Source organism: Mercurialis annua, linkage group LG3 (assembly GCF_937616625.2).
Source record: "Mercurialis annua linkage group LG3, ddMerAnnu1.2, whole genome shotgun sequence".
NCBI classification, from domain to species: Eukaryota; Viridiplantae; Streptophyta; class Magnoliopsida; order Malpighiales; family Euphorbiaceae; genus Mercurialis; species Mercurialis annua.
The window spans coordinates 81,961-217,260 of NC_065572.1; the positions used below are offsets into that span (position 1 = coordinate 81,961).

Genomic DNA, 135,300 nt, shown 5'->3' on the forward strand with positions numbered 1-135,300 from the left:
GTTCGAATAGGGTTTTGGGACATAAGGAACCCGAGTTTAAGAATCGATGAATAAGAGATATATCGAATATCTTGATTAGGTATTAAAGTACAATTAAAGTTAAGAGTCGTATTTGAAATACGATTATATTAACCTAAGTTTATAACTTAGGATTTTGAGATTAAGTCTACGTTTATGAATTAAACGTACATATGATTTGAATAGGAACTGACGTATCGACGAGCTACCATGTCGATGAGCTGGAATAGCTGTGTGATCAAACGACGCATGAAGTTCATGGGATCTTTATATTATTATTATTCGGAAAACGGTCACTGTGAGTGGCAATTTACTTTTGCGTATTATTATAAAAGTTATTTTCTTATATCGTGAATATTATTATTAAATACCTTGTACCTATATGATTTGCTCGTATAAGGTGTTTTGTTTGATAGATTTGACTATATAAATTCGGTTGTATTCGTTGATTTGAAGATGAATGTCTAACGTGCGGTCCAAAGAGACCAACTACCTATTGGGTGTCAATAGGCTCTGTGATCATTAGTGAGTCAGTCTAGAGTGTCTGACTTTGCGATTAAAAAGTAAGATGATATAATAATGCATGATGTATTACGAATTCGATACGAGAGTGAACTCGGCTACGGTGTAGTCTGGAAGTCCCCGTATCTAGTGGGCTGGGCCCACCAGTGGGTTGGACCCACCAGTGAGTTGGACTCACACTTTATGATTTCGATACGAGTGAGCACTGATCGGCTACGGTGTAGTCTGGAAGTCCTCGTATCTAGTGAGTTGGACTCACACTTTTGAAATTAATAATGTTTGCTTATATCATAAATTTATACATATATTAAGCGTGTGACGCTGTATTTTGACAGTACTATAAGTAACTTGCAAACTCACTCAGTATTTTCCCAAATACTGACCCCTCACTCTGATGTTTGCAGGTAGACGGAGTCGGATCAGACAAACCATCTCCATTGTGCCAAAAGTCATTGGACTTGCACAAGTATGAGTTCCTAGAGCTGTAGTAGTCAGTAGGTGTCGGTCTAAGATTGGTAAATTGATTTCAAATAGATGTTTTTGAATGTAAACTCTAATATAATATTTCAATATCTATAAGTATATTATTTAAAAGAGTTTTTCCGAAAATGTTTTATATACACTATTATACTTGTAAATGCGAAAAATTATTAGTGGTTTTAGGCTTGCTACGGGTTTCGGAGCTACCACTCCCATTCCCTAGCGCCGGTCTCGGCTCAATAATTTGGGTCGTGACAATTTATCAAATAATTTTTATATGATTTTCAATAATCCCAACTAGAAACGTTGTCCGAATAACCGATAATTTATCGAGCTAACAAAATTCCTAGTCAAACTCAACTTTTCAAAAATCCCTTTTCTAGCCTACTTCGGGCTATCAAAATTCTTACATAAAACGGTCTGATTAACAAACTAATTTAATATTCAATTTGTCTGTAACACTGTCTAAATCTTTTGTTCAGGTTCCAACTTCATCCGGTACGCTTATAGGGTCAAAAAACGCACCCAAACTCCCCTCCCTGAGCTGTTTTGGGGAATGCAGAAAAGCCCCAAAAATGGGATAAAAAGATAATTCATTTATCAAATAAGTCTTCTATTATTTTAATTAATCCCAACTAGAAACGTTGTCTGAATAACCGATAACTTATCGAGCTAACAGAATTCCTAGTTCAACTCGACTTTTAAAAAATTTCTTTTCTAGCCTATTTCGGGCTATCAAAACGCTTACTTAAAACGGTCTGATTACCAAACTAATTGAACATTCTTATTGTCTTCAACACCCTCTAAAACTTCCGTTGAGGTTCCAACTTCATCTGGTACGCGTAGGGGGTCAAAAAACATACCCAAACTCCCCTCCCTGAACTGCAGAACAGGCCCAAAAACGGCCAAGCGAGCAGGGTTTTAATTTTCTGTCTTCAATTGAAATAAAGATATGATAACATTTTCCGTACGTTATTTAATTAGTCATCTAAATTAGCTCAAATAAATTAATTATTGGAATAAAACAATAATTAATTTATTAAATCACTTTTCATGTGATTATAATTAATCTCAACTCAAAACGTTGTTCAAATAACCGATAATTTATCGAGTTAACAAAATTTCTCGTTAAACTCAACTTTTAAAATATCCCTTTTTCAGCCTACTTCGGGCTATCAAAACGCTTACTTAAAATAGTCTGATTACCAAACTAATTGAACATATTATTGTCTGAAACACCGTCTAAAACTTTTGTTTAGGTTCGAACTTCATCTGGTACGCGTAGAGGGTCAAAAAACGCACCCAATCTCCGTTCTCCGAGCTGTTTTTGGGACTGCACCCAAAAACGGCCAAGCGAGCAGGGCTTTAATTTTCTTTCTTCAAATAAAATGAGGATATGACAACATTTTCCGTACATTAAATAACATGTTGCGAATGTTTTTTAATTAGCCATCTAAATTACCTCAAATAAATTAATTATCGGAATAAAACAATAATTAATTTATTAAATCACTTTTCATGTGATTATAATTAATCTCAACTTATAACGTTGTTCGAATAACCGATAATTTATCGAGCTAACAAAATTCCTCGTTAAACTCAACTTTTCAAATATCCCTTTTCCAGCCTACTTCGGGCTATCAAAAGACTTACTTAAAACAGTCCGATTACCAAACTAATTGAACATATTATTGTCTGAAACACCGTCTAAAACTTCCGTTTACGTTCGAACTTCATCGGGTACGCGTAAGGGGTCAAAAAACGCACCCAAACTCCCCTCCCCGAGTGGTTTTTGAGACTGCAGAACAGCCCCAAAAACAGCCAAGCGAGCAGGGTTTTAATTTTCTTTCTTAAAATGAAATGAGGATATGATAACATTCTCCGTACGTTAAATAACATTTTGCGAATGTTATTTAATTAGCCATCCTAATTAGCTCAAATATATTAATTATCGGGATAAAACGATAATTAATTTATTAAATCACTTTTCATGTGATTATAATTAACCTCAACTCAAAACTTGTCCAAATAACCGATATTTTATCGAGCTCACAAAATTCCTAATTAAACTCAACTTTTCAAAAATCCCTTTTCCAGCCTACTTCGGGCTATCAAAACGCTTACTTAAAACATTCCGATTACCAAACTAATTGAACCTATTATTGTCTGAAACACCATCTAAAACTTTATTCAGGTTCGAATTTCATCCGGTACGCATAGGGGGTTCAAAAGCGCACCAAAACTCCCCTCCCTAAGCTGTTTTGGGGACTGCAGAACATCCCCAAAAAGGGCTTTGCGAGCAGGGTTTTAATTTTCTGTCTTCAAATGAAATGAGGATATGATAACATTTTACGTACGTTAAATAACATTTTGTGAATGTTATTTAATTAGCCATCCAAATTAGCTCAAATAAATCAATTATCGGGATAAAATGATAGTTAATTTATTAAATCACTTTTGATGTGATTATAATTAATCTCAACTCAAAACGTTGTCCGAGTAATCGATAAATATCGAGCTAAAAATATTCCTAGTTAAACTCAACTTTTTAAAAATCCATTTTCCAGCGTATTTCGGGCTATCAAAACGCTTACATAAAACAGTATGATTACCAAACTAATTGAACATTCTTATTGTCTGCAACACCGTCTAAAACTTCCGTTTAGGTTCGAACTTCATCTGGTACGCGTATGGGGTCAAAAAATCGCACCCAAATTCCCCTCCCTGATCTGTTTTGGGGACTGCAGAACAGCCGCAAAAACGGCCAAGCGAGCAGGGTTTTAATTTTCTTTCTGCAAATGAAAATGAGGATATGATAACATTTTCCATACGTTAAATAACCGATAGATTGAACATTCTTATCAAGCTAAAAAAATTCGTACGTTGTCTGAATATCCGATAAATTATCAAGCTAATAAATTCCTAGTTAAACTCAACTTTTCAAAAATTCCTTTTCCAGCTTACTTCGGCTATCAAAACGCTTACTTAAAACAGTCCAATTACCAAACTAATTGAACATTCTTATTGTCTGAAACACCGTCAAAAATACCCATTTAGGTTCGAATTTCATCTGGTACGTGTAGGGGGTCAAAATATGCACCCAAACTCCACTCCCTGAACTGTTTTGGGGACTGCATAAAAGCCCCAAAACCGGCCAAGCAAGCAGGGTTTTAATTTTATGTTTTCAAATGAAATGAGGATATGATAACTTTTTCAATATGTTAAATAACTTTTTGCAAATGTTATTTAATTAGCCATCCAAAGTTGCTCAAATAAATTAATTATCGGGGTAAAATGATAATTAATTTATTAAATCACTTTTTTGTGATTATAATTATCAATCTAAAAAATTCATAGTTAAACTCAATTTTTTAAAAATCTCTTTTCCAGCCTACTTCGGGCTATCAGAACGCTTAATTAAAGCAGTCTGATTATGAAACTAATTAAACATTCTTATTGTCTGAAACACCGTCTATAATACCTGTTTAGGTTCGAACTTCATCCAGTACGCGTAGGGGGTCAAAAAACGCACCCAAACCCTAACTCCAACCCTAAACCACCCCTCAACCACCGTACTCAGGCAACCTTTCCATCACCTAACCATCATTCAGCAGCTCAATCACCAATCTTAATTTTACTTTGAGAATTACCCAGAAAATTGGAATTATGTTAACCTTCAACAGGCTTTTTTGAAGTTTGGTGTTGCGGTTAAGGTTACTTTAGCAAGGAAACGGAACGTTAGGAACAAACGATTAGGATTTTTTCGACCTAATTCGAAGGAAGATATCAGCACCGTTAAAGCTAGATTGAATTTGGTATGTATTGGGTATTATCGTATCAAGGTGTTTGACGCTAGATATCCAGCTAGGGTTTTAGAGAATAATGGTTTGAAGGAAAATTATCTAGCTCGATCGGTTCAGCATAATAGGCAGAAACAACAACATATTTTCAAACCTTCAATCCGAGATAGCAGGTCGTTTGTTCAGGTGCTGAAAGTTGACCCTATAGTCTACACTCCACCTTTGAATACGTTATCAGATTTCTCAGAATCTCTAATTATCATCACGGTTAAACATATCAGTTCTTTATTACAAGTCTCTTCTTACTTGTAAGCTAAGAATGTTGATTATGTTTCGATGTCTTTTGTGGGTGGGTCTGATATTATTCTTAGGTTTTGTTCTAAGGATGAAAGAGTAGTTTTTGAATCCATCATGTTTCCCTCATTGTTGGACTTCTTTACTTCTTTTAAGCCTTGTGACAGATTATATGTGAGCAGTAGCAAGTTTATTTAGATTAATATTGCTGGTATCCCGGGTGCATGGGAAGAGGACTTATTCATGCAAGTTGGGAATCGATTTGGTGTTTCTATTGTTGTTCATCCTATGGTTATTTCTAAGGAGAGGTTGGACACAGGATCCGTTTTGATTAGCACTACTAGAGACAATATCCATCAAACTGTCCAGTTAGTTTTTGCTGATAAGGAATTTCCTATACATATTTCTAAATCAGACTTACCAATAGTTTTGGAGGAATGGGATGGTCTGGAATTAGACTCTAATGATGATTCTTCGAGCATTCAGGGATCTCTTTCAATCTTGGATAAACCAGCGGAGGAGGATAGTCTGGATTCTTTAGAAAAGAAAGGGTTGTCAACTATATCATCACCAGCGTTTATGTTGCATAACTCAGCCAATGATGCGATCTGTGCCAATGCTTCTGCTGTTATAGAGAAACATGTTGATGCTAATTCAAAGAAAATTCTTAATATGGAAAGGAGTACTCCATCAAGTTATAGCTCCCCAGCAGGTCATACTCCAGCAGGTTTTATGGGCTTTATTGAAACGAGGAGGAAATTTAAACGAATTGTAGAAAGGGCAATTTATGTTCCAATCTGACTCTTACAGGATGTTCGGATTCATCCTTCTCGAATGCAATTATTAGACATAGGACCAAACTTAATTTTGCAGCAGCTAATGAGGAAGTAGAAGCAAGGAGGACGTGGTATATTGGTCTGGAACTGGTTCTGTCTGCAGTTGAAGATGAAGAAGCTATCTTGGGTTTATTAACTCATAGGAATCAGCAGGACTTTTCGAAGTCTGCTTGATATGTGGATCTCTTTCCAGGTTATTGATTTTTTCATGTCGTGCTCTTTAAATATTATCTTTTGGAATTGCAGAGGGGGATTTCTTTTTCTAGAAAACAACGGGTTATTCGATCATTGGTTCTTAAGAATAACTTATCGATTCTTGGATTGATTGAAACAAAAAAATAGAGTTTTGACGAGTTTGAAATAAGGAGACTTTGGCATAATTCTAATTTTAACTTTAGTTTTGCTCCATGTTGGTAAAAATACGCAAGCGTATGTAGCCAATTTGTAATATAGACTGCGAAGTCCAGATATCGTACCCACAGAGAAAGCTCTAAAGACAACCAGTTAAGAGACTCGATTCGGATAGTCGAAAAGATAATTTTGTTTGTTTGAGTAAATTAAAAGACAGAATTTAACAATTGTAAGTTAAAGTAAACTAAAGCTGTAATTAAAATTGGTATTTAACAAATATGGAGAAAAGCAGGGATTATTAATCTTTGTTATGCTGTTTATTTAATTCGGGTTATGGATTATATTGTTCTGATATGGTTCGGACTAATCGAAGGCATCTAAAATTCTCTCTCGAGCAATTGCAGGCAAAAGCATAAAACTAACGAATAACAGGTAAATTATTCACTCTCGCACAATGCTTAACCTAATTACTACTTAATTGAATGATTATGAAGTGAATCCTAAGAACACGCACTCGTTAATTCACTCTCGCGCAATTAACTCCTACATTCTTCATTATGTTGTTCTATTCCAATTTTACTCTCTCGAGCTAAAACTAAAACATATGGCATAGACTAAGTGATCAATTTAGGCTAAGCATTAAGCACAATACTTAAAAACATATCAAGAACAAAAACCCATAATTTCGACTTAACTAAACAGACATAATTTGATTAATAATCCCCAATGAAGGGTTTAGCTAGACATAATAATAACAATCCTAAATTATCAAATTCATTCTAAGATTAAAGTAAATACTGAATATGAAATTGATATAAATCGTACCTTGTTCGAAAGTAAACTAATAATAATCGACGACAGAATAATGAAGAACTAAGCAATCCGATAATGAAAAGATAATAAAAACTCTAATATAGGGTTTATGTCTAATACAAAATTAAGCGAACCCTACTACAATTATAGCGAGTATCATTGCATATTTTACATGAAAAGCTCAAAGTAATAATAAGCCAATAAAACACCAATAAAATGATTAAAACATACGATTATCGAGTTCTAAACACGCCTAAAGAGAGGAGTATTTCTACTCCTATCACTCCATCTCAAGGTGCTTCTGGTGGCTTGGTTTTGATTTGGAGTAAACTATTGATTTCTCCTACTAGATTGATTACTTCTTCAAGGTTTATTAGTATGGATTTTTGCTGGAACTCTTGTAACATTAGATTGCTTTTAGTTTATGCAAGTAATTGCCCGGGGGATCGTTTAATTTTTTAACAAGATATTAGTACAGAAATTGAGTCTGACAAGCTTTGTATTCTGTTGGGGGATTTCAATGAAATTATGGATCCGTGTGAGAGGTTGAACTGCTCAGGTTTTTCAAATTCTATGAAGGATTTCTCAGATTTTATTAATTCTTCTTCTTTGTTCGAAGTTCCTTTACAAGGGCATTTCTTCACTTGGTATAACAGATTGTCGCGGTCGAAAATTGATAAGTGTTTTGTTTCACCTAGTTCCCATGACATTTGGCTGAAGCTTTCTCTTAAGGCTTTAACAAGATCATTTTTGGATCATGTTCCCCTCTTATTTTGTTCAGAAGTTATATCGGATTGGGGTCCTAAACCATTTAAGTCTATCAACGCTTGGTGGTTTCACCCTCATTTTTTCTCTCTTGTTGATAGTTCATGGGCTGTTATCTCGGAATCTATTGCTAAAGGAAGTCTTGTTGCTAAGTTGAAAGAATTAAGATTGGTATTCAGAATTTGGAATAAGAATCATTTTGGGGACTTGAATTCAAAGTTGGGGCTGTCCAGAAATCAATTACTGATTTGGATTCTAATGCTGATGCTTGGCCTTTGGATGATTCGGAGCTGACATTATTATCTTCTCTTCATGGTGAATTCAATAAGGTATCGCGGCAACTTGATTAATTGTGGCTTCAGAAATCTAGATTAAACTGGAATCAGTTTGGGGAAAGGTACAAAGTATTATCATTCGATAGCCTCTATTCGGTCTAGATATAATCTTATCTCAGAAATTTGGGTTAATAATGTTCTTTACTCGGATCCGGATGATATTAAGAAGCATGTTTCTATAAGAATGCATCAAGCAAAAGAAGCACAGCCCACCTTTTTCTCTCTTATATCTGCCAATTGGAAATCTATCGGATGAGCAGGCTGACTATCTTACTTCTCGCTTTTTGGAATCAGAAATTTTCTTAGCTCTTTCGAGCTTCGACGATAATAAATCCCCGGGCCCTGGCGGTTTTAATTTCTTTTTTTACAAGCGAGCTTGGAAGATTTTGAAAGGAGACATTTTGGATCTTTTTTCTGTTTTCTACAATTCAGGCTACTTTCCAGTCGGATTAAATACCGCTTTTTTGGTTCTGTAGCCTAAATTTAAAGGAGCTTCTGCTATTTTTGATTTTCGACCAATTAGTTTGGGTAATGGTATAAGGAAGTGGGTTTCGAAGGTGCTAGCAGAAAGACTTGCTCCTGTTCTCCCCTCGATTATTTCAAAATGCCAGTTTGGGTTTGTTAAACGGAGAAACATTCATGATTGCCATATGATCGCTTCAGAAATAATTCATCTGGTTCATTCTCGTGGGGAGAAGGCTTATGTGATTAAACTGGATTTCAAAAAAGCTATTGATTCAGTTTCTTGGTCCTTTATTATTTCTATGCTTATGCGAATAATTTTGACGGTTCTTGGATTAATTGGATTTCCTCTCTTTTCAGTTCTTCTCAGTTGGCTGTGTTGGTTAATGGTTCTCCTTCTGGAAACATTTTCATGGAGAAAGGTGTGTGCCAAGGTGATCCAATATCGCCTCTTCTCTTTATTATAGCAATTGAGGGTTTGTGTCTATTTTTTCGAAAGCTATCTCTAGAGGTTTTATTGATGGGATTCAAATTGAGGGGTACACTAACCCGGTTTTGCTTTTACAGTTTGCAGACGATACTTTGGTTTTCATTCCTAATTATTTGGAAAAACTAAGGAATTTGAGGCGTATTTTGCACTATTTCGAATTGATTTCTGGTTTGGAAATTAATTTCCATAAGTCATCTATTACAGGTATCAATATGGACGATTATTCTATGAGTTTGGCAGCTGATATTCTATCTTGTAAAATAGAGCATTTTCCTATTACTTATTTAGGATTGCCTTTGTCTATTAAAAAATTGAATGTGAAGCAATGGGATCCGATAATTCATTCATTTTCAACCCAGCTTTCTTCTTGGAGGGGAAGTCTATTGTCGCCTGCAGGTCAATTGGTTCTTATTAAGTCTGTATAGAGTAGCTTACCGGTATATTACATGTGCTCGTTTTGTGCTCCTGCTTCGGTGATTAGCTACCTAGAGAAATTTATGCGTAAATTTCTTTGGAATGGGGCTGTTGTTGGCAATTACTTCGGTGGCGTGACCTGGGCGGGACATTTTCTATCCTTTTAATGACGGTGGCCTAAATATTGTTCCTCTTCGTTTGAAAAATTGTTATTTGTTATTCAAATGGATTTGGAAGATGATGAATGCGCCTCGTGATGATTCGCTATGGTTTTCAGTTGTTTCTGCTAGTTGTGGTATTTCGTTTTGGTTTGAGCTTGATCCGGATGTTTCCCTTTGTCTTTCTCCTATTTGGAAGGGTAATTTCTTGTTGTTTGTCTCATAAGGATTCCTGGGAAAAAATTTTATCTAATGTTTCTATTTCCTTGGGAAATGGTTGTTCACTGTGTTTTTAGCATGAAAATGGTTAGGGGATGTTGTGCTTTCTTCTTCGTTTCCCATGTTATTCAGTCCGTCTAGGAATTCTGAAGGCACGGTTCAACAAGTTTTGGGTACTCCTCAATCTTCTTATTCTCGGTTGAGCGTAATCTGGTCAAGGGCTTTGCGAACTGGTGAGCTGGAGGAGTTGCAACGTCTGGAGCTGCTGGTTGAAAACATCAGTCTGAATTGTTTTAAGCAGGATCATTTTGTTTGGCTGAAGAAGGAAGCATACTCATCAGCGTCAATGGTGATTTTGTCTCGGTCACACTACAAAAAATTTGGCTTCTTGTGACAAAAAAATATGTGACAAACTATATTTTGTCATAATAAATAGGTTAGTTGTGACAAAAAAAAATATTTTGTCACAATGAAAGTTTAATGAAATGATATTGTGACAAATACATATTGTGTCAACCATTTTTGTCAATATAAAAATTAATTATGTTTATTGTGACTAACTATTTTGACAAAAACATGTTTTGTCGCCGTAATTTAAAATATTTTTATTATGATAAAATAAATTTTATCATAATATTTAAAAAGGTGGTGACAAATTTTATTTTGCAGCTATTAGATATATTTTGTCACTATAAAAATTAATTATGTTTATTGTGAAAATATTCTTTAATTGATGTGCTGGTGTATAAATGGATGATGCAGCGGCACTGGTATCGGTTTGATTTTACTTTGGCTACAAAATTATCAGATTACTTGGGCAAAGAATGGAAGTTTGCAAAGTGCAGGGAGATTTTTGATGATATCATCAATCAGGGACGCGTGCTTAGTGAGTCTACTTTTCATATTTTGATTATTGCATCCGTTAGTGCTCCAAGGATGTTTGGAGGAAGCATGTGCCATTTATAATCGTATTTTTTAGCTGGGAGGTTGACATAAAGTTCATATTCGGTCACAATTTTTTTTTTTTAAAACTACATTTAAATAAAATTTAAAAATAGTATAAGACATACATATCAATTTGAATAGAGAATCAAACTAACATGAGATAAACTGTAGTATTTCTTATGTCTTCTTCCCAAAAAGAAATGTGTTTTAATAATTTTGCCGTAATGGAAAGATTATTTTTCGTGTTTTTCTTTACCATATATTTTTCTGCAATTCGTGTTTGTTTCACTATTTTGTGTTTATTTTGTGTGAAAATTGACAATATTTCTCAATCATATAGCAAAATCAAGCATCTTGTTCAACTAATGTTCAATGCAAAAGATGATGAGAAAATATCTATTGATGGCGACGAAACATATATTGATGGCTGCGAAAAATCTCTTGATGACGAACCATCTAATGATTGGTATGTGACGGCTTGCTTAAATATATTTTTTAATTCGTTACGCTTTTAATTTTTCTTTATAATTTCAAAATTATTCACTTAATTATGTCAGTTTGAAAATAAAAGTGTATATAATAAACGTTTTTTTTTCTTACAGATGGAAATTTTTGGAATGAAAGAAGATGGACGTCTCCTATATCAAAAGTTAGGTTTAATTTAGTTTCTTTTCTTCATAGCAAACAGTTTACATGTTTGCATACGATCGGTTATTTAGTATTATTAAAGACTTATTCATTGATAATTTTATGTAATATTTGAATTGATTTTGTTTTTTATTCATTGATTTTAGCAACAAATTACTGTATTCAATTACTTTAGTATCGATAAAAATGGAAATAATATAATAACAATTAATTTCGTCACGTTATGATAAATTACTTACTGTGATAAATTAAATTTGTCACCGTTGACAAATTATAATGACAATTAATTTTGTCACATTATCATAACTTACGTGTTGTGATAAATTAAATTTATCACAACTAACTAATTATAATGACAATTAATTTCGTCACGTTATGTTAAATTACTTCTTGTAATAAATTAAATTTATCACAACTAACTAATTATAATGACAATTAATCTCGTCACAATATGTTAGATTACTTGTTGTGATAAATTAAATTTATCACAACTAATTAATTATTATGGCAATTAATTTCGTCACTTTATGATAGATTACTTGTGATAAATATTTTTTTGTCACTTTACAATCTTTTTGTCACTAATAACTCGGCGTATGTAGTGACAAATGTATATTAATTGTGATAAATATGATTTTGTCACTGCATAATCTATTTGTCACTAATAACTCGGTATATGTAGTGACAAATTTATATGAATTGTGATAAATATTTTTTTGTCACGTTATTAGCGTTTTGTCACTAGAAGGCGATGTATATTACGACAAATTTTGACAACATTTGATTACTTGTGATATACATTTTCGTCACAATAAATATGAATGTGACAAAATAATTTTATCACAATAGAAAATTTATGGTGACAAACTATAAAATGGACTTATTGTGACTTGTTTGTTTTGACCAACGAAATTTGTCACAAAGTAGTCACAATAACGTTGTTGTGACAAAATTTGGGCTTAACGTGATAAATTTCGTTCGTCCCAACAAGCCAATTTTTTTGTAGTGTCAGTTCAGCAGCGAGTTCAGTTAGGGGTGGCTAATACTGGGTTCTTCTGTATTATTTGGAACACGAAGCTTCCACCTCGCATTCGATTTTTTACATGGTTATTGGCTAGGAACTGAATTTCTTCTAAGATGTCTTTGGTTAGGAGAGGTATTATTCCGATTGATGAAGGTTTTTGTTCCTTTTTCTTTGAGGATGAGACGTATACTCATATCGTTCTTCATTACTCTTTTGCTTGGAGTATTTGGTCATCTATTTTGGCTAAAATTAACAGCTCTTGGGTTCCTCCTTTTTACTTGGATCATATTTTGGCAGTGGTCTTTTATTGCCAAAAAGAAATTCCAAAACCTTTGGATTTTGATTTGGTTTTTTGCAGTTTCAGGAAATTTGGAAGGCTAGAAATCAAAGGCATTTTAAAAGCGAATTTATTCTGCAGGAGAAGCTGTGATTTTCTACAAGTCTTGGCACCCGAGTTTTCCTTATTCTTGTTGTGATGTTGTTAGAAATTATTTTTAATTTTTGTTCAGACTTGAGTTCTGTTTTTTGCCTCCATAGCTTGTGGAAGTGCTAATTTATTGATCTTTTTTATCAAAAAAAAAATTAATTATCGGGATAAAACAATAATTAATTTATTCAATCACTTTTCTTGTGATTATAATTAATATCAACTCAAACGTTGTCCGAATAACCGATAAATTATCGAGCTAACAAAATTCCTAGTTAAACTCAATTTTTCAAAAATCCCTTTTCCAACCTACTTCGGGCTATCAAAACGCTTACATAATACAGTCTGATTACCAAACTAATTGAATATTTGTCACGACCCAAAATATTGAGCCGCAACCGGCGCTAGGGAACGGGAGTGGTAGCTCCGGAACCCGTAGCAAGCCTTAAATCACTATTAATTTTTCGCAAATAATAAACAAATAATATAAAGCAACAGAAGCAAGTATACATAACATGTATACACAAACATTTACACTAACTGTTCTGTTATCCTCGCGGGCTCTAGTTACCGTACCTCGTACGAACTGGCCTCGCGGTACTATATACATCAGTTAGTGTATCCAACATATCACTAGCACCTAGTGCCGTGCACAACATATAAAACACGTAGCCTACAAAAACATATAAACTGGACAGCAAGTAATATGTACACTCAATGTATACTGTTGTCTAGGCTACGACTCTGTCAACGCGGGACCACTACTGCAGCATTCACAGAAGTCAGATACTACACATACACAGCTGACTTCTGGACTTCAAAATTGGCCTCTAGCTAGGTCCACATACTAAGTACCTGAAAACATCAAAGGTGAGGGGTCAGTATTTGGGAAAATACTGAGTGAGTTTGCATTTACTAACGGTATTATTATAAAAACATAGCATCGCATCTCAATAAAACAATAATATAAACCCTATAAACAGGTATTTGATCCGTACGAAACTAATATCCTAGCATGCGACATATTTCTCGAATAATCATTATCATTCAACCCAATCGTAAATATCAATCGTGAGTCTAACTCGCTGGTGGCCCAGCCACTAGATACGGGGACTCCAGACTACACCGTAGTCGAGTACTCAATCGTATCAAAAACCCAATCGTAAATATCAATCGCGAGTCTAACTCGCTGGTGGCCCAGCCACATAAATTTTATAATCATCAACAGCTCCCAGCTGTGTCAAGTCATTTCTCAAATGCAAATATGCTAGACTGACTCGATACTGGTGATCACACAGCCTATTGACACCCAATAGGTAGCTAGTTTCTTCGGATCGCATACTAGTTCTCGTATATAAAAATTAATAAAGCATATAACATTTCAATCAATTATATATAATGCGATGCGTGTAAACAGTATATATATATCTTTACAAAATAACTTTATATGTATAATACACGAAAGTAAAGTGCAACTCACAGTGACCGTAATCCAATCAATGACGTGGACTATGAAATGATATGCCCTCGCTAGTCCACGTCTACTGACCTCTCTGATCGCTGACACGTCTGATAAATAATTAACATTTACTGATTAGACGTGAATCTAGTATTCCTATACGTATAATACTTTTAAGTTTTAGGGTTTAGTTTCATTAGATTCCACTTCTAGTTCGCTCGTATACTCAATGATCCTTAGTCGTACTTACGACTTATCGAGTACTATTCCTGGTACTCGAGAATTATATAACTTTCTTAACTGAATTCTTAATTATCATATTAACATTAATTTCTATAATGTTTTATATTCATTTTAAAACATTTGACTGAGTTTCATGCCCAAATCAAGCTATCGGAGGCTCATTTTCGCTCCCGGAAGTCCCACGGAGGTTCTGGTCGAGGTAGGGCACGTCGTGCTAGCTTGGCACGTCGTGCCCTTCAATTTTTGTGAAGGGCACGTCGTGCCCTTCATGGTGCACGTCGTGCACCCCTTGTGGTGCACGTCGTGCACCCCTTGTGGTGCACGTCGTGCACCCTTGTGGTGCACGTCGTGCACCAGCACGACGTGCTGAAGTGCAGCACGTCGTGCACCGACGTGTGCTGCGTTTTTCCAGCGCTTCCGGACCATTTTCGGGGCTCTAAAACTCTCAAAACTTACCCTAACACATACCCAATTCATTTTAACACAAAATCTAGCAAGAATCCTTACAAAAACGATGAAAACGACTTGATTCTTGACGTATTGATTCAAACGTAATTTCTTAACAAAACAGCCTACAAAACACCATTTTCACCACCAAAAACCGAAATCTTACCTTTATATGATGCTTAAGATCAGTAGAGCATTCAATTCCAAAGAGATTGCCGCGAGAATCGTCTAACGGCGGCGAAACGAAATCGATCGGCGATTTTCACTTTCTGGAGCCTTCTTCTTTCTTTCTTTCTTCTGATTAATTCTTTCATTCATAATCCAAATCTTATATATTAAGAAATAAATTCCACTTTGGTCCCTTCTTTCTTTATTTGTTACAATTCGTCCTTTAAACTTTTCTTTTATTCGATTTAGTCCATAACTAAATCAATTAACTCTTTAATCATAACTTGTACGTATTATCTATACCCGATAAATGTGAATCCCAATATTAATATTTTCCCGTCAAAACATATAAATTTCTATTTTTTAGACTTAGTGGCTAAATTACCACTTTAGTCCCTGAACTTTGTCTTGGGGCTTTTCTTGACATTTCCCCTTTTTATTCCAATTCCAACTTTCTAGCTAGGAGATAATATTAAATACGTCATTATAAATCTCTCAGAAACCGACCTACTTAAAACTTATTTATCTAAATCTTATCGGAAAATCTTCCGATATCGCCACTTTGGCGTCTCAAAACTGGACACGTGGTCCAATTAAATAATTAATTACTTTGGGGTATTACAATATTCTTATTGTCTTAAACACCGTCTAAAACTTCCATTTAGGTTCGAAGTTCATCCAATACGCGTAAGGGGTCAAAAAACACACCCAAACTCCCCTCCCTGAGCTATTTTGGGGACTGCAGAACAGCCCCAAAAACGGCCAAGCGAGCAGGGTTTAAATTTTCTGTCTTCAAATGAAATGAGGATACGATAACATTTTCTGAATGTTAATAACATTTTGCGAATATTACTAATTAGCTATCCTAAATTAGGTCAAATAAATTAATAATCGGGATAAAACAATAATTATTTTATTAAATAACTTTTCCTGTGGTTATAATTAATCTCAACTCAAAACGTTGTCCGAATAACCGATAAATTATCGGGCTAACAAAATTCCTAGTTAAACTCAATTTTTAAAAAATTCCTTTTTCGGCCTACTTCGGGTTATCGAAATGCTTACTTAAAACAGTCCGATTATCAAATTAATTGAACATTCTTATTGTATGAAACACCGTCTAAAACTTCCACTTAGGTTCGAACTTCATCTGGTACGTGTAGGGGGTCAAATAACGCACCCAAACTCCCCTTCCTTAGCTGTTTTAGAAACTGCAAAACAGCCCCAAAAGCGGTCAAGCGAGCAAGGTTTAAAATTTCTGTCTTCAAATGAAATGAGGATCTGATAACATTTTTCGTACGTTAAATACCATTTTGCGAATGTTATTTAATTAGCTATCCAAATTAGCTTAATTATCGGGATAAACGATAATTAATTTATTAAATCACTTTTCTTCTTATTATAATTAATCTCAATTCAAAAATTTGTCCGAATAACCGATGAATTATCGAGCTAACAAAATTCCTAGTTAAACTCAACTTTTCAGAAATCCCTTTTCCAGCCTACTTCGGGCTATAAAAACGCTTACATAAAACAGTCTGATAACCAGACTAATTGAACATTCTTATTGTCTGAAACACCGTCTAAAACTAGAGCTGGCCATGGGCCGGGTCAGGCAGTGAATCGGCCCGGTCAAACCCGACCCGAAACCGGATTTAAACCGGCCCGGAACCGTGGAAATAGCGGTTCCGGGCCGGTTCCAAATTTTTTGAACCGTGAACCGGCGGTTCCGGGTCGGAACCAGCGGTTTAAGGGTCGAACCCGTCGATAAAAAATTAATTAGTTTTAATATATATGTTATATTTGTTTTAGATAATTTTTTTGGTTAACATAATATTTATAATTTGTTTTATTTCATTACTTTCTTTACAATATAATTTTCATGTGTTATTTTATTTTCAAATTAAACTTTTAAAAATTAAATTTTAAATTTTACTTTCAATTTTTTTAAACCACTTTCAATTTTTTTGAACCGCGTGGAACCGTCGCTTAGACGGTTCCGGGCCGGTTCCATTTTTCTTGAACCATGACACGGCGGTTCCGAACCGGAACCGCCGGATTATGAACCGTGGCCAAAAAACGCACCTAAACTCCCCATCCTGAGCTGTTTTGGGGTCTGCACATCAGCCCCAAAACGGACAAGCGAGCAGGGTTTTGATTTTCTGTCTTTAAATAAAATGAGGATATGATAACATTTTCCGTACAATAAATAACATTTTTCAAATGTTATTGAATTAGCTATCCAAAATTAGCTCAAATAAATTAAATATCGGGATAAAATGATAATTAATTTATTAAATCACTTTTCATGTGATTATAATTAATCGATCTCAACTCAAAACGTTGTCTGAATAACCGATAAATTATCAAGCTAATAAAATTCCTAGTTAAACTCAACTTTTCAAAAATCCCTTTTTCAACCTACTTCAGGCTTACTTAAAAGAGTTCGATTACCAATCTAATTGAACATTTTTATTGTCTGCAACACAGTCTAAAACATCCGTTTAGGTTCGAACTTCATCCGGTACGCGTAGGGGGTCAAAAAACGCACCCAAACTCCACTCTCTAAGCTCTTTTCAAGAATGCAGAACAGCCCCAAAAACGGCCAAGCGGACATGGTTTTAATTTTCTGTCTTCAAATGAAATGAAGATATGATAACATTTTCCGTACGTTAAATAACATTTTTTGAATGTTATTTAATTAGCCATCAAAATTAGCTCAAATAAATTAATTATCGGGATAAAAAAATAATTAATTTATTAAATCACTTTTCATGTGATTATAATTAATCTCAACTCAAAACGTTGTCTGAATAACCGATAAATTATCGAGCTAACAAAATTCCTAGTTAAACTCGAGTTTTTAAAAAATCCCTTTTCCAGCCTACTTCTTACTATCAAAACGCTTACTTAAAATAGTCTGATTACCAAACTAATTTAACATTCTTATTGTCTGCAACACCGTCTAAAACTTCCATTTACGTTCAAACTTCATCTGGTACGCTTAGGAGGTCAAAAAAACGCACCCAAACTCCCCTCCCTGAGCTGTTTAGGGGACTGCAAAACAGTCCCAAAAACGGACAAGCGAGCAGGGTTTTAATGTTCTGTCTTCAAATGAAATGAGGATATGATAACGTTTTCCGTACGTTAAATAACATTTTCCTAATGTTATTTTATTAGCCATCCAAAATTAGCTCAAATAAATTAATAATCAGGATAAAACGATAATAAATTTGTTAAATCACTTTTCCTGTGATTATATTTAATCTCATCTCAAAACGTTGTCGAATAACCGATAAATTATCAAGCTAACAAAATTCCTAGTTAAATGCAACTTTCAAAAATCCCTTTTCAACCTACTTCGGGCTATCAAAAAGCTTACTTAAAACAGTCCGATTACAAAACAAATTGAACATTCTTATTGTCTAAAACACCGTCTAAAACTTTCATTTAGGTTCGAATTTCGTCCGGTACGCGTAAGGGATCAAAAATTGCTCTCAAACTCCCTCTCCTGAGCTGTTTTGGGGACTGCAAAACAACCACGCGAGCAGGGTTTTAATTTTCTATCTTCAAATGAAATGAAGATACGATAACATTTTCCTTACGTTAAATAACATTTTCCGAATGTTAGTTTATTAGCTATCCAAATTAGCTAAAATAAATTAATTATCCGATAAAACGATAATTAATTTATTTATTAAATCACTGTTTCTATGATTATAATTAATCTCCACTCAAAACGTTTTCCGAATAACCGATAAATTATCGAGCTAACAAAATTACTAGTTAAACTCAACTTTTCAAAAACCGCTTTTCTAGCCAACTTCGAGCTATAAAAACGCTTACTATAAATAGTCTGATTACCAAAAAAATGAACATTCTTAATGTGTGCATCACTCTCTAAAACTTCCGTTGAGGTTCGAACTTTATCTGGTACGCGTGGGGATCAAAAAACGCACCCAAACTCCCTTCCCTGAACTGTTTTGAAGACTGCAGAACAGCCCAAAAACAGCCAAGCCGGCAGGGTTTTAATTTTCCGTCTTCAAATGAAATAAAGATATGATAACATTTTCCGTATGCTAAATAACATTTTCCGAATGTTATTTAATTAGCTAAAATAAATTAATTATCAGGATAAAATGATAATTAATTAATTTATTAAATCACTATCATATGATTATAATTAACCTCAACTCAAAACGTTGTCCGAATAACCGATAAATTATCGAGTTAACAAAATTCCTAGTTAATCTCAACTTTCCAAAAACCGCTTTTCTAGCCAACTTCTAACTATCAAAACACTTACTTAAAACAGTCTGATGACCAAACAAATTGAACATTCTTATTATCTGCATCACCGTCTAAAACTTATGTTTACGTTCGAATCTCATTCGTACGCGTAGGGGTTAAAAAAACGCACCCAAACTCCCTTCTCTCAGCTGTTTTGGGGACTACAGAACAGCCCCAAAAACAGTCAAACGAGCAGGGGTTTAATTTTCTGTCTTCAAATGAAATGAAGATACGATAACATTTTTCGTACGTTAAATAACATTTTCCGAATGTTTTTTAAATGGCTATCCGAATTAGCTAAAATAAATTAATTATCAGGATTAAATGATAATTAATTTATTAAATCACTTTTCTTATGATTATAATTAATCTCAGCTCAAAACGTTGTCCGAATAACCGATAAATTATCGAGTTAACATAATTCCTAATTAAACTCAACTTTTCAAAAACCGCTTTTCCAGCCAACTTCGGGCTATCAAAACGCTAACTCAAAACAGTCCGGTTACTAAACAAATTGAACATTCTTATTTTCTGCAACACCGTGTAAAACTTCCATTTAGTTTTGAACTTCATCTGATACGCGTAGGGAGTCAAAAAACGCACCCAAACTTCCTTCCCTAAGCTGTGTTTGGGACTGCAGAACAGCCATAAAAATAGCCAAGCGTGTAGGGTTTCACTTTTCTATCTTCAAATGAAATGAAGATACGATAATATTTTTTGTGCATTAAATAACATTTTCCGAATATTATTTAATTAGCTATCCGAATTAGCTAAAATAAATTATTTATCGGGATAAAATAATAATTAATTTATAAATCACTTTTGCCTTTGATTATAATTAATCTCAGCTCAAAACGTTGTCCGAATAATTGATAAATTATCGAGCTAACAAAATTCTTAGTTAAACTCAACTTTTCAAAAACCGCTTTTCTAGCCAACTTCAGTCTATCAAAACACTTACTTAAAACAGTTCAATTACTAAACAAATTGAATATTCTTATTGTCTACAACACCGTCTAAAACTTCCGTTTAGGTTCGAACTTCATCCGGTATGCGTAGGAGGTCAAAAAACGCACCCAAACTCCTTTCCCTGGGCTGCTTTGGGGACTGCGGAACAGCCCAAAAAACAGCCAAGCGAGCAGGGTTTTAATTTTCTATCTTCAAATGAAATGAAGATACGATAATATTTTTCGTACGTTAAATAACATTTTCCGAATGTTGTTAAATTGGCCATCCAAATTATCTAAAATAAATTAATTATCGAGATAAAATGATAATTAATTTATTAAATCACTTTTCCTTAGATTATAATTAATCTCAGCTCAAAACGTGTTACGACCCAATTTCATGGATCGCGACCGGCGCTAAGATATGGATAATGTAGTACAAAAACTTATAACTAGCCTTACGGAAAAACAAACAAACACATAAACCTACAAGAAAACCACTGCTCGGGGGAAACCAGGACTCCAACCTAATTCTAGCAATTTATAATTTCAATTGTGGAATAAATAAACGCTCGATCAATTCCGAGTCTCCAAACATGGCATAATAATAAATCTAGAGTTAATAATATAATGCCAAACAATAATAAAACCAGTCAGACCAATCCGACAATAAAGTAGACTAATAAAGAATTCTAGTATCTAATGCGGTCTAAGAATGAAATCAGTTTGACAGTTGTATTAAAATAAATAAAAACCTCAAAGGAAAAATAAAGAATCAGAGAGCAGCTGACTCACTCAAAATCATAAACCTAGAAAATAGGGATAACAACGGGGTCAGATATACTGAGATAAGTTCATACCACTATTTACATTTATTAAGTGGAAAACCTTTAAAACAGTTAAAACATTTTATATAAGCATTGCGATTAATAGTTGGAACCCTAAACCACAAATATATAGTTTGTATACTTTAATCCAAAATGTCTGGTCCCGAGAGTTAAGTTACACCGAGTTACCACCGATAGCACTTAATCCATAATTAGAGACCCGAGAGCTCAGCTATACCGAATTACTCTACTAGGTTCCGAGAGCTAGGGTACCACCGAGTTACCCCAAATTATAATTTACCTTACCAGATCAATACTGGTGCGCACGCAGTCCTAATGATGCCCATCAGGTAGCATGTTCCAACTAAGAGCCATAATGAGAAAACATTTTGAAATAAGCATATACAATATATATATAGCAAAATAACAATTTATCTAATATAGCGGTAAATAGTAAATATAAACTCACTGGTTGCTATCCCTGTGATAACTGGCAAGCAACCTAATCTTGGCTCGCCTCAGAACCAGGAACGGTCGACGAGTCTAAACAAATATAAATAAATATTAAAACGGACCTTAATTCTAGAGAGTATTAGACACCACATAGGACTAGCACAATTAATAAGTTAAGGTATAGCCGCACAGAGTAAACACAGTACTCAAATAAATTATAAGTCACAAACAAAACAAGTCTATTGAGTTCTCGCTTTAAAATCTGCTTCGAAAAATATTATTTAAATAATATATTAATTCGATTTCCAAATAATGGGTTAGCCGAGTTACCTAAACTATCAAGCTAACTTCACATGACGGGCGACCCAAGTCTAACCTGACCCAAACATTTTATCAAAAAAATATAAATCATAGCTTATAATTCTCTAAATAGCAATTTTGATAAAATAATAATTCATAATTAAAACGGAACTCAATAGCTTCAAATAAAAGTAAACAATAGAACTTCCCTAAGCTGTTTTGGGGACTGCTGAACAGCCCCATGAAGATGTGATAACATTTTCCGTACGTTAAATAACATTTTCCGAATGTTATTTAATTAAATATCAAAATTAGCTAAGATAAATTAATTATCGGAATAAAACGCAAATCAATTTATTAAACACTTATCCTTTGATTAAAATTAATCTCAACTCAAAACGGTGTCTGAATGACCGATAAATTTTCGAGCTAACGAAATTCCTAGTTAAACTCAACTTTTCAAAAACCGCTTTTCTAGCCAACTTCGGACTATCACAATGCTTACATAAAATAGTCTGATTATTAAACAAATTGAACATTCTTATTGTCTGCAACACCGTCTAGAACTTCCGTTGAGGTTCGAACTTCATTCGATACGCGTAGGGGGTCAAAAAAACGCACCCAAATTTCCTTCCATGGGCTATTTTGGGGACTGCAGAACAGGCTCACAAACAGCCAAGCGAGCAGGATTTTAATTTTCTATCTTCAAATGAAATGAAGATATGATAACATTATCCGTACGTTAAATAACTTTTTCCGAATGCTATTTAATTAGCTATCCAAATTAGCTAAAATAAATTAATTATCGGAATAAAACGATAACTAATTTATTAAATCACTTATCCTTTGATTATAATTAATCTCAACTCAAAACGTTGTCCGAATAACCGATAAATTATTGAGCTAAGGAAATTCCTAGTTAAATTCAACTTTTCAAAAACCGTTTTTCTAGCCAACTTCGGGCTATTAAAACGCTTACTTAATATAGTCTGATTACTAAACAAATTGAACATTCTTATTATCTGCAACACCGTCTAAAACTTCCGTTTAGGTTCGAACTTCATCTGATACGCGTAAGGGTCAAAAAAAGCACCCACACTTCCTTCCCTGGGCTATTTTGGGGATTGCTGGACAGCCCCAAAATAGCCAAGCGAGCAGGGTTTTAATTTTCTATCTTCAAATGAAATGAAGATATGATAACATTTTCCGTATGTTAAATAACATTTTCCGGATGTTATTTTTAAAACAAAAGGCTTTTCTTTTTAATAAAATAATAATTTTTTTTTGCAATGATGGGTGGCAGTCTCCGAGAAACGGTTGGTGCGATGAGATTTTTTTTTAAAAAGAAAATTAAAAGAAATTGAAATAATTGAAATTCATTCGTCTTTCTCATGGATTTGTCTCGTGGGAGACAGACGATTTTTAATTATTTTAATTTAAAAAAAAATTAATTTGATATTTTAAAAAATATTTATTTTTAAAAAAATTATTTAGATATATTTAATTGATTTATATTTAATAAAAAATATTATTAATTTTTTATATTAGTGAAGATGGTTCTTTTAAATTAATTATAATATTGAGTAATATTTAAAATATTTGTTAAAATTTAACGTATTAAAAAAAGATCAATTTAATGCTTGAGGGTGTAATTGAAACCAAAAGATGTGATTTTTATATTGGAGGTGCAACTGAAACCGAAAGATCATAATTTTGGTAAAATTTGTGGTTGTGTAACGTGAGAGTGCAATCGAATTGGGGCTAAAAGATGAGGGGGTTTTTAAGGAGATTAGCTTTATTTTTTTGTAATTTTAGTCGCTAAATAATCTTCCTTTTATTCTTGATTCTTCTACCAAATTTTGTAACCGTCATATTTGACGGAGCGGATCAGTCGGGCGAGCTAATCTGCATAAGTACTTTTTTTTTTTTGGTTGACAATCATTCCCCATAAGTACATCTAACACAACTGTAAAAGCAAAAACAAGAAATCGGGAAGAAAAACGAGATGGCTTCGAATCCCCAGCTCTTGGAAGATGGAATGCCCGTTCCATTTGTAAACGAGATGTTTGTTTTAGCAAGAGACGGCGTTGAGTTTGCGATCGATAAGATCCCAGGGTGAGTTCTTCTTCCCCCTTCCTTTATATTTTGTTTGTTCTTCTGAAATTATAAAACAACAAAATTTAGAATATTATTCAAGGAAAGATGTAGATGGATGCTAATTTTATATTACGGCGGCAATTGGAGTGGGTTTTCTATTATAATTAGAGATGTGCTTTATTTCTTAATTAGGTACTCCAATTTGAACTGATTTAGGATTAATAAATTAACTCAATTACAACTTGAGATGATATCACATATAACCCGATAATCACATTTCAGTTCAGACTGAACTTCAAGTTTAGGTTTATTATCATATCTTCATTGATTTTTTCCTTCATATCTTAGGGTTTATTGTAAAAAAAAAACAAAATTCTGTGTTTTGCAATTACTTTAAAACTTGGAAAATTTCCTTACCAACTATGAATATTTTGGTAAATCGGAAGACCGTTCTATTTTTTTAATTAAAAACGCAGACGACTGTCGGAATCAGCATATTTTCATGGACAATTGGTCGGTGTTCCGATTTGCTAGAACATGAAAGTTGGTGCCTGAATTTGCTTAGTTTTAAAATTTGTGTCGTAATTGCAAATCACGCTAAAGTTCATGATTTAATTTGCATTTAACCTAAAATGTTATTTCGAAAACTCAAAAATATTTTTTTTTCCCAAACACCTAAGCTGATTAGGGCTGATCACCAATTAATTAGGAATGGGTAATAGGATTACACTGTCAGCCTGCAAGTGGCTTTTCCTGCAGCATATTACAGCAGACATGAACTCTCAAAAGCTATGATTGGATTGAACTAGAAGAAAAGTTTTAACTTGAGTGAGAGTTTAAATAAAGTGAGAACTTAATGGTAAGTTGTGTTCATAATTGCAGAAGCAACGGAGGCCATGTGAAAGCTAAGGGAATAATTTATTTGTCGAATATACGCATGGTTTTTGTTGCAAGTAAACCTGCTGGAAATTTCCGTGCTTTTGATTTGCCTCTGGTAAGTGGATAGATAATTCTATATCTGCTCCTACTGTATATTAATTTCATTTCTTTTGTTATATATAAATAAGATTTGTCTCTATCACTCTTTTTACTTTATTTTTTCTGTTCGAGTCTTTATTCTCTTAATATAAAGATGGTAGCTGCTGGTCTTGAGGACCAAATTTAACGAATTGTTAGCTTTTTCTAGACTATTACTGTTTTTCCTTGTGTAATTGATGTCGTTTCTGTTAGAGATCATAGGCCAGCTTTTCTCTTCAGAATACTCATTGATCTCATCCCAAAGTTGCTTTGCTATGGTAGTGTATAAGAAAGCCTTTACTAGATCTTTGCAATGCTTCAACTGTGTTCCTTGGTGATCTTTAATAATGGCTGGTCCTGACATGCTTACATTTTATTACCTGAAATGTCTTCATTTTAATTATTATTTTGTAAATCTGGTGTATACTGTTACACGTTAGTACCTTTTTTGCTTTGTTCAATTACTTTGCTTTACAGCTTTATATCCATGGAGAAAAATTCAACCAACCAATATTCCTTTGCAACAATGTGTCTGGCCTTGTGGAACCAGTAAGTACGATGATACAGGGTTTTCAATTGTTGTCCTTCAGAAATTTTTCTTGATAAAACCTGATTGTATTAGCACGTCTCCTCAGGTAGTCCCACAAAATGAAAACAGGGCTCTCTACTCCACTCACTCATTTAAAATCTTGTTCAAGGAAGGGGGGTGTGGAACCTTCATTCCGCTTTTCTTTAATTTGATCTCAGCAGTGAGGCAATATAATCAACAGTCTACATCTGCAACGGGGCCTCCGATTAATCCCTTACAAGCATCCCAAACTCCAGTTGATGAAATGATGAGACATGCGTAAGTTGAATACTTCCATTCAGCATTATGTTGAACAAAAAAACTGAATCAGTTGTCTGTTTGAATATCGACTCTGCATTTGTGCAGATACTGACTGTGTGGTAATTGCTCATTTTGCAGATATGTTGATCCTAATGATCCAACAAGAATATTTCTGCAGCAGCCAACTCCGCAGTCAGAATTGAGGCGGCGCACATACCAGTTGTCTCCTGCTGAACGCTCCATATGATGCATTCTGTTGAATGATGTACATGTCATACTTTTGAACCAAATGCAAGCAAAATGTTATATTATTTGATTAAACAGTAACTATATACTGTAAAGTCCAGTAATATGATTGGAAAGTTGAGTGTGATCTTTTATCTTTAATTTATACTTGATCTTGCTGTTTGATGCGTTATGCTCGTTTGTGATCTTATATGTATTTGACATGCTTATTATGCAACCGGCTCCTGGTCTTAACCAATAGCCTAGAACCACATCTGGTTTCAACTTATGATATGCATTAGCAGCTTCACAAGTTCTCTCTGATTGCTTACATGTATTGCGCCTCTGATCATAAACCACCAAGAAATACCGCAGATGAGATGAGCAAATCTGCTCTTGAAGTAATTATGTCACCTTTGCAGCAGCTAAATGCACCCAATTGATTTTTGAAACCTATAAATAGCTCATAATTAGGTTGATGCCCGCGCGTTGCGCGGACAAGAATAAATAATATTATTATAATCAATTTTAATTCAATTTTTTTTTAATTTACATTTTGTTAGTTTGATTTATCTATTGTCAAATTTAATATAACTAGTGTCGCTTTACGTGTTTCACACATAATAGTGTGACTCGTCAAATTATCAAATGAAATTTAAAATAATAGTTAATTTGAAATAGTTTATCTTATTACAAACTTTAGATGACTATTTTGATTGTTTAAAAAAATTAATTGGTACACAAATTTTATAATTATAGATAATTTTAATAGAAAATATAAAGTAAAAATTAAAATAGTAGTTCATTGAAATAGTTTATCCTATTTGGAATTCTATACAATTAAAAAATAATTAAAATAGTAATCATTAAATAGTCAAAGTAGTTTATTTTAATTAGTACTCTATACAATTATCTCAACACAATAGTTTCTTTTGTTTAGTACTCTAACTTATATTGACATAATTGTTTATTTTAGTTAGTACTCTAATTTTAAAAGATTATCGTAATAGTTTTTAATTAACAATTAAATTTTATAAGTGAAAATGACATTAATGTAAATGTGTCCCCCCCCCCCCCCTCCATCCGTGCTTTTATATATAGTACAGATAATTGTGTTGAATTAAATGCGGAAGTTGAGTATAATCATACTTGATGGATAAAGGACCAGAACAAAGGACAAGACTCACTACAACGGCCCTGGGCATAGACCCAGAAACTGATCTAGTTGGGTCCCTGACCTAGTACGCAGCTATAACTGCTGAAGATATCAGGATAATGCCGAAATCCCTAAAGATTAGGGATAGAGGTAAATCTCAACAAAGAGATAGCTGAAACCAACAGAAAAACAATCCTACTATGATACAAAAACTATGGAACGTATATATAGAAGAAGCCTAAGCCAGGTAACATTTCATATTCACTTCTCATTACTACTCTCACTGAGACCCCATCGGAGACTGACTTAGGCATCGGAGGGTGTTCGAGCCAACACCGGCTCGAATCCTTCTAACTTGTTAATCTTAACAGGTGGGAGCTCAGCGACAACAGTGACAAGCACGATCATCAAAACCATCAATACTCGAGCATAAATTTTCTACACAATCAACTAATAATAATGACGACGATGAAAAAGATTGAAAAAAATAAATCTCTAATAATAATTAAGCATTTTAATAGTAAAAAAAATCCTTGTAATATGTTAAATTGAATGTCATATTGAATAACTTTTCAAATATTTAAAATAGTTTTATAAATATTAAATGAGTAAAAACGATCTTCAAATTTCATATGGCAACAAATACATTGTTGAAGATGTTTCCAACATAGCCATAACAATGCTTTTCTTAATCATAAATTTCTTTATTTCTAAGGGCAATGCAAAAATATGTTTTTTCTTTCATCATGATCTAGTCAACTTTGCATTCACAAGCTTTGTTTTACTCTCTTATAATGCAAATGCGACAGAGAAGCTATTGTAAGAAAAAATTTGGTCAAAAAGCTGATGGCTTCGTCCAAAAGTAATGTCCTGATAAAAAATTTCCATAATTTTACTAATATGCGAGTCCTTGCTCGGACATGATAGCCACTATGCTGCAAATTCTTGGGGTATAAGTATAACCTATAAGCAGAGTAAGAGCATAAAGACAGTTTTCTTGATTGCATCTTTTATACAACAGTATTTATATCTTGATAAAATTTAAATAACAAACAAATGCAGTTGCATAGTCATAAGAATTAAACATATTTGTCATTTTAAATATTTATTAATTAATAACCAGATACATCTAATAAGTGTGTCTCGAAGGAGAAATTCTTAGGTAGACTCGGTCCACCACGTCATCCGTGGACTAAGCCTATCACATAATGACACGTCATTAAAATGATGGCAATCTTGTAATATTACTATTCAAATGTGTAAATAAGTAATAAACGAATTTACAAGATTGTCATTATTTTAATGACGTGTCATTATGTGATAGGCTTCGTCCATAGATGACGTGGTGGACTGAGTCTACCTAAGAATCTCTCGTCTCGAAGACGTGGTAACATTGTGAAATCCACAACTTTTAGAGTGAAATCCATATTTGGTGTTGTAACTTGTAATGGAAACATGAACTGAAGTTGCACTACACAATATAATACTCCCTCCATCCCAATAAAATTGTCCACTTTGCCTTTATCATACAGTTTAAGAAAAGCAATTGTTGTTTATGGGTTTTGTAAAATTTTCATTACTTTTCTTGTCATACCCTTATTTAATATAGGGTTCACTTGCAATTTACTTTTAATTTACTCATTAGTGGATTTTAAATAGGGGTAATATAGAAAAATTAAGTGTAAAAGTTAGTTACTTTTTGAAAGTGGACAAGAGTTTTGGGACAAAAAAATTTCTCAAAATGGACAACTCTATTGGGACGGAGGGAGTAAATACATTGACATTTCATGCAAATATTGCATTTACATATCAAAAAAAACTAATAAAAAGGCAGAAAGCTGTGGTAGAGGAATCCATTAACTTAGAATCTAATAGAAATAAAAGATTAACTTAGAAAGAGATCTGCCCATAAGGCGATTTCAAATTGAAAACCTCTTTATTGTCTCTTGTGTGTGGGGAAGAATACAATTAGGAATTCCTCTTTAAATTCATGCTATTTATAGGGGGATTGAAATATAGATGTAATTGATGAACAATGCAGGACAATAAATGAAAGGAAGAGTAAGAGTTTACTGTTACATACTTATTGACAAGTGGTGAAAGTAAGATGAAGAGTTTATTATGAAGAAAGGTTAAAAAGCTAAAGAGTTCAGAAGTTTTGAGGAATTCACATTATGGGCTAGACATCAAAGCTGAAATTAAGAGTACATATGACTTAAAAAGAGAAAGCCACTTGTCCAAACTGTGTTAATAGTTTTTGTAGAGTTCAGCTTTATAGTATAGTATAGATATAGATGTTGCAAACACATTTTACGCTTTGTAATATTGTCACCGTAGGAGGTTTTCAAGGGCAAAGCTGGATGTTAACGAGAGCGGGACTTTAGTTTTCTAAAGGAAATAAAAGACGTGCCAATGACATTTACCCCACCGTCTCAAAGACTGCTATGTCTCACATTAGATATTGCAGGCGTCTGTCAATTTTTAAAGAAAAAAAATTGACCGTGTGTCTCCAGTGCACATATATATTATTAAGGAACGAAAAACTATTGCTTTGTGGGCCATATATAATTTTTTTTGACGATAGGCTATATATATATACTTAATGTTAAAAGTTGTACAAAATAATGCCTTCATCATGAAACTTGGGTTCAATCTCATTGCTAAACCCGATTTGCTTTGGGTTCAAGTGTTATGTAGTAAATACGATTGGTCTCAGAACAGAAATTCTTGCAAACCAAGGATTATTTGCTCAGATCTCTGGCGAAACCTGTGCCACCTTTGGAGTAGTTTTGGCATCAATCATGCTCTCGGCAGTGGCTGTAATGTGAAATGTTGGACTGATAATTGGCTTAGTGACCTAGGCCCTCTTTATCTCCTTGCTTTTAGTCCGATCCCAGAGATAGAGCTTGGAAAAATGGTGAGCCATGTTGACATCAATGGGTCATGGAACTGGGATTATGTCTCACATCTATTGCCTCATTCAATTCTTCTTCACCTCGCTGCGACCACCTTTTTCGACCGACGGCAACGATGAAATTTTTGGAGTCTCTCATCCAACAGCAGGTTTAGTGTGGATTCTGCTTATGAGTTGCAAGATAGCAACTGTATGGAAGATGATAATTGTAAATGGCGGGTTATTTGGAAATGGCGAGGAGCATGCTTTGTTTGGCTGCTAGAGGAAATCTTTTGACGAACTTCGAACGTGGCCGGAGACACATGACCGAGGACATCTGCTGCAACGCTTACCACACCGAGGATATTGATCATATTCTCAGATTTTGCTGCTTTGCTAGGGAAGTGTGGAGGAAAATTATAACTCTTAACCTTAATCTCAATGTTAGTCAATTTATAGTCATTTTGATGATTGGATCTTTGGTAATTCGCTCTAAAGGGAATGAAGCAGGAAGTTGGAGCATCATATTCGGTATTACTTGTTGGTCGCTTTGGCAACAGCGGAACAAGTTGATTTTCAAGAATTCCAATCATAGCTCAGACTCGCTTGTTATGGAGATTCGCAAGATGTTGAGTATAATACCCAAGCTCACTGTTACTTGCTGCTTTCAAAACCTGGCATGTGCTATAAAAAGGAGCACCTCATTGGTTGGAGCCCTCCTCCCTCGTCAGTTTTGAAAATCAGTTCGGCAACCGGGAAACGTTGCAGGTGCCGGAGGAATTGCTAGGAACAACAACGGTGATTGGGTCTTTGGGTATAGTAGGAGCACTGGATACTGCTTTGTTCTCCAAGCTGAATTATGGGGAGTGTATGATGGTCTTAAGATTGCTTGGGGAAAAGGCTTCAGAGACGTTATTTTCGAGATGGATAGTTTAATTGCAGTGGAAGCTATTCTTAAGGAAGACTACTTTATTAATGCCAATACTAATTTGTTGATGGCTATCAAAGGTCTTTTGAAGCGAGAATGGCATGTGAAGTCCCAACATATCCACAGGGAAGGAAACCGTTGTGCAGCTTGTGCTGACAGAATGGCTAACCAAGACTTCTCTCATAACTTAGGGAATGTCTACGATGCTTTGTTAGCTAATATTTCTAGCTTCGTCTTTTATGATAATGCGGGAATTTCATTTTCCCGAATGTGTAGATCTCCCTAGATTTTTCTGGTTTTGGCCAGTCTCCTTTTTATCAAAAAAAAAAAGTTGTACAATTATTCATGGCAAAGCAATTCAATTCTTAAATTCTATTAAAAATAATTGTTGTTGTAAGTTTTGAGTTAGCCCTATAAATTCTTGTTAGAAAGAGTGTCTTGAATGGTGAGTGCACTTGTGAAAACTAATAGTGAGATGTAGGTGAGAATCAGCAGCAAACTACTACAATCTTATCTGCCTAATCTTCTAAATAACTCTTAAACACTTTACGGTTTATTTTTAATCGGTAAAATATCCAAGCCTAACTAGTTGCACCTTACTTGTGGTGAACTAAAGGCGTTGATCTCGATGATCGCAAGGGGCAGAATCGGCTTTGATGCTGATTCTGCTATAATGGTGAAGGAAAATTTAGAATGTGAAGCTTGATTATGAATTGAATTTTTGTACATGAAAATGAAATATGCATACGAAGCTCGCGAGGATGATGAAAAGACTTTAGTAGGAGAAGCGATGTATGTTTCTTCTGAGCCATAATTGGTAAGCAGTCATGTAGAAGGAATCATAGCCTTGGGGTGTGGTGTGCCATTGGAAGTGTTTCTTGACTTTGCGGAGATTTTGGTACATGGTGAGGTATGTTTTTGTTGGTATAGCCAGCAGTATTTGTTTTAACATGGGGATGTCTTCTTGAGTAAGGATAACTGAGAACTTGCTCCAGTCCAAGACATTAGCGAATGGAAGATGATAGTAATTGGAAATTATAACAGGAACGCAACCAAAATGTATAGAATCACTCACCCTCGCAGTGTTGACTTCGTAACCTTTAACATGGAGACAATATTTACTCCTCTTGAAACCTTCTTCATATGGGAGAGAAGGGTTGCCGTCGAATATGTCCATTTGAGTGTCATTACCCCATAGATTTATGAGCTCCCAGCGAACTCGAGAATTTTGAACACGCCCAGCAAAGTAGGCAAGCCTATGCCTAGTTTGAAGATGTGGAGGAGTGTAAGGAGGGCGAGGCCAAATCTGAGGAAGGCCCACGTCTCTGTGGGGAACAAAGAAGCGCTGGAAGTAGCTGGAACAGCACGTGAGCTGAATGGCGTTATTGCGGAGAGCAGGATGCTTGGAGGCGGCTTGGCGCCCCACTGAATGGCAGCAGACGTAGAAGTGGTCGGCGCCGGCTGAGGCGTTCCAGTAGCTGAAGCGGTGGGTGATAGTGTTGGTGTAGTGGGTGATGAACTGGGAGATGGATTCCTCGGAGTGGAAGCGGTGATCGTTTCTGAGGGCGTTGATGGAGAAGGGGAGGAAAAAGAAGTGGGCTTTCTGGGGAAGGAGAGTGAGCAGGGAACTTCGAAGCAGGGCCACCTTGAAGATGTGTTCGCTGAAATAGTTGGGGCGGTGGGAAGGGTTTGGAAGGGGAAGGAAAATGTCTGCAAAAGGGCTGCTCTTATAGAACACATCGGAGTAAACAAAGATCTTCAATTGTTGCTTCATTTTTTCAAAATCTGCAGCGAATAGCTCCCAGTTGTGGTAGGGTCCGCTATCTTCCCGATCATTGGAACAATTGTAAAGATGACAATGCTGCTGCTGCTGCTGCTCTCTATATATTTGGCTGCTGCTGCTTCCCAAAAAGGAAAAGCGCAAGGAACATACCACAAGCAACACCATTAGCACTTGCAGTAGCCGCTGGTGATGAAGCCTTCTCACTTTCATCTTGTAAAACGAAAATGGGAGAGTGCAGTTAAGATTAACCCAAAGGTTAGGTTAATTATAGTGAGAGTGACGGATGGAAGGTTTCTAATAAGTAGCAGTAGAAAAAGAAAACAAAAAACATTGGAAAATAGAAAAGGAATGGCGAATTGTTTATGCAGCCGTCAACAATTACAGTATCGCAATCGCTTCACGATCAGCCGCCTAAACGATTATCAGCGCCGCCGTCTTCCTTATTTGGCAGTTGCAGATAGTCGCCGTCGCACCCGCATCTATTGTAACTATGATGACAGCACCGCCAAACCCAACCCTTCCTCCTCCTCCTCCTCTTCTGGAATTCAACTTTACGGTCAGATTGAAAGGTACTAACACCGCCACCACTTCTTATTTATCTACTTATTCACATGACAAAATTACAATTTTCTTCATTCCAGATTACTCACGGAAACTGTTAGGCAGTCCCAAGACGGTTCCAAAGACTGGACTGAGGTTGAGGTATATCTTATTTTCCTCCCACAGAATCTTAATTAGGTTCTCTTCTTAACTCAATTTCTTGCATATCTCGTGACCATATCCTGCTAATTGCACGCACAAAAAAAGATTACTAACTGTAATTTTAGATTGTTTTAATGCAACAAAATCTTTCTCAAGTCTTATGTTTTTGGCACTTGCTACCAAGTTTATACCGTCTTATAAGTTTCTCAATTGTCGCTGATGTTTGTTGAAGCAATTATCTTCGTAATTTAAGCCTGCACGTGGGATGCACAAGGCTGTACTTCCCTATATTTAAATCGCCCTGTCTACATTTTTCGATATTGATTTCTATTATCATCACAGGGGGCATGGGTTCTCAGACCAAGAAGCTCGCCGCCCAAGTTTGTTGTTCATTTCGTTGGTGGTATATTTGTTGGAGCAGCTCCCCAGCTTACCTATCGTTTATTTCTTGAGCGCCTTGCAGAAAAGTGAGTTACTGCAATTTGATACAATGTGATCGCCTTCATTTGTAGTCAATGAAGTATTAAATTACTGAATTGATGTTATTTATTGATCGTTGCAACGTAGAGTTTTAGCCCTTCAGAACTTAAATACAATCTTCTGCATGCTTCGTCACATTACATTAGAACACTTTCTTGTATTTATAGTAATAATTTTTTTCAACTTTTTTTTATTAATTTTCATATTTAAATTATTATTTGTACTATAAGCTGATTTGCCTCTTGTTAATTTTTTTTAATCATCAAGTGTTAGTAAATGAAGACACAGGTGGTAACTGTTCTTCTGTGTGATCTAGGGGTGCTCTGGTAATCGCGACACCGTATGCTAGTGGATTCGACCATTTCTTTATTGCAGATGAAGTTCAGTTTAAATTTGACAGGTGTTTTCGGGCATTACAAGAAACGGTTAGTTTCTTTTGTTCAGTATCTGGAAAATGATGGCTCCTTTTGTTTTCATAATTAATAAAAAAAACAAATAAACATTTCTTGGTTTGTTGAAGAGTTTCCTTGAAAGTGCTCCTCTTACAGGTACAAGATCTTCCTACTTTTGGCATTGGACATTCATTGGGATCCGTCATCCACCTTTTAATTGGTATATTTGCACGTACTTTCCATTTAGCATTAATCACAATGTTGCAATTAGTTTGCTTTGTGTCAAAATCAGCAACCTCGGTCTGACTCTGCTGTTCTATTAGGATCGCGATATGCTGTGCAAAGGTGTGGAAATGTGTTAATGGCATTCAACAACAAGGTACCTGACACAATCTAGATGCAATAAACAGATACAAATAGTTGAGTGAAAATATTGGAGACATGCTGTGAGACCTCCCTAGAAATTTTACCACCTGCATTGAGAGTGAGGTGATGTGTTGGGCATACTTAAGAATTGAAGTGGACTGGTATCTTTCTTTTTACTTTCTGAACATGAATATAATAACAGATCATAGATTCATAAATAATCACGACGCTCTCTTCTATATTCTACTTCTGTGATTGAATTTCTAATCATCTCCTGATGGAATTTATGGTAGTCATAGTTATCAACTTATCATAATTCGTAGATGTTCATTATCGAATTTCCTTTTCTGAAATATTTATATCTAACCAAACTTCTTTCTTGATTGCGCAGGAGGCTAGCTCAGCTATTCCTTTGTTCTCACCTGTTCTTGTCCCGATGGCCCAAGGCATTGGACCTTTTTTATCACAGATCACATCATCTTCAACCATCCGCCTTGGGGTGAGATTCTAAGTCAGCGAGTCTCTCTCACGGTGTTCATTATATTTTTAACTGTCTACTAATGCAGTATGTCATATAAGTACGAGAATTTTAAACTTTAGGACCACTCACATTTTAGATGTTATGCATAACCACTCAAATTGAGGCCGAGATGGTAAGCTTAACCCCTCAAAACACTGCTTCTGCAGCACAAAAACTTAGGTTGAAGCTAAGGTGGTAAGACTTAGGTTGAAGCTAAGGTGGTAAGCTTGTTCATTGATTTTGGATAAGTTTACTTTGTATGATATTTCTCCGATTCTAAGTATTCTAATGAGTCAATTCTTTTGCTAGTTGATGATGTTTATGTAAATGTAGATCCCACTCAGTTTTGGATTTGTCAATAAACTTATACTTCAAAATTTACAAACCATATGCATTCTGTATTTTAGTTAAATTCTCAAAATGCATTAAATGTTTTACTCTAAGAATGTTTTAAAGGTCACAAATGGCAGGTCAAGGGAGTCAACAAATTATTGATCTTACTTTTATTTTTGAGTAACATATAACTACCAGATGCATAAGGTGTGACATTATCTCCATATTTAGACATAATTTATATGTAATTTTGGAATAAGACTACCGGAAAAATTAGATTTTATTTTCCAATCCAAGATGATGGAGAACCTAGACTTCCTCATATTTGAGTTGGATCGACAGATGATCTTTTAATATGTTTTTCCTTGAACAAGTTCTTGCGGGAAGATGTAAAACCAGTAGAATTCCATTCTTGTATTTATTTATTTATTTCTATATTCTTGCAGGCAGAAATGACTTTCAAGCAACTAGAGAACCTTAGTCCCCCCATTATGAAGCAAGTTCTTCCATTGGTGGAGCAGCTCCCTCCATTGTACATGGACTTGGTTAAGGGAAGAGAAGACTTCTCTCCAAAACCAGAGGAAACTCGCCGACTTGTACGTATAAGTTCCAATTTACAATACTCGTCAGAATTTGTCAAATTGTTTTTGTTCTTTCTTGGTCCACAAATAAGCTCGGGATTTATTAATTTTTATTTTAAAGTGAGAGAGAAAGTCCTTGTAATTATAAGTAGCAGACACAGCTAGCACATGATGTTTAACAGACGGATCATCGATGCCAAATAATTTAATGTCTTTTTCGCAACTGCTGATTTATTTTTGATAGGTTGGTGATGCAGTATATAATGTCAGTTTAAAAAGGTCCTCAAATAATGAAATATTTTCTTATGGGCCTGGGCAGGTCAACATAACCGCCACCAATTCCACTTTATAGCTGATCATTGATGATTTGTGTTTGTACAGATAAAATCATACTATGGCATTTCTAGAAATCTTCTGATAAAGTTCAAAGATGATGCAATTGATGAAACTTCAACATTAGCTCAGGTGCTCAGTTCAGAATCAGCTATTAGTTCAATGCTAGATATGTCGATTCGTTTATTGCCAGGAGATCATGGGCTTCCTTTGCAACAGGTAAAAGTGAGCTAATATTAATACTATACGCAGACCATACCCTTAAATGCAGTTATGGGAAGCTGCTTATGCTTTATTTGTCTAGCAGAACCTCCCAGATGTCCCTCCAGCAATGGCAGATGCAGTAAACCGTGGAAGTGAACTTTTGGCGAATCTGACAGTTGGAACACCGTGGGAAACAGTTGCCAAAGAAGTAGGTAACACATTGGGTGCAGATTCGAGCATTCTTCGTGCAGAAGTGTCCAAGGATGTTAACCTGCTGGTGGATGTGATTACTTTGTGGATGGCATCAAGTACAGGTCCAAAACTTCTGAAGCCATGATGAAGCGTAGGAAGCTCGAAAGACAAAATTCTCGAGATGGCAGTAAAGTCTGTTGTACATGCATTATGTTTAGGCATCATTATATGCAATATCCAATCTTGATTAAAAAAAAAAGAACTGTTACCAATTCATCTCCTTTTGTTCTTAGTTCTATAGAAACACAAAAATTCATATATAAAAGAAAGATGTATTTTTGGTCTTATCCAACTGTATATTGTATGTTTGATGTTTTCATATGAATGTGTTGAACAAAAGGGTTGCAATGAAGACGTTTTAGGAGTATGAAGAGTGAACAGATGGGTTGTTCACACAGCTTGCAAGCAAATAAATGTTAAATATTACAATTTCTGTCTAACCAGCAAAGACTCAGACCCGTACACAATGAGTAACACAAGCCAAACTGGCTTACTTGGGATCTGAAAATGCTAGATATTTACATAAGCGTATAGGGAACACATCAATCTTATGATCTCTCCAAAGTGCTACCATTACAAACTTCGCAGAAGGTCCCTCGTCATCTGTGGTTTTCTATTCTTCATGATATAGGTACAAGCCAAGGCCAAATCGGGCACAAGCTTTGCAAAAAGCTATTTCCTCTGCTGCAGCAACTGGATCTACGATATTGCTATCGTTGGATGATATTGTCCCAGTTGACTCGCGGTATGCCTGTATCAGCAAGTTACAGAATGAAACAACAATGAAGCTGCACATATGTCTAACCTATAGAGATTAATGCAACTGAAAAGGCAAGACAATATGTTGATTTTATCCTCAATAAACAGGTGATTGATCTTATGTGAGTATTCAAACTATCGCTTTTTTTAGACTTTGGTGACCAAACTAATTTGTTTCATTTTGGTTACGAAAATCTAATTTGTTTTCAGTTTGGTTACTAAACTTTAAGTTTAGTTTAACCAAAGGTTTTCGAGCAAAAAAAATTATACGTGGCAGCCGGATTTTACATTTTTTTTTGGCTGAAAACTTGGCGTGTGTGCATAATTTAGCCTAAAAAATCCCAGCTGAAATGACATTATGCACATGTGACAAGTTTTCATGAAAATGCAAACAAAAAATGAACGCCACATGGCAAAATCCGGCGGCCACATAAAACGAATCAAAATTGGATGCAATAAAGAGATAGTTTGGTACCCTAGAATAATTACCCCTCAATTGCAAATGAATATCAGGATCAGATATACCACTAAAGATTAAGGCTGTATGACTCTACACTATATATTAATCAAACCGAATTAATCAGACCAACCCAAGCCAAAAATCATAATTTATATAATGGTTTGATTTTGGTTTCAAATATTAATAAACTAAATTTGTTTGGTTTGGTTTGCAGTTTGAGAGGTTTAATAACTAAATCAAACCAAATTGATTCAAAACTAAGTAGCATATATAAATATTTGTCCATAATAGCTATTATATTATGTCAATTTATTTAGTTTAATTTGATTGCATTTTACATGAATAAAGTGTAAAATTTACTATTTTCACATATTCAATTTATGAGCAAATTACTATGAGATCCCTCACATTTGACATAATTTACACTTTAGTCCTCCTGTTTAAAAATTAAACTATATGGCCCCTCACTTTTACTTCTGTCAACGGTTTAGTCCCTCCATCCATTCTAAGTGTTAGTCAACGAAGTCAAAAGACTTAGGGGTAAATTAATTTTCAAACCCGAGGGACGAAATCGTCGACAAAAACAAAAGTGAGGGATAAAATCGTTCAGAAAAACAAAAGTGAGGGACCATATAGTTTTGTTGACTTCGTTGACTAACATCCAAAATGGACGGAAGGATAAATCGTTGACAAAAACAAAAGTGAGGGGCTATATCGTTCGACTTACAAACAAGAGGGACTAAACTGTGAATTATATCAAATGTGAGGGATGTCATAGTAAACTCTTAATTTATTTATAAGATAATTACACTATAATATACTCCCTCCGTCCATAAAAGATAGGCTTGTTTCTATTTTAAGCGTCCCAAATTATAGGCTTGTTTCTATTTTTAAAAAGTAATTAATTATGTAAATATCTAAAATACCCTTAATTGAATTAGTTTTAGTCAACTATTAAATTGATAATGGCATCGATAACAACAATAATAAATTCTTTTTGGTAGTTTCAATATTATAAGTAATTTTATATGCACTTTTTGGGTGATTTTAAATTATTAATTAGAAAAACACATAGAAAAAAGAACGCATTAATTATTTAGTAAGGGTATTATAGGAAGTTCGTAATATTCTAACTAAATAAACTAAATTTCCTAATATGTGTATAAATGAAACAAGCCTATATTTCGTCGACAGGGGGATTAGTAAAAAAACAACTGCAGAAGTTTATGTTCATGATATTATTTCAGTTGATGTTAATATAAGTTAAAGTAATTAAATAAATATTAAAATTAAATTGAGATGCCTAAAATTTGAGGTATATCAAAATGAAGTATTTTATAGCAAAGCTAAATAAATTCTTCAAAACTTTAGGTGAACTATATACATAATTATATCATAGTGGATCAAAGAACGCAAGTAATTACTAAAAAGTAAAAATTAAAATTATATATTTTTTAGTTTAAACCCCAAATTAAACAATCCAAACTCGTTGGTTTCATATTTATTAGTTTGGTTTTTGAACTTTTTCCAAATAGAAAAACTTAGTTTGGTTTTGCACGAACTATCAAGAAAATCTTTAAAGGACAAACCTTCAAGGCACCCATCAATCATATATAATATGATGTTGTGTGTGAAGGACCGAGTATTGGAACAAAGAAATACGACTAGTTGGTTACATACTAGAAAAGGGAAAATTTCATGAGAGACAAAAGAGATTAAGTAGATTGAATTGGTCTAAAAATCAAACTTCATTTTTCACATGCTACTACACGTATAAACAGTCAAAAATTGACTGGTCTCTAATGAATTTTTTTTGCAATGAAATGATAAAAAGTCATTTTATTCTCATGTGGCTACAAGATATAGTGTTGTGGTTTTCATAAACTAAATTGTTTCCGTACTCTCAGAATTGTAGAATTGGCTAAAGAGAATTCATACAGACGAGTTATTGGCGTAAGATATTCAGTTAAAGCCATCACTCGATAAGCATGTATTAAGATACAGTACTTTTATAAGCTCTGAAATGTTGAACTAATGAAAAAGTAACTTCAGCCAACACAAGGAGAAAAGTTTCAAGTCAAATAAATTAGCTCATGATACAGGATCCAACAAAGTAACCATACTAAATTGGAATAGTCCTGCTGATACAGGATCCAATATAGTAACCACTGGAATAATCCTGCTAATATACTCTTTGGAGGAGGTAATTTGAATACCATCTCCCAAATCAGTGATTATCTAAGGTTCGTGAGAATGGGCTATCTAGATATGGGCTTTAATACAATAGCTAATTCCTGATCACCAAGGATGTTTTCACTTAATTTAAAATGTTCCTGGTGTAGGATTTCTCTCCTTCTTAGCATTGCAATGAATGAGTTACTAAATTATTCTTGATTAGTTGGTGAGGCGTACAGCATACCATGTACACAGGAATATTAATCCACTTGCAAACAAAGTTAATTACAATCAAAACTGTAAATCTCATAAAAGAGTGTATGCAATTCAGATAATAGTTTTTATATTTAATTTCACAAAAGAATATGTTATTTGAAATTAGATGCCCTCGAATAAGCAAACAAATAATGAAAAATTCATTAAAAAAAACAAAGAACAAAGCAGAACCGAGTAACTGAATGGTTTGACACAGTTGATAACCATGTTATGCTCGCCCCTAACTGTGGAAACATCTAAGTGTGCTGCCTGCTCAAAGAATATGATCCATGGCACAACAAATAGCAGAAGAAGGAATATGTTTTGTAGTAAATTTTATTTGAAAATCCAAGTATCTGTGAGATTCAAAATCTAATACAGCAGTAGCATGGTGCAGAGCGAATAGAAAAATTGGATGTAGAGTGGAGACAGCATAGAACATGAGACATACCTCTCCATCTGATCCTCTAATGGTGACACGGTACACCACAGTGACGCTTCCATTATCAGAGAAGATAACATCGCGTATTTCTCCACACCATCCTGCCATTTTGTTTCAGATGAATAAAAAGAAATTTGAGTATTGCATGGAATTGTAGCACATTACAGACTAGCCTTGATCATCAAAAATACCTTCCATTTTCGACTTTTTTTGTTTGTGGCCCAAACTTTTAAATTCGTCAATATTAGCTTATTTTTTTAATTTTCAATTTCAATTGTAGCCATTTGTTTAAATTAGAGAGGAAAAAAAATCAAATATGGCCTACATATCGTTCCAATTTGTTGTTTTACCATCAAAAAAATCCAAAATGGAGGGTATATTTGAAATTTTTTGCACTCTGATTAAAATGAATGGCTACAATGGAAACTGGGCTAAAATCAGCGATTTTGAAAGGTTAAACGAAAAGAGGTGTGAAACTTTTCAATGATTAAGGCTAGAGAGTATTAGGGGATATGGGCAGAATCCAGCAGGTGGCAATGCAAATCCATTGTAAAATAGGAGGTTGAAATGGAGAGCTAAGGCATTTGAGTAATTAAAGGGAGGCAGAAAAGAACGAACCAGGAGCATAGAAGCTAAGCATACGGTTGGCGTGGTACCTAATGCAGAATCAGATGAATAAATTAATGAATTGTTTGAGAAAAGAGAGCGTGGTAAGCAGAGAGGTAGTTACCAGGGGATGAAGGTAGTGTCGGAAGGGGTGATGATGTTGTCGGCAATGCGCTTGTTGAGATCACGGAGGATCTCAGCGAGAGGACGAGTTATACAGGAGGAGTAGAAGTTAGACGATGAAGATGGCGATGAAGATTTGTCCAAAGGCACCACATAATTCGAATTCGGAACTCCTCCTCCTCCTTTATTATTCTTCTTCTCGCTGCTTCCGCAAACCCTCAACCTTGATCCGCCCTCGTCCGCCCTCCTCCAGTACTCCACCTTATTCTTCTTCTCAATCTCACATGATCTTTTCACGGAGAAGCTGAGTCTCAAGTTGCTGCTGCTGCTGCTAACCAGTGCCATTATCTTCTCCGCAATGCCACCAACTCCTGCCTAGATGTACAAGATATCAAACTCCCACCTACTTTCTTTTTTTTTCCTTTACTTTGACCAACTCTTCTTTTTTTCAACTCTTCGCTATGGGAACGTTCAAATGCACCAACCCCAAATTTTAACAGACTCTTTTATCCTCCATCTACTACTACACATTAGATTTTAGATTTAGAGTGGGAGTGTTTATTCCGTACATTGGTTCGGCCATGTCATATTTACAACAAACCAATGGAAATTTGCTATAGAAAATTTTTTATTATGAATTTTTCCATATGATTAACGCATAATTGGTTTGTTTCACAAATGACATGGCGCACCAATTGCGTGCAATAATTTTTCTTAGATTTATGTTGAAAATTTTAACGACTCTTTTATAAATTTTATTTGTTAAACCTTAAAAAAATTATTTATTTAAATTTTAACGGCATAATACACTAAAAATTTCATATCGTCCACCATTATATCCTTTAAAACTTTTATCTTTCAAAGTGCTCCGCTCCAAATATGTTTTATTGAAATTACAATAACCTTAATTTATTAAGTTATTTGAAGTCAAAATTCAAATAAATGCTAAACAATTTTGATTTAGTCAAAATTCAACACGTGGAAAATTGGAAATACAAAAGATTAAATATTTTACTTTGTTGACATTTACATGCAAAGGTCGTGTATATAAATGTCAATTTTGCACGTTCCTCATGGACGTGCAACACTCTGTCGGACGCCTGCGATCCAGAGGTGTCCGGCAGGATACAAGGATTAAAAAAAAATTCAAAAACGTAAAAACAACACTTGTCGGAGGTTGCCGTCTACTTTCTCGGTTAGATTTCGACATTTTAACTCGAAATAGTTATCGCCGTTTGTCGGATTTGAGTGTGATTTGAAAGAGTTTGAATATGAGTTTTTGAATTTAGAATAGGTAAAAGATATTTAGGTAAAAATAGGGGCGATAAGTAGTAATTTAGGGGCCGTATTTAGTAGTCTACTTATTGTATCATCAAAACATTAAATTTAGGGTTAATTCCATATAAAATCACCACCTTTACACATTTTTTCATTTTAATCACGTCCTTTAAAAAGTGTCAAATAAAATCACCACCTTTCATTTTTTTGCATATCTATCACCGATGAGAAAATCCGGTGTCTTTTTCCTCCCAAATAAATGTCATAATTCGACTAATGCCGTAATTAACACAAAAAATACATTTCCCTTACTCTTTTCTTGTTGATTTCGGTTGTCGAGTCAAAAAAAATACACCGAATTTTCACATTTGTGATAAATTTGCAAAAAAATGAAAGGTGATAATTTTATTTGATACTTTTTAAAGGACGTGATTAAAATGAAAAAATGTGTAAATGTGGTGATTTTATATGGAATTAATCCTTAAATTTAAATATCATTAGTCGTCCTTTGTTGTATGTTTTTAAAATTAAGGTCCCCAGCACATTGGCCAAAGATTAACACTCATGGAGCGTGTTAGAAGCATCGCAAAGGCATGTGGTATTATTTGAGAAACAGGTTACTGGTTGGGAAGTTTGTTTGATGACCACTAGTGAGAATTCAGTTCCTTGTGCGGAATTTAATAGTGTCTTGCATAGTCTTCCACTGGGGTGGTATTTAGAGGTTACAAAAACCATGCTCAGAGTTGAGAGTTGGTTGGAAAGCTGATTAAAGATTATTCAAATGCGGCACAATATTCTAATAATATTAAATTCATGCTCGTAAGGAATTGAGAAATTAGGATTGAAAAATGAGGATTTGTTGTGAAAAATTAGCATTTATCATGAAGCTAATCTCACTGCTGATAGCCTATGAGTTTTCTCCATATAGTGCAATTCTTTGGTTAGTTCATAATCTTAATGGGTTTTCTTACGATAGGTACTTTGTTGTTTAGTTTTGCATAGTCTTATGCTTATACCTCTTATCTTGTACCAATATACAGAATCAAACATTTTTTATAATAAAATTCATCACCACGCAAAAACAAATTTATAAATTTGGTTTATGTAGATAATGAAATTTTTAAGAGCTTATTTTTTAACTAGCAAAGTCCAAACAAAATTTCAGATGGTCAATATTGCATTAAAAATACTATCCCAGCCAAAGTTTATAACTTACATAACTCATATTTGACCACCCCTAACTCGATCTAAATGTAAAAACAATCCCTTCTTCTAACCCCAAGTTACATACCCATTTTAAATAATATACATATACAAATTGCATCAAAAATGTGAGACTGGATTCTTCTCGTCACATTGGAACCATCATTTCGTTACCTGTGACAAAATTGAGATTATTTCAACAGTTCAGTTTATAGTAATCAGAATCCAAAGGAAAGCTGTAGTTCTTCTCACCTTTCCGGTCTTACTCCGAAACATCAGTTCCACTTCCAGACGCAGTTTTTCAATATCCATTGCATAATCTCTATGATTTTCCACTGCCATTAAATCGAGCAGCTGCTGCCTCATTCTCTCCAAGGCACCATCTAAACCACAAAAATCCTTGACAATCAAAGCTTCAGTTGTTTTGAGCTGCAAGAGATTCTTGATTGCTACAAGAGCCTGAAATAAATAAATGCTGCAACATGTTAAATTAAAGCAATACTGTGATATGAAATATATGTTTAGACATTTTTGTAATGCACATGGGATCATCTCTTACTCCATTTCCTGTTCTCCCTCCATGGAGCAAATTGTAGTTACAGGGAGAAAACAGTAGTTCATTGAGGGTAATCGATCCAAAGTTTAACGAGTTACAGCCAAACATAATTCAGCAGAGCATATCTTGAAATCCCCACCATTGTTAATAAATTAACCGTTAGTCTCCTAAAAGACATGCCAAAGTGTCCAACCAGCCTGTCAGGGTAGAAATTCCCCGCTAAGATCAGGACAGGAATGTCTATTTGATGACTCATGTGAGCACGGAATCTATCTCTACTTAATGACGTGCCTAAGAATTGCAAAATGGATCTGTGACATTCAGAATGAGCTCTGCTATATGTAGCCGTGCCTGCTCAGTTGTTCATCATGTGGCCCACGTCACAGAATGAGAGCTACTAAATATATTCATGGTCTCACAGACCCATTGCTGTGGGTGTGGGCCAATTCATGACCGAGCATGAAGCAGTCATGCATGCCTGACTCTACTTGGTGAAATTTCATTCAAAATTAAGATGTTATATAATGCAAAATAACACTTCACAGATAGCAACAATAGAGTTGTTGATGCTGACGACTTGCCTTTTCCTGGAGATCAAGGTCAATTAATGATGTTAGGTCGATTACAGACTTCAAGAACAACTGATTGCTGAAGAAAGCCAACTCATCTCTTCCTACACTTTCTAGTTGATATTCAGCCAAATCTGCAACCAGATTTACAGCTTTCCTCCGTAACCTGATGTCTGTGCTTGAATTGCTAAGAATGTCCTATAAGAGGTCAAAAAGAAAGTCAGCAACGCTATGGTCAACTGTGTTGTAAATGTGTGCACTTTACTGATTTAAGCACCTGAAGCATCTGATCTCCAGCTTCTGCATAAAACAATTCCTGACTAGACAAATTGTTTCTGATCAATGCTGAAATAGCATAGAATGCTTTTATTCCTTCTTCCACAGAATTTGAATTTACCATGTGCATTAGCTTACCAAGTGCCCCCATTTCCAGGATCTGAAAGATGTGCATATAAATATAAATCTTATTTACATGGAAGATGTGTCATTAACTTACTGAGTGGAAAATATCATTGAAAAATTCGACAAGGATATAACGAATTGTACATGTCTCTGCACAACTGGATTATTTTGACTTGCTTTCCCAAGAACCCATGCTGACATTCTCCTAACATCTGAATCGGGATGATTAAGATCTTGTATTAGCACACCAATTCCACCGAGTTTGCTCAGATCTGGTAAAATCAAGGGCAGCAACACAGCATTATTCTCCATTAAAATTGAGGCAAAAAAATGAGAAAAACAAGGCATTAAAAAAATAGAAACAGGAAATTCAGAACTCAGGCAAACAAGAACATAAATGAATGATAGACTATGACGTGGCAGTCTCATGCTCATAGCAGATATTGAACTAAAATAATGCAAATCAACTCCCAGAACCAACACCTGCTTACAGAGTTGTATTGATCATCATGCTATTTGATGGTAATGCCGTAATAGTAACTGCAGACTAATAGACAAAAATAACCCGTCACGAGAACATAATATTTTTACATGGTTGGGGTGAGGAAATGATTGGCCTATTGGGTTATGGAGACCATTGTTGCTTTTGTAGACAGAGCATATAGACCAGAACACTATGCGCGCCATTGTACACAGCAACGATCTCACAAAATCCAAAACAAAAATTATATCAAATACATGAACTATGCAAGCATAAACTCCCACACAAAAATTGCATGTCATAATTATAAAACCACAAACATGTCTCCAGTCTCCACTGAAATGAACTGAACTACTTACTAACCCATTCAAAATTCAACAAGTAACAGAATGTAACATGAGTGTAAGAGTCATATAAAATTATGAAGTTAGCTCCAGTTCATGCAAGTAAATACGAAAGAGCAAAAGAAAAGTGAATATACCATTAGCATTATCAATTGGCTCAACCAGAATTAGAAGCTCCTGCAACGCACGGTGGTGATCTTCCAAGGATAAAGAGGAGTTATTTAAGTCAGTAATCGCAACCTTCATCAGCTGCGCATCAGATGGCATCCTCAACTCGTCCACCAGTTGCTGCCCAAATTTGTACATACTTCAACATAGAGTAATCACACTCAACACTGAACATAGAAATACAAAACTAACCCTAATTTCCAATTGACGATTCTTCAATTCGGTAGGAGATAAACGCTGTGCAACTTCCTTTAATTTCTGCGGATCGGAGTGACCTGATTCAGCAGAAAACACTATTTAGTTGCACGTACAGGAAGGGACCTTCCTACTACAAAGTTCGATTAGAATATACCAATGGCCCACTGCAACATCCCGTCAAGAGTAGAAACGCCGCCGTCCAACTGCCGGTCCTCGAGGTCATTGACAATACCAGAGGCGGAATCAGCCTCTTCGTTAGCTGCTGACCAGAATATACCATTTGACGACGAAGTTTTGTTAATGCGCTCACCTTCTGCTCCGATCATCGTCGTCGTTATCAGAACCACCGTAACAAAAGCTGCGGCTGCTGCTGTTAACTGCCCCATCTCGATCACTCCCAACACCTATGAGCAGAATTATTTGCGACAGAGACTTCTAGACGAGTGTTCGCGAAAGAAGAAGAATTAATTATAGAACAAATCGATATTCAGGAAACATAATTTAAAAATATTAAATCTTGGAGGTTTGCAATTTTATCCAATTAATTTTGCAGTAACACATCATCTCCCATCATCTACGCCATTCACTGCGAATCCAACGCTCCTCAAATACTCTAATGATCTAGACTGTAGTAGTAACGACTCCTTTTATAGATAGTTACTTTTTTATTTTTTTTTATTTTTTTGTCGTAGGCTAAACTTTAATAAATAAAGTGAAAGTATTTATATACAAAGATAACAACTTCTCATCACAATAAGTGAGTGATATCAAAATCAAATGATAATACTGCAAAACAGTCATCTAATAGGGCTTTTTAACTACCAAATGAGCCACCCAAATATATATATATATATATATATATATATATTTATAGTAGTAACCGAAAAACTAAACTGAAACTAATTGTCACTTTAGCTCTCATCATCAATAAAGAAATAAAATTTTGAATTGTGATCGTTCCTTTAAAGATGAGAAGACACTATAATAAGAGCTTCTTCAAATATGTCTAGAATTTCGGCAACTCTGTCATAATTAAACAAGCCAAATATTAACCAAAACAAAATAAAATTAGCCATTAAATATAAGTTTATGGTTATTTTGTTTGTAAAAAATATGTTAATTTCTTTATTTATGACTATTGAAGAATTATACCAATTTTCTTCTAATAGACAAATAAATAAAATAATTACAACAAAATAACCATAGAAACAGCCATAAAATATACTCCATAATTTATCATTAAAGTAAATTTCAATACATAATTTATCATTAAAAAAAACATTTTAAATATAAGAGATCTAGTCAAGAAGAATAAAAATTTACGTAATAAAAATAAAAATAGAGTTTACATATAAAATAATAAATAAAAATAGAGTTTTACATATAAAATACCATTTGCAAAAAGGACGTTTTAAGTATCACCTAAAGAGATTACAAATTGTATAAATTCATATTAACTCTATATCTGTTTAGCAATATCTCACTTAAACCGTATCGCATATGTTATGACACCACTGATACCATGTCCATAAGAGAAAAATTCGTGTTTGGATTTAATATTATAAACTAATTTAGTACTAAGAATTTTAAATATACTCTAACACTGGCGTCATGTCAATTAGAAAAGAATTCCTATATTTGAATTTAGTTTTATTAATTTTTTTAAAAACACAAACGCATAAATATTTTTCTTACTCGCTCTTCAACCCTAATATGTTTAGATATTTTGAGAATATAGCAAGTGTATATAGGTAAAATGCATTATTGAAATTCTATGTATGGTTTGCTCTATTTTCAATATCCAACTAATGTGAAATCGGTCAGTTTTTTAATTAGTCTTTCTTCTTTTTTATGATTTGTTTAAAGATTTTTTTATACGATATGTATCAAAGATGTATGACACTATCACCCATATATTTTTGAGGTATTTGATATTAATCTGCTATGTGTATTTTGTAAATTAAAAATAAAAGCTTATGAAAATATTTTGCAATTTTATAAATAAAGAAGAAATTGTTGGATTTAAAATGTATTTTGAAAATTCCAATAATAAAAAAAAAAAAGTAGTCCAGATTGAACCTCTGGGCCCTAGGCCTGTTTCTTTGGTCTCACAGTTACGCTCATAGTCACATTCATTTTCACCCGTTTTGTTGTTAATTCTTCAGGTTGCAAATTTGAAAGTTTGTGTTTTGGAGGGTCGGCAGTGAGAGTTGTTGTAGGTGAAGGTTAAGGTTAAGGTAATAGAAGAGCAAAGAGGATGGTGAGGCTCACTGCAGATTTGATTTGGAAAAGCCCTCACTTCTTTAACGCCATTAAAGAGCGGGAGTTGGATCTTCGAGGTCTGAATTCTTCCCTACCTTATCTTTTAACCCTACTTATCAAACCTCACTCACTTTCCCTCTCTTGTGCAGCTAACAAAATCCCTGTTATTGAAAACTTGGGTGCTACAGAGGTGCGTCTCTTTCTTTTTTTATATAAACCCTAGCTATCCCTCAATTTCACTTAAACTGCGATTCTATTGCTCCAATATCCCCACATATTTCTTATTTGTAGACTACATTCGCTTAGTGTTTTTCTAATACGTATATTTTATACAATATCACATGCCTTGTTGGCGTTGTGCTTGCTTCAGGATCAATTTGACACCATTGATTTGTCTGACAATGAAATTGTCAAGCTGGAAAACATGCCCTATTTTACTCGCTTGGGCACTTTGCTTATCAATAACAACAGAATTACCCGAATTAATCCCAACATCGGGGGTAAGCTTTTAATATCAGTCAAATAATTTTTCTTATTCCCAAATGCTAGCACTTAAAACTGCTATTCTTTTCGGATTCACTCTTACATGTATGTACCTTACCTGCTACTGTTCGAATTTATGTTTGGTTTGTCTTGCAGAATTTCTGCCGAAATTACATACCCTCATTCTTACAAATAACAGGCTTGTCAATTTGGTGGATATTGATCCTCTTGCTTCTCTTCCAAAACTGCGCTTCCTTAGTCTTTTGGATAATAATATCACTAAAAAACCTAATTATAGACTCTACATCATTCACAAGCTAAAGTCACTCTCTGTTCTTGATTTCAAAAAAGTTAAAAGCAAGGTGAGTACATTGTTTGGCCCAAATTTAATTTTTCTTTCCTTGTCATGTGCAAATAATATATTTTTCTGTTAGGATTTTGATTATACCACCCTTGCTTACATATTCCAAAACTGCAATTAGGATCTCAATGGAACTTATTATAGATGTAAGCATCAGCAGTACTTTCAACCCTGTAAAGGATAAGCGTTTATAAGCATCTTTTTTTTTTTTAGATTCGATTGAAGTTTATTGTTCTGTGTTCTGTAAAAAGTAGGCAAGTCCTAGTAGCCTAACATTTGAGCTGGTTTCTTTATCTATGGAGTTAGTAGAAACACGTAAGTTGAATGGCATGGAAGGTTGTGCCTCTGGCTGCTGTAACTTGTTAACGAACATTCTCAAATGGGTACTTGTTTGTTGCTAATTGTTTTGTTCTGCCCGTTAATCTTGCTAATGCAACTAGGGTTATGCAAGTACCCAACCAAACTGAAAAATGAAATCAAACCAATCCGAAAATGACACCCGTGACACTACTTATTTTTCCTGCATTTTGAGTTGTAAAAACTAAACAGAAGTATCTTTGGCAACTTTATCTATGTAAAAGAGAGCTCCATGCTTATTATTGCTGCAATGTCATCGTCTAGTTTTATTATGCATTCAAAATTATAGCATATAATACTTTTTCCTGTATCCTTCTTTCATGACTCTCTCTTTGTCTCTGTTCGTCTGCTGTCTATCAAGTTATTATTTGCTTGACATATAATAAATAAGGGCTTTTAGCAGAATACTATAGGACTTGGTTGTCATTTCTGTTGATGAATGGCAGGAGCGAATGGAAGCAGAAAATTTGTTTGCATCCGAAGAAGTTGAGGAGGAGGCTAAAAAGGAATCTGCTAAGACATTCACTCCCGGTGAGGTTCCAAATATTACAGAAGTTGCATTGGAACAGCAGACTCCAAAATTGGTTGCTCCTACACCTGAGCAAATTATAGCAATAAAGGTACTATGCTAAGTACAATAAAATTTTATAAATAGCTCAGTTTTTACAATGTTTCATTTGTTAAGGCCTGCTATTCAACAAGTACCATTAGTCTTTTTCAAGAGAGATTATAGTGGAGCTTTTTCTTTTTGTCTGCTTTAATCTATCACTTAAAATGAGCAATAAGTTTAGATGTTGTGATGGTTTTTGAAGTGGTCTTTTAGAGGTATGATGTTTGTTAGTGATTTAATTATCAAGATTCACATTGCAAAAAGTAAAGGGTTTTGACCATGCTTTTTGAGTAATGTAATGGAAGTAAGAGAAATTGGACTGCCCAGCTTAGAGATTAGGTTGGATGAGCTATAGTTCTGTGGATTGTCTGACTGTTTGATGTGGATAAAAAAAAAGTTAAGAAAAAATCAAAGGATTGATCTAAAATTAAAAACTTCATCATCCAAGGGGTATTTCTGTAATTTCTTGATTTGCTGGAATAGTCATTATTCAGTATAGTTTCTAGGAGTCCTTGTTTTATTTAAAGTCATATGTAGGAGTTTTAAGTGGTTACTGTTTTCCTAGTTAGTCTTAGTCAGTCAGTCTTCAGTTTTAGTAATTAAAGATCCTTAGTTCAAATAGTATTAGGATTTCTTTCTCTTTATAAGTACTTGGTCTTATATTGTTTTATTTGGAGAAATGAGTTTAATAAGATAAAGGATTCTTGCAATTAGAATTGTGTTGATTCAATTCTCTATTTTCTTTTTCCTTAAATATTTTCTAAGTCTAGGGGTGATTACTATTTACTAGGAAACACTATCTATGCTTTATTGTTTCTTGAGCAACCACACCCTCTTGCACCTAAGCTAGGAAGCACGGAAACGTTGCAAACCCAACGTTTCCGCGTTTCCCAACGTTTCTGAAACGGGAACGTTGGGAAACCTGGCCAAATACGTACCGGGTCATTTTGCAATTAGAAAAAGTAAGAGATTGTTTCCTTTTTGCCCCCAATTTCCTATCCCTAATCAAATACGGTTTCGATTTGTATAAAAAACATCTTGTGTATAACAAATAGCTTCTCAACAAACAATCTAACTAAGTAATTTTCTCAATTAATTTCTTTTCTGAATTCTCTGATCTTCTGAAATTTTCCGTGCCGGGACTTCACCGCTCATCGAACTTCGAATTGAAGATAAGGTTTGATTGAAACTGATTTTAATTGATTTATATAGAGATGAACATAAAAAATTTCAATTTGTTGAAGGTTTTTAATTATAAAGCTGCCGTTGAAAGAAAAAAAATAGAAACAGGAGATGTTGTTGCATGTAGGAGGAAGAAGAAGAAAATTACTTTGGTTGTTGAATTCCACCGTTTGGCCACTTATATTCTTGTAAAATTTTATGGGCTTGGGCCCATGATTAATTGTGTCACTTTAATTCTAGTAAAATCTTAATTATTCTAAAGAAATAAAGATTAGTAGTGTAGTATGAAAAATTATAAATTATAAAAACACCCCTATATTTTTAATAATTACGCGTTTCCCCCACGTTACGTGTCCTTCATTTTTTAAAAATGCCGTTTCCCCGTGTCCGTTTCGTGTCGTGTCCGTTTCCCGTTTCCGTTTCCGTGCTACTTAGCACTTAAGTAAAGATCAGTTCAACCTAATTCAACTAGGTCTATGACCCAAGTCAGCTAAAGCTGGTGTGAGGGCATAAGTAGCTGCAAAAAAAAATCTGGACTGAATCCTTTAGGAGTTCACTTCCATGAAAGTAAAAGGGCTTGGACTACTCAGCATAAAGGCTGTGCTGCAGTATTATGGGGAAATGAACTAGGAGTTGGTACTTGGCAGGTATAGGCTGTTTTGATTGACTGCACATTTTGTGGATTTTGTTCTAGAGAGACCTTTATTGGTGAAGGCTAAAAGCGGGAGTTTTATTAATTGTGAAACCAGGTTTGCTGAAGTACTTGCACAATTCTTTGAAATTAGAGCAAAATTATCAATTATTAGGCAATGTTTTAGTTTCTTGAGCAACCGTGTGGAGGGGAAGAAGTAACATTCTATTCAACTAAATTTTTTTCCCAAGCTAGTTGGGGTCAACAACTAGAGGAGCATAAGTAGCTGCTCAAAAAATAAACCTGATATTTTCTTATAAAATAGACTGCATAACTTCATCTACTCCACAATAGGACCCTTGGAACTCATTAGATGTGGACTTTCATACATGAAATAGAGATAGCGCTATTAGTTCTTAACATGTTATTTATATTTAGATTCAGATTTTGTACATTTTGTTATTTTCATTAGAGCTGAGATCTTTATCAAGAAGGTCAGAAGTTTGCTTGGTGGTTGTTTTTTGTGGAAAACTGGCATTGATACATATGGTCATGACTAAGCTAAGTATTCATTCAATAGGGGCAGAGGGGATGGGCTATTTTTGCATAGTTGGAATTTCTTGCTCTTATTATTTTAAGTTAATAATGTTCTATAAAGTAATTGATAAATTCAGGCAAGTTTGTCCCTGCCATTGCTTGCTGAAAACAGAAAGGTTTTACAGTAGATCTACTATCTTATAGATATGAATATGTATTTCAGTAGCATGAGGTTTTAGGAGAAATGCATTTGTGCTCTAATGTTGTTTATCCTGGAAAATGTGCTCTTCCCTCACCCCCAAGGGAGGCTCTCTAAATGTTGATTTTAAAATTAAAATATACAAATCACTGCTGCATAAAATTCAGATCATATTCTGTTTCATTCGGTTATGATCTTTCTGCAGGCTGCTATTGTGAATTCTCAAACTCTTGAAGAAGTTGCCAGACTCGAAAAGGTAGCTGCTTTCTCCTTAATTGGGCGGGCATGATAGATTTCAGTCCTTGTATGTTTTCATGTCAATGCATGATACCTGAAATTTGTGAATGACTGTCAAATGGCAGGCACTGAATTCAGGTCAGCTTCCAACAGATCTGGAGATTTTTAATAATGATACTGAGCCCAATATTGTCAAGGACAAAGATGATACGATGTGCACTGATGATGATAATGAGACCGATGATAAAGCAATACATCTCGATGAGCAGAAAGATTCTGAATCTGTACCAATGGAATAGGTATTTTTGTTGTTTATTGTGTGATTTTGTAACTAATATGTTCGTTACCTAGATCTCTCTCTGTTTTTCTATCCTCTCTTATCTTTATGAAGGAACTTTTTCTCGGTGGCTCCTTAAGTGCTATCTTTACCATTATCAAGTAGACATTAGAAGCCAAAATGTGATTGTAAGGGGTTGGGCTCACTGCTTTATTCGCTGATGTTTCTTAGGATGATACAGTTGTCAACTTGGACGAGTTCAGGCTAGCAGGTTTTATTACCATTCAAAACCTTACCTCCTTCCAAAATTTAAGAGCTCAGGGGGTTTAAACACAAAATCAAGCTTTAAGTGTGTAGGCTGATATAATTTTGAAACACTACTGCCCAAAATTCGTTGGACAACAATTGAATTATTTACCATTTCCTCTTCAGGAATACAAAGAGCCTTTTTGGTCCTTAAAATAGTCTCTACTTTTATGATCCTTGAAAGTGTTGAAGTTTAGGGCTGATGAGTTTTATCTCTTAATTATTATATTTTTGGTTTGTTTGTCATGCATTGAATTGGGAAAATCTATCATCCATAAGGTCTTATGATTTGTGACCCTTTAAATCTATGATAGTTATTTTCCAGTTTTTATGAGAATTCTTGATCAGCACAATTATTTTTGGTCTCTATTTCTCCACTGTTGTTACTTGTTAGTCCAACTCCAGTGGGTAGTTTACATAATATTACTGGGTTTTCTGGGATGCCCATAAAATTAATCAAGATTTATATATTTTTTGTAAATTACCAAACTATATGTTTGATTTTCATCACTCGGTTGTGTTTGTGATGACAAGTCTTTTGTTATATTGTTTTCGTCACTGGATTAGGCTTTTAATTTAATGTCCTTGTTCCTTTTCAGCAATAGAGGAAGGTGTTTTGGATGCAACCGACGATAAATTTTACCTTTCAGCATTCCTTGCTGGGAATGTGGATTATATCGATCTTCCGCAACATTTCAGCAGTTCTTCTGTGCAACTACCGTAGACCTTTTATTCGAATATTTTTCCTTTCTTGGTTCATCTTGCAGATGTGTGTATATCATACAAGACAAGTTAATAGTTGGACTTTTTTAGGAATGGATTCTCTTTGAAAGTAGATATTTTGGATGGATTTGATTCTTCTTAACCCGATGATATGTATGTCTCTGATGCAACCGTTTGACTCCTGATTGGTGAGAAACAATTCGAAGCTTAGAACATCTGCATTATGTATGTTATATTTTGCAATAGTTTTAGCACAAAATATAGCAAATAGTAAAATGCCACATATAGCACAAATATAATATTAAAAATTTATAAATCAAATTATTTAATATTCTTTATATAAAATGATATTAATTAGTTATTTGAAATATTATTTTTAATAGTAATAATTAATTATTTGATAATTTGTTTTTTAAAAAAAAATTATTGTATTTGTACCATTATTGTTATGTATCATTTAATTTATATTTACTAATAAAATAATTATACAATATTTGATTAAAAAAAATTAATAAAATTTACTTCTGTTATAATTTATTAATTTTAATGAATCTATTGATACAATTATGCAAATAAAATCACTATTGATGGCATTTTTGTAATTAATCTTGGTAAATAAATAAATAAATTTAGCATATGCTAAATTTGTTAGCACAGAGTTTAGCGGATGCTAAATTTAACACATGATATAACATTGTAAAAGTATCTCCAATACAATGCTAAAAGGAGGTGCTATTAAGTCATAAAATACAATTTCAATGCAGTGCTATAATTTTGCTAAATTTAATATATTCTATATCACGTGCTAAATTTAACACTAATTATAGCATATGTTAAACCACAATAACCTATAGTAATTTATTAATTATAACTTGTACCATGTTTATTTTTTCATTTATTATTTTAATATATTTCTTTTTTTACTTTCTTCATTTTAAATTTTGTGCTTTTTTTTAATTTTACGATGTTGATTTGATTTTTTAAATAGTAAACCATACATCAATATAATAAAAAAATTAAATAATTTATTTTTGGCTTAATTGCACCAAAAATCACCAACTTTTGCGTGTTTTTGGTATTTAATATAATCTTTTTTTCTTGACATATTTAACATTATCTATCACTTTTTGGCATATAAGACCACGTGACCGTTTTGGATGTAAAACGACACCGTTATGGATGTAAAACAACATCGTTTTGAATGTGAAATTGCACTATTTTTCAAAAAAAAAATACACAACCGATGTTAAATATGCCAAAAAATGATAGATAATGTTAAATATTTCAAATAAAAAAGATTATGTTAAATACCAAAAACACACAAAAGTTTATGATATTTTGATGCAATTAAGCCTTTATTTTTATATAGTTCATTGATTCTCTTAATTATTTCTTTTCAAAAGCTCATTATTACATCAAAAAAATATTACATTGATTTTTGTTTAAAATATCTAATTAACAAAATTATCAAATAATTAAAAATTAATAAAATTAAGAGATAATTATCATAATAAATAGTTTTTTTATATATATAATTAGGGAGGGGGGAGTGAGGTTTAAACACGAGACCTCTTATTAAAATGTCTGTATTACCATTGTGCTTTGGAGAAAAAAATTAGGCCGCTATGTTATCTATAACATTTTACCACTTTATCATGCTAAATTTAACACAAAAAATAGCACTCCACTGGAAATGCACTCAATGATGGGCCAAATTATTATATGTAACATATGAAGTAGACAATCTTAAAAATTAGGGGGGTTAAATTATAAGACATTAAACAATTAATACTTGAAAAACAACTCTATCCTCACTTTTTTTTTACACCAAAATATAAATCTTATGCATATCGAATTGAAAATATAAACCATATGCTAATAGGGTTGTATATTTTATTCTGAATACTAAATTTATTACTGTTAGGTTGATTTAGTATATGAGTGGTGATATTTTTATGTTTTTCTAGCTATAGTCTTTTCAATCAAATTTATGCCTTTTCATTTTATTTTTGTTAAAATAAAGTAAATGGAGAGGGATTGCTTCTTGTAAATTCTTTCATAACTATAAAAAAACATTATTAGAAAAGAACAATCTCAATCATTCATATCTTCTTCCATTCAAAATTAAAGACCATTTTCAACTTGAGTACGTAAAATTATATTATTTATTTGCTTATATAATAATCATCGACTTGAATATAATTCTATTATTTGAGTAAATTATTGCCACTCTACACACATGACATAACCTAACCCAAAACCTAGTAAACTCCAATAGCTAACCTAAACCTAGGTAACCACTATATATATAGGCAAAACCCATCTTATTTCACCCGAGATAATATTACAAATGCTTAATGCTGTAAAGAGTTCTTTCGTATTTTGTGGAATGGATTTTGTTGCAAGATTGTGTTTATTTTATTTTATTTTATTTTTTACAAAATTCTTGTATTTTAATGCTTGCAGGTCTTTATGAAGGTGGTCTTTGGAAGATCTGCCAGATGGGTACCCTTACAAATCTCCTTCAATTGGATTTCTGAATAAAATTTACCACCCTAATGTTGATGACTTGTAATATTTCTTGGACAATTAGTTCCTATTCAATTCATCTTGATTATATAGGCTGCTAATCTGAAGTTGAATACTTGTTAATTAGTTTTACTTTTCACAATTAGTGATGAAGATGAAGATGGAAGTCCGAGAAAGAAACTTAGACTTACCAAACAACAATCAACTATTTTGGAAGAAAATTTCAAAGAACACAGCACAATTATTTAAATCTGGTAATGGATTTTAGTTAAGGCCTAATCACTCAAAAACCCCTCACCTTTAAACTTTTTTTCAATTCCACCCCGACGTTGAAAATTTGTCAATTTTACCCAATTTTGAATTTTCCGTTTTCAATTGTACCCCAATATTTTAATTTTTGTTAATTTTTTTACTTAAATGATGAAATCATTCAATTAATTAAGTCTAAACATGAAATTAAATTCTTTTTTATTCAAAAAAGTACAAATAAGTCCTTTATTTTTAAAAACTAACTAAAAACCATAATCAAATTAACACTAATTTAAATTCTTAATTAATTTAACTAAATTTAAATAAATTTTAAAAATATACAATCAATATATGCGAGACATGGAAAATGTTTTAAACAAATTTTCAAATGCAAAAGACGTTAATTTAATTTTTCAGGGTACAATTGAAACACAAAAATGCAAAATAGGGTAAAATTGACAAATTTTCAACGTCAGGGTATGATTGAAAAGGGACTAAAAAGTCGGGGGGTTTTAAAGACATTAGGCCTTTAGTTAAATGAGGAAGAAAAGGAAAAATGTTCTTATAGATGTTTTTATTTTATGTGAATAAAGTTTATAGGGGTTTTTTTGTTGCCAAAGATAACAATATATAAATATAATAAGAAAGGTCATCTCATGAAGATAACGAACCCTCTTGAAATAAAAGAACTAAAAGTGGACTTCGCGGCTACTTTTGAGCCATCCAATTACACATTCATTTAACAAATTAAATACCAATATGTGGATAATTTGTTGAACGGTAGCAGTAACGAACAATAAACATAAATAATAAAAAATGAAGAAATTACTTACAGTTGGTAGCGGTTAATGTGCTATAAATAGTACCTTAATTTGTTGAAAAACAAAAATTGAAATGTCGAAATCATACAGAGCAACAATCACCAGCATAGGATACCTGATTATTTAAATTAAAAACAATAATAAAATTTAATTTGATCTTACCTGAGTGTCCGATGAGGCAGTCGAGGAGAGATGTGAGCTAGAGGGGTCAAATGAGAAGCCCTCTTGCAGAATTAAATATCATTAAAATTAAATATAATATTAAGTCATTTATATTGTATAAACTCCCATACAGGGGGAAAAAAACGCCCAAATAGGGGATGAATTTTCTAGAAGAAAAAGATTAACATATCACAAAATAATACTTAAGTAATTGCTTAGTTGTTAATACATTAAGTTACCATAGTAAAATTAACAATCTTGAATTATAAAACAAAATACCAAAAATAAACAAACCTTAATTGTAAGGAAGGGATGGCAATGGGGCGGGGTGGGGATGGGGAAGCCATCCCCATCCCCATCCCCGCGTCTATGGGAAATTCCCATCCCTGTCTCCATTTAATTAATGGGGATAAAATCATCCTCGTTCCCATCCCTATGGATTCCCTATCTCCATGGGGACCCCGTTCCCCGTACAATTAAATATAATTTATAAATAATTTTATTATTTTCATAAGAAATTTGAAAAAAATCATTATAGAAAATATTATTACCTTTTATAATATTATATATTTATAACTAAATAGAAACTAAGAAAAAAAATTATGTTAAATTATTTAAAATTATAAATAACATACTAGAACTTATAATATAATATAAATATATATAAATATAAATATAAATCGGATCCCCATGGGGACGGGGATGGGGATCCCCATAGGGTGGGGACTATACTCCCCGTCCCCTCCCCATTTCCGTGGTTGGGGAATGATTTTCCCCTATCCCCGTACCCATGGAGGTAATTGGTGGGAATTACCCACCCCATTAGGGGCGGATCCCCACAGGAAATGGGGAATTCCCTACTCATTGCCATCCCTAGGAGCAAGGCAGTAGCAAAAATTTGGGATAATAGTGATGTCATCAGTATTGAATTGCTGCCTCAAAATCTTTCATCTCAGAAATATTTACTAAAAAGTTTTTTATTCCGTGACTTTTATTTGCCTTTTCATCATTAATTGAAAAACATTGAAACATTTCATGTAAACATTTAAAGATGTCACATGCATTCAAACAATCAAAATGAAAACAAGCTAACACCGACATATGTTTTTCTGTGTTTAGAAAATAAATAGTTTATGATTTAATTGCCTGAATAATAATATATCAATATTAACTTCCATAGAAAAGTTAAAGGACAAGTCCAACTTAAAACCAGATGTATGATATAAAGACAGTTATTAGCAGAAGTGTTGGTTTATATGATTAACAAATTATTTGTAAAACTCAATAAGAAATTGTTTAGATTTGAAAAACTGAATCCAATTATAACTATTATAATTTTTTTTTTGGCAAAATAGTAATTGTATTAATTTCGTTAAATAGAAGTACATAATGTTTGTGAGAGCTATATAACATAGATTACAATAATAACTCCTAAAAAGGAGGCTTTAAGGACTTTTTAGCCATTTTATGGGACATCCAAGTACACATTCGCTTAACATATGCAAAGTAAGCGAACGGTATAAAATTATGACTTCTATTGTTGATGGAATATCTTTCTCGACTTATTCCAGTGTCTTCGCAACTTCGGGTTATATTATTCCTGAAAGACAATGAGAATTATAATAAGTGATAAAACTCAAAATTTTCAAACAAATTATATCAACAACTGTTATTATATCAAAGCTATATCAGAACTTATCTTGAACATTGCAGATGGTAGAGGCCATCAACGTACTTTAACCTCACAAAGAGTACAATATTCTCACAAGGAGTATGAAACCTCACAAGGAGTACTTTAACCTCACAAGGAGTACTTTAACTTCACAAATTGAAATGACAAATTTTATGTATAATTAGTGAGATCTAAATAGAGTAAAAGATAAACGTATAATTATACAAATATCTAAAAATAATATATAGTTGGTAATTTAAATAATAAACTTTATTATTATGGATTTGATTTCGATTGAGTTTTCAATAGTTAGAATCGTGATATTTGAACAAATTATACTTCATTTTCAAGAATCAATTTGAAGAACCTAACTTTTAGAATGAAATGAAGTTATAATGTAATTAACACCTTATACCTAATTCTCCGACTTCGATGAAGACAACGAACATGCTCACAAAAAACATTCTTATCATCTACCAAAGAAATTTTCTTTAATAAACTGTCAAATTTTATAGTAGATTAATTGAAGTTTGTATTAACTGTCAAATTTTATCATCTGCCAAAATTTTTTTTGAGTAGGAGAACAAATTGACATAAATTACTCTTATCTTTCTAAAAGCAAACTTAAAAATGGAAAAATTATTTTTCATCAAAAATCTCAGCAAACAATTATAAAGAAAGGCCTAATTTTTGTTGCTGTATAATGCAACCAACCAAGCAATTCTTACACTAAAAATTATGAAACGAGAACACAGAAAATAAAGCCAAATTTAGAAAGAAATTTAGTAAAAGTGAAGAACACATACCTTATTTTGCCGAGATAAGTGTTACTTACATTAGAGAAACTGCCATCTTGTCCTTCAATTTACTTCCGTTGGAGAGCAGGCAGCGGTGGTTCGATGCAGAGAAGAGGAGTGGTGGCGAAAAAGACAAACAGCAGCAAACAACCGTAAGTGGCAGGGCCAGCAACATGATGATGGTTATGGAATTATAATTAAAACTTTCCTCCTCCGGTGACAGTTGCCGGCCAATAAATTTCAACTATTAAACAAAAAGATATAATATTCCAAAAGCCATACTTAGTCCTCCATTGTTATGGTTAATGAATTCAAATATGGTAGTGAAAATAACCGCTTGGACATGATGAAATGTCTACTAATCTCTGGCCTTAATTAAAAGGAAGTTAACGAAGGTAATAGGAGTCCCGAGAAACTTTGGCAATAGGCAGAAAAGAATCCAGAAGAAGATCACGTGGATGCATGATTGGTGGTGGATCTTTTTGTCGTTCGTCGCGGTAAATGCGGTGAGAATAACTATTATAATTATTGATATTAATAAATATAATTTCAACAATAAAGAGTAAAATCAAAATCAAAGTAAACAATCAAAAATTTAAAGTAAGATGAAAACCATTGCTGAATCATCATCATCAATATTTTTAAGCCATTATTGCCAAATTGTTATATAAGAATAAAAAAAAAGTATCATTCAATGAGGATCTCATTATTTCTACCATGTCGGGTTCTTATATATTTACTGATGAACAAATTGTTTCATTTACAAAATTTTGAATTTTTGTTTCTGGATTTTAATTTGGAGTCTAAATAGTGATTGTTATTGTTGAAATATCATCAATTAGATTTGCAAATTTAGAAACATATCAAATATGAAATTTAATAAACAGTTCTATTATTGTGATCATGCAATTTCATGACCAAAAATCATAAACTATAATTGTAATTAGGAAAATATTTCAGATTATAAAAAAAACTTAAGGATTTTTTATAGTTTTCTCACTATGGGATTCAATACTTGGTAATCATGGAAGGGGAAGAGGTTGATAAACACACAAATTTGTTTTAGTTTTTAAAATTGGATTATTTGATAAAAACAGATAATTAAATCAAACATTATAAGAGGCAAACTAAAATAAAATTACAAAAATTAAGAAAGAAAACGGTTACCTTTTTTTACATTATGTAAAAAAAAACTTATTTGGAATTAAATTGGAGTCAACTTTTAGGGATGATCAAGAATTGATGAGGAAGTTTATAACCGCTTACTCACTTCGATGGATGAATAAGCAAGAGATTGTCTCAAATGTTGTTAATGGCTGTCTTTCGATGTGTATGTGATGCCCATTATTAACCCCATTGTGGAACTTACTCTGAATCTTTTGCACATTACAATTTTGTGGAACAGAAAATAATTCACTGAATCTGCTCCATTTTTTTTGTCGTCTTTGTTTGAGAGGAAGAAAATGCGCGCAACCAAATTTGAGTTTCATTTTGGTTTCTCTGGTTAGGGTAGCTGTTGTTTACAGGGGTTAAAAGTTAAAAGAATCGGACAATTATTTTTTACACTCTCATATAACAGAGAGTGAAACACACTTGCCATTTTCCATCCACGTAAGGGCCTAAAAATGTGATTTTTGAAAGTAAAGGGATCCATCAGTAACGGACTTTGGGATAGGAGTTTATCGAGTCAAAATGGTAAAGTAGAGGGGTCTTAGGATGGATTTTGCCATATATATATCACCTTGTGTACAGTAATTAAGGGGTGACATAAAATAATAATAAAAATTAATTAAATCAATTTTACATATACAAACTCTAATTTCCATCCACCAAACACCAAATCGCAGCCGGCATTAAACACCCTTTGTCAATCAAATCAAACTTCTACGGTTTAGAACTTCAAGAATAAACTGTTGCATAACATTCTACACTGAATTCTGCATCCGCATTACCAAAAAATGACCTCAAGACTTAGAACGGTACTTATGAGGACTGTAACCAGTCCCTATATACATAAGTATATTTATTTTACATTTGAATTTAGTTTCAGTTTATTAAAATGCACAATTAGGGTTTTTTATTTTCTTGAATAATTTGTCATGATTCTCATTGATTTCGCTCCTAAATCCATCTTTAGGATGTTTTTGATTGATTTTATGCGTTCTATTAATTGATTATCAATCCTAGAGACTTAATTATGCGTTCTATTAATCGTTTTTTGTCACTTTTTGCATGTTTTACAGTTGAAAATCCGAACCCCGGCAGACCTTGGACTTGTGGCACAACCGCCACAGTGAATTGACGCCGCTTCTAATTCAATTGGCGCCATGATTCTTCCTCCCTTAGCACTCCCAAGTATTTGATTAAGGTCCCAAACTTTATTTTTGTGTTTGCGGACTCATCAAAATTCGGAATCATTCCCCGTTTAAACTAGTGGTTATGTAATTAGTTGTAAATTATTTTTATGTAATTTTCCGGACCATTCCTAGTCAGGACGCCGCCTTCACGTAAATAATGGTATTGTGGTTCCATGTCATCAATGGCATCATGGGCTACGATGCCAGATCTTCGGCCTAACAACTTGTCTTGGCGTTTTCCGCTTCGTTCAAACTTCGAATTGACCCCTATTTAGACTAGTGGACTCGTGTTGACCAGAAAAACAACTTTCGTATTTTGACTAGATCTTAAATTTGACTCTACAGACAGATAAATTACAGACAACCGGCAGACACTCCAAAATGAGGTTTAAAAGTATCTTTAACCTTATATGTATATCAATTTTTGCAGTGAGCATGTTGAATTTGTTTATTCATTTGGATGTATGTCCGTATCCAATATTAATAGGATCAATCAGATAATCACGTTAATTTAGTTCAAAACTAATCAAACGCATAGAAACCGTAGGATTGCCATGAAATATGTAATTAGTGGTTGTATAGGTATTCAAGATGATAAATAATAAAATCAATCTCACTTTTAAATTCGGTTTCAGCTTTATGCATGTATAAAATCCATAGTTGTTTATTATATGTTAGAATCCTCTAAGGTTAGATGTTTGTTTAATAGTATTTGTTGTTGGATTTTTTAGGTTCATAACGTAGCAGATTTTTAATTTTTTCATTCAAAATCCAAAAACAAGATCCATATAATTCAATTATTGACATAAATGTGTATAAAACTAACCGAATGACGAGTTCACAACAGCTATGTAGGAAGGAAGAGAGGTGGTTCACTTTGGTGATATCTTACCTCGGATCATAATGCCTCCAAATAAGTATCTACATGAACAGTTTCTCTCTAAAATTAGTGCATGTGTGCTAGCACCTTTTGCTTTTCAAAAAAAATTCGAACTTAATGTAATTTAGCTTATTTCATAATGGTTTGTGTTTAATTTTTACATAAATAAAACCCTAGGTTTAAGTGTGTATTTATAGGCAAACAACACGTCTAGGGTTTACTCAAAAACATGTTTTTCAATCCTATTAAAACACTACTTTCTTGATAACCTTTTTGAGTTTAAATATATCAAAACTCTTTTTGATAATTACACTTATATATTAATTATCAATATTATAGAAAATTCGTGTATTTTTTTGTCAAAATTAAAGGCCCAATGATCAAAAAAGGCCAATTCTTTCATGAAAGTTTCACAAAAGTTCAAACCTTTTAATTTTATCCAATTTGTCATGAAATGCATGATTTCTTTTCAATTATGCCCAATTACACATGCCACATCAGCACCACGTAAGCGCCACATAAGTAAAATGACATGATTGAACATAATTAAAATGAAATCATACGTTTCAGGGCAAATTGGATAAAATTGACAGGTTTGGACTTTTGTAAAAAATTCATGAAAAGTTTGGCTTTTTTTGGTCATTTGGCTAAAATTAAAAGTTTATGTTAAACATGCAAAACACGCGAAAGCTGATGATTTTTTGTGCATTTAATATTTGGCATTCTAGACTCGTTCATGTTAATAAAAGGATAATTAATAACATGGGTGCTTTAGGTTTAATTCTTAAAATGACATTAACTGAATTTGAAAATATGAATTTTGCAGTCAAGTTAAAAGAATTAAGACGTCATATAGATCAGTAATTAGAGAATCTGAGTCTTTATATTTAATACATTAAGATATATATGAACTTTACTTTAACTAGAAATGGCAAACAATACTTTATCACATTTACTTATGATTGTTCTGATTTTATATATGTGTATTTGATGAAAAATAAAAATGATGCACTTAACATGTTTAAGTTATTTGTAACAGAAATTGAAAATCAGTTCAAGAAGAAAATAAAAAGGTTTCACAATGATAGAGGTATCAAGCATGTTTATAAAATTTTATAACTTGCATAGTACTGTACATGAAAGATCCGCACCTTATTCACCTGAAATGAACAGTAAAGCCAAAAGAAAAAAGTAGATTATTTGCTAAAACTATCGTGTCTATTTTATTGAATTATGGTGTTGCTTTTTATCGGTGGGGTGAAATATTGTTGATTGTTTGCTATGTGCTTAATAGAGTTTCAAAATCTTATAATAAGGTTTCACCTTATAAGATTTTGAAAAAAAGATAACCAAACTTGTCTTATTTGAAAACTTGAGGTTGTTCGGCCTATGTTTAAATTCCTGATCTGGAACGAATAAAATTAGTAAGTAGAGCTTATGAATGTGTTTTCACCGGGTATGCAGTCAATGACAAAATTTATAGATTCTATGACTTGACTGGATGTGTGATTATTGAATCCATGGATACTGTTTTTATGAAAATATTTTTTTTTAATTTGAAAAATAGCGGGGAATCATCTAGTAATACTCTTGTGGTCAGGAGTAAAGAGATTATTAATGATATATAATTGAGATCAAAAGAAGTAAAAGAGTTAGAATTTCGAAAGATTATGATCTTGATTTCCATGTCTATTCCTTAAAAGAGGATCCTACTAACTTTTAGGAAGCTCTGTCTTCTTTAAATGCTGAGTTTTGGCAAAAAAAACTATAAATGATCAAATGGACTCCCAGAAGTCTAATAAGACATGTTATTTAACTAATCTATCCCCAAATGCAAAACTATAGTTGTAAATGGATATTGAAAAAAAAAATAAAACTTGATGGCATTGTTACCAAAAATAGACAATGTGAAAACATTGATTTTTTTGTATACCCATTTTTCTGTTACTAGAACAACATCCATTAAATTGTTATTTCAATTACTGCACTGTATAATCTGATTGTACCAAATGGATATTAGACTGTTCTTAAGAACATTAAATTGGAGGGAAAAATATGCATGGATCAATCTCGGAATTTTATGATATATGATCATGAACAAAGATATGCAAACTAAGATAAATTATGTATGATCTAAAACAAGCATGTAAATAATAACATGATGAAAAATTTAATGACTTTGTCATTTCAAATGATTTAAAGTGAATGAAAATAACAAAATCATTTACAATAAATATGGTGATGGACTTTGTATTTTCATATGTTAATGACTACTTGATTTTTAAATTAAATACTCATATTGTGAATGCAGTAAAATCAATCAATATTATGTACCAACTTTAATATTTTTTGTTTTAAATGCTAATATAATCCTTACTATTTAATCAATAAATGCATCAGATCATACACAAATTAATTAATAATCTTTCCATATCAAACTCAGACCGCTTAACTTCGTATTGCAAAACTAATTGCTTCATGCGCAGTTACAATACTTATCTGCTGACATTACAAACATGTTTAAAATCGATACAAACCTGTTTATCTTCATTTTATATCATGTCTGTCTATATTTAAAAATCCAACAATTACCAGGCGTAGCTCAACCTGGAACCTCGGCTAGCTAAAAAATAATAATTAAATTTGTGTGCCAGCAAGCAAAAAAATGTAAACACAATCAGATTAAAAAATATCAATGGCACCAGCCACGATTTTTAACTTATTGCAAGTATCATAACCGAGATATTAAACATAGTGTCGCTATAGAGAAAATAACAGTATTCCACAAACCAAACTTATTGCTAGTCCAATATTCTCTAAAGAGAAGAAACAACACATATCAGATAATAAAAATAAGATCCAAAAAAACCATCTGTCTTCATTTCCGACATCAAACACTCAGATCAATATGATCAAGCTTAAGTTGTACCAATATTCGCATTCATTTTGACCTCCACATTACTTCCACCTGCTGCTCCATGAGAACCACTTGATTTCCTTCAATCAGAAACCATTACACGAAATTAGAGAGCAAAATTCACAGGATAACAAACAAGATAATGAATCTGAGTTTCAAGAAAGAACCTCAATTAAAATCGTGACAAATATTTTGAGCATCGAGCATCCGCAAACACCATATCTCGCGTGCAGCGCTCGCCCGCTGGTGCAAGCATTTTCACCCCATTCTCCTGCACCAGCAACGGGGTAGAGTTGGTTGATTGCTATTCTGAGTCATCATTAACCTCAGTATCAGAAAGCTCATCAAAATCCCTCATATCAAGCTGGTAGCGTAGAATTCCACCAATCCCTCCAAAACCTCGACAAAACTGAGATCCTTCTTGTGATTTGTTGGTCACAAACTCCAAAGTGCAACCAAACCGCTTGTACTCATTAGCAAACCACTCGAGCAGTGGCATCTTTTCCTGAACCTCTAATTCATCTGAACTGCCCGTATTCTTTAAGTTATTCTGATTAGCCTCCTGCTCCTTATTCAAATGTTTTATCATAATCTCACCAGTAGTGCTGTTTTTCAAAGTATATCTAGCAATATCCAAATTCTCCCACACAATGAGAGTTTCAACAGCCCCCATCTCTAACCCTTTCAGCGTGTCTTCAACACCAAAGACATATTTTCCAGTATCCTGGCTAATCTCTTCAAAATACTTTCCTATCAGGCGCTTCTCCTGTATAAACTTCACATTGGATAGAATTTCTGATGACAGCTCAATTGCTTGATTAAAACCATTCTCCCCTCCATATGAAACATCAACCACATTCAGAATTTTGGCTTGAAGACGTTGATCAAACATATCAGACTGACTCAGCTCAGTTTTGAAGTCAGCAGATCCAGCCAGAATCAATCCCGACACATTGGGCTGGCTGGTAGCAGGGTTAATATAAAATTGGGTGGCAAGCTCCGCTGTCTTCCTAACATAGTTGTGACGCTTCTCCATCCGAAGTCGAGCAAATCGAAGAGCTGATTGCCCTCCTCTACCGTGCTTCTTTGGCAGGTCAACAGTAAACTTATGAAGAACCTCTCGGGTGTTACCGCTAAGTGTACCAAAAAGGGTCCCATTGCCATCCATGACAATAAAGCCAAACTTGTCATCAGATTCCAAAAGCTCATTCAAAGCTTCCGTGTGAAATTTGTTGTCACATAGGTAAAGGGATGCATTGATGGGCCTAAAAGGCTCAAAATCAATGGTCACCTTCTTTTCTTTGCCATCATCAGTGACAATTGTTCCAGTGTAAAGCACAAGGCCATTAGGAGGAACCTTGTTATAAAGTTTGAGCCTTTGCTGGGCAGAGGTAATTGCCCCTAACACAGATTGACGATTGACCCTACTTTTAATGTTTGAAGCTGTTCCAAACTCATCTCCAAGCATCTTAGTAACACGGGATATCTGATCACGAGGAGGCATGATAAGAGAAATCATGCTGGTGCCATTGCCTCGAGCAGCTTCCAGTGCTTTTATAAGCTTTTTAATCTTCCATATTTCGATATTTTTATCAGTCTCGTGACTGTCTGACATTTTGACGCGGTCTAAAAGAGCAGCAGACAGACTACCTGCAAAAAAGCATAAAATCATTACACATCAGGTGCAACAAAAGGCAGAAAATTCAATATACAGAGAAAATAAAACTGGGGAAATTGGTTAGGAGCAATTACACATTAGATGCAATAATCAGTTGGAATTTAAACTAAGAAAAAAATCAAAAAACAAAGATCACAAGAAAGAGAGAGTAGTAATTGAATGGAGTTTATAAAGACGTAAAGAATAATTTTAATATTTTAATTATATAATTAAAATTTTATATATACCAATACATATATTTATTTTATGGTTAATTACTGTTTTAATTTTAATAATTATACCATGCTATTCATTCAATTTAATTAACATCTGTATATATAATAATCTAAAAGGTAAGAGAGAAAATAAAATTAAGGAGATAGAAGAATGAAATCACAAACAAGCAAAAATGTTAGGTAAGGATTGCAAAGCCTTCTTTTCATAAAGAGAGATGGAATAATTAAGGCAAATTTGAAGAGAAAAATTGAAAGAAGACAATATACTCATCTGCTAATACATCAGTCAGAGTGCATCAAATTAGCAGACGAATATCATCAACCACCTAACAAGATGCTATATATTGACTTCAATATTACAATTAAATTTAACGTCAAGGATTCACGTTCAAACTTGAAAACAAAAATAAAAAATAAAATGGATGATTGCTTAATGATTAAGATAAGATGACATCCAACAGCTCCTACAAAATGGAAAACCTGGAACCAGTTCAAAATATAAGCAAATAATCTTAAAAAGCTAATATAAAATGAGAATAAATAAGTAAAAATTCACTTAGGATAATCTGCTAAAGCCGTGAGCGATCTGAGTCTAAAGTAGCAAACACTGCGAGTCGATCTATAATCGGAAACACAATCAAACAGATTGACGGATTACGAGAAGATCAAAAGAAACAAAATTAAAACAGAATAAATAAAATATTACCTGATGTGTCGTGTGCGGTAGAAACGATGCGGCTGATGATCGCCTCCCAATAATCAATACAGATGAAGAATATATATATAGGAGATAATGGGTTTTTTTATATTTCGGGCTCTAGGCCCACTTGTAAATGTAAATTTGAAGGCCCGATCCAATAAAATAAAAGGAGCGTATAGCCAGCCAGCGGGGGAGAACGACGGAAGAATCAAGAATGGCATGGAGAGGACAAGTTTGTGGATATCTTAAAGAGCTTCGGATTCTGCTCTGCCAATCTTCACCGTCAAGTTCATCTGCTAGGTTATCTATTTTTCCTTTTTAATTTATTATGATCATCTACTATCATTTTATTAATCTTCACGCTGACACAGAGCATTCGTGGAGAACAATTACAAGGATCTCAAGTCTCTCAACCCTAAACTCCCCATCCTAATCCGTGAATGCAGCAACATCCAGCCTCAGCTATGGGCCAGATATGGTATTTCTTTTCCCTTCAATTTTTACCTAATTCAGTTTTGTTTTTCATTTTTTGTTCCAACTCAAACTAAAATTCCATGTTGATTGAGTTTTTATTTTCATCATGCTCTAGTATGTGTGCAATTTATTCCTCTGTTTGGTTGCTTATGCATATGGTATTAAGTTTCATAATTATAATGCCGCCGTCCAGTGAGATTGAAAATTATAATGCTTTCTAAATAATTTGATCCAAGTGTTCACGCAATAAATCATCCCAATTCACAAGTTCTTGGATGCAGTTTGTTTTAGTTTGACGTAATTATGATCGTTTTAGGAATGATGCACCCATATTTTTAACTACGCCATCTAGTTTAGATGCCATATCCATTATTAATCATTTGCAACTTTTCGACAACTAAAAACTGTAGTATGTTCCAGAGATATGATAAGCCCTTAAACCTATAAACTAGAGTCTTGATCACGAGGGCCAAGTCGAGTTTGCAGGGCTAACTTAGCTAGCTGTGGGTATGAGGAAAGCCTGTGAAATCCTATTGCTGTACAACATTGCTGGTGTAATTACGGAGGGTAACTATAAAGATGTCCTGGAATTAGCAGCAGAGAAAAGCCAGCCGGACAACTCTATTGGTACTCTAGTCATGGACTTGGACCAATTAGAAAGTAGAATAAGGAAATGTGAGTCGCGGTTTGGTAGAGAGAATTACAGCTCACAGATTGGTTGCATTTCATCTATCTTTGACAAGGAAAAAATGCTAGAAAAGTAGGAGCCAAGCTTATAAGTCACAAAATATGTTTGTTGGAAATTTTCTTTAATTTTGCATCTCGACATTTTTGAAACTATTTCTACGTTATTTTTCTATTTTTAGAAAAGTTTATAAAATATTTTGAAATGTTCATTTTTTTTAATATCATTATTATTGTGTTTTTACATCTTCTTTGTGTGAATTATATATGCAGATATGGGTGTTGAGAGGGGCATTCGGTTGGAAGGTTTATCTGAGGCACAGATCTCCAAGGCCCTCGAAGACCTTGTCAAAGCGGGAGCAGCGCTTAAAGCTTGAATTCAAATATTTTTGTTGCTCAAATTTATGGAATCCAATGAAATAATTTAACATTTGAGGTATGTAGAGAGATCTTCTTATCAAGTCTTCCCTATGTTTTTGCAACTTTTATTTTCCTCTTCATATTGTTGAGGTTTTCGTGCTCAGTGTTATCTTCGTATTGTCCCTTGTATTTTGCTGCGACCAGCATGACCTTCAACACATTGTTTGAGTGTCTCAAAATATGTGTTCAATTCTACACAGTGATTCTAGTGTGCAGTCCTATATGATGATTGTTAGACGCCCAGTTTTCAATACATAACACTTGATTGTTGTGCTACACAGTAAATTTTTTTGATTTAATTGACTAACATTTATACAAAAATTATATTTTTCTATAACTTTGTAGCACAACAAATTCACATAATATTTGGATCGTTAAATTATTTTACAGATTTATTATAATTAGTTAATATAAATTTTGATACATATTTAAACTCAGGAGAGGGTCGAGGAGGGTCGGCCGATCTTCCTCGTCGGAGAAATTTTTTTAGAAAATAGAGATGCTATGAACGGTTTTTTCTAGGGAAAAGGGTCATTTATGCCCCTAAGGTTTGTTTACAGGATCAAGTGAGCCCCTAACGTCCGAAAAGGTTCAATTGTGCCCCTAACGTCTTAAAAGGTGAACAAGCAAGCCCCTATTTTAACTTATAAATGAGACGTTGGGGGCCTAATTGTCAAAACCGGAGGGCCTACTTGTTCAATTTTTAACACGTTAGGGGCATATTTGAACCTTTCCGGACATTAAGGGCTTACTTGATCCTCGAGTCAAACGTTAAGGGCATATATGACCCTTTTCCCTTTTTTCTATAATACCTCCCCCTACAAGTGCTAGGGGCAGTTTTTTCTTGTAGGGACAGTTTTAAGTGCTAATTACCACATTTAAACCTTATTTTTTGTCATTTGATTATTCTAAATAGCAGAACGTGAAAATTTTAACTATTCTAAATTGGAGTCCTGCTTTCGCCCCTATTTAGACTAATAAGTTGATAGATTAAATTATCTTTTATTTACGTCAATTAAGTTTTTATATTTAATTGACTAACATTTACATATAAAAATTTAAATTTCTTTCTATAAAAACATTCCAAAAAAAACCTTTTTCATGCCAAAAATTCAACATAATTTTTGTATCAAAACCTTAAATCACAAGATATTTGAATGAATTATTTTTATCAGAATTATACGTAATAATTAATATGTTATTTAAATTTTTTTTAAAGAATGAATATTTAAAACTTTTTTTAGAAAAATGAAAATTTCATCAATAGAAAAATACAAATTTTATTAATAGAAAAATAAAAATACAACTTAATCAAATATGGAATAAATCAATACATTCAAGAGATACAATAATAGAACATCAGTAAAATAACAGAAAATTTTATCTAATTTCTTCAATCGCGTCGACGGAGTTCTTTGAATATGCAACTTGGCAATCCGTCTGCTCCACTCGAAGGTTATTTTAAACCATAAATCGACTCTTTGGTCTTTGAATAAGTCTGATTGAGAGAGTATTACTGATAGCACTTCAAATCTACGTTCCGTATCCATCAAGAAAATAGCAAAATTACCTCCCTTTAATTGCGGCTAGGGTTTCTGAAAAAAAAAAAGAGAGTCTAGAGAGATGAGAGAGTTTAATGGAACACCAGATGAAACAAAAAAATATTTGAACTTTTTTTAGTACAAGAAAAGAAGCATAACCTGAACAAAATTAACTAATCGCTACAGAACGACTATAAACTACTCTATTCACGTCGTGAACAAGCCAAGGAATTAAAGAGATCGGAGGATTGCCATGTCTTCTTACTCCTAACTGATGGTCATCGGAAATGGAAGCTAAATGATCCGCTGCGAAATTCGCCTCTCGATAGACATGCTTAATTGAAACTATCCAATCTCTTCTCAACAAAGCTTGAATAGCTAAAATCACGTTCGAATACTGCCCTGCCATTTCATTCCCGTTTATTTTGTCAACGACAGTTAAATTATCCACTTCCAAATTCTTTCTTTCACCAAGATCCCAACCCAATTCTAAACCATGCAACACTCCTCTTAGCTCGGCACCAAGAATAGACCCTATGCCAAGATTAGCACTGAAACTACCAAGCCACCTGCCATTGCCATCCCTAGCGAGATCCCCTGCTGTAGTCATTTTTGATGAACGATTCAAAGCGTCATCTGTGTTTATCTTGATCCAATTCAACCCAGGACAAAGCCAACCCATTTGAATAGTTTGCTTCATCAAGTTCTTCCCCTGCTTACCAAACAGCCCACTCAAATCTTTAGCTTTCACAATTTGACTAACATGTTTCTCTATTCTAAGTCGAATTTGAGCTGTTGAATCATTCTTTTTTGCAAAAATGCTTTCGTTCCTCCATATCCACAAATACCAAATAGCCACTCCAAAGAACAAAGTCCATTCTTTGTAATTACCAAAACTAATATTGCCAGATATGTTTCCCAAGAACCAATCATTGAAATTTAAAGATGCAATCAGTTGGGTTCATTACATTTTTCCAAAACAAATTTGCAAAAGCACAACCGTGCAGAATATGCTCAATAGACTCCTCATCTGCCAAACACCTCGAACAAGTGGACTCACCAGAAATATGACGACGAACTCTTTCCACATTAGTAAGCAGCCGATTATGAAGAATCAACCACAAAAAAAAAAAAGATCCTTTCAGGACCTATCCAACTCCAAATAACTTTCCAATTTCCTGATACATCATTCCATCCTTGATCCGCAACTTCACAATAAGCTGACTTAGTTGTGAAATTTCCAGATTGAGAAGCACCCTAGTAAATAAAGTCGACTCCGTTATCTGAATTAGAAGGAATAGAATTCGCTATTCTCATAACCCACTCCTCTGGTAAATAATGAGTTAAAGCATCCAAATTCCAATTACCATCACCATCAGTATAGCCTATCCAGTTCATCATCAGGTACTGGATTAGACACAACCTGCAGTAAAGGAGTCTTATCCCCTAACCAAGCAAATTATAAAGAATATTTGAACTTTAATTTTGGTTTGTTTTGTAAAACTTTTTACTTTATCTTTAATATATTTTCTGGTTTTTAGAAGCGTGATGCAAACGCTAAGAGGGTGTCAACCTAGTTGAGATGCTCGGGTGCGTTTCCTGATTTCTGAAATCCAAGCTTTTACTCAAAAAAAAAAAAAATTGAAAAAGTCAGAAAAGCGGAAAACAAAAGTTAGGGAATAAATCATTTAATTTTTAAACAAACAAAAGAGACTAAAGTATACTATAAAATGATATATGTTGGGGGTGCTAGAGTAGTTTGCTCTAAAAATAATCGTCGGATTCCAATACGGGTCGCAAGCCTGCGATCGTGACCTTTCCAAATGGAGAAACATGTATTCCAGTTTCCTTTTGACGGCCTGTCGTTTAATAATTTTATGACTGCCGTTTGCGCATAGGTTTTGTCGTTTCAATTTGGTTTGAATGTATAGTAGAATAGAAGCATGAGTTGGGAATGGAGAAGAGATGATGGGAAGTGAAAAGAAAAGCGCGTTGAAGATTGAAGAGATAGAAGGGAGAGGGAGAGGTGCGGTGACCTGTGCGGCGGTGAGGGGCGGAGATGTGGTGCTAAGGGATTCCCCGATCCTCCTTTACTCTGCTTTTCCGCTCTCACTGTCAAATAATGGTAATTATTGCGATAATTGCTTTAGAAAGTTGCAACCACTCGTATCTTGTCCCTCTTGCTCTCTCCACCATTTCTGTAGCCCTAATTGTCTATCGGCGTCCTCCCACACTCCCTGGGTGTGCCAAGCATTCACCCGCCTCCACCATCACCTGCACCCTCTCGAGCGCCAAGTCCAAGCCCGTTTCCTCATCGCAGCCTACAATCTAGCCATCGTCTCCCCTGCCAAGTTGCAGACTTTATTATCTCTTCAAGGCCAACCCTCGGCGGAGGATGTTGCAGATGCCCAGTCCCTTCATTCCCTCATCTCCTCCCTCTGCCCTCCTCCAACTCCAATCGACGGATTCTCCTTTCAACTTACTGCCGCATTACTTGCCAAGGACAAGCTCAACGCTTTCGGCTTGATGGAACCTTATGACCAAATCAACCCCTCCGGCCACAGATCAGTTCGAGCCTACGGCATCTACCCCAGGGCCTCTTTTTTCAATCACGACTGCCTCCCAAACGCTTGCAGATTTGATTACGTCGACGCTCAGAATAGCACCGACTTGATTATCCGGATGATCCATGATGTCCCTCAAGGTAGAGAGATCTGCCTCAGCTATTTTCCTGTCAATCTCAGCTATCGCGCCCGTCAAAACAGATTGCTCCAGGACTATGGCTTTACCTGCAGCTGCGATCGCTGCAAGGTTGAAGCTAATTGGTCTGATCAAGAAGAGGCCGACCCCGATGATGATGATGATGATGATAATGACGAGGCAATGGATGAGGACCCTGATGATGAGGATGGTACAATGACGGCGGAGGCAGAGGCAGAGGCCGACGCCTCTGACTTTCCTCATGCATATTTCTTTGTGAAATACCTGTGTGATGGGAACAATTGCGGGGGTACTTTAGCTCCTCTTCCGCACTCGAATGCTAATTCTGATCTCTTGGAATGTAATGTCTGTGGTAGCATCAAGGCTGATGAATGTTGATGCGCACTTCACTCCATGTCTACGGTATGTTTTTTCTTTGTTATGTCACTGGACTAGTCAATTAAGTTAAATGTTGAGCTCTAACTAAGTTGAGTCTTTGAAGACAAATTGTCATACATTTCTGTTTTTTGGTAATGTGAACACTAGGAAAAAGATCTACGGTAGAATTCCATGTGCTAATTCACCAATTAGTGACTGTAATTTGCTGTTTTTTGGTAGGACTTTAATGCTTTAATTAGTATTTATGAAGAAATTAGCTGGTCAAACAAAATTCTGTATGCATTAAGGTCATGAGCCAGATACTCTCAGTCTCATTGCCCAATAGAAAACATATATATATATATAGATTCATCTAAATGAGTATGATAAATTTTGCAACTTCTGTTGTGACGTCAATTTGTTGAATGAAATATAAGGCAATATGGATCAACTAATAGAATGATTGCATTATCATTTTATGTTTTAGCATGGATGAGTAGCAATAATAATACATTATTTTATAATAAAAGAAAAACGACCGTTTGCGGAAAGAATTAAATTTATGATCTTAACAAAAGCGTTTTTTATTCTATTTGAGCTATTTTTCATTGCTAATAACAATACAAATAGTAATAATATTTGATAATATATTAGGGGCGGATCGACTTTAAAAATTATAAATATGACTGAACTTAACAAAATACCAAACTCAACTTTAAAAGCGCAACAGAGATTGAAGGCCCAGAGATCTACAATAGAGAATTCTTATCTCCGAAATACATTAAGCTATATCGGTTCAACAAACCTAGGAAGAAAGAGGCAACTATCACAAAGGGTCGATATAGAAGCTAAAGTAGTATCCCGGATAATAAAAGAGGAGGCCTCAGCCGAAATTATGTTACATTACTTAAAGGTAAGTTATACATTCCATGTAGGCAAAAAAAGTATAGAAAAATTCTCTGACATTAAAGCGGCGTGTTCTCATATTACTTGCACTTAACACTAACCGCAACAAGGCGACAACCCAGCTTATAATCTCTTTCCATCTTCTTGAAGAAGAAAGGTTCAACGGTAAAAAGACCATCTATATAACACCCTATAGATAACACCTTATAGAAAGGTTCAACAGTAAAAGATATAAATCACAAAACACGATCACAATCACATATGCACAATAATACACATATCTAATACTAAATTCACCTTAATTTTGCTAATATGAGGAATTTTTATATGATTTATGCATAAACATCATCGTAGGTACAAATCTACCTTTCTAGGTTAAACATATGCCTTTCACTAAATATTGTGTAAAATTCAATATAAACCTAAGAACATGCAAAGCTGAACCTCAAAATTCCTTTAGGGATTCAAGAATTCAAATTTTCTCTCTTTTGTTACAACATTTATCAAGTCATAAGTTACATAAGGTTATTTTACCTAATCTTAACACATCAATAATTTTAAAGATATAATTGATATTAGACTTAATACATCGTTTGACCTCTAAATTTGTATCCAGATATCTATCTGACGCCTTGTCTTCCTGTTTAACTTATTTGATACCTCAACTTATAAATTTTACTACTTGACTTTTGATATTGTCATTGTTATAATTGTTTAACCCCTCCTTATCTATGCGGGACAAACGTTTGATAACAAACAAAAACAGGTGCGTGAGAGCTTTGAACTTAAACTGATGTGTCTTATAGTTAAGGTACATATTGACCCTTGAATTTATACTTTTTACTCATCTGACTCCCAACTTTGAGTTTTACCTCTTTGACATCCCAATTTTAAATTTTTATATAATGTTTTTATGAAAATTAAAAAAAATTAACTCTACTTTATATAATTAGTGAACTTTTAATTTTTTAATTTTTTTTAAAATTTTAAGAAAATAATTTGTTTACCTTTTCAATTTTTTTTTTAAAAGAATGAAAAATAAATTACAATATAAAATATAAAGTATAAATTACAAAAATTGAAAAATTATAGAATTAAAAACTTAACTTTTTTATTTTATATATGAAAAATAAAATCTAAAAATAAAATCAATTGTAGAAATAAAAACACTTAATATATAATTCTTAAACTACAAACTGAAATGGGTTTCAATTTTTTTCCTTAAAAAATCTGCCTTTGATTTTATTGTTTTTATAAGTTTTTTCTTTGGTAAAAAATATAAGTTTTGTATTTTTTTAAGTTTTTTTTTACTCTTTTATCCATTGTACCTCTAAATTTTCAGTGTGATCCATTTGACCCCTGTTTTTTTTTAATTTAGTGATGTGTTTAGTTAGGTGGCAGCCCCGTCAGCATTTTCTTGCCTCATCAGCGCATTTGTACCTGACTCTATTTTTCAGAGGTTAACCAGACAAAATCTACAAATTGAAATGTTAAATATGTTAAACTAAAAATGATGGGTTAATTGGGTAAATGGGAGCAATTGTTCAGAGATGTAATGATGTATCAAGTTTTGATATTTTGTATTAACTTGATAACTCAAAGGATAAGTTAAGGAAAACAAAATGGACATTAAGCCCTTACTGAGTTCTTTTAATTCACCTATAGTCCTTAATTTTTCAATTGTTTTGATTAAACTAGTTAAATTAACTTATTATCAAACCTTCATCTCAATTGAGTCCTAATCATTCTTAAATAATCATTGGACCATTAAATAGACTTTATCATATTGGTGAATGATCATGAATATTTAAAGAATGCAGAATATAAGGATAGAGTACGATTGCGACATTAGTACTCCTTCTATGTTCCAATTTTCAATCAATATTGTACCCATCATGGCGTCATTATATGGGCCTTTGACATGTTTGAAATCTTCGGCCTCAAAGGTTACCGCCGGTAGCGATTCCCTAATATTGAGGATCTCCCTTCGTTATCTTTTCCGGGTGTAGGAGTTGCTGGAACCTTCGCCAGTGTACATGTGGATCATTTCCATTATCTTCCTGGGCCTTTCCTCTTTTTTTTTTTTTATCTAACTTAGGTTTATTATCCCTGTCTTTTCTCCCCTCGATGCTCGCTTTCCACGCCACAATTTTTTTGAGTTTACCTGATCCAATAGTTCTTTCAATCTCCATCTTGAGATCTCGACATTCTTCTATATCATGCACATGCTCATCATGAGATTTTTAAAATCTCTTTATATCTCATTTGGATGTTTTCATCTTGGTAGGCTAGTTGATTTTTTTTTTGACATTTTCTTTTATCCATATTAGATATCAGTCTTGTTTGCATCGAGAGGTGTGTGATTTCTCTCGTCTGCTCTCATGTCATATTTAATATATGGTTGAACCTCAGGTTGTCTTCTTGTTGGTGGCTCCTCTTTTCGTTTTTGGACTTCTGCTTCTCTTTTTGCTACTCTTGCTTTGCTTCTTTGGCCATCAACTATTTGCCTCGGCTAGCCCTTCGCCCTTCATCTAACTTGAAATACTTTTGGGCGATGCCCGTAAAATTTGAGAAAGTTGTTGGTTTGTTTATCACTAACTTATCAATTAGCTTGCTGAATCTCGTGCCTTCTCTAAGGGTTTCAGTGGCCATGTTTTAAGATTGTCAATTTTCATGGCATTTTTGTTAAATCTCTCCATATAACTTCGGAGGGTTTCTCCCTCTTTTTACAAACTCTAAGAATACTCGGCATAGTCTTAGACAATATATTAGTCAAGTACTTTTTCAAAAACTCGTTTGAGAGAAAAATATAATTTTTAATAGGCCGAGATTTTAACTTGTTGAACCATCTTTGCGCTATGCTCGTAAGCGTTGTTGGAAATACTCGAGACATGACAACATTAGTCACTTTAAGTAGTCCTATCGTCGCTTAGGATCTTGAGACGTGGTCTCTAGGGTCAACTCACTGTTGAATGTTGGTAGGGTCATCGATTTTCATATTAATAGAGATTTTCTCCTCCATGATTTATGCAAATAGGGTTGAAAGCTTTAGCTTTAGGTCATTAAGATCCCGCTCTTTTGCCTTGAATTTTTTCAGTGTAAGAAATTTTCTCCTCAAGATCCTTCTCAACTACATAAGCAGTTTTACTCATTGGGGGAGACTCAAAGGGTTTCCCCTCTTCTTTCTCATTTTCTTTTGCAATTTATGTTTTGCCTAGAAAGTCTCGTATAGTTAGATTTGGCCGGAGGTACCATGTCCGTTATTTTGCTTCTTTCGCGGGTTTCTTCTTTATCAACTTGCTCGCCACTCATGGTTTAAGCATTGTTTACCTAATTCATCGGCGTTGTTTGTTCGTTCCTTTACTCAACAGCATTTTCTCTATATGGTGTTTCCATGTTTCGCCGATGGCGATTCTAGGGTGGAGTCACGTACTTTATCCTCTGGACATTGATGTGCTCCTCATGAGCTTTAGTAGCGTCTTTGGCTTCTTGAGCCATCTAGTTCAGATTTGTTTGAAATTGCTTTATCATCTCTATCATAGCTTGATGATAGATTTTTTGAAAAATCATTTTCAGAGTTGGTTTTCCAGATCCGTCCAATAGTGGGAAGACGGTTGGATTTGTTACACTAACCTACTCAGTACGATATTTATGGGTTGCATTATTATTTCATGGATTGTTACCTGAGCTGCAATTTTCAGGCGTAGTCCCTGTCATAGTTGAGGCCCTTACGCCGGTGGCTACCGCTAGTGATGGAATAAGACTGATATCCTTGGGATCCACCGGCAGCTTGTTTTTCGGATCAGACCTGTCAAAGTTAATGTTCCAATAAAGTTTGTTTGGTTCGTAGAAAGCTTCCCCAGTTCAAAGTTGTATGAGCTTTTCCACAGACATCGTCGATTGATGAAGTTTGCCTTCTTGGCGGGTTAACTTGCAAAACAAATGTTAGACTCTTGATCGGACGATGGTTGTACAATGAGCATTTTAATTCTTAAGCTAGTAATTGATTGTTGATGATAGCTTGTAAAGTAATTGATAATAATATGTTGTGATAGGCAATTACCTTATGCTCCTTTTATAGTAGTATGGTGTGAGCATATACCTAGTAATGTTCAATTAGGATTATGATTTCTATACCGTAGTTGATATAATCCAAGTAGGATTCTTTAGATATCCTGCAGATGGTTCAAGTTTTATAAATGATTTAAAATTTTCTATATTATTGTAGAGTTGAATTCAAACAAAGAATATGTGTTTAGATGAGATAAGATCGCATTTGATTTATGTTGATTATTCAAAATGATGCTTTTTTAAATTTTATGGAAATCGGTCTTGATTGGTGAATCCTAAAAGGTTCGCCTTTAACATGTAGATCTTTAAGGCTTCAATTATTTATCTAATTGTGAAGTTGATATTTTATGACATAATTCAGATACATGGACTCAATATTTGGACCGATAAATTTAGCTTCCATCAGTTTTGAATAATGGATCCAAAAGAGGTGCAATAGTTTTTGGAATAAAGGATAAAAAAATACCGCCTAAACTTGGCACATAATATTAAGAAAGTTCAAGGTCATAAAAAGTAGGGACCTAAGCACGAAGCAAAATATCCTCTAAGAAGGAAAAAGGCATTAGCCAATCCCAGGAACAGAGCGTGGCTCATTATTTCGATGAATCATTTCTTTGGACAGAAGAAGATTATGTAAACACAAATCCCAATAGTTGCGAAAATGGATCATAAATATCCAAATAGAGTGAGATATCTTACCCCACGTACTATACAAAAACCGGATCAATTCATCCATTCATTCACTGGAACCCGTTCCATTTCAACCGTCAACCGCCGCACATTCACCGAAAATCGCCGTAGAAAAAATTTCAAAAAAAAAATCCGAAGGATTTCTTTTTTGACAAAACGGAGGAGGAAGAAGTTTTGGTTTTTTTTCTTGGCCTAATTACTTAAAAACACCCCACGTTGTAATTTTTTTTCGTTTATACCCCGACCTAGGAAAATTTTCAATTGTACCCTATTTTGGGTTTTTCGTTTTCAACTCTACCCCAACTAAGGATACAATTGATAATTTAAATAATTTAAGGATAAAAACATCAATAACAATTAAATAGAAGGATTTTACCATATTTTTTCTTATTTGGAAAAATACAAATAAGTCCTTCAACTTTAAAAAAGTTTAAATAAGTCCACATAATTAATTGTTTTTAAAAATTTATTAAAAAAATTAAATTATTAAAAAAACTTTTCGATATACCACCATACTTCTCCGATCCGTCACTAAATTTAAACAAAAAAATTAATTTTTATTTTATTTTCCGCCCGAATTCGCCGGAGCCGCCGCCATCCCCCTTCCGAAAAAGGAGCTCCTCCTTCATGTTCCTCCATGGAAGGAGGAACACTGTTCCTCCAAAATGGAGGAACAGATTGCGCTGTTCCTCCAAAATGGAGGAACAGATAGTTGTTCCTCCATTTTGGAGGAACAGCGTTGTTCCTCCAAAATGGAGGAACAGCAATCTGTTCCTCCATTTTGGAGGAACACATATCTGTTCCTCCAAAATGATGTGTTTCTCCATTTTGGAGGAACACCCGGCTTCTCTTTCTGTGGAAGGAGCACGGCGGCTTTGTCGGGATTTTTTAATCTTTTTATAATTAGTTGATTTTTTTAAAAGAGATGGTGTTTTTATAAAATTAATAACATTTATGTTTAATTAGAATATAGGTTAAAAATGAAGGACTGTTTTAATTTTTTTGTTAGATGAAAAAAGATTAATTTGGTGTTTCAGGGTAGAGTTGAAAACGAAAAATCCAAAATAGGATACAATTGAAAATTTTCCTAGATCGGGGTATAAACGAAAACAAATTACAACGTGGTGTGTTTTTAAGTAATTAAGCTTTTTTTCTTCATTGTTCATAGTTTTTGTATGAATGACACCCTTCCACTTGTAATCTATGTGAACCAAAGAAAATGGGAATCAAAGTGTTATGTTTACAAGGAATTTATTCCGCAAAAGTAGCACCCTGACCCGCACTATCAAATCTCTATCCCAACTCTTTGTATTTTACATTTAAAATAAAATAAAAAATTTATTATCCTGATTTTCACTCACTGCTAGTAAAGCGTAAGTTTCAAAACCCAAGATTATTGATTCTCTCATTTTTACAAATTTTAATATCTAAAGAATCGTCTACTCTGATCTTGTTGTTGCTCTCTTGATTTTCTTTCGAGTATAACAAAACATACATTTAAACAAATTATTTTAAATGATAAAAATAACTTTATATAAATATATTAAAAAATTACTAATATGTTAACAAATACTATTCCTACTCTATTAATTAAAATAAAAAACAATAATATTTTTTATTAAAACAATTCATTGAATAATTATTTTTAACTAAAAAAACAAAAAAATGACATCTAAAAGAAGACAAAAAAAACTTCTTATAAATTTTAAGTTTAAAGATCGGAATTGAATACATTGTGATAATGAATTTCTAAATAATACGAACATCTCATTTGGTGTTTTTTATATAGAAAACATATAAGAAATTTAGCATTTCAAACATAAAATTTTATTTTTATTAGAAAAGAATTAAAAATAACATCGTTTAGTTGTCTATGTCCAAAATGTCTGGTTTTTTATGTGTATGTATTCATGCTACCTAGCATTATTGTAATAGTTTTAATGAATACTTTTATTTTAACTAGTTTCGCATTACGTGCTATGCACGTGGCTCGTAACGTAACTCGTCAATGAACATATTAGTAAATTTATTATAATTATATCAATTTTTTATTTATAATTAATATTAAATTAGTTAAAAAAAATTGTAAAAGTAAATATAATATATTCGGTTATTAAATTTTTTTTCCATACTGAATTTATTCTTCTTTTGGTTTTATAATAACCATAATTAAATAATTAACTTAATTTTATTAATAATAACTGTAAAAATAATAAGATAAGAGAAATACAGTATTTTAATTTTGTAATTCAATCAAACTAAAAGATAGGTATTCCTACTAATTTGGAGATAATTTAGTTATTTTTTGCATACTAAAAACTAAATTGGAGATAATTTAGCTATCTATTCAAATTATGATTTTAATTATAATAGTGATTAATTAAATAACTAATTAGTTAATAACTATAAAACCTTTATTTATTAGTAAACTTAAAAGGATTATTCAGTAAATTTGTCTATCCCCCTCATCCGTATTTTTATATATAGTATAGATTAAAACAGAGATGAAAATTAAAACTTTTTTTGTCTATAGTAATAATTAGATTGAATAAGTAATGTAGACTTTTATAGGCCTAAATCTAATTATTTTGAATATCTTATATCTACTCTATCGTTTTGGAAGCAATAAAAAGCATGGGAAATTTTTATCTAGATCTGATTCATGATTTTTTCATACACTTATTTAATGAGGTGTTAGAAAATCAAATACAATTTTCTCTTTCTTTTTATTATTTTCTCTTTCTTCTCATTTCTCTTTCGAGAAAAATTGATAACTACCCCACAATAGCAACTTTAATCTCAATAAGACGAGGCTAAGTTTTAAAATTGAAAATTACGGTCTCCACTTTTGTTATAGCAAAACTAACCTTTCATAATTAAAATAATACAGTGATTATCAAAAGGTAACAACTAATTGAAGATTCTTTCCAAAATTCTCTCCAATTCACATTTAAAGCATATCTTTCCAAATTCAGTCAAATTCCTCTCAAATTGAATTTCCACCGCAAGAAAATACAGAGAATTCTAATTATCGAAGAAAGAAGACGATCATCGTAGCGCAAAAGATTCTTCAAGCTCGGATGAATTCAATTGCTATTAGGTGATCTCAAAAACTAAAGAATCTAGAGAAATCGGTGAATCAAAGTCACGCAAATCTCCCAAAGATTATCAAATCAAAATCGGGTAATAATTTTGCTCTTAATTTTATTTTCAAATTCAATTTGGAAAAAAAGATTTGATCTTTAATATTTATCACTGCAATTGGATTATATTTTTGGAATGATGAACACTATTTAAATGATAACACTGTTAAATAGCCTAGTTTATTTTCAGTTTTAAGAAATTGTATTGTTTAATATAAATTTTTATTCAAACAGGTCCGTTTAATCTTATTAACTGATTTTAATTGTAGGAATGACAACATTGAAAATACTTACTACAACGGAGCATGTGATTCAACTACTCGAATTACAAAATCAAGGTAATGCTTGTCAAAGAAGATATAAATTTTGAACAATTAAGCAGGATGATATTTAGTATACTGAAAGATACTAGTTGGAATACCAAATTAGAAATTAGATATCAATTGAGACCTAATCAGTAGCCGTTGGATGTCGAGGATAATGAAAGCGTACAATGCAACCAATGTGGACAGCAGGGACATAATAAAAAGACTCGTCGCGGTCTACCAAAATAGTAATAGATCTTATATAATTCAAATTTTTTGGTCTGAGTAGTATGTTTTTTTATTTAATTTCTTTGTGATCTGAAAAGGTTGTCTAATTTGATAGTTGTGGATGATAGTGGCTGTTAGTGGTGGTTTAATTTTGATGTTGCACACTTGGTGTTTGAAGAAATGCTTATGAATATTTGTATTGTTTCGAATGTTAGTTAACCAATGGTTAATCTTGGGTAAACCATTGGTTAACTTATAATAAATTTTATTTTAAATATATCGTTAATAGATCTGTTATAAATCATTGTTCCAGTTTGTTTTGTATTATACTATTGATCATCACTTGGTAGACCATTAATAGCATGTTCAAAAATGTTTACAGTTGTTATTTTACTTCTTTTTTTTTGACAATTAAAGATAAATAAAAAATAAATTTAGCAATAAATTAAGTGTGTTTGTTATTGAAGAAAATTAGTATGAGATGGGTGTTTCTATTTTTAAACTATATATATACTCTATTAATGAGATAAAATTCAAACACTTCATTATGCCAAACAATAACCAACCATGTACTAAAAACATTGTGAATTAATTAACACACAATTTAACTAATTAAAGTTCTCATTTTATCTACAAACATATAGCTAACAAAATCAAAATATATTGCAATCTGAAACCACTAACTGTATTGCAATTTATAGTATAATGGTTAACTAGTAACAAAAAAAATTCAGCAACAGTTTACTAACCATTTTATTAATGATATATTCAAAATAAAATTTATTACAAGTTAACCAACGGTTTACCTAATATTAACCATTGGTTAACCAATATCCAATATATTACAGACATCAATAGATATTCTCATAAGCATTTCTTCAAACATCAAAAGTGCAGACTATGCAACACCAAAAAATCAAACCACCACCACATCACCGCCGTCGTTCACAAAAGAAAAATAAAAAATGACCGCAACACCAAGATATTTATTACAAGTTAACTAACAGCTAACCCAATGTTAACCGCTGGTTAACCAACACCTAAAACATTACACACATTAACGTTTTATTCTCATAAGCATTTCTTCATCTTGATTCAGTAATGACTTTGCTGGTAATACACAAAGCACCTGTCCAAAAAATAATTATACATTAAATTAACACTAAATTTAACCTTGAAACCAGGACATACTGTTGCATACAAAGACAAAGTTAGAGTTAGAGTTCAAAACTCATTATTTCAGGTAAAACAAACATTATCATAAGCATTTCTATTATCACCAGCACACATTAACATTCTATTCTCATAAGTATTTCTTCATCTTGTTATTGGTTAACCATTTTAACCATTGCTTAACCAACATAAAACTTGATCATAACAAGTATAAATCAAAAACTTCCTTCATCACCAAACTATTTGAATTTGTGGCTCATTAACAGCTGCAGCGTAAATAAAGCCACCACCACCACACCAGAAGCTCTTCCTCTTCCGCCTTTTTCCTCCGTCGAACTCACTCCGTTCAATAACATAGCGCCGTCTCCGCCTCCGTAGCAACAACGCGCCAACTTCACCTTCATTGCAGAACATCGACTGATTGGAAAATAGAAGAGAGCAGCAATTGATTTTGATCGATGATGATGATGATCCATGCCGCCGCTGCTCCTAGATTTTTGCGCCGATGAACAAACCCTATTAGTGAACTGTGGAATACAAAAAATGACTGCAACACCGCCACATCACTACCGCTGTTCACAAAAAAACAAAAAACAAAAAATGACTGCAACACCAAAAAATTTATTACAAGTTAACCAATAGTTTATCTAATGTTAACCATTGGCTAACCAACACCTAAAACATTACACACGTTAACGTTCTATTCTCATAAGCATTTCTTCATCTTGATTCAATAATGGCTTTGCTGGTAATACTCAAAGCACCTGCCCAAAAAATAAAACAACAGAACAAATCAACCTAAAAGCAAATATTTTTAAACACCCACATTTGAAATCAAACAAACACAAAATCAAACAAAAACAACCTAAAATATACTACAAATTATGAAAATAAAAAAAATACCTTCACCGAGTCAGTAGTATGAACATCATTGTCTTGCTTTTATTAATGATTTCAAAATCTTCAAAATCATTATCTTCTTCCTCACGGTTACGAACTCTACAATTCTTAATAGATGACCGAACTTCAACATAATCAACCTTCCTTTTGCTAGTTTGTGCTTTCGATTTAGGAATCAGAAATTTCTTTGTTGGAGATTTCTTTGAGACTGACCTAATTTTGACCATTACAAAATCATGTTTTTCAAAAAATAATTAATCAGGAAGTTTGATTAAGGGTTTAAAGTTTAAGAGAGTGGAGAAGATAATGGCGAGAATCTGGGTTTCCTTTTAAAAATCAAACTCAATTAAAGACAAGCAAATCAGTGATTTCTCTCTAATCGTATTTTTCAAGTTATGAAAGTTTAATTCTCAAATAATAAAAGTCATAATGGCAAATTAAAAACCCAAAATGATATTATTGCAAAGAGAAAAGCAGGCCCGTGTTTTTGGGAATAAAATGGGTAAAGCCCGTATTTTCTCTAAATTTCTCTTTCTCTAACATCTCATAGGATGGGTCCATGAAATTTTTATAGACCGGGTCTAGATAAAAACTTCCCAAAAAACATATTGACACGTATTAAGGTAGGAGTGATATAGAAAGAAGCAGAAGCAAAAAAAAAAGAATATGGTAGATATTGAAGTGTTAGTTTACGTTTAGGCTTGTAACTAAAAAATATCTGAAAAGATGAGGAGAAACCTCCACATCTTGCGTCTCCTTCTCCCTTTTGTTTTGGTGTGTCAGTTCAAAAGCATTTTGGGAAAAACGAGCTGCTGTTGGAGCCAAAAATGGCCTCCTCCTCCGCCACCTACGAGCCCATCAGTACCTACGAGGCCAATGCTCGTCGCTCGGGTGATGTTGAGTTAGCGCTCTCTTCTGCAAAGCCTATCACCCATCACCCGCAACAGCCCCGCCTTCTTTCTTTAGATGTCTTTCGCGGCCTCACTGTTGCGGTGATTCTTTTATTTGCATTCTCTTCTGAGATTTCAAGCATCAATTAGTTACTTCCTCTTCTCTCCCAATTTTATATGCCAATGACGTTACCATGAATCTCTTCCTGTTTCATATCAAATGCTTTTTATTTTATTACAAAATTATATCCCAAATTTGATCATTGATAAGCATTAGGTATAATAGCCTAATGCTTGTGTTCTTTATTTACAAAATGTTTGCAGCTAATGATCTTGGTTGATTATTGTGGGGGAGTTGTGCCTGCTATTAACCATTCCCCATGGAATGGTCTAACACTTGCTGATTTGGTCATGCCATTTTTCCTCTTCATTGTTGGCCTCTCCCTTGCTCTCACTTACAAGGTAATCCCACCCACCCCCTCCCATTATTATTTCCTCCTCATCCTGCATTTCTTATCTACAGAACCCCCCCTGCAAAGCTGCTGCAACTACCAAAGCCCTACTCCGCACACTCAAACTTCTTCTCTTAGGCCTTTTACTTCAAGGTTTTTTTCATCATGCTTCTATGGCTATATTCTTATTCATGTTGTGTGCCTATTCATTCAACATATTATGTCTTGTCTCTGCTGTCCAGGTGGCTATTTGCATGGCCTAAATGATCTAACTTATGGAGTTAATCTTCAGAATATGAGATTCATGGGTATCCTGCAGGTATGCTTTCCACCAATCAATCATTACCTGCCCCAAACACCCAATTTTGTATTCATATAAACTAGCTGTACACTAACAGGTGCTTAGCTGCTTCCTTTCTCTCTTTGCCCCCACAGAGAATAGCAATGGCATATTTAGTAGGTGCATTGTGTGAGATTTGGCTCAAAGCTGATGGTCATGCAAATTCATATTCATCTCTATTCAGGAAATATCGATTACAACTGTAAGTACATGCTTTATCACCACTACCAAGTTCCTTTAATATTTAGTGAAACACAAAGTCTGGAGCTTGCTTGTATTCGTGTTTTCTCCTATCAGTTTAGTGTGGCACTTTTTGTTTCAATTCAAAAATCAAACAACTCAAAGTCCTAGACTTGTGGTGCTTCTAAATGTCAGAGTTGCAGAGGAAATATTGTGTGATCCCTCATATACCTCTCTAGCAATCACTATGTTTCTTTTTCATAAAACAAACTTCCATCTTTGTATTTATAGAGTAAATTGGCCGCTATGAGCCCTTGCAGTTTGATTGATGATTGAATTAAGGAAGTGTATCTGATGAATGTCTGTTCACTCAACTTTTGTGCACTGCAAGTTTAATCTGGAATCACTTGAACAATGTTATTCTTTTTTCTTCTTGATTCGGTCAAGGGACGAAGACACTTTGTTGTTTACTAAACAGACTATTTACTCATATAAGAGTGCCATTGATTTACCTTTTATAACTATATCATGATTTGATACTGTAGGTCTGTCTGCCGACATCTGTCAAAAGAAGATTTTTTGCACATCTTTGAAACTACATTCATTTGATAGCATCACATTTCTTCTTTTGTCCAAGATATATATTCCGTGCTATACTTTTCTTGAATTTTGGTTACTTTAAAGTACTTGTCAACTGTCACAGGGTCATGGCTTTGGTGCTCACTAGTACATATCTTTGCTTGTTATATGGCTTGTATGTTCCTGACTGGGAATATCAGATTCCAGATGAAGCCTCTTCCTCTGTTCTAAAAATATTTTCAGTGAGTTTCTCTTTTTCCTTTTTTAATTTACTAACAATGTTCTGAGAGTTGAGAGTAGCATTATGATTCGAAGCCTGAGTGTAGTTAAATTTTATAATAGGTGAAATGTGGAGTACGGGGTGACACAGGACCAGCTTGTAATGCTGTTGGACTTGTTGATCGTGCAATAATGGGGAGTCGGCATCTATATAAGAAGCCAATCTATGCAAGAACCAAGGTTATCTCTTCAGTGAGATGGTTTCAACTGGTTTTGGTTTTATATTATTGAAGACATTTTTGCTCCTATTTATTTAGCCATCAGCACTATAATTGTTTGCCTTAATGCAGTTATGCAGTATTAATTCTCCAGATTATGGTCCACTGCCTGCTGATGCTCCTTCATGGTGTCAAGCCCCATTTGACCCTGAAGGAATTTTGAGGTTCGTTTCTATTTATCGTGCTAGTTTGCATCATTTTTTCGGAAATGTTTGAATTCACCGGTATGGGTAGAGTTGATATACTTGTTGTTCTGCCTCCCATCTTGTGAAAAATCCTAGACATAACAGTTTTGTGTCTTCTTGATGATCCTTGTACATTGTCCCTGTAGTTCAGCAATGGCCATAATTACCTGCTTGGTTGGTTTGCATTATGGGCACATTATTGTCCATTTTAAGGTAATTAACTTTTTTTGCTGTAAAGTACTTATTCTGGCAGGCCTTTCCTAAAAGTTACTATTTTATGAACGTGCTTCACACAGGATCACAGAGATAGAATCTTTCAATGGATGTTTACATCTACTTGTCTTATTGGCTTAGGCCTGGCCTTGGACTTCTTAGGTAATAGATTACTGTGTATTTCTCCTATAGATTGGAATTTGAGAGAGGAATGACTATTTATTCTAATTGATGTGCTTATTTCTTGTAGGAATGCATGTCAATAAAGCTCTATATACTTTCAGTTATATGTCTGTCACTGCCGGTGCCGCTGGCATTCTTTTTGCTGGAATCTACCAGCTGGTTGGATCATACCTCATCCTGAAAAATAATTTATTTTAGTCGATACTGTTTTATCTCTTTTCTTTATCGAGGAGAGTAAGTTTGTTTGATTTTGGTCATAGCTAATTTGCAGTGACATACATTTCCCACAGGTAGATGTATGCAGATATAGGCGAATGACTTTGGCACTGAAGTGGATGGGAATGCATGCATTGGTAATTTATGTCATTGCAGCCTGCAATATCTTGCCTGTTGTCCTTCAGGGATTTTACTGGAAGGAGCCTCAGAATAATCTTGTAATATTTCATATCTGTCAATAGAACCTGTGATTTCTTCACTTTTGGTATTATGTTCTCATTACCTTTTCATTTATGCATGGCAGCTTAGATTAATTGGAATTGGAAGATGAGTGCACAAGACACGAGTACTGGTGAATTTTATCACTGAAGATACGGAAAACTCTCTGCTCCTGCCTTATCCGCAGATCCGCCCCTTACCACATTGCATTGTTCAGGGTTGGTTAGATGCAGTAAAAGAATTCTCAGTTCTCTCTGTATTTGATGTATTCAAAATCGAGAATCTCAAGGTCTTAATTCATCAGCATATATGCTCAAGTGACTAAAGTACTGTAATACAGATACAATATTCTATATCATTATTCTAAATTAAATTTACTTTTCGCAATTCTAGTGTTTGGAAAGCTTGTAGTTGCTGGAAGTTGCAAGACATTGTGAAAAAGAAGAAAACATTCAAACAAGTCTTAAGTGATTTTGCAATATCCAGTAAAAAAATGCCACAAATATTAGCTCACATGCCAAGGAAAACCATAAGACATGGTAGGAACAAAGGAAAATCAGTGGTGCGGTTGAGCAGAAGGTGAAGGTGGTGTTGCAGAAAAAATAGGTGTGGGGCTGGGAGAATCAGTGTTATGGTAGATGGGATATATGGTATATACAGTTTGGACGATGGTGAGGGCAAAAAGGAAGAATGCAGCAATAATGGAGAGAATGGCCCATGGATTTCTGAAATAGGTATGAATCAGATTAGCACGCCATTCGTTCCAAGGCTTTTTGCAGTATGCACTCACCTTCTTGTGCACGAAATCTAGGCTGCTGTCTGGGTCTAGGGTTATATCTTTCGACAGTGAGTTGAACAGTTTAGCAACCGCTTTGTCACTTCCAATAGCATTCTGGATAATCCCTCTCGAGTGCAGCAGCGCGACATCTCTCTCGTTGTCGATTATGTTATCCATAAAAAACACATAAGATGTCACCTCGTTGCCTGCACCCACATGGAAGCGCTCGAAGGCCATCAAGTTTAGAAATATGGACTCTGTTGCATCATCCACTACAATTACCGGAAGCCTAAGCACTCCTCCTCGGAACGAGATATCTCTGAGGCTTCTAGTTTTACTCTTCTTGAACCGGATTCCAGCTTCGTTGAGCTCTGTTGCAGATCGGATGATGTTGTTACCGCCTTTATGGCGCCTGTTTCGTAATCTGCCACGCTTTATCTTGACCGCGTGCTTTTGAAGTAAACTTTTCCTGTAGACATCCAGTGGGTGCAAGCACTTGCCCAGGCTAGAGACAGGAGAGTCAGGAAAGCAGAACTTGAGGATGAGCCTGTTGATGAACTCTTCATCCTGCACCCATTGAATCATTAGTTAATTGTTATTGGGCTTAGTGAAATGAAAATAAATACAATTATGAGAACCTCTTCTTTGTCGGTTTCAACAGCGAGCAGCTTGACGAGAAGCATGGAGGGGAGTTGATTTTGAAGCATGAGCATGTCGCGCATGATAAAGGGCATAATATAGAGCTTGCCGTGGTTGCTAAAGATGGGATCATTGGGAGCGTAGTCATCCAATGTCTGAGTAGCGACACGTAAGATTTCAAGCATGAAGCAGCCGTCTAGAATCATCAATTGAAGAAATCGATTGGCGTTGTCCTGCCAGGATGCATCGAGGGGATCGTAGGAGTCTTGAAGAAGGTGGAGCACTGGAGTTAAAGAGTCGATGAAATCCTGAAGAGGCTTATTAGATCTGCGGAGGAAATGAAGGAGAGCTCGTTGCTTGTGGTCCTCCATGGCCATCAGGTGCTGCTCACCGTGATGATAAGGCCCAAAGGAGACCGCCTGAGGTTTGTAGGCATTCTTTTTGAGGTCAGTCCCACAGGCTGGTATTTTGTAGATGCACCGTTTCTTCCACCGCTCTGCCTCTGCAGAATGATCGACTGCGCTGTCCAGTTTTTCATTGACCTCAATAACCCAGTTTGTTGCCGCCATCAGTAAGAATGAATCGGAATGCTGTGTGTGAGTCGGAGGGGGTTTGCATGAGGACTTAATAATGAAAAAGAAAGAGAGATTAATTCCTTTCGTGCACAAGGCCAATTCGTAGCAGTGCTTCTGCTTGGATATATGCTTTCCCTTGCTCAAGAGGGAGCATATCCCTTTTTCTCATAAAGACATTTACAAAAATAACAAATTATAATTGCATGGATTATGGTCCTGAATCTCCTGAGTATTGGTCCAGATATCATAATTCCTCTTCTCATCTGAAGCAAATGATTGATGCATAGGCTTTGCTTATTTTCTTAATGAAATCAGCAGCTTAACTAACTCATTGTAGCATCAGTGTTATGTATAAGATGAAATTAATTAGACCACCATGCATTGCTACTCGTCTCCTATTCTTTTCTTGCTTAAACATATATATGTCCACGTGACTATATAACCTTTTTTTTAACCTTTCATTCATATTTTACTTCTTTTAGATTTCTTTTCACCAACTTATTATACTAATTTTGCTTTACATGCTAAGTAGGTGACTCGTCGATTTATATATTAGTTAGATTCATTATAATTATGTCAATTTATTTTATCTATAATAGATATTAAATTAATTCAAGTTTTTGTTATAAATAAATATAATATTTCAATTTATTAGTTTTTAAAATTAATCTACGTCAATAATTTTTATTTGTAATTTATTATAACTATTCCAATGTATTTTATGTATATTTAATATCAAATTAATTATAATGTTTGTTGTGAGAAAATACTTTTATTAGTTAGATTAAGACTATTAAATATATTGAATAACTATACTAATAACTAAAGTAGTAGTAAGTTCAATATTACATTAATTAAATTTGTGATCATTAAACTAATGTATTTTAAATTTATAATCAATGTTAAATTAATTAGAGTTTATCTTAAATTTGAATGATATAAAAAAAATACTTTTTGAATAATTAAGTTTCTAATATTTTTATTTTTTATCTTTTTTTATTCAAATTAATTTCTCATTAAAATCTATTTTTAAAAAATTAAATAAATAAATTACCTATAATAAAGAATCTAACTATAACATATCTTTAATAAATAATACATAATTTTAATATCAATTAGTCTTGTTTTTTTACTCTAAATATTATTAATTGGCTAATTTTTGGCTAGGGAAATAGTAATTTTAATATCAATTAGTATTATTTATTATAAATTTTTTTTAATATCAATTATTCTTGCTTTTTTCTAAATAGTAATCAACTATTTGTCAAATTTTGATATGAATTATTTTAATTTTTTTCTGTAAATAGCAATGTTCTACTTCTACGGCTTAGGCATGATCAAGAACTAAAACAAATTACATATATATTACAATAGTATTTAGATGAATTAATGTTGATCAGGAAATATAAGGAAAATTAGCCATGAAAACTAAAGAGTCAACTGAAATCCAAAATTTTCTTATGCGAATAGTGAAGAACTTTTGTTAGAACTTTAATGTTATTAAACACTTGTAGTTTTTTATGGATAAAAATTATATAATTACAATTGTACTCTAGTTATGATTCTAATTATAATATTTATTTAATAATTAATTAAATAGCTAATGATATAAAATTTTTATTTAGTAACAATTTAAAAAAGATAATACGGTAAATTTGCCTGCTTCCTCTTCCATCTGTGCTTTTATATATAGTATAGATTATTGTAAAATTGAAAAAAATCTCTCAGAAAAAAATATAAAATGTAAAATTACTATTTTACTTATTTGATGTACTCGGTTCAATTTTTTTGAAAAGAATAAAAAAAACGGATTTTTGGGGATTTTATTTAGATGTCAAAATGAAAATTTGTTCAACTTCCATTTTTATGTAGAAGGCTCTAAATGATTAGCTAATACTTTTGAATAAGGCAAAATGTCTTCTAAACATCCACCTTTACGACTAGTTTTTAATTTATCATTATTTTATAAAATTGTAATTTTATTCCAAACCTCCAACTTTCATTTTCAATTATATACTAAAATATTAAATTGATCAATTTTTTGCTCGAAAAAATAAAATAAAATAAGTTTTTCATATTGAACATGTACTTAAATAGACCTTTAATGTTATAAATTGTACTAAAAATTCTTCCTCGCAACTTAAAAAATTATAATAAAATAGTAAGTGCTATACACAGGTGGTCGGGTTCGTTTGAGACAAATTAATTTATTCGTCTCAAACAAACAGAGATTAATTCGTCTCTGGATTCATCTGAAGAAAATGAAGAGAGTTCTCCTGAAGAGGACGAGTTGAAATTAGATTATGTATGAAAGTTAAGATAAAAAATATTATCTAAATATTGTGTTATTGCACAAATATACAACTAGTTATAATATAATTAATCAATAAATCAATAATTCTAATCCAACTCATAAGATATTTTCTAATCTAATAATAACTCTAACTAATTTAAAACTCAAAAAATACTTTATAATCCAATAAAAAAACTATTTATATTGATTGTAAACAAAACATAAAGATGTAATTATAATAAATTTAACAAATATAAATGGTACGATTTTATAAGAAAATAATAATTCGGTAATTATTTTGTAATTTTTTATAGTTTGATAATCGTTATGTAAAAAAGCTATATAATCATTTTGTAATTTTTTAAAAATTTGGTAACCATTTTAGAAAAACACTATCGCTTAAGCAAAAATATTTAGCCCTCATTAAATTGGATAATTGTTTTTTGAAAAAATTAAATTCGATAATTAGCTATAGCAAAAGGATGCATGAAACTGAAAATGTTAGAGCTTGTTTGATTCAACTTTTTGGTAGAACTTTAAACTTTTACTTTTTAAAAAGACTTAATCACCAAAAAATGTCAAACCTATATGTCTTGTGTCAATTATAGCCAAACCTTTAAAATCACCAAATTTAGCCAAATCCTATATGTTCTGTTTCTTTTTTAGCCATTTTTGAATCGAACCGGTTTTTCTGACACCGTGTCGTCCACGTCACCGCTAACTAAGTAATTGGCTGGCATGGCAGCTGAAATATTTAAATAAGGTTTGGCTATAACTGACACAAAATGCATAGGTTTGATATTTTTTGGTGAATAACTAATTTTAAAATTACATAATAAAATGATTAATTATATTATAATAAAATTCTTATATATTTAAAAAATAATATTTTTATTTAAATAAAAATTAATTTATTTTTTTACTAAATTTAAATAATTCTAATAATTATTTTACATATTTAATGGATATATAATTAATTTAAATTCTATTAAAAATAAAAAATGTCATATTCAAAGTAAAATTTATTTTTTTAAATTCCAGTCGTCGGTTTTTTGATACCGCTGCCGTTTGAGACCCAATTGTTCATCTTCCGACGAACAATCTGAGAGTAATATACACAACAAACATACGACAGTGTTCATAATTCAACTATACACACATAAACATAAAAATAATCACTAAATAGACTGCTTATTTAAAGGACGAGTGTAATTATTTTCTCATTTTGTTTTCTTTAAAAAGTGAAGCTCATTGTGGTGTAATCAATATATATCATGATGTTTATAAGCATAAACGCATATGTCATTTTACTCGGTATAGGCAAAAACTTACCTTAATTTACCCATAACTATTTTATTTATTACTTAAACCCAGTCATAACAAGATCTCAACAACATTAAAAATAATAAATCAAGTTTAAAATCATCATGAACATTAAACCCTTTCACCAAATTTAATTCAACATTAATTCTTAATTAATACATTAATTCATTTTTTTAATTACATATTCATTAAAATATATTATAATATAAATTTATTAGGTTTAATAAATTTATTAGATTTAATTAGGTTTAATAAATTTATTAGATTTAATTACTTAAATATTCTGTAATTTTTTTATAAACAAATTGATAATTTTTCAAACCTTCTACAATTGCTGTTAGAAAAACTCCATTTTTGAGCTTTCTGTCAACACATGGTAGATGTTTTAATGATATTAACTATTTAAAAAACGTTATCCTATTAAAATATAGTAATTTTTTTTAGTATATAAAGTCGTTTATACTGTTTATGAATGATCTAATTATTATAAATTATATAGAATTATCTTATTTATATTATAATAGATATAATTAAATTACTTTTAAAATATATTATACAAAGTAATTTTAAATTGAATATTATTTTTTATAATAATATAATTTTTATTATTCTATTATATAAAATATTATATATGTATACACATCTTAAGGACATTTAACATATAAACATCACCAACAACAGTCAATCAGCTCATAAGAAAGCTATCCGCTATTGGATACAAGTAACAACTGAACTATATATATATATATATATATACATATATATATATATATACATATATATATATATATATACATATATATATATATATAGCCACAACTGTTTGGGATGAGATTAAGCTTTCCTAAGAGTTACAGTTACGTTACGCCTCGCGCTCCAAACTGATGGCGTCTCGACGTTCCTCCATTAAAGTCAGAGTCTCCGGCTTCTCCGTCGGGCTATATATATATATATATATATATATATATAGATAGATATATGAGAAATCTGATAATAAGAAATTGGAATTCTTCATAAAGAGGATGTTTACCAAAATCTAGCCGCTATGTCCTAACACATATGTAAACATTAATTGATTAAAAGTAAACAATGTTTAGATTTGTGTGTTTTCTTTGTTTTTATTTTTGTAGTTTGATACTTTGATCAGAAAATGAGAACTGTCTCTTCATGGTATGATATGTCTAGTTCAAACACTACCTAACTTGTCAAAATCTTATTTATAGTTCGTTCTATATAATTATTTAAAATCTAAAAAATCTTAAATAAATTTTTGAATTAATCAAAAATATTATATTTAATGTTCCAAATTGATAGACTACTTTATTTTTGTAACCAATTAAAAACAATGTAATTTTATTTAATGTTATATTTATTATCTATAATAACCTTATAAATAAATGATTCACGCTTAATTTTTTTTAATAGATGATTTAAAATAACACTTGAAGTTTATATAAAATTACTTTTAATAGTAAAATAGTTAAAAATAAAACCGGACCTTAAGATTCAAATCTCAACATCTGTATCAAAAAACCAGCTTGTAATTTGGATTGAAAATGAAATCTTTTGAGATCCGCTCTTTAAAATCGAACTCAGTTAAAATTCACCATGAGCATATTTTAAAAATCACTTATATTAAATAGGACCCATATTTTATGAGAAATTTTTATAAGATACCATCTTTTGCAACATAATTACCACATTATCAGAATATTAGGCCCCTTTTCATCTCATACCTTTTTTATTTAACAAAATGACCTTACTTAGTTTTTTAATTTCAAAAATATCTTTTTTACTTTTTACGTTTAATGTCTTTCTTTTATCCATTTTTTTATTTCTGGTGGTATTTTTATGGTGTTTTTCTAGTGTGTCTTTATAGTGTATTTATTGGTGGTTAGTGTAAATACACCAAAAATACATAAATTAATTCGTTATATACGAAATCAGTAGTAAAAACACCATAAAACATAAATTAATAATGGAACAATTATATGAAGAAGAGAACAATTATACGGAAAAAAATATATATTAACAAGATAATAAGAGAACTAAAATAACTTGTGTACAAAATTAAACAATCACAAAAAACCTTAAATAATCTAAACAATCACAAAAAATCTAAAAGGCGGAAAAACAACGATATCGATGAAACCACCGGAAAAAATACGACGATGATAAAACCACCGGAAAAAGTACAATGACGATTAAAACACCAGAAGAAAGACGGCAACGGTGTGCTTGTAGATCTGAAAGGCGGTGACTTTTTATGCTCGTAGATCTGAGATGAAGAGAAGAAGAAAGAAAAAAATTTGAGAGAAATGAGAGAAAAAAATGAGTGTCTGTAAGTGAGAAAATGAGAAAAAAATAAAAAAGAAGCCCTAATTAAAAAAATGTCATTTCCAAAATTATTTTGCCAAACATAATAACTTGAAAAATTAGATAAATATAACTAAAATTGTTATAATTAGTTTCCAAAAACAAACATGAAGGATATTAAAACATGAAGATAGCTTAAGGCCGGTGATGGTGAAGACGTTTTACTTGTTGAGCCCAATGATGTGCCTCCATGTTGAACTGTCGAGGAGTATAACAGAACTGAGCTATATTGAAGGTTTGTTGAAGATGCCAGATATCATCACAAATACCCTGAACGTATGCTAAATTGCAAATCCGCGAATTGCTTATGGAGGATACTTGGAGAGCATCACCTTCAAAGATAACGTTGTTCCATCCATTGGATATTGCCCAGTTCATCGCTGCACGAAGTGCCAAAAATTCCAATGTGCCTGGATCCCAAATGAAACAGAATAACGCTGAAAATCTGCCTACTACACCATTAGCTGCATTCTTGGCCACCATACCTTCACATCACTACCGCTTCTGTTTATCCACTGCCGCATCATAATTTATCTTCAAACAATGTGGAGGGATAAACAGTAACGTTGAAATGCTGCTGAGCTTGAGGTTGATGGCGATGAAAGGTGGTACGGTGTTCCTGCTGAGCTTGATCGAATTCAACTTTGTCTCGAATGCTATGTGTTATTAACAAATCTGGAGAATCATGTGCACCCTTGAAAATGCAATTGTTTCGAGATTTCCGGATATGCCATAGGAGAAAATAAAAAAGCTCAGTTGAAGAGGCAGTAGGATCCAATTGGTTGAGCTGTTTACTGATGTTTCACCATTGAAGATGAAATTTGGTATCCAGATACCAGTGTGACCAAAAACTGAGAGGGGACCCGAACCAAATTAGTTGGGCGCGAGGACAGTAGAACAACAAGTGTTCTAACGGTTCCACTGAATCACAAAAATGACATGATGGAGAAAGTTTTATCCGATGGTGAAGTGCTTCTGCCAAAAGCTTTTCCAATCTGCCTTTGAATACTGTGGAATCTGTGATTGGTATGGTCTGAAACCATTATGCAAAGCTAGGTAATAACCCGACTTAACAGAGTATGCACCATTTTGATTGTAATGCCAGATCAAATTGTCAGGGCGAGGCCAGTAGGGAAGAGGCATTGAAAGGATTTTTTGAGCATCTTCTAATTGGAATAAGGATAAAGCCAAGTCTATTTTCCAACGTCTGAGATCCATGTCAATTAAGTCAACAATCAAAACGGGAATTTGTGAAGTATTAGAGAGAGGCCGAGGTGTAAAAGGATAGGAACCTGGCAACCAAGAGTCTTCGAGGCATCGAATTATGGAACCATTCTGGATATTCCATCTAATCCCCAACGAAAGCAACTCCCTACCCCAACAAAGACTTCTCGGGCCCTATGATGGTCGACCTCTGCAATGACCATGAAGAATTGAAGAATGTTGGAAGTACTTACTTTGATAGACTTTGAAAAGGAGAGAATCTTGTCTATGCATTATTCTCCAGAATTGTTTAGCAAGCAGTGCTTGATTAAAAGCATGAAGATCTTTAAACCTGGCCACCTTTCCATTTACTAGTGCAGATTCTTTTCCAGGATATACAAGATAGTTTCCTTTCACTGTGTTTTTGCCCCCACCAGAATTGACTGATTAGTTGATGAACTCTTTGGCAAAGAGTTTTTGGCAATGTAAAACACATCATAGCATATATCGGTATGACATTAGCAATTGATTTGATAAGAATTTTTTTGCCTGGAGATGATAAAAAAAATTCTTTCCAGCCTTGCAATTTAGATGTGATAGTCGAAATGATGCCTGCGAATGTTTGGTTTATAGAGCGTAGGATTTGAAATGGAAGGCCTAAATATTTTTCTTGAGTGGCATTTTGAGGGATGTGCAGCAGTTCAGAAAATAAGTGGCGATGATAATAATCCATATTAGCACTAAAGAAAATAGATGACTTTGTGAAGTTGATAAATTGCCCACTGCGAGTACCATACTGTAAAAGGATGTCTTTAATAGCTTAACTATCATGCAATGTGGCTTTAGAAAAAATGATAGTGTCATCCGCAAAAAGGAGATGTGTAAACAATTTGAAGAATGTCTATTCATTGATCTAATTAATTATCAGTTATATAAATACACGTCTAATCACACAAATAACCAATGTGGGATTATCCCACTTCAAAACTCCTCCTTACGCATAGATTTACCTAGCGGGGCAACATATCTTCCCACGATGCACGTCGGTCTGACTAGATTTAGATTTCAAATTGTGTAAATGAACAAGACTTTAATTACATTTTGGTTTTATCTAAAAATCAATTAGTATAAAGAACAAAGGATCACTTTACCCCCTGAATTTGGCACAAAGTATACAAAACATCCAAATTAGTAAAAGCGGATCACTTTTACCCTGAACTTGGCAAAACCGGCTCAAAAACACCCCTATGCTGACGTGACACCTTAATTGGAGAGTGGGTTTCTAATTACTCATAATTTACTCTAATTAATCACAATTACACTTTAATTAATTAGGGGCCTTTTTGAACCTTTTCCAAAAAAATCAAAATTTTTTAAATTTTCTAGCGAGGAGCTCCTCGCCGGAAAGAGGAGTTGCTGCTCCTCGGAGGCAAGGAGCAGCAGCTCCTTTGAGAGACCTGTGCTCTCTGTTCTTGACGAAGAACAGTGTTCTTCGTCAAAAACTTATGTTCTTCACGGATCGTGAAGAACAGCCGGAAAAGACGGTGGCCGGCCCGAAAAGTTTTAAGATTTTTTTTTGTTAAAAATCTGATTTTTAGGGTTAATTTGTTATGTATATACAATTTTAGGGTTAATTTGTTATATAAAGTTTTAAATTAAAGGGATTATAATTGTTTTTTTTTTAATTATTAGGTATTAATTTTAAATTTTGAAAAAAAGTAAGACGATTTTAAACTTTTTTCTATTAAAAACCATTTTAGAAAAAAAAAACCACCTTAAAAACCGAAGAGTGTATCTCACTCTCTTGAGTGAGAGTGGGGGGGGGGGGGGGGGGGGTTGTACCAATTTTGCCAAGTTCGGGATAAAAGCGATCCACTATTCTCAGTTTGGACGTTTTTGATACTTTGTGCCAAGTTCATGAGATAAATTGATCCTTCGTTCTTAGTATAAACTAAAGAAGCTCAACCGATATATAAACGCATGTTCATTAACACACATAACTAATGTGCACTTCAACAGCTACACTGTCTTGCTCAAAAAACTGATTTTATCGTTGGAGTGCTCATTAGATAATAGTTTCATTAGTTAATTAATTAGTAATAATAAGATGATGACTATTTGAATTTAAATTGACTACTGATTAAAATATGGATAATTTAAATATTTATCTAGTTAGCTAACTTATACAAATAAAAAAGACAAAATATTTTTAAAAACACCCACTTTTTTAACCCTTTTTTAATTATATTTTTATTTTGTAAAATTGTCAATTTTGTCAAATCTCCATATTTCACTTTCAATTTTATCCAATTTTGTTAATTAAACTTTTTCCCACTCGAAAAATTTCAAAAAAAAAACTCTTATAAATGATTTGTTTAATGAATTTTTCAAAAGAATTCTATCTTTCTTAATAATTTTTTTCAAAAAAAAAAACATCATAACACATAAATATGTATCACATAGTGAATCATGTGCAATTTTTTATAGGGGTGACAAAATGGGTTGACAGGTCGTAAACGTGTAGTGTCGACCCACTCTGTTGACATGATTAGGGTCACCACCAACACGATCCGTTTAACTAATCTGGTCAAAACCTGTAACCTTAACACGACACGAATTAAACGAGTGGCACATCATGATTAACACGTTAAAATAAACGGGTAACACGATTAACATAATTACACGACTAACACGACACGACTAACACGATCCATTTAATATTTAAAAATAATAAAAATATAATTTTAACCTCAAATTTATCAATTAATACTCTTATTATAAGAATTTAATATAAAAATTTATTTATAAATTAATATAATTTTATTTAATAATTTATTTTTTATTTTATGAAATTTTAACTATTTTATTTCTATATTATTATAAATAATATAATTTGTAAACGGGTTAGACAGTTTAGATGGGTTCGCGAGTCAAACCATGATACGATTTATTTATTTCGTATTATAAACGGGTTGACGCGTTTATGACACGAACCCGCTAAACTTCAATCCAGATTCGTTAAATTTACGTATTAGGCGAATCGAGTTATCGTATCATAACTCATATTTTTTTGAATATCAAAATTGATGGAACTTTTATATTAATGTTAAAAGAGCAATAGTAATTTTTTTTGGTCAAAGATAGAAAGAGCAATAGTAATTAAAAAGAAGAAATCGATATATTTCTGAAAAAAAAAGGAATTTCTAAGAAATGTGAAACCGCGTTTGCAAACAAACAAAGGCGTCGAATCCTTAGGCTTTGGACTGAGTCAACCGACATGAGACTCCATAGGATTTAGTTTGGTTTTCGCTTCGCTTCACATGTGCTGCTATTTATTGTTTTTATTTACTGAACTCTCCATTAATTCCCTCTTCTTTTTTAGTAGTCCACTTAAAAAATATAGGTGGTACTTTAAGATTTCTAAATGTTTTTTATATTTTTATTTTAAAATGATTTTTATTATTAATTCACTCTATTAAATAAATAATTCAATTTTATAAAATTAATTTTATTACTAATAAATATAATAAATAGAATTATATTTATTTTAATGTTTATAATTTAAGCTAAAAAACACTTTTACATTTTAACAATTTAGGTTAGAAGGAAAGCTAAAGACAACCTTAGGGAATATTTTTCATGCTTTCACCTTGATTGTTAATCATGTGTACATGCAGCGAAGTCTAGTTTTTGTTTTGAAACTGAAGTCCACTTAATTATTTGATATCTATACTATTAACCTCTACAATTAGACCATAATTACTAGTTCTCTCACAAGTTTTAAAAATTTAATTTAATCAAACGTCAGGGGATAAACGTTTGACTTTTTAAAATTTATAGAGAAATTAATAATTATGACCTAATATAAGGAGGTAAATAGTAATTATTCCTATAATTAATCATCAGCATTAAAATGTACTTATCAATTCTATCCATAGTTTTAATATTTTTACTAAGTATATCACAATTTTTAAATTAATCTTGTCATTTTGTTTTATTATTTTTTAAATTTTTGCCAAAAGTACCTATGAGTTGTTCAGAGCTGACATGATAGGTTTTATATGCCCCGTGTGATATATTTTAGGCTAAACCCGTCTAGAGACCCTTGTACTATATCATTTTTGTTCAAAAAACCCTTGTACTATTTTTTGTTCTTCAGGTCCCTGTACTTGGCAAAATTCCGATTTTCAGGTCCTTTTGAGGGACTGGAGGAACAAAAAAATCGTAAGTAGAGGGACTAAAAAAACTAAAAAAGGACCTGAAAATCAAAAATTATGTAAGTAGAGGAACTTGAAGAATAAAAAAATAGTACAGAGGCTTTTTGAACAAAAATGATATAGTATAAGGGCCTCTAGATGAGTTTAGCTTAAATTTTATATATGTAGATGAACAACATGACACCATGTCAACTCAAAATGAGTCGTAGATAATTTGGCAAATAATCGAAAAAATAATGAAGCAAACGGGCAAAATTTAAAAATTATGGCATATACTTGATTAAAATACTAAAATTACATGTGGATAAATTCATGCCTTAGTCTTCTATACGAACACACATAAATTTATCTTTGCATTAATTGATTAAAGGCTTAAAGACTAATCACGTTCAAAGTTATTTGTTTTTTTAACTACAATTAATCAAATCTTTTAATCATTGTATTTTATATATATTTTAAAGATAATTTTTGCATATGCCAAATTTAAAATTAGGCGATATATAACACTGGATAAAAATGACGTCGGATACAATTATTGATTTAGAAAGTTTGGTTTGACGGGACATTAAAATCTTCATAATATTTTTTTAATTTCAACCAATTTTTGTTTCCAAATTTATTCATATTTTGGTTGGATTGAATTAAAATGTTTAGTAGTAAATAGAAAATGTACCAAAAGATTTGAATTTATTTAGTTGTTAGGCCTTGATTAAACAGCCACATTTCCAGACTCGCAATGAAGAATTAGATATCAAAACTTGCATTCCATTAAATATATTTCTCCGAGTCAAGTGAAAAAATAAACAAGCATGTAAATACTAGATACGTGCTAGTTTTTTTTTTTTGAAACACATAAAATTTCATTAATCAAAAAGCCATTTGATCGGCCAGAACATGATTTGAAATTTTTGGAGGACGTAATCCTTCCAAACACTGCTCCTAACAATGGTTGCTAAAGCCTCTCTAGCTAAATAATGAACAAGCATATTCGTACTCCTATTACAATAAGAAATACTAATACATTTTTCACTACTAACCGGACTTAAACTATGTTTCGCTATTAGGCTCACATCAATACATAACACACTGTAATTAGTGGATGCCTCTATTGCAACTTTTGGGTTTGATATTACCTCAAAAGGAATTAGATTAGCTTCCTTTGCTATGATGATGTCTTCTCGGATGGCAATGTAAAATTTGAATCCAGCAGTTTGAACTATTTTTGTGGAGTCTCTAAACAGCAGAGTATGCCAGAAAAAACCCCGGAGATGGTTGAAATCATCGGACAAAGCTGTGACCGTCGGAGCAGACACTGCGAACTGCCGGGTTGCTGGAATATGATTCTCTCGAACCGCAAAAACTACTCCAAAAGGTGGAGACATACTAACCTTAAATTAGAGTAGAATAAATCTAACCCAATTAAGGCAAAACTAGAAAAACTTCTAAATCTAAACCAAAAGTGGTTGAGATAGCAAAAAAACTTGAAAAAAACTATAATAAACTGAAGAAATAAACAATATAAGCTAAATAATAAATTTAGGGAGGTGATTTTTAGCCTAAAAAGGTCTAAAAATCACCTCCCATGACAAAAAGAGGAAGACGGCTACTACTTGATGAGGAGAGAGGGCAGAGAACACTTTAGGGTTTTTTTTAGGTAGATACGTGCTAGTTAATATACATACTTCATCCATTCAAATGATAATCACATATCAAAACTATTCATGTAAAATCAAACTTTTTATTTACCGGATATGTGTCTACTGCACTAAAAATAATTACGGTTTTGTAAATATTAAAAAATTCTTGAGTGTTTATTCCACACAACGGATGTGCCATGTCATTTTTACAACAAGCCAATAATCATTTGCGATAGGGAATCTTTATTTATTGCTTATTTTTTTATCATTAAACATTTGCACATGGCTAACGCCTCATTAGTTTGTTGCAGGGGCAGATGTATATAGGAGAGGATGGGGTCCATGGACCCCACCTTTTTGAAATTAAATAAAATCTACTACTAATACCCATACTTCTAAACAAAATTTAAAAACAATTTACAGACTTTTTCATTGAATTCAATATAAACTTATAAAAGCTTTTGTCCAGCTCATTTATCTACTCAACTACTATATTCTATATTAATTAAAACAAAAAATAAATTATTTAAAATTCAATTTTACCTTAGAAATATTATATGAAATTATTAAGTACAAATTAAAATTCCAACTAATTATATATAAACAAAACAGTCTAATTATTTAGAATTTTAGATTGTACTTAATAATTCCATATGATATTTCAAAGGTAAATTTGAATTTTAAAACGATTTATGTTTTATTTTAATTAAGTTAAATATACTAGTTGAATAATTAAATAAAATTATTTATTAAAGTTATATATATACTAGTTGAATAATATACTATTAATTTTTAAAGTATATATCTACTTATCTTTTAAATTAATAATAATCACGAAGTAAATTGAATGATACTATTTAATAACGTATATGCATATTTAACAACGAAATAATATTTAATATTTTAAAATTATACAAATTCATCAATAAAATTAAGAAAAAAAATGATTTTATTATTTAATATTAAATAATTTTTTAAAAAATATATTTGATTATTTAAATTTTTAATATATAAATGGATCCCACCATTAAAATTTTCTAGATCCGCCACTGGTTTGTTGCACGAATGACGTGGCGCAACCGTTGCGTTGTATAATTATTCAAAAATTTTAGGTAGACATCATCCGTAAACTAGTTAATCATGTTATAACACATCATTAAAATAATGGTATTGACGTAATTTTGGTTGTTATTTTTACACCTTCTAAGAGCATCTCCATTACATGTTGTATTTTTTTTATATTATTTTTAGCACAAAATAAGATAAAATGCTATAGATAGCACATATTATTGAAATTCACTCTATTGCAAAATGCTAAACTAAATGCTAAATGCTAAAGATTTTCAAAAAAAAAATACTAAATTTATAATTTTATAAATGATTATCATTATTGATGGTAAATCTGTAAATAATTTAGATATAATAAAATTTGGCATATGCTAAACTTTCTAACAAATTTCACTATTAGAAAACATCAAATTACCGACGGAAATCTTTTGATTTAGCGCCAAATTTTAGCCTTTTACCAACGGAAAATTTAATTTACCGACGGATTTCAGCCTTTAACGACGAAAAAATCCGTTGCTAAAATGCAGTTTTCTAGTAATGTTTGGCACAAAATTTAGCATATGCTAAATTTAGCACATGAAATAGAAGTGCAATGGAGATGTGTTTTTTATACTAAATGTTAAATTATAGCATTTGTGAGATATTTTTAACACTAGAGTGGAGATGCTCTAATAATGTTATTGCAACAATATCATTATTATAATAATGTGTAATAACATGATTAGTTTAGTCGACAGATGACTTGATAGATTGAATCTCACTATAAATATATAGAATAAAATTCTCTTTTTATCCGTGAATGTAGATCACATTAATTGAACCACGTAAAATTTTGTGTAGTTATTCATTCCTTTTATTTATTTATTTTCTACTAGCTAACAGTTCTTACCGTTAGAAACTAAACAGACAGCTGATTAAGTTTAGAGACAATGAGAATTAAACACTTGGGAGATAATTTTTGTATTTTTCTATAATTGTGATTATTAATTTCTAATGAGAATTTGCTTATGTTTTACTTCTAATTTATTTTTAAATTCTAATATGATATTAGAGCTGATAATTCTTGTATAAATAATATGTGATCGTGATCAACGATTCCTAATAAAAATTTGCTCACTTTCTACTTTCTAATTCATTTCTAAATCTATTATTTTTACATTTGATAATTCAACTTGCATTTTTTTTCTCCAAAAGATGACACTGTTATACAATTTCGACCATTAATTACTTATATGGCAAAGTGAGTAGGGTGGCACATAATTTATCGTCAATAATATAATGGGATAATGTCATAAAAAAATCACCAATTTTATATGTTTTTTTAATTTAATTACATATTTTAAAATTTAAAATTTGTCATAAAAATATACCAACTTTCAGTTTTTTCCAAATCTATACATGGTTTTGAGATAACACTCATTCATTGTTGTAATTTGTTGAGATGGAGGTCATTTTTAACCAATGAATGAATATCATGTCAAAACCGTGTATGAATTTAAAAAAATAAAAGTTGGTGTATATTTATGACAAATTTTAAAAGACGTAATTAAATTGAAAAAACATGTAAAATTAATGAATTTTTATAATACTAATCCTAATATAAATGATAATTTGTGTTTTCACTCATTAATCTCCTATTGTTGGAAAAGCAAATGTTTGATTACCAAACTGTTGAAAATAAAGCGACGATAATTGATATATAAACTCTTATAATTCAATCTGCAATCTTTTTTTTGTAAGCCATCCGATTTTTAAGGCTTTGCCCTGACTAATCCGGATCCGACCCGCGTCGCGCACCTGGCATGGTAGGTGAGTCTGCCAGTGGGAATTTCCTGCATTCATAAGGACTCGAACCCGAGACCTTATTTAAGCGATACCAAATCGCTTACCACTTGGATCAACTCCCATTGATAATCTGCAATTTTTTTAATATTGTCTCTACTGCATATTACATACACAATTTTATCAAAAACAAAATAAGTAGGCAAGTATATATGATGCGTTTTAATATTTGTTACAAATTCGGTCGCAATAATGTATTATAAATTTTCTATAAATTTATGACACATTTTATAAATCAAGAATTTCAATTGCAAATTGATTTATTTGTAGTGATAGGTTACATAATGTCAGTAAATTAATTAGGAGATTTTATTTATAACTATAGGTCTAATGGTGTCAGAAAAAAAAAAGAATTTGCATATATATTTGAAAACCTATTCAAACATTTCAAAAATTGTAAATCTATCCCGATTTCACTAATTCACTAAAAAAATTAATTTTTTAAATTGATTTAATTATGTCTACGTGACAATGAAATGTATATTTTGAATAAAAATTAATAAATCGATTTTAAAAAATTGAATAGATTATTAGTGAATTGAACAGATTAACATAAATTCAACTTTTAAAAAATTCGAATAGATTTTTAAAAAGTAAAAAATGTTTGACTTTAGTATATTAAACTTTGATCATATGGAAGATGCTATTTAATTTTCTTTTCGTGTGTGTTACTATTGTCACATATGATGTGATAATTTTTTATTTGTCCAATTATCTTCCGAAAATGAATAGTTAAATAAATTATTCTTTATTTTTTTTATTAACACGTTAAACAGTACAATAAGAAAATATATAAAAAGGGTGAAATAGCTTTACTATAATTATAATTATGTAGTTTTATGTATAGGTCACGAATTGCATCCCTTAATAGTTCCGTGCTAACAAGAAGCCAATGGATATAAGATATTTTCATTTTGGAAGCCGATAGATGTACAATCATTTGGATGCAATCGTTAGTTAGCTGTTGACATCAAATCACACCATCCTATCCCAAATGTAAAATGATCATCATTTTCAAATACACTATCATATATTTGCATGTGTCTAAATAGATGCACTATGCGGAAAATTAATTTCTGCAAAATTAAACATGTAATAAATACAGTATAATTGAGAGATGTTAAGTGTGCAATGCTTGACAAAGTTCATACACTAAAATATTGTTTAAGATGAAAGAAAGTCAAAAGGGTGGAAAGTGAAAAACACTTGTAATTAATTATGTAAAATGGGAGTATTGAGTGCAAGATAATTAAGTTAATTTTTACCACTTGGTGTTATAAAATTGACGGTCAATGCAAATTCTTTGAAAATAATAGTATTTGGCAACTTCCATTTCCTTTTGTGAATGTAAAGTAGATTCATCATTCAACGAAAGAAAATTAAGCACAAAAGGAAGAAAGAAATTAAAATAAAATTAAAGAATTGACCCCCATAACCATAATATCTTTCCTACAAGTTTCGCGTACATGAGTTATGCTGTTGCTGTGTATATATATTGGAAAAGAAACCAGCACACATCCATTCTTCTTCAGAATCCCATCCATGTTGGAAAAAGTTTATTTATTTGTTCATTTTGCATATAACTCTCACTAATAAGTTTCCAATGGCAACTCATAATCATTCTTCCGAGATTCATTCGGACACAGACACTGACCGCAGCGGTCCTCTCAACAACAAACGGCGCTCTTCCAAGAAGAGCGCCAGGTTCAACCTTCCTCCTACCGAAATAGAGACCACTCCCGATGATTCCTACGTCGAGATCACTCTTGATATCCGGGATGACTCTGTCGCCGTCCACAGCGTTCAGACGGCTAATCACGAGGATCCTGAACTGGCTTTGCTTGCCAAAAAGGCGCTCGAGACCAAGTCAGCTTCCTTCCGGTCATCTTTGTTTCGCAACACGTCGTCCCACATAAAGCAGGTGTCTCAAGAGCTCAAACGTTTTGCTTCCTTCTCCCGGAGAACCTCTTCTGCCGCTAGAAGGTTTGATCGAACCAAGTCAGCTGCTTCTCACGCGTTGAAGGGCCTCAAGTTCATCACCGCCAAAACTGGCGGTGCCAATGGATGGTCCGCAGTTGAGAAGAGATTTTTACAGCTTACCGCTAACACCAACGGTCTCCTTCACTCTTCCTCCTTCGGTGAATGCATAGGTGCGTAGCTTAGCTAGCTAGTTGCTTCTCCGGTTCGTATTGCATATATATAATTGAATAATTAATTTGACAGGCATGAACAAGGAATCAAAAGAATTTGCTGGTGAATTATTTGGAGCACTGACACGAAGGCATAACATAAATGGTGACTCCATTAACAAAACACAGCTCAAAGTGTTTTGGGATCAGATTTCTGATGAAAGCTTCGACTCTAGACTCCAAATCTTCTTCGACATGTAATTAGCTTCTTGACTTATAAATAAAAATAGCACTTTCAGTCACATAAAATTATTATGTGAAAATATGATTAGCGAAAATATTAAACTGTGATCCATGCAGGGTGGACAAAGACGCCGACGGAAGAATCGCCGAAGAAGAAGTAACGGAGGTAAGAAAAGAAATAAAGCATACTTCAGCATTTTGGAATTGGTCAACGTTGACTCTTTCAAACCAACTACCCATATAGATTTAATTATTATTCATATGAATTAACGCGTAGATCATAAGCTTAAGCGCTTCCGCAAACAAGCTGTCCACCATTCAGAAACAAGCTAAGGAGTATGCTGCTCTGATTATGGAAGAGTTGGACCCTGATAATGCTGGATACATCATGGTACGTCCACGTGCTCCCTAATTAGTTCCACCGCTATATACCATCTCTTAACTCCTGTAATGGACATGCAGATTTATAATCTGGAAACTCTGTTACTACAAGCACCCGACGAGTCCGTGAGGATTAGAGATAGCAGAGTGTTGAGCCAACTGCTGAGTCAGAAACTGAAGCCTACGCAGGAGAACAATCCGTTCAAAAGATGGTATGAAAAGGGAAAGTACTTTTTTTTGGATAATTGGCAGAGGGTGTGGATTATGGGGTTGTGGCTGGGAATAGTTGCTGCTTTATTCACGTACAAGTTTATACAGTATAAGAACAAGGCGGTGTTCGAGGTCATGGGCTACTGTGTCTGTGTAGCTAAAGGAGGGGCAGAGACCCTCAAATTCAACATGGCCTTGATTTTACTCCCAGTCTGCCGAAACACCATTACTTGGCTCAGGAACAAGACCAAGTTGGGTGTTGTTGTGCCTTTCGATGATAATCTCAATTTCCACAAAGTGATTGCAGTTGGAATAGGGATCGGAGTCGGACTGCATGCGGGGGCTCATTTAACGTGTGATTTTCCTCGGCTTCTTAGCGCGACTGAGGAGGAATATGAGCCTATGGAGCCTTATTTTGGGGAGGACCAACCTGAAAACTACTGGTGGTTCTTGAAAGGAGTGGAGGGGGTGACAGGCATCATTATGGTTGTCCTGATGGCTATAGCATTTACACTGGCCACTCCATGGTTCAGGAGAAACAGGCTCAATCTTCCCAAATCCCTCAAGAAACTCACCGGCTTCAATGCCTTCTGGTATTCTCATCATCTCTTCGTCATTGTCTATACACTCCTCATTGTCCATGGTATTTACCTCTACCTCACCAAGGAATGGTATCAAAAAACGGTTAGTCCCGCCCTTCTCCATCACTAATACTCATTATTTCCATCATTTTAATTTTGACATAATGTTGTGTATCCATTTTCTCTATTTCAGACATGGATGTATCTGGCAGTGCCCGTAATCTTGTATGCATGTGAGAGATTAATTAGGGCATTTCGATCGAGCATCAAGTCTGTCAAGATTCTAAAGGTAATTAATACATGAAAACCACTACACTACACTCTCGCTTGTGCTATGAGTATCCATCACATTTGCAAAACCAACAGAACTGTTCTTTCATGATAGGTGGCTGTCTATCCAGGAAATGTGCTAGCATTGTACATGTCAAAGCCGCAGGGCTTCAGATATAAGAGTGGACAGTACATGTTTGTCAACTGCGCTGCAGTCTCTCCCTTCCAATGGTAATTAGTTAAGCCATTTATTAGTTAGACTATAAAATAAAAGGATTGTTTAGTTTACTAATTGGGTATGAGTGCTGCAGGCACCCGTTTTCAATCACATCGGCACCAGCAGACGACTATCTGAGTGTCCACATTCGAACATTAGGTGACTGGACGCGCCAGCTCAAAACTGTTTTCTCTGAGGTTTGTAAGCCTCCGCCAGCCGGCAAGAGTGGACTGCTGAGAGCTGAGGGAGACAACCCAGCAGGGTAAGAATAAATTTTTGGTTCAAATGATGACCGAAAAGTAGCAAAGTGAAGATTATTAATGTAATAATAACTGAACAGGTTTCCAAAGATAATGATAGACGGCCCATATGGAGCTCCAGCACAGGACTACAAGAAATATGACGTGGTGCTGCTGGTAGGACTTGGAATAGGGGCGACACCCATGATAAGCATCGTGAAGGACATCATTAATAACATGGAGGATGAGGAGTCATTGGAGAGGAACAACAAGGCAGGGTGTTCGACGTTCCGGACGAAGAAAGCATACTTCTATTGGGTGACGAGGGAACAAGGTTCTTTCGAGTGGTTCAAAGGAATAATGAATGAGGTGGCAGAAATGGATGACAAGGGAGTGATAGAGCTGCACAACTACTGCACCAGCGTGTATGAAGAAGGGGACGCCAGGTCAGCCCTCATTGCAATGCTTCAGTCCCTCCACCATGCCAAGAACGGCGTGGATGTTGTTTCCGGCACCACCGTCAAATCCCACTTTGCCAAGCCTAATTGGCGCCAAGTTTACAAGAAAATCGCACTTCACCATCCTGATTCAAGAATCGGTTCGTGCACCTTGCCGAATTATTAATATTGACTTTTTGTTTGTTTGTGTTTTACTAGTCTATGTGATGATGTGGGTGAATGTTGATGGATGCAGGAGTCTTCTACTGTGGGGCACCAGCACTAACGAAAGAGCTCAAACAATTAGCTTTGGATTTCTCCCGCAAGACCTCCACTAAGTTCGATTTTCACAAGGAGAACTTTTAAGCAACCAACGACGTGCCTCATTTTCATGTACCAAATTGGCCACCATTTACACATGAGTCGTCATCAGCACCCGCGCAAGCTTCCAATACAAAACCCAATACTTTTATTTCATTTATTTTTTGGACTGCAAAGATATTTTATTTACTCAACTTTTTTATCTGCTCCTTAATTTTATCTAATTTTCTGAGCATATTGTTGTTTCAGTTGATCATATATGATTCCATCTTAATGTTAAGGATTCCATGACAAAATACTCTAAATATTTTCTATTTTTATTAGTACTTCTTATAAAAAAAATAGGCCTCACTTGGTTCATAAATGTATATTTCTCGGCCGGGAAGTTAATTTCTGAGAAAGTTAGCGTGAATGAAATGTATATTTCTTTTGTTTGGTTTACTTGCTAACTTCCCGGGAAGTTGTATTTTAATTTTAGTTAATTAAAATTTAATGACAAAATTACCCTCAATAACTAACTAGACTAATAAAATATAGGGAGATAATTGTATTTTCCATCAAGTTAATTTGGGAAGTTTTATTTATCTAAGTTTGGTTAGGGAAGTCACTTCACTAGTCAAAGGAAAGTTAAAGTGTTAACTTTTCGGAAAGTAAAACACATAAATTGAACCAAATAAGAATATCTTGTTATTTTCCGAAAAGTAAAATTTCCCTTGTCCTTATTTCCAACCAAGCCAGGCCTTAGTGTTTATTAATTATAATGTGATTGAGAAGTAATGTCAACTGGGACTATAATTAAAGTGTAGCTGGTACTCATAATTTGGTAATTACATTTTGGTTGATTTTAGTTCCAATTTAGCTGCTTTGGGACTATAAAGAAGAGTCGCAATTTACCCACCGTTTCCAAACTTTCTTAATTTGTTGTTAGTTTTGTTAGAATAAATCTTTGAATGAAAATGATTTTTGATGACCGAAAAATTGCATTTGTTAAAAAAAGGTATAGCCATCCAAATTATCTTTTGAATTTTCTTCGCCTTCATTCGCAAGGTTATGAAATCATCAGCTCTATAATTCATTTATATCAATTCGTCTTTGACTTTTTATTCAAGTTCCTGAACTGTTCTGTTCCTTTCAACCATTTTGATCAAAAATAATATATATATTTAATGTAGACAATAATTGGGACATTCATCCATTTTGATTTAAGGCCATGTTTGGTTCATGGAATAGAATAGTTATTCCATAAGAAATAGAATAGCCATTCTTTAGTTTTTGAGAGGAGTGTTTATTCCACAAAATTATGGAATAGTAATTTTTTGGAATATCTATTCTATGAACCAAAGCAAAGAATTGTCATTTTATACGGAATAACTATTCCATTCCGCACCTATTCCATGAACCAAATATGGCCTAAATGTTTCCTGTACGGACCAACTCAGAATGAAAACAAAATGCTTAAAAGACAATTTGGGACATTCGATTTAATAGTAGTAAATAAGTAAACTCTAATTATATTTAAACAATTTAAGTTTGACGATACAAATTAAATAATTTAGTTAAAGTTTCATGTTTTTCTATAAAACTGGTCAGTTTTAATGCCGACTTATTATATATTGGAAATGAATTATGAAATAGAAGCAGAAAAGTCAGCTGAAAATCTATTGTTGCAAAACGTTGTAGTACAATCACAAACACATTAGAGTTATTACAAATCAAATCTTGTTGTATAACTCCTTATATTTGTAAAATGCCATTTATTATAATACAACACCTCATTAAATTGTATAATAAATGCATTCAAATCTTAATAGTGATATTACGATATTGGCATCATTTTAATGAGGTGTTGCATTATAAGTGGCTTAGTCTACGCATGACATGGTAGACTCGGTCTACCTAAGAATTTTTCAACTTCAAAACAGAATCATCCTGTAAAACAAAAAAATATCATATTTTTTCGAGAGAGATTTGAAGCTCTCAACATCCTGTTTTACCAGAATATCAAACATTTGAATCTCACATTAGAACTAGAAGTGCTTTTGACCTCCAAGAGCTGTTCTACACTAGACTTCCTCATGCATTCTTTCTAGTTTTGTAATCTATAATCTAACAGTTAGACATTCACCTTCTAAAGATATCACCACATTCCACTTGCTTTAGCATTCAGGATAAAGGGGAAGCTGACCTAACTAAATCATAAATGTTAGCTAGTCGGTAGAATAATACAACTAGATTCGAATCCGTAATCCTTAACTAACTAGTTGGGGTAGCTCTATTACTTTTTCATTTATTTTAGATAAAAAGAATGGATCAAAATTCACAAATCATTATCTATAAAATATCTGGGTAAATACCACTCCAAAAATCAGCACTAGTAAGTCTTTTTATTGACTCTTCTTCTGGCTGTCACTATCTGTGCTACCAGAAAGGCTTTGCGATGAGTCCTTATTGTTAAGATTGGTAAGAGTGGATCCGGGCATCGTGATATTGGAAGAGTACTTTTTGATTCTCATAGAAATGAGGATGCTTGATACAACGCCAAGTAATGGAAATAGGTAAGACCACACCTTGGATTTTTTAGTAGCAGATGTTGAAGCAACAGCAGCACCGGCAAGGCTCCCTATGGATGTATTCTGTAAGATCATTGGCAAACAACCGATGACAGTTGGGAGTAGGAAATCAACTATGAAGCCGACCTTTGTAGCAGCGAGGGCATAGTTAATCACATAGGAAGGCATGGGAGAGAAGCGCGCAAGAAGGACAAATTTCCAACCATCTTGTTCAACTCCTCTAGAAAGCAGATGAAAATATTTGTTTCTCTGAGCCCACTCCATGGCTGAGCTTGACCTCCTAAAAACTAGCCTGCGAAGTCCAAGTTGTTCAGAAACTAAATACAGAAGCTGATGCAATCATCAAAAGTCCCACTAAAATAAAGGATCCTATCAAAAGTATAGTAATCTGACTAATGAGGAGATAGCTAATAAGAGTGGTTGGGTTGGATGAATAGCATAACAGCACACAGGAAAGGAGCAACATATATTTATGAGTGCGAAGCATCAATTAGAAATTAGTAATTACCTGCCGATCCAGAAAGAGAGGGAAGCCCCCAAGATCTTGGCGGAAAAGACGCAAAGCACAGCAGGCAAGAACCCGAAAAGCAGAGAAGCTCCAGCCTCGAAGAAAACGGCGTAGGGCAAGCAGAGTGCGAGCGTGAGGGTATGAACCCCGACGTAAACAGGCATGCCCCATATTCCCAACCGATCCGACAATTCAACGAACACCTTCAGAGCCGCCTCTTTCTCCCATCCCAATTGTTTGCTCACTTCTCTCCCCATCACAGCTATCCCCACCACTCCCGCTACCCTCCACCATCTCTGCAACTGCATCCTTCCTTTCCTCTCTAAATTAATCTTCCTCACAACAAAAACAAAACCATTATGGGCCTTCGGGCTTCTAGTGTCAGGCTTTGGTCCGCTGTTAGTTCATGTTTTCTAGGCTTACGGGCTTCTTTTTGGCCTTTTGGTCTTCTCTTTGGTGTATCCCCTATTCTTTAGCAATAAATTTTGAGATTTTTACATAGATACCAGAAACAGTTAAAATATTTACACAAGTACTACCTGAAAGTTTATTTTACAAGAACAGAATTCATATAAAACTTAATTACAACAATACAATCTATGTAAAACTTAATTACAACAATATCGTTTATTTAGAATTATTTATATATTACTAGATATTTTTTTTTAAACAGTAATTATTTAATTCAAAAGCCATCTTCTATATTTTATGTATCTCTTTTAGTTATAAAAAACAAAACAGTTTATCACCTAATAGTATAATACTACTAATGAAGATGATCCAAAAATTATAAATATGATTTTTTTTCTGGAAGCAAACATGTCTTCATATTTTCTCAGTACATACATAAAAACATATATAAATTATACAATAAAAATATATCATTTATATACAACCAATATACCAATTATACACAGTAAATACACTATTTATATACAATTTATTATATAAATACATGTGAATATATCATATCTAGACTTTCAAATCTGAATATTCCGATCTAATACTTCAGATCTAAAAACAGCGGCGACGAAGAGGCTGGCAAGCAATGGTGGTGTGGAACACTAGCGAACGGCGGAAGGAATGGGGAGGCAGTGTGCGAGCAGATGAGGAAAGCAGTGGCCAGAAGATGTCGGCAGCAAAGCTAGGGCTGATGGCGTGCAAGCGGCGGCAGAGTCGTGGAGAAAGGTTTCGAAGATTTGAAACCTAGAAGAAAAAGATAAAGGATATAGAAAAGGAAGGTTTTGAAGAAGAAAAATTTAAAGAACGGTTTTAATGTGAGAAGATTTGTCAATTAGAACAAGAAAATAAAAAAAAATAGAAAAGGAAGGTTTTGAAGAAAAGGAATTAAAAGGAGAAGAAAAGAAGTAATGTAAATAAAGAAGAAATGCAAGTAACTATGTAATTTTTTGACAAAAAAGTAACTATATAATTAATAAACTTTGACGCTGAAATTTTGTAAATTACAAACTAAAGTTGTATATTTGTAATTAAAGTTGGTTTTCTTGGTATACCGTGTAATTTCTTTATAAATTTTGGAATTTTAAATAGAGTATTTATCCCATGCATGAGAGATTTTTAGATAGACTCAGTCTATTACGTCATCCGTAAACTAGCCTATCACATTATGACACGTCACTAAAATAGTGGTATTATCATAATTTTATTTGTTATCTTTTTACACTTTCAAATAGTAATATTACGATGTGATATATAGAGCAGTTATGTAATTTTGATTTTATTTTGTAAGGCGATCTGCGAATCAAGGTTTACATCTTGTTCCATGTCAGGTCATTAGAAACGGTCAAACCTTGTTAAATCCTTACACCTGTAACTGCTCATTATTATTAATGAAAGATTATTCAATTGTCAAAAAATAATTACGATAGTGCTATTATTTTAATAACGTGTCATAATATGATAGGTTTAGTCCATGAATGACGTAGTAGACTGAGTCTATCATAGATTTTTTTTTCCCATGTATTGGTCATATTTACAAGGCCTAATGGTAAAAAAAATCCAAACTTTTACAACTTGTTGCAATTAAACTATTTTAATTTTTACGATAATAGCCAAATTGCATTTTTTTTGTTGCAATAATAGCAAAATTGATGGTCAAACTTGATGTTTTCAATTAAGATATTAGAGTATTATTATTTTTTGATACTAGTGTCGCTTTACGTGTTTCACACGTGGCTCGTAGTGTGACTCGTTAAATTATCAAATAAAATTTAAAATAATAGCAGTTAATTTGAAATAGTTTATCTTATTAAAATTTTTAATTGACTATTTTAATTGTTTAAAAAAATTTAATTGTTATTCAAATTTTATAATTATAGATATAGATAATTTTAATAGAAAAAACCCTTTCTAATTCGTTAGTTAATTAGAACTTTTATGGTCATTATTTAACTAATTATTAAATTAAAATATAAATTCAATTATTAATGGCATCGTCATTAAGAAGTTTAAGTTGACAACATCTAATTAATACAGTAACATAGAATCCTATTGATTTTAGACCTTCTTTTCCGTGTATATATTTTTCTTTTTCTTAAGCTAGCATTTTTGTTTGAAATTTTTTTCTTAAGCTAACATAATTGTAGAATGATCAAATTGTGGTTGTATTTTATACTCCCTCCGTTCCATAATATTTGTCGCATTGGGCTTTGACACAAGAACTAAGAAAACAATTAATATGTCTTAGTTTGTAAACACTTTTACTAATTTAACCCTACATTGAAACTTATTTACATTTATTACTATCATTTTCATTTGTTTATTGTATTCTTTCAATAAATTAATGGGGGGCAAACATGGAAAAATGCAATTAATACTCTCTTGCTAATATAACATGATAAATATTATGGACCAAAAATATTTTTCAAATGCGACAAGTATTATGTACCGGAGGGAGTAGTTTTATGGTCATTAATTACTTAAGGCACCTCATCTCTGTTAATAATTTTTAGGATTTTTTACACAAATCCCCTAAAAATGCTATGCTGTTTCACTTTTCCCTCACCATTTTGATTTTAGCAAAAATCTCTCAAAAAAAATAAAAACTTTACAAAAATCCCTCATAATCCAAAATAAAAGAAAATGAGACAATATTGTCAACATTTCATTGGTCTATGTTTGAATCAATCAAATGATGACACGTGGCAAATGTGGATTTGGTTAGATAAACTAACCAACCGCCACCGGTCAAATTTCGGTCCGACCGGCCAGACCATCGCGGTCAACGCTGGTCAACGGCTGGACCACCGCGGTCAACGCCCGGACCACCTCGGTCAACGGCCGGACCACCGCGGTCAACGGCAGTCAACCCGCGGTCAACTATAGTGGTGAGATTTTAAAAGAATTAAATAAAATACAAATTTGTTATTAGTAGGAATAGAACCCATGACCTCTCATTCTTTGTCAATTTGTCTAACCATCAAGGCAAGACATGTTTGTTGTCTTTATTTACTCTTTAATATATATACATATACTATTTAATAATATATAAGAAATCATTTAAACTAAATATAAACATATTAAAATGGTTGATTATAAATAATATATTATTATAAAATACTAAAAAAATATTACGCTTGTTAAAATTTAAATTAATTTGTTCTAATTAAATTAATACTAGTGTAAATTAAATATTAACTTAAAGTAAATTAAGTTAAAATAAATTTATAAATTAATGTATTAGAAACACAATTAACTTAATGTCAACTCAATATAAACTCAAAATAAATTATATAAGTTAATTTAGTTGATATCAAGTTAGTTTTTAAAATTATAATAAATTACTAAAAAAAATTGCTTCAAATTGACGTGTAACATTCATCAAGTTTACATTGCGTTGACATTAGATTCACATTGAGTTGACATTAGGTTTACATTGAGTTGATATTAAGTTACATTTCAAAATTAAAATAATTTACTTTTTCGGATTGACATTAAATTTATATTGAGTTGACATTAGGTTTGCATTGCATTGACATGAGATTTACACTGAGTTGACATTAGGATTACATTTACATTGAGTTTACATTGAGTCGTCATTAAGTTAATTTTTAAAATTATAATAATTTACTAAAACATTTACTTTGAATTAACATGTAGTTTACATCAATTTTACATTGAGTTGATATTAGATTTACATTCACTTGACATTGAGTCGACGTTGAGTTGATATTAAGTTTAATTTATATTAAGTTTACATTGAGTTGATATTAGGTTTATATTGAGTTGACATTGAGTCATCATTGAGTTTACATTGATTCGACGTTGAATTGACATTAGGTTTATATTGGGTTGACATTGAGTCATCATTGAATTTACATTGATTCGACGTTGAGTTGACATTAATTTATTGCGAAAAATCTTAAATAGTTTACTTTCAATATACAATTAGTTTATTTTTAAAAATATGAATTATAAAAAAATAATTTTACTATTATAATAAAAAATAATTTCATTTAAAATTTATAATTATTTATCAAAATATTTACTTTGAGTTGATATTTAGTGAACATTAAATTTACATCAAGTTGACATAAATTTATATTAAGTTCACATTAAGTTTACTTTGAGTTTATATTGAGTTGACATTGAGTTCATATTAAGTTCATATTCAGTTCATATTAAGTTTATATTGAGTTGACATTGAGTCATCATTGAGTTTACATTGATTCGACGTTGAGTTGGCATTAAATTTACATAAATCATTGCGAAAAATCTTAAATAATTTACTTTCAATCTACAATTAGTTTATTTTTAAAAGTATGAATTATAAAAAATAATTTTACTATTATAATAAAAAAAATTCATTTAAAATTTATAATTATTTATCAAAATATTTACTTTGAGTTGATATTTAGTGAACATTAAATTTACATTAAGCTGACATAAATTTATATTAAGTTCACACTAAGTTTACTTTGAGTTTATATTAAGTTGAAATTAAATTCATATTAAATTTATATTCAGTTCATTTATTTTAAATTTACTTTCGACTCATGTCAATAAAATCTTAGATAGTTTGCTTTTAAATTACTATTACTTTATTTGTCATTTTATAAATTATTTTTAATATTATAAATAATAATGTTAACATTAAGTTGTCATTGAGTTGACATTAAGTCGTTATTAGGTTTATATTGAATTTTCGCACACCACGGCGAGTCCCACCACCACGTATTCGACCACGACCACCTCGGGTCTGACCAACAAACCATTATATTTTTTAATTTTAACAAGTGAAATATCTAACTAGTCTTACTCATGTATTAATAAAGAGTGTAAAATATAAATATATGTATATTTTATATTTTAACTGTGTAAATATTTATTAAATAAATTAAATTAGACTAATTTAATAGTAAATTTAATTTAAATTGATATTTAGTTTATATTTAATTTACACTATAAAAATAATTTCATTCTAATAAATTTATAATCAGATGTATATAATTTATATATATACATTATAGAGTAAATGTTGACAGCAATAAGCTTTTGCCTTAATGGCAAAGCACTTGATCATTCTTGTAAGAGGTCAAGAGTTCAAATCCATTTAATTTTTAATTATTAAACAAGTATTTGTCTAACCATTAAAAATGGTCAGACCACCAACCATTGGTGGTCCGGCAGTTGACCGCGGTGGTCCGGCCGTTGACCGCGGTAATCCGGCCGTTGACGGCGTTGTCCGACCGGTTACTGCGGTGGTCCGGCCGATGATGATTCGGTTTATATAAAATTAGGAGAAATTATTGAGTGTATTGAAAACACAATATGTACAATACACTATAGGAAAAAAATAGTAATGACAACCATTAAAAGGTAGACATGAAAAGGATGTTTTAAAATTGAGGGATTTTTACAAGAAAAAAAAAGTTGAGTCACTAATATAAAGTTTTGAAATTTTCGAGGATTCCATATAATTTTCTCTAATTTTTACTAATTGTCATGGCATATACATGCTATTCATAACTATATCTGAAAGTTTACAGTGAAAACTATGTTAATCCGGCTATTGAAATTGACTCCTATTAAAAGTTAAACTCTTATAATATATTGTGTTATTATTACTAATGACTTTAATCCTATAAAGTTATTATGTTGTCTATTAAAAAGTTTATTTGGTACTCAAATTTTATAATTATAGATAATTTTAATAGAAAATATAAAGTAAATTTAATATATTCGGTTATTAAATTTTTTCCATACTGAATTTATTCTTCTTTTAGTTTTATAATAATAATAATTAAATAATTAACTTAATTTTATTAATAATATTTTTAAAAATAATAAAATAGAAATTTAAATAATATTAAATTGACCAAATAAGTATTTTAATTTTATAATTCAATCAAACTAAAAGATAGGTATTCCTGGTAACTTGAAAACAATTTAGTTATTTTTTACATACTAAAAACTAAATTGGAGATAATTTAGCTACCTATTCTAATTAGGACTTTAATTACAATAGTGATTAATTAAATAACTAATTAGTTAATGACTATAAAACCTTTATTTAGTAGTAAATTGAAAAGGATTATTCAGTAAATTTGCCTGTCCCTCCCCCATCTGTGCTTTTGTATATAGTATAGATATAATAATATATTAAAAGTCAGAAGAAGTGGAAAAAACTCAAAAAAATCAACATAAAAAGTGAAATTTGACTATTATTGCAACAAAAAATACAATTTGGCTATTATTGTAAAAATTAAAAAGTTTGGTTTAAATTGCAACAAGTCGTAAAGTTTTGAATTTTTTGCCATTAAGCCTATTTATAACAAGCTAATGAGCATTTATGATAAAAAAATTATTTTAACTAATACTTAATTTTTTTATTATTAATTTTTTCACATGCCTAACGCATCATTGGTTTGTTGCACGAATGACATAACATAACAGTTGCGTGCAATAGTTTTTTTTTTGAAAATAATTCTAAATTTACGTGCTCTTCTTTTTATTTGCAGTCAAAATATTTTGACAAATACGTGATATACTCATTTTTCTTTTATTTACCCCGTGAATTGATTTTGTTTTTCTCTTTATCTTTTTTTTATCTTTCTCTTTATTTCTTCTTCTCTTATTTTCTCTCTCTCTCACTCTTTCTTTCATCCAATACGTGATCTACTTATACATAGCAACGCCGGTTTTACTTTTATTCTACCATCATCTTCATCGCTGATGATTGTCAGCTCTTTTTGTTGTACAAACTTTAATTTTGTAACAATGATAATTGCAGTTGATGGTGGTGGCCTGATTGGTATTGATGCATGTCTTCTCTTTGAGCAATAAATTTTTCCCAGCTGATACACTTACATTTGAATTTTTGTCCAAGTCCATAAATATAGGCCCAAGCCTAATAAATACCCAATACAAACCCGGAGCAAGCTCATAAAATGACCCAAAACCGAGAGAGAAAATAAACTCTAAACTCTAGAGGTTGTACATAAACCACAAGAAGTTGAGGGTTCAAAGGTATCATTAAGGCCTTTCCATAGACTAAAAAATCGTGCTCAAGACTCAATGGCTAATGATAAGAGATAAGACAACTAGGAGAAGAAAAACAAATAGCTCCGGAAAAAACCGAAGAAGTCGGAAGTTGTGGAAAGCTAAAGAGAAAGGTGAAGAAGTGTCCCTACTCATCTACTCGTCGAATGGGGACCTGGCTAGACCCATCAGGTCTGGATGATACTTGACGAGCATTGCTTTGCTCGTCTAGTATCCTCCGACGATCGTCGAGACCAAGCAGATGTTATATATATATTACCCTTAATTTGATTCTTTCGGATCATAAACTTGTCCAAATCATATTATCTAGACTTATCTAGGGCCTCCATAAGTAATAAATGATTAAGGGACAAAGAGTTAGGAATATTTCTTAAAAAATATAGGAGGTTGAAGCCATTGAAGAAAACAAAGACGTGGGTAAAATGTGCGAAATGGTGCTGTAAGCACTTCTAAAGTAACCATAAGCATTTTAAAGAAGTTTCAACCGTTCTTATGAGGCCTATAAATAGACTATTAATCAGCTATGACACTCCAATTTAGGGTTCCCTATCACCAAACCTCTTGAACTTTAAAATCGGCCGCTAAACCACCTAAACTTTATCTACTGATCAACTAAACCCCTTTTGTCATAAATTGACCAAAATACCCCTAATCAATAAAAAAAATGAAACCAACACAAACTAACCAACCAAATCTAAAGTCACCCATCTAACCAAACAAACCTAAAATCATCCATCTAATAAATCAAATCTAAAGTTACCCATCTAACCAACCAAATGAAATCTAAAAATTAAATAAATAATTAAAATATTTTTTTATAAATTAAATAAATAATTTTTTTTCATATTTTTAAATCCAGAATCTTCTCTGGCCCACCACCGACGGTGGGTCAGTTGTTCAACAGATCCACCACTGTTGGTGGGTCAGTTGTTCAACAGATCCACCACTGTTGGTGGGTCAGTTGTTCAACAGATCTACCACTGTTGGTGGGTATGTGAACAACAGACCCACCAACGATGGAAGAACTGTGAACTACAGACCCACCATGGTGATCTGTTTCGTTTAGAATAAACCCACCGTGGTGGATCTGTTCTCGCCGGACTCCAATTAAAAAACAATGGTCGGAATATTTTTGAACGGAGGTCGCAGAGGTGGTTTCCGGTGGGTCTATGGCGGCGGGTGGATAGTTATTAATTTTAGGTTTGATTTGATAATTTTATGTTTGATTTAGTTGAATAAATGATTTATATTGGATTTATTTGGATGGGTGACTTTAATTTTGATTAGATTGGGTTTAAACTGTTTATTGGGTTTATTTGGGTGGCTGACTGTAGGTTTGGTTTGATTGAGTTTGTTTGATTTTTTTTATTTATACCTGGGGTATTTTGGGCATTTTTGAGAAACAAATAAGGATATAGGCGGTTTTTTGGGGCGGTTTTTGGGGCAAAAGGGTTTTAGTTGATTAACATAAAGTTTAGGGGGTTTAGCGGCCCATATTAAAGTTCATTGGGTTTGGTGATAGGGGGGCTTAAGTTGGAGTGCCATAGCTGATTAATAACCCTATAAATAGAAAATCATCTCTCTCGTTGCAAGCCCCGATCAATTCCATACACAAAAACACCGTCCAACGGAAAAACACTAATAAACACTTGTATTTTTATTATTATTTAATATTATATACATATCTACATGCTGAATTTAATCCATTTTCATGATTTCTATTCTCATTTGCTTAGCATAATTTGGAGTACTTGTTATAATTTTAACCACACCCCAATTGCTTGTTAACACATTTAGATAAATGTGTTGATTTGTTAACACATTTAGATAAACGTGTTTATACGTGTTATATCGTGTACCTCGTGTAATGTTCGTATCGTGTTTGGGTTTTGTATATCAAACCCAATTAATAATCGTGTCGTATTCATATTTAGACTAATTATGTTCGTGTCTAAATGGGTCTGACCCATTTATGACCTGTAGACACAAATTATTAGGTCTAGCTGGCATAATTGTGAAAGAAGAGGCACATCTAAGATAGACAACATGCTCTCTGTTATCAAAAAGAGAATTTTTTTTTGAAAAGATATGATGTTTATTTGATTGTTGTTCTGTTTTGAAAACTATAAAACTTAGTTACATTTCTAAGCTTTAAATAGCAAAAGAGATAGAGTTAAACGTCAATAAAAAACAAACATTATAATAAGATTTTTAACTAATCTAGTTTGAATGAAGTTGTTGCTGAATCAATATATGCACCCAAGTTATGAAGGCTAAATATTAATTACCCAAGAGAGGATGTTTTAAGTGCTGGCCCTGGCTACAAACCGAGCTAGGTTTGGAGAAACTTCATGGCAGCCCAAGACCTCCTAAAAGCAGGTATTTGCTGGAGAGTTGGCAATGGGCAACGTGTTAAAATCTGGAAAGATAGGTGGATTTTTGGCCATCATCACCCCAAACCCATCTTCTGCAATTTCCTTCCAGAATCGTCATTAGTTAGCTGCCTTTTAGATGCGGACATCCATTCTTGGAACAACGAGCTGGTGAAGGAAGTCTTCCTGCCCTCCAAATCTGAAACTATCTTGAAACTTTCGATCAGCTAGGGATTACAGGAAGACTCTCCAATATGGAGTCACACAAAAACGGTATTTATTCTATCTGGTCGGGCTACTACCAGTACTAACAAAAGTTAATTAATGATTTGGAGTGTGGTTCTTCATGTAGCCTTGTCGATGATATTTGGAAGATCGGTTGGAGAGAAAAAGTCATGCCGAAAGTTAAACACTTCTTTTGGCGCCTCAATAAAAACATTCTTCCCTGCTTTGAGGTCCTTAGGAATCGGGGAGTGCAATGCTGCGATCTCTGCCCTCGATACGGTAACACATCTGAAACTATCCTTCATGTCTTTAAGGAGTGCGATTGAGTTAGGGCTTTGTGGTTGTGCAGCCCGCTTGGTATCCGAGCTGAATCGATGCAATCTCTGAATGTCACGATCCAAAATATTGAGCCGCAACCGGCGCTAGGGAACGGGAGTGGTAGCTCCGGAACCCGTAGCAAGCCTCACACCACTATTAATTTTTCGCAAATAATATAAACAAATAGTATCAAACAATGGAAGCAATTACGTATATATCCCATATAACAAAATATTTACAATAACTGTTTAAACCTCGCGGGCTCTAGTTCTCGTACCCTGTACGAACATGCCTCACGGTACTATATACATCAGTTAATGTTTCAACACATCTCACCGGCATCTGGGGCCGTGGATCATATACCAAACACGTAGCCTATCAAAAAAGCATATAAAAAAATGACAGCAGTTAATATATACAATAAAAATGAACTGCTGTCTAGGCTACTGTTCTATTGACACAGGACCACTACTGCAGCATTCACAGAAGTCAGAAACTAACATATACAGCTGACTTCTGGACTTCAAAATTGACCTCTAGCTAAGTCCACAAGCTAAGCACCTGAAAGACATCAAAGGTGAGGGATCAGTATTTGGGGAAATACTGAGTGAGTGTGCATTTACTAACGGTATTATCATAAAAACATAGCATCGCATTTCAAGAAACAATAATATAAAACATATAAACATGTATTTGATCCGTACGAAACTAATATCCTAACATGCGACACATTTCTCGAATAATCATTATCATTCAACCCAATCGTAAATATCAATCGCGAGTCTAACTCGCTGGTGGCCCAGCCACTAGATACGGGGACTCCAGACTACACCGTAGCCGAGTACTCTCCCGTATCAAAAACCCAATCGTAAATATCAATCGCGAGTCTAACTCGCTGGTGGCCCAGCCACGTAAATTTTTATAATCATCATCAGCTCCCAGCTGTGTCAAGTCATTTCTCAAATGCAAATATACTAGACTGACTCGATACTGGTGATCACACAGCCTATTGACACCCAATAGGTAGCTAGTTTCTTCGGATCGCATACTAGTTCTCGTATATAGAAATTAATAAAGCATATAACATTTCAATCAATTATATATATATATATAATGTGATGCGTGTAAACAGTATATATATATCTATATAAAATAACTTTATATATATATAATACACGAAAGTAAAGTTCAACTCACAGTGACCGCTATCCAAGTAATGATGTGGTCGATGTGATAGTACACTCTCGTCAGTCCGCTTCTACTGACTCCACTACTTGCTGACACGTCTGATAAATAGTTTAATAATTAGACGTGCACCTTATACTCTAATACGTATAATATTTTTAAGTTCTAGGGTTTAATTTTTTTTTTTAACGTTATTTATGATCTCGATATTCCTTAATCGTTTTTAGAATCTAATATTGAAATATTGAAATCCCACATCAATTAGGGCTAAAAGTCTATTTTAGTCCCTCGAGTAAAAGTCCATTTTAGTCCCTCGTTGACCCACTGTGCGTCCGCACACCTTGGGTGTGCGTTCGCACACCAGTACTGGTATGCGTCCGCACACCATCACAAGTGTGCGTTCGCACACCACGTGCGATTCGCACGCAGCCCCGGAAACGTCGTTTCCGGGCTTCCCGTCGTGCTATCACTTGCCATACACACCAAACACCTCATTTTCGACAAAACCCGTATTTTAGTTTTTTCCAAAAACGCTAAAAATGATCCAAAATTATTAAATTCTTAATTATAGCTAAAACGGCTATATATTCGAATTTTCCACCAAATTCTCTGATTATTACCTTAAAACGATGTTTGATATCGATAGAGAATTCGATTCTGAAGAAATTGCCGCTTGAATCACTTGAATCGGACGTCGGACGGCGAAACGACGTAATCGGCGATATATCTCTCGTTCTCTCTCGATTGTTCTCTGTTCTTCATTCATATCAAAATCTATATATTCTGGCTAAAGGTTCACTTTGGTCCTTGTTCTTTTTGTTTCTTATCATTTATCCTTTAAACTTTTCTTTCCTACAATTTAGTTCATAACTAAATCGATAAACTCTTAAATTATTACTTATACGTATTATTTATCCCCGATAAATAATACGGAACTCGATATTAACACTTTCCCGTCAAAATCCTACAAATTTCCATTTTCGACAAAGTGGCTAAATTACCATTTTGGTCCCTATACTAAATTTTGGACTTTTCTTAACATTTTTCCTTTAATTCCAATTCTAATTTTAGAATTGAAATATAATCTTAATTTCTTCATAATAAATTTCCTGAAATCGACCTACTTAAAATTTATTTACTGTTCTTTTATCAAAAATTCTTCTGATATTGCCACTCTGGCGAATCAAAACCGAACACATGGTCCAATTAGATAATTAAATATTTTGGGGTATTACACTGAATATCACCGACTGGATAAACAAGATGTACACTACTCTCCCACGTCCAGATTTTGATTTGTTTACTATTCAGTTATGGCAGGTTTGGAGTGGTAGAAATAAGCTGCTTGTTGACCAAATCAGAGAACCTGCAAAGGTAATTATCCAGCGCAGTTTGAGCATCCATGATAGCCTCCAAAATCTCAATCCCCAGTCCGCTCCGCAGCCAGTTAGCTTAGTTTCAGCTTGGAAAAAACCGTGGTTAAACAGCTACAAGATTAACACCGATGCAGCTTTTGGGAAAGATCTTTCTCCGGTCGGTTTAGGGGTGGTCATCAGAAACTCTGAAGGGTAGGTAATGCTCTTTGCGGCAGAACCTGGCAACGCAGCCCTTGATGTGGAGCAAGGTGAAGCCATGGCTGTTTTTTATGCAATGCGGGTGGCTAAAGAGTGTTCTCTTAGAGACGTCGAAGTCGAATGCGACTCGAGTACGATAGTATCAAAGCTAAACCAGAATTTGACGGATCTTTCGCACCTTTGCCTTGTTTATGATGATATCCGTAAGTTAGCATGTTGTTTTGAAAATATTAGTTTCTCTTTTGTTAGAAGGGAATGTAACAGACCTGCTCATTTAATGGCCAAGTGGGCACTTAGCTTATCAGAATCTACTGTAATTATGGAGTCTGTTCCAAATCACGTTTGGCCTTGTATTTTTGAGGATGTTCCCTCTGTGTTGCTTTAGTTAAATGACAATCTGGCGATAAAAAAAAGAAGATATTATGAACAAATCTTCTTGGACAGCCACCTCATGTTTGCATTTTCAATCTTGAATTTACTTTCACATTGAAATATATATATTTGGAAAGATACCAGTATATCTCTGAGGATTTATCTTCTTATCACTCTAGAATTCATATGATTCCTTATTATTTCCATTATCCTCACAATGATTTCTATTGCATACCTTTGAAGTGATGCTAATAGATTACTCATCTGGTACCCTTAGGAATGAAATTTGATAAAAATAAAAATTAATTATTAAATTATAAATTATAGGGGTAATGTTATAAACATTCACCAACTATACACGTTTTTTCATTTTAATTACGCCGTTTAAAAAACGTCATTTTCATACATGAACTACCAATTTTTTTCAAATTCATAAACCGTTCAAAAATCTGACAAAAATTGTTAATGTGTCACTATGCGGTTTGTTATGACATGTAACTATCTAATTGCTAATTCAGCAATTTTCATCGGATTATTGAATGGTGTATGGATTTGAGAAAAATTGATAGTTCGTGTATACTATTTTTAAACGGCGTAATTTTATTTTTTTTGAAATCAAAGAAGTTTTCATTAATGAATAATCGAAGCAGTTACATGTGTAAGATATTCAGAAAAGTTTGAAAACCAATCCCAATGACCTGGCAAGGAACTGACATTACGCGCTAATAGATGCGCAGTCTGATTCGCATATCGCCTTACAAACACAAAAAATAAATTATGAAACTGTTTGCTAAAGAAGTACAATCTCCCACCGACAAATCATCTGCAACAGACTCCGGATTGCGAATATCAAGGATAACCTACAAGGCATCGGACTCTATAATCAACCTATCACTACCCTTAAGCCAAAAAAGAGCTTCTCAAATACCGATCAGCTCCATTTTAAACGGCGTGATTAAAATGAAAAAACGTGTCAAATTGGTGACTTTTTATGACATTAACTCTATCAGACCCTTGCCGCCTAGAACTTTTTTCTTATGTCTTCTTCGGCAGTCGTCAATGGCTTAATTTTTCTGTTGACGGTAGCTACCCCTTTATTTATGTTATTTTCATTCCAATTCGTTTTTAATTTTTGATGGATTAAAATTTATCACGAAGCGCAATTCAATTATCAAGAAGCGAAAATAGATTGAAGATCTTTCATCAACAAAATAGGTTCGTCGATTAGTTATACTAGTTTTATTTATTTTTTATTGTTTATCTTTTTTATGAATGTTTTATTTTGTCCTTTCTTTATAAAAGGTTTGTTGTCCTTTCCCGGTGAAAGGTTTGCTGTCTCTTTTTTAGAAGGAGTTATGATCAAGTGTTGATTGAATCGGATGTTGTGAGTTTGCGAGTGATTGGAGAAGTTTGAATGAAGAGCGATTGAAGATTGCAATTCACGAAACAGTTAGTAATTTATTTTTAATTTCGTAAGTAAGATCTGCAAATTAGGCAGCATGTTGTCTGTTCTATATCAGATCACCGGGTTTAGTTTTTAAATCATCCCAAATTTCTTACAAATGTAACTGTTTTAGATTCAATTTAATGAGATCCGATGAATTCAAACCAAAAAAACTTTAAATTATATGTGACATATATACATATTTTTTTTAATATCAAACAGAAATCTGTAGAATAAAATATCATGAATAGGTATTTAATTAGAAGGATTTTCTCTTGCGTTGGTTGTGTATATGTATAATGTATGGACATAGATCCTTGCGGTACGCAACCTTAATTCTTGAAGAGTGACCGATACGGAAAGGATCCATATCTTTGGTAACGGTGAACCTCAAAATATTTATATTTATATTCATATTCTTTTTTTTTAACATGCAGGAGATGCATGGAACACCGAAATAGTTGCATTGAATTAACAAAACATGAAATTGTATGAAGTTTAATATTATAACAACATTTATAAATTATGAAATAAAAGATATTTTTAAATTTAATTAACTAAAGTTAAAGCTGGTAAATTTTATAAGTTTTATGATCATGAAATTTGAATATATTAAATACTCTCTCCAGTTATAATATTTGTCATATTTAAGAATTTTTTTTCATTCATAATATTTGTCATTTTAAAATTTTAAAAAGAAGCTTTTATTGTCTTTTTTAAATTTATTCCTATCAATAAATAATTTAATAAAATTTAAAAATCTAGTCAGATATAAATATAATAGTAATTAATATAGACAATTTAGTAAAAATATATGTAGATTAAGACATATTTATTATTTTCTTGATTTATATGAAATAGCCAAATGCGACAAATATTACAGATCAGATAGAGTATTATTTATAAATTTAGCTCGATTGGTAAAGGCCGCAATTCCTAACTCATCTTAGGAAGGATTTGAGTATAGTCCGAACGACTTTTTAAAAAAAATGTAATTTAAAATTTTATTAATTAAAATTTAAAGTAATAGATGAAATTGATGAGTTTGGACATATTAATATTTATAAGCTTTTGAGTGTAGAAAATACATTTTAAATTAAATTAATAAATTAAATTATAAAAATAAATTTGAACATTTAAATTAAATTAAATAGTAAAATTATTAAATTTAATGTGAGTTATAAAGCTGAAAGAGTTATAAAAATCAAGCAATAATATTTTTGAAACTTATCAATAATTTTTTTTAATTATATTGAACTAATAAACTTAATTTAAAATTACATATTATATCAGCTAATAACTTAATGATTATAATTAATAAGATTCTCAAAATAAATCAAATAATATTACATAAATTATAATTTTTAAATTTAAAATTATTAGAAAAATTACATTTTTTAGTTTCACCCACACAACGTGCATGCATCGATAAGTATGTAGAACTTGGTTGGACATTAATTAGCAGCTATGAGAGCGAATATGCATAAACATCTAGGTGGCGTTTGATAAAAATAAAAATTAAGTGCTGAATTTTGAATGCTAGAAATAATAATTGCTAAATTTTAAAGTGCTAATTTATATTTACATATGTTTTTGATAATTATACTTACTGAAAATTAATAAAATTATTATATTTACATATTATATCTTTGCACATTAACTATTTTAAAAATAAAATGTTAAATATTATTTAAATTTTTTAAAATATAACAGAATTAATAATATTCTTTTATTATGTATATTGCATATATAATAAATAAAAATTATAAAATTAATTGCGTACGTTGATAATCATTCCTTAAATTATAATATTATCCTTTTATCTTGAAAATTTAATCCTTAAAATAAAATATTAATTTTTAAAATTCTAAAAATTGCATAAATCTGATAATGAGTGTTGTGTATTACAAACGAAAGTACAAATAATGTTTAAGAGGATAAATATTAAATAAATGACATCCAAGTTCTAAAAAAAAAGGTAAAAATATAATAATTTATAATTTTAAGTGTTGAGATAAAATATTTTTACTAGTGAATAATAATTGAAACTAATAACAATAAAAATTGTATTCAATAATAATATTAACTTAATGCTTTTTGTAAAAATAATAAGTTAAAACTTTTTGATTTATTATCATAAGTGTTTTTTACCTTAATTTTAATAATTTAAAATAATTAAGTATTTAATATATTACTTGAAATATTAAGTTGGATTATCAAATACTCGGTACATGAATATTCTTAACATTCATCTCTATGTAACTTAGTATGAATGCAC

The 135,300-nt window shown here is 32.8% G+C and overlaps 14 protein-coding genes across 21 annotated transcripts; 8 read left to right on the forward strand and 6 right to left on the reverse strand.

Annotated features, from left to right (window-relative positions):
- Positions 1-23,980: 23,980 nt before the first annotated feature.
- On the forward strand, positions 23,981-26,496 carry LOC126675012 (UPF0664 stress-induced protein C29B12.11c). The gene is made up of 5 exons (XM_050369578.2): positions 23,981-24,250; positions 25,115-25,226; positions 25,727-25,798; positions 25,885-26,096; positions 26,217-26,496. The coding sequence occupies exons 1-5, from the start codon at positions 24,141-24,143 to the stop codon at positions 26,323-26,325; spliced, it is 615 nt and encodes a 204-aa protein (XP_050225535.1). The 5' UTR covers positions 23,981-24,140; the 3' UTR covers positions 26,326-26,496.
- A 2,807-nt stretch (positions 26,497-29,303) lies between these two features.
- Positions 29,304-33,273, reverse strand: LOC126671452 (probable glycosyltransferase At5g03795). The gene has a single exon (XM_050365224.1). The coding sequence runs from the start codon at positions 33,271-33,273 to the stop codon at positions 32,056-32,058; it is 1,218 nt and encodes a 405-aa protein (XP_050221181.1). The 3' UTR covers positions 29,304-32,055.
- On the forward strand, positions 33,253-37,513 carry LOC126671451 (uncharacterized). The gene is made up of 10 exons (XM_050365223.1): positions 33,253-33,632; positions 33,705-33,765; positions 34,108-34,232; positions 34,562-34,670; positions 34,794-34,857; positions 34,961-35,016; positions 35,395-35,502; positions 36,303-36,452; positions 36,819-36,989; positions 37,078-37,513. Exons 1-10 carry the CDS (start codon positions 33,253-33,255, stop codon positions 37,309-37,311), a joined length of 1,458 nt encoding a protein of 485 aa, XP_050221180.1. The 3' UTR covers positions 37,312-37,513.
- A 78-nt stretch (positions 37,514-37,591) lies between these two features.
- LOC126671454 (DNA repair RAD52-like protein 2, chloroplastic) lies at positions 37,592-42,391 on the reverse strand. Its single transcript, XM_050365225.1, has 4 exons — positions 42,048-42,391; positions 41,936-41,973; positions 41,327-41,418; positions 37,592-37,977 (listed from the first exon to the last, which is right to left on the reverse strand). The coding sequence occupies exons 1-4, from the start codon at positions 42,389-42,391 to the stop codon at positions 37,840-37,842; spliced, it is 612 nt and encodes a 203-aa protein (XP_050221182.1). The 3' UTR covers positions 37,592-37,839.
- A 2,092-nt stretch (positions 42,392-44,483) lies between these two features.
- LOC126674923 (hsp70 nucleotide exchange factor FES1) lies at positions 44,484-47,856 on the reverse strand. The gene is made up of 8 exons (XM_050369469.2): positions 47,400-47,856; positions 47,240-47,322; positions 47,017-47,167; positions 46,199-46,326; positions 45,930-46,088; positions 45,665-45,850; positions 44,780-44,986; positions 44,484-44,701 (listed from the first exon to the last, which is right to left on the reverse strand). The coding sequence occupies exons 1-8, from the start codon at positions 47,629-47,631 to the stop codon at positions 44,690-44,692; spliced, it is 1,158 nt and encodes a 385-aa protein (XP_050225426.1). The 5' UTR covers positions 47,632-47,856; the 3' UTR covers positions 44,484-44,689.
- Positions 47,857-49,379: 1,523 nt separating this feature from the next.
- On the forward strand, positions 49,380-55,625 carry LOC126674348 (U2 small nuclear ribonucleoprotein A'). Its single transcript, XM_050368784.2, has 8 exons — positions 49,380-49,584; positions 49,657-49,697; positions 49,878-50,007; positions 50,147-50,352; positions 51,155-51,328; positions 54,073-54,123; positions 54,230-54,403; positions 55,287-55,625. Exons 1-7 carry the CDS (start codon positions 49,503-49,505, stop codon positions 54,401-54,403), a joined length of 858 nt encoding a protein of 285 aa, XP_050224741.1. The 5' UTR covers positions 49,380-49,502; the 3' UTR covers positions 55,287-55,625.
- Positions 55,626-67,559: 11,934 nt separating this feature from the next.
- On the reverse strand, positions 67,560-70,483 carry LOC126673054 (eukaryotic peptide chain release factor subunit 1-3). Of its 3 annotated transcripts, none has more exons than XR_007639258.2 (3): positions 70,394-70,483; positions 67,962-69,444; positions 67,560-67,874 (listed from the first exon to the last, which is right to left on the reverse strand). XR_007639258.2 is itself a non-coding variant. In XM_050367012.2 (2 exons), the coding sequence occupies exon 2, from the start codon at positions 69,407-69,409 to the stop codon at positions 68,099-68,101; it is 1,311 nt and encodes a 436-aa protein (XP_050222969.1). In that variant the 5' UTR covers positions 69,410-69,444; positions 70,394-70,483; the 3' UTR covers positions 67,961-68,098. The 3 variants fall into 3 exon arrangements, 1 of the variants encoding a protein (XP_050222969.1); XR_008790302.1 differs by lacking the exon at positions 70,394-70,483 and adding an exon at positions 70,244-70,328; XM_050367012.2 differs by lacking the exon at positions 67,560-67,874 and having other exon boundaries at positions 67,961-69,444.
- Positions 70,484-70,547: 64 nt separating this feature from the next.
- On the forward strand, positions 70,548-72,160 carry LOC126673055 (NADH dehydrogenase [ubiquinone] 1 alpha subcomplex subunit 2). Its single transcript, XM_050367013.2, has 3 exons — positions 70,548-70,687; positions 70,759-70,865; positions 71,819-72,160. Exons 1-3 carry the CDS (start codon positions 70,602-70,604, stop codon positions 71,920-71,922), a joined length of 297 nt encoding a protein of 98 aa, XP_050222970.1. The 5' UTR covers positions 70,548-70,601; the 3' UTR covers positions 71,923-72,160.
- Positions 72,161-75,275: 3,115 nt separating this feature from the next.
- Positions 75,276-81,589, forward strand: LOC126673346 (histone-lysine N-methyltransferase ASHR2). Of its 5 annotated transcripts, XR_007639286.2 has the most exons (3): positions 75,276-76,629; positions 78,257-78,301; positions 78,869-79,144. XR_007639286.2 is itself a non-coding variant. In XM_050367453.2 (2 exons), exon 1 carries the CDS (start codon positions 75,472-75,474, stop codon positions 76,603-76,605), a length of 1,134 nt encoding a protein of 377 aa, XP_050223410.1. In that variant the 5' UTR covers positions 75,276-75,471; the 3' UTR covers positions 76,606-76,629; positions 81,192-81,589. The 5 variants fall into 5 exon arrangements, 4 of the variants coding, with proteins under 4 accessions (XP_050223410.1, XP_050223411.1, XP_050223409.1 ...); XM_050367453.2 differs by lacking the exons at positions 78,257-78,301; positions 78,869-79,144 and adding an exon at positions 81,192-81,589; XM_050367454.2 differs by lacking the exons at positions 78,257-78,301; positions 78,869-79,144 and adding an exon at positions 81,067-81,171.
- A 7,077-nt stretch (positions 81,590-88,666) lies between these two features.
- Positions 88,667-92,341, forward strand: LOC126673615 (uncharacterized). Of its 2 annotated transcripts, XM_050367825.2 has the most exons (13): positions 88,667-88,992; positions 89,215-89,352; positions 89,414-89,495; positions 89,585-89,661; positions 89,778-89,884; positions 90,566-90,683; positions 90,784-90,900; positions 91,011-91,102; positions 91,270-91,336; positions 91,420-91,498; positions 91,587-91,678; positions 91,810-91,953; positions 92,040-92,341. In XM_050367825.2, exons 1-13 carry the CDS (start codon positions 88,828-88,830, stop codon positions 92,064-92,066), a joined length of 1,305 nt encoding a protein of 434 aa, XP_050223782.1. In that variant the 5' UTR covers positions 88,667-88,827; the 3' UTR covers positions 92,067-92,341. The 2 variants fall into 2 exon arrangements, with proteins under 2 accessions (XP_050223782.1, XP_050223783.1); XM_050367826.1 differs by lacking the exons at positions 88,667-88,992; positions 89,215-89,352; positions 89,414-89,495 and having other exon boundaries at positions 89,741-89,884.
- Positions 92,342-92,405: 64 nt separating this feature from the next.
- LOC126673614 (UPF0481 protein At3g47200-like) lies at positions 92,406-94,080 on the reverse strand. The gene is made up of 2 exons (XM_050367824.2): positions 93,371-94,080; positions 92,406-93,299 (listed from the first exon to the last, which is right to left on the reverse strand). Exons 1-2 carry the CDS (start codon positions 93,938-93,940, stop codon positions 92,511-92,513), a joined length of 1,359 nt encoding a protein of 452 aa, XP_050223781.1. The 5' UTR covers positions 93,941-94,080; the 3' UTR covers positions 92,406-92,510.
- Positions 94,081-111,395: 17,315 nt separating this feature from the next.
- Positions 111,396-115,229, forward strand: LOC126674506 (respiratory burst oxidase homolog protein D). The gene is made up of 10 exons (XM_050368959.2): positions 111,396-112,055; positions 112,129-112,291; positions 112,395-112,443; positions 112,555-112,668; positions 112,740-113,552; positions 113,643-113,738; positions 113,835-113,950; positions 114,031-114,198; positions 114,277-114,773; positions 114,869-115,229. Exons 1-10 carry the CDS (start codon positions 111,509-111,511, stop codon positions 114,976-114,978), a joined length of 2,673 nt encoding a protein of 890 aa, XP_050224916.1. The 5' UTR covers positions 111,396-111,508; the 3' UTR covers positions 114,979-115,229.
- Positions 115,230-117,119: 1,890 nt separating this feature from the next.
- Positions 117,120-118,545, reverse strand: LOC126675157 (uncharacterized). The gene is made up of 2 exons (XM_050369756.2): positions 118,012-118,545; positions 117,120-117,795 (listed from the first exon to the last, which is right to left on the reverse strand). The coding sequence occupies exons 1-2, from the start codon at positions 118,317-118,319 to the stop codon at positions 117,318-117,320; spliced, it is 786 nt and encodes a 261-aa protein (XP_050225713.1). The 5' UTR covers positions 118,320-118,545; the 3' UTR covers positions 117,120-117,317.
- Positions 118,546-130,895: 12,350 nt separating this feature from the next.
- On the forward strand, positions 130,896-131,204 carry LOC126675183 (uncharacterized). Its single transcript, XM_050369787.1, has one exon. The coding sequence runs from the start codon at positions 130,896-130,898 to the stop codon at positions 131,202-131,204; it is 309 nt and encodes a 102-aa protein (XP_050225744.1).
- The last annotated feature ends 4,096 nt before the right edge of the window (positions 131,205-135,300 follow it).

What these genes read in the sequence shown, in the direction of transcription:
- LOC126675012 (XM_050369578.2), top strand. Translation starts at nt 24,141, where the DNA reads ATGGCTTCGAATCCCCAGCTCTTGGAAGATGGAATGCCCGTTCCATTT. An exon ending in GTGCTTTTGATTTGCCTCTG is followed by an intron (nt 25,227 to 25,726) that starts GTAAGTGGATAG and finishes TTTGCTTTACAG; the next exon opens with CTTTATATCCATGGAGAAAA. An exon ending in GATGAAATGATGAGACATGC is followed by an intron (nt 26,097 to 26,216) that starts GTAAGTTGAATA and finishes CTCATTTTGCAG; the next exon opens with ATATGTTGATCCTAATGATC.
- LOC126671451 (XM_050365223.1), top strand. Translation starts at nt 33,253, where the DNA reads ATGAAGCCTTCTCACTTTCATCTTGTAAAACGAAAATGGGAGAGTGCA. An exon ending in TTCGGGCATTACAAGAAACG is followed by an intron (nt 34,671 to 34,793) that starts GTTAGTTTCTTT and finishes CTCCTCTTACAG; the next exon opens with GTACAAGATCTTCCTACTTT. An exon ending in TAATGGCATTCAACAACAAG is followed by an intron (nt 35,017 to 35,394) that starts GTACCTGACACA and finishes TTGATTGCGCAG; the next exon opens with GAGGCTAGCTCAGCTATTCC.
- LOC126671452 (XM_050365224.1), bottom strand. Translation starts at nt 33,273, where the DNA reads ATGAAAGTGAGAAGGCTTCATCACCAGCGGCTACTGCAAGTGCTAATG.
- LOC126671454 (XM_050365225.1), bottom strand. Translation starts at nt 42,391, where the DNA reads ATGGCACTGGTTAGCAGCAGCAGCAGCAACTTGAGACTCAGCTTCTCC. An exon ending in GCTTAGCTTCTATGCTCCTG is followed by an intron (nt 41,419 to 41,935) that starts GTTCGTTCTTTT and finishes ACAAAATGGCAG; the next exon opens with GATGGTGTGGAGAAATACGC. An exon ending in TTAGAGGATCAGATGGAGAG is followed by an intron (nt 37,978 to 41,326) that starts GTATGTCTCATG and finishes TTGCTGATACAG; the next exon opens with GCATACCGCGAGTCAACTGG.
- LOC126674923 (XM_050369469.2), bottom strand. Translation starts at nt 47,631, where the DNA reads ATGGGGCAGTTAACAGCAGCAGCCGCAGCTTTTGTTACGGTGGTTCTG. An exon ending in GCCAATTGATAATGCTAATG is followed by an intron (nt 46,327 to 47,016) that starts GTATATTCACTT and finishes TGATTTTACCAG; the next exon opens with ATCTGAGCAAACTCGGTGGA. An exon ending in ACCTTGATCTCCAGGAAAAG is followed by an intron (nt 44,987 to 45,664) that starts GCAAGTCGTCAG and finishes TATTTATTTCAG; the next exon opens with GCTCTTGTAGCAATCAAGAA.
- LOC126674348 (XM_050368784.2), top strand. Translation starts at nt 49,503, where the DNA reads ATGGTGAGGCTCACTGCAGATTTGATTTGGAAAAGCCCTCACTTCTTT. An exon ending in AAAACTTGGGTGCTACAGAG is followed by an intron (nt 49,698 to 49,877) that starts GTGCGTCTCTTT and finishes TGCTTGCTTCAG; the next exon opens with GATCAATTTGACACCATTGA. An exon ending in AATTAATCCCAACATCGGGG is followed by an intron (nt 50,008 to 50,146) that starts GTAAGCTTTTAA and finishes TTTGTCTTGCAG; the next exon opens with AATTTCTGCCGAAATTACAT.
- LOC126673054 (XM_050367012.2), bottom strand. Translation starts at nt 69,409, where the DNA reads ATGTCAGACAGTCACGAGACTGATAAAAATATCGAAATATGGAAGATT.
- LOC126673055 (XM_050367013.2), top strand. Translation starts at nt 70,602, where the DNA reads ATGGCATGGAGAGGACAAGTTTGTGGATATCTTAAAGAGCTTCGGATT. An exon ending in CCGTCAAGTTCATCTGCTAG is followed by an intron (nt 70,688 to 70,758) that starts GTTATCTATTTT and finishes ACGCTGACACAG; the next exon opens with AGCATTCGTGGAGAACAATT. An exon ending in TCAGCTATGGGCCAGATATG is followed by an intron (nt 70,866 to 71,818) that starts GTATTTCTTTTC and finishes TTATATATGCAG; the next exon opens with ATATGGGTGTTGAGAGGGGC.
- LOC126673346 (XM_050367453.2), top strand. Translation starts at nt 75,472, where the DNA reads ATGATGGGAAGTGAAAAGAAAAGCGCGTTGAAGATTGAAGAGATAGAA.
- LOC126673615 (XM_050367825.2), top strand. Translation starts at nt 88,828, where the DNA reads ATGGCCTCCTCCTCCGCCACCTACGAGCCCATCAGTACCTACGAGGCC. An exon ending in CCCTTGCTCTCACTTACAAG is followed by an intron (nt 89,353 to 89,413) that starts GTAATCCCACCC and finishes TCTTATCTACAG; the next exon opens with AACCCCCCCTGCAAAGCTGC. An exon ending in CCTGGCCTTGGACTTCTTAG is followed by an intron (nt 91,499 to 91,586) that starts GTAATAGATTAC and finishes TATTTCTTGTAG; the next exon opens with GAATGCATGTCAATAAAGCT.
- LOC126673614 (XM_050367824.2), bottom strand. Translation starts at nt 93,940, where the DNA reads ATGGCGGCAACAAACTGGGTTATTGAGGTCAATGAAAAACTGGACAGC. An exon ending in TTGAAACCGACAAAGAAGAG is followed by an intron (nt 93,300 to 93,370) that starts GTTCTCATAATT and finishes CAATGGGTGCAG; the next exon opens with GATGAAGAGTTCATCAACAG.
- LOC126674506 (XM_050368959.2), top strand. Translation starts at nt 111,509, where the DNA reads ATGGCAACTCATAATCATTCTTCCGAGATTCATTCGGACACAGACACT. An exon ending in CTCCTTCGGTGAATGCATAG is followed by an intron (nt 112,056 to 112,128) that starts GTGCGTAGCTTA and finishes TTAATTTGACAG; the next exon opens with GCATGAACAAGGAATCAAAA. An exon ending in GCAGTCTCTCCCTTCCAATG is followed by an intron (nt 113,951 to 114,030) that starts GTAATTAGTTAA and finishes TGAGTGCTGCAG; the next exon opens with GCACCCGTTTTCAATCACAT.
- LOC126675157 (XM_050369756.2), bottom strand. Translation starts at nt 118,319, where the DNA reads ATGCAGTTGCAGAGATGGTGGAGGGTAGCGGGAGTGGTGGGGATAGCT. An exon ending in CTCTCTTTCTGGATCGGCAG is followed by an intron (nt 117,796 to 118,011) that starts GTAATTACTAAT and finishes TGGACTTCGCAG; the next exon opens with GCTAGTTTTTAGGAGGTCAA.
- LOC126675183 (XM_050369787.1), top strand. Translation starts at nt 130,896, where the DNA reads ATGTACACTACTCTCCCACGTCCAGATTTTGATTTGTTTACTATTCAG.